This window comes from Tachypleus tridentatus, chromosome 1 (assembly GCF_004210375.1).
Source record: "Tachypleus tridentatus isolate NWPU-2018 chromosome 1, ASM421037v1, whole genome shotgun sequence".
Taxonomy (NCBI): Eukaryota; Metazoa; Arthropoda; class Merostomata; order Xiphosura; family Limulidae; genus Tachypleus; species Tachypleus tridentatus.
The window spans coordinates 84,645,137-84,766,242 of NC_134825.1; the positions used below are offsets into that span (position 1 = coordinate 84,645,137).

General features: G+C 32.8%; 2 protein-coding genes, 2 long non-coding RNA genes and 1 other non-coding gene across 6 annotated transcripts; 3 read left to right on the forward strand and 2 right to left on the reverse strand.

Moving 5' to 3' along the window:
• The first annotated feature begins 7,211 nt into the window (after positions 1-7,211).
• LOC143254191 (monocarboxylate transporter 10-like) lies at positions 7,212-84,020 on the forward strand. The gene is made up of 5 exons (XM_076508990.1): positions 7,212-8,181; positions 75,549-75,882; positions 78,210-78,492; positions 80,682-81,063; positions 82,756-84,020. Exons 1-5 carry the CDS (start codon positions 7,269-7,271, stop codon positions 83,397-83,399), a joined length of 2,556 nt encoding a protein of 851 aa, XP_076365105.1. The 5' UTR covers positions 7,212-7,268; the 3' UTR covers positions 83,400-84,020.
• On the reverse strand, positions 82,981-101,651 carry LOC143254207 (uncharacterized). Of its 2 annotated transcripts, none has more exons than XR_013030098.1 (4): positions 100,999-101,615; positions 100,151-100,273; positions 87,796-88,053; positions 82,981-83,119 (listed from the first exon to the last, which is right to left on the reverse strand). It is a non-coding gene; the product is annotated as an uncharacterized LOC143254207 (long non-coding RNA). The 2 variants fall into 2 exon arrangements; XR_013030105.1 differs by lacking the exon at positions 87,796-88,053 and adding an exon at positions 88,374-88,438 and having other exon boundaries at positions 82,984-83,119; positions 100,999-101,651.
• Positions 89,291-89,362, forward strand: TRNAE-CUC (transfer RNA glutamic acid (anticodon CUC)). Its single transcript has one exon. It is a non-coding gene; the product is annotated as a tRNA-Glu (tRNA).
• Positions 101,652-101,791: 140 nt separating the features above from the next.
• LOC143254199 (uncharacterized) lies at positions 101,792-108,958 on the reverse strand. The gene is made up of 2 exons (XM_076509001.1): positions 108,800-108,958; positions 101,792-103,505 (listed from the first exon to the last, which is right to left on the reverse strand). Exons 1-2 carry the CDS (start codon positions 108,827-108,829, stop codon positions 101,943-101,945), a joined length of 1,593 nt encoding a protein of 530 aa, XP_076365116.1. The 5' UTR covers positions 108,830-108,958; the 3' UTR covers positions 101,792-101,942.
• Positions 108,959-116,045: 7,087 nt separating this feature from the next.
• LOC143251919 (uncharacterized) lies at positions 116,046-117,979 on the forward strand. Its single transcript, XR_013028745.1, has 2 exons — positions 116,046-116,777; positions 117,572-117,979. It is a non-coding gene; the product is annotated as an uncharacterized LOC143251919 (long non-coding RNA).
• Positions 117,980-121,106: the final 3,127 nt, after the last annotated feature.

Sequence of the window (121,106 nt, forward strand, 5' to 3'; positions counted from 1 at the left end):
AAGTTTTAATTATGGGTCATCGGCAACATAAATAAATTTGTTGGAAAAACAAAAACATTTAATTGCATCGAGAAAATATCAACAACACGACACAGAAAATATAATTCATTTTAATCCTTTCCAGATACTTACATTTCATGATGTTCGCACAGATTATTGTAAGTTACCTTTCAGAAATATTACAGTTGAATAACCTTCAGGAAAACATTTTTAGGAATAATCACCTCCTCATTTGTAGGAATATAGTTTTTATAAAGAACTGACTGTCATTACTACAGCAAAACAAAAAGGTATAGTGAACATTTAGGTCATGGTTGATTTATGTATCTGCATTCTGTATATAAAGAACTAAGATAACTTCAGTGAACACCCTATTTTAAATATATTTGTAGTTTATTATTCACTGTATTTCTGTCTCTTTCGGGTTTGAAAAAGTGCGAGTAATACAGGAACTGCTGATATTTAAAATTTGATATTGTAATATCAGGAATTCCTCATTTAGACTCGATCTGAATATTTACCAACTTCTTCATAAAACTCTGCCGTATTATAAGAACATTAAACTACAGCATTATATTGAAAAGGAAAGATTAGTGTATTTCAGATGTGTCTTTGTTCAATCGATGAATATGTTTTGATCACAGTCTATACTTATCTTGAAAATCACTATATTGCAATGGTGTATTTATATATAGCGTTATATATTAAAGACAAGAGATATTCTTAGGCGCTAGGCTTAGGTTCTTAGTATCAACAATTCTTTAAATAGTGACGTTTCACTGTTTATACTAAAAATGAGTGCTTCCCCTGGATATCACTTCCGATATTACTCGTTCTGCTACAGTTATAAACGTTAATGCACTCATATAATTTATTAGAGTGATTATTTAAGGCTTGCTACACAAATCAAATGGAAATTAAAATATAAATAAGATTTTTGGCAGAGCTAGAGAATTATTCACTTTTCTTGCTTACTATGTACATTTTAAACACGTAAAAATACATTTCGAAATTTGGCTGCATATTATATAAGTTAATTCTTAGAAATCGGTTTTATAAATGTATAAGGCGTAACAGAGAGTTAGTCACTTTTTTGTTCACTGTGTACACTTAAACACGTAAAAATAAATTTCACTAACAGATACAAGGAATTCAGTAAAAACGTATATGTTAATACTAGCTATAATACAGTAAATGAAATGTTAAAAAATCATGTTAGAAAAATGTAAAATTGTGTATGTTGCACAATTAACTCTTAAAAACTAATATCTGAAAAATACAATTTCCTCTTCAACTGTTTTGAAAGCTATCTTTACAGAGATGAAAACTCAACACTGTGTGATGTTAAATAGACTGTCATTTTTGGTATTTTTCTAACAGAGAGAGTCTTGGAGAAATTTTTTAAGAATGTTTTTGTCACGTTAAGACATGACTTGAAAAAGTACTCAGGAATGACAAACTTGTTTTTTAACTTGTTTCCTGGTAGCAATGTCAACTTCACTATATATATACTCTGAAACAAAACATCATTAAATAATAAATAACATAATCTTACAAACATGTGAAACTTACTTTAAGATCAGTGTATTTATAAATCAGCATCTATAAAATGTAAATTGTCTGTAAGTGTGAAAGGGTCTTAAAAATTGCACATGTAATAATCATATTTGTTATATGTATTTATCTTGTCTAAAGTTTTACTTATGAAACAATGTGCCAAGATGATTAGTATTTTATTTCTAAAATAATTACCACGTGGTAGTGAGTGTTTATATATTTATATTTGTAAGTTTACAGATTGTCTCACTTTGAGTTTGTCACGTCTTTATAGTAATTATTTTATATATAATTATGGGTGATTTCCATAAGTTAAACCAGTACCTTCCATATTTGGTATTGCGATCCACTAATGTCCACGTTTTCTCGTAATATTTCAGATCTGCTGGTTTCTTCATATTGTACTTTATATACGTTAACAAATAAATGAAATGTACTTCTTGAAGAACCTTTAAATATGCATACACTTGTATTCCACAAATACTTCAGTCAGTTTCACTATTTCATGGAATAGCGTTAGTAAAGAGTTGGTGTTGGTTGGTGTTGAATATCATTTCAAAATTAGGAGTGGCTAACATAAGTAACATTCAAGTAAATTTAAGTGAAATTACATGCAAAGACGCATTGTTATTATTTGCGTACACCTCATCAAAATATTGATAAATATAATAAAATCTAGGGTATTATAGAATTTGTAATGAGTTCGAAGTGCCATGTCATTCGAAGGATTTAGAGAGCTGAGACTTATAGTGACAGGAGTATTTGTGATGTTTTATATTCCAATAGTTGTGTTGTGTAAGGTTTGGTCGAAAGTAGAAACACTAGTTAATTTGTACATTTTATTCATTGATACAGAATTGGTCCTTTATGAGTAGACAATACGTGAAATTGGTCAAACAAGGTGTGGTACATCGGACAACGATATTTTTAGCCATTCGTCGATCAAAACTCCTTCTAATTATTGAAAGTGATGATGACGGTGGAAATCCACTTAGAAACTTGGTACCAAGAACTGACCATAGAGGTTCAGTGACATGGTGGCCAAGTGAAGTACCCAAACCTTCGTTATTTTTTTTTTGATACCGTCTTTTACAATTTAACAGTATTAACTGATGCATTGTCCTCTAAAACAGGCACTCTCCACTAGGGAATAAAGTGTTAATCTTAGGGGTAGCCATAGTCTGCTGTGGAGTTTGAGTAATCATTTGCTAACACTAGTTTTTGGTGAGATCACAACACAAAAATCTGTGAAACCAATACAGAGCCTCCACCATGCTCATTAGGCTATGTCAGGCTTAGTAGTTTAATGCAATGTAGTACTGTGATAATCAAAGTCTGAATTTTTATTTTAGCTACAGAAAGAAAACATGGTAGCGTCTAAAGTAAAGATAGAAGTATGATGAAAGTCACGGTTGTATATGATAAGCATAACACAAGAACTTAATAGTTCTGCAGTAAAATAGGGCATATTATAGAATTGTTGATTTTGTGCCGTACGTATTAGTACGTCTTATTAGTGTCGATACTGAAGAGTGATATGCAATGAAAAATTTTAAATTTTCGTGCAAAGCTACATGAATGCTATCTGCGCTAGTCGTCTTTAATTTAGCAGTATAAGACTAGAGCGAAGGCACTAGCTAGTCATCACCACCCCTCGCCAACTCTTGGGCTACTCTTTTACCAATGAATAGTGAGATTGAGCGTCACATTATAACGCCCCTACGGCTGAAAGAGCTAGCGTGTTTGGTACGTCCTGGATTCGAATCCGCGACCCTCAAATTACGAGTCGAACGCATTAACCCACCTGGCCATGCTGGGCCCTTTTCCCTCAGAAGCACGTGCTTACCATCGATATTCAACTTATCGTATTACCCTAAATTGTAGGTTTTTCTAAGTGTGTTTAATAATAATACAGACTCCATACTCACACGAATAAAATAATAAACATCGATTGAAAATATTTTCAACATAAAAGTTATAACTTAAGTAAAGTACATGGAGTTTACTTTTGTGTAATATTCGTCGTAGTGAGTATGCAACGTTAATGATTAATGAACAGGTGAATGATCTTTGCTGGTTATTTATAAAATTAACTTGACTTTTTTTATCCTACTCAGAAGCGCCCGGCATGACCAGGTGGGTTAAGGCGTTCGACTCGTAATATGAGGATCGCGGGTTCGAACCCCGTCGCACCAAACATTCTCGCCCTTTTAGCCACGGGGACGTTATAAAGTGATGGTCAATCCCACTATTCGTTGGTAGAAGAGTATCCCAAGAGGTGGCGGTGGGCGATGATGACTAGCTGCCTTCCCTCTAGTCTTACACTGCTAAATTACGGTCGGCTAGTGCAGATAGACCTCGTGTAGCTTTGGGCAAAATTAAAAAAACAAACGAACAATTCTGAGAGGCTCTTTTAGGCGTTAGCGCATGAGGCCTGATGGTATCTGACAGTTCTCCAAATTCCCAGTTGGTGCCTTGCAAAATCGAATTGGAAAACCTTAATACTTTTTTTTGGGGAGGGAAGCTATCAGCCCCGATCCTCGGATCTTTTCAGCACCAATTGACGCCTCTGATAATTCTGACTTCATATGTCACGTGACTGTAAACACGAGCCACACTTTCCTTCTATAGTGTTTCTGATGAGTCTGTAATGACGGCAGAATTTAATCTTGTACCGCTGATATGAATATAGGTTTATTTTCTTTTTGAATTTCGCGCAAAGCTACTCGAGGGCTATCTGCGCTAGCCGTCCCTAATTTAGCAGTGTAAGACTAGAGGGAAGGCAGCTACTCATCACTACTCACCGCCAACTCTTGGGCTACTCTTTTACCAACGAATAGTGAGATTGACCGTCATATAATAACGCCCCCACGGCTGGGAGGGCAAGCATGTTTCGTGCGACCGGGATTTAAACTCGTGACCCTCGGATTACGAGTCGAACGCCTTAACATGCTTGGCCATGCCAGGCCATGAATATAGGTATATTTTTATTATCAGTTATGACATGTTTTTAATATTCGTAATAAAAAGACTTTTTTGCTAGAGGATTTATTTGGTTGTTGTTGCTGTTTTAGAATTAAGCACAAAGCTAGACAATGGTCTATTTGTGCCCTACCTACAACAGGTATCAAAACCCGATCTTTAGCGTTGTAAGTCTGCGGACATACGGCTGTGCCATTGGGCGTCGTTGACAGAGAATTGTTTGTTTGTTTGTTTTTGAATTTCGCGCAAAGCTACTCGAGGGCTATCTGTGCTAGCCGTCCCTAATTTAGCAGTGTAAGACTAGGGGGAAGGCAGCTAGTCATCACCACCTACCGCCAACTCTTGGGCTACTCTTTTACCAACAAATAGTGGGATTGACCATCACATTATAACGCCCCAATGGCTGAAAGGGCGAGCATGTTTGGTGCGATGGGGATGCGAACCCGCGACCCTCAGGTTACGAGTCGCACGCCTTAACACGCTTGACCATGCCGGGCCATTGACAGAGAAAGGAAGAAAACACATTATTTGCGGTATTTTTTGTGAGCTTTGGAATATCCTCAGAAGAAAAATGATTCCATGTTTATATCGTAAACTTCGAAAAAGCGAAGATAATTCAGTTAATATTTGTTACTGCTTTTTAATCTTCAAATGTAAGATAGTTTTACATTCGTAAAGGAAGAAAAGAAAGTGATTAATTTTAAAGAAAATAGTGCATAGTATTAAAAACATTTCAGCTGAAAATATTGAAAAGGCAAACTGTGAATGAATATAATAAATACTTAGAAATACACGATAAGGTGTTTTAACCTTCTTTTAGTTCCAGCGTTTATGTTTTGAATTTTATATGTATTACGATGAACAAGAATGCGCTTCTTTTTATTTTACATTTTCATTGCACATTCATGTTTCTTTATTTTAACTAAAAGGTATCAGTTTTGCTGTTGATTATTTTATTATTGTGGTAATATAGTTTTGAGGGATAGAACTAGCTGTTTATATATATATTAAACCCATTTTTTAATTTTATGTTTTTGTTCAACAAACGTTATCGTCTTAAAGTTGTTACATGTTCTAATAACTTAATAAAACTTTGAGCATTGTATTTGGAGAAAAGTATTATTTGTCACCATTTTTGGATATTTTCTTTTTGATCAATTTCCGTTTGAAATATAACGTTATTTTTTTTTTTTTAGTCTTCAAATGTCTTTCTCTGTCTTACTGGCCCGGCATGGCCAAGCGTGTTAAGGCGTGCGACTCGTAATCTGAGGGTCGCGGGTTCGCATCCTCGTCGCACCAAACATGCTCTCTCTTTGAGCCGTGGGGGCGTTATAATGTGACAGTCAATCCCACTATTTGTTGGTAAAAGAGTAGCCCAAGAGTTGGCGGTGGGTGGTGATGACTAGCTGCCTTCCCTCTAGTCTTATACTGCTAAATTAGGGACGGCTAGCACAGATAGCCCTCGAATAGCTTTGTGCGAAATTAAAACAAACAAAACTCTGTCTTAAGGTATTTATTTTATAAATATAAGATGTCTTCTAATATTATATGATAAAGTTTATTCTTTAACAGTAATACTTTAAGAAATTTCGATTTTACGCTTATATAATCTTGTTACATTATATTGTACTTTTAGCATCTATTCTTGACAGAAGTTTATTTTTAACTCTTATCGTCTTTTGGAGTACAATCTTCGAGCTGTTCTTCACGCCATCATATGAATGATAGATCACGTGACGGTTACACTATTTTTATATGAGTTGCCGATTGAGGGCGGTAGCGTAGCTAACTTCATTCGAAGAGTCGTCTAAAAATCGTTCTATAAACTACGACACACCGTAAAGTTTGTTGCTTGAGCTAGATTACAATCTTAAAGCCAGTTTGATATCATTATTTCTCTCTCAGTATGTATTCGTTTCGGCCGCTAAAACTTCCAATGTTTGTCAGATATTTCTAATTAAATATAATATGGTGAAACTGTTCAAGCATTAATACACAGCATTCTGAGAAAGTGGAACTGGGAAGTGCCTAAAGATTTATTTTCTCGATACTTGGTTCAAAATTTGCGCAATTGTAATTGGGAAGATAAGTGTGATGTGGATTTTGAAGAAAATATCAGGTGGTATTTTCCTTTCAAAATGTCATTAGATGAACTATATTATCCCGTAAGAATTGAAATGAATAAAATTACGGGTGACAAGATCCTAGCGGAAGGAAGAATAACTAATGAAAACAGGATAAAAGAGCATAACCTGTATTGTCAAGTAAGTACTCGGTTCTTATGCAAGTCCGATACAGATATTTTTACTGTAACCAAGGTGCAACCACTTAGAAGTGACAATAGCTGCACGCGCTACCACTCTTGGCGTTCTCAATTAACAGGTTTGCATGATTTCCAGTGCGATGACTTTGGTAATAAGAAACACGTTGTCAAAGAAAGAAGCAAAACTAAAATGTATAGCTCATTTGATGGGTTAGCTTCTTCTAACTCTATGTCGACGTTCTCTAAATTAAGAACATTTTCATCGCCAGATTGTTTATGTTTTTTCTCTAAACTAAAAACTGCTGAATATTTAAACAGGCAATCTTACAGGTTTCGTCTTGCACGAAATGAAGAAAAATGGATTAGTAGCGTAAACGAATTTATTTCCGCGAATCAACATTTTGACCAAGATAAGCAACTTTTATCGAAGTCACGAAGAAGAGATACTAATTGCAGTTTTAATCTAATGGAATGCATGAACGACAATAATTGTATTAAACATAATGTTAATACATGTACAACTAATTCGCTGCAAGCAGAATTCGCTGGTGAGAATGATTATAATTTAGTAACGACTCATACATCTGGTACTGGAAAGAGCGAACTTTTAACATTTGGAGGCCAGAAAATTAATTCTCACTTAGAAGAACATGATTCTCTAGCATCTGGATGCCAATTAAATACATTGTGTGATAGGAAAATTTCAGCACGAGAAACTATAGCCGATGTAGGAAACTGTAATTTTCCAGGAATATCAACATTAGTAGAAAATAAATTTAATTTGGTAATTTCAGAGGAGAAATACGCAGATACTGAAATTTATAAGAAGCCCTTAAAGAGTAATATTGTGTTGAAGACTTCTAGTAGTAATATGTCGGATATGTCTTCGAGTAGTAATATTCTAGGTGAGACTTCAAGAAGAAATATTATAGGAGAATACTCAAACAGTAACATTCGAGCTAAGCAATCAGTAAAATGTATTCATACATTTGCCACATTTCCCGAAAAGAATAAAAGAGTTACCCAGGAAAACTGTCAGCTGTTCTTTGACAGTCAAGATGGATACGAACAGCAACAAGTAGAGCCCCACAATATTATCTGGAAGTCTTCATCCTTGGACGAGAGTAAACCCTACTTAACTCCTAACGCCGAATTAGCTCATCATGTTGTAGTGTATGATGGAATAACGTTACCTTTAGACGAACATAAAGCGAAAACATTGTTTCAACATTACTACACAGAAGGCGGCTGGGGGTGGATTGTTTGTATTTGTGTAGTATTGGCTCACTTTTTTGTTACTGGATTACAATGCTCATTCGGATTACTGCTCCTTGATATTCTGGAAAGGTTTAATCCTACACTTGATGTTGTAGGAACAGGTAAGGAAATACGTGCGTTTTTATATTTATTTTACAATTTTCTTTTTTAGATGTTTTCATGTTAATCTTCAGCTGAATATAAATAGTAAGGATTTATCTATTGATGCAAAGTAAAAGTTTTAGTTTTAATACACAGAAGGTTGAGTATGTTATGTTAAACTAGTTGGCTTATGCAAATTAACAAAATTACTCAATATAATCAAGAAGAGTCACAGTCTGGGCAAGTGATTGAAGTCACAAGTGCAGCACTAATAGCTTTCATGACATATTCGTTGAAACTTTGTGCACCTAAAGCAGAGAGCGGTGGTGTACTTTGACACGACAGTCTTACGACGAAGTCTTTTGTGATGAGACCAAAGCCAGCAGACAGAGCATGACCAAATGTGGCGGCATGAACTGTATCGATGTGGCAAGGTCCTAAAAAAACATTTTAAATAACTTAGTCAATTTCTGTATGGTCTAAAGAATCGTCGACTTAAAAAAATTCAGAAAACAAGACAACCATTGGTATCATACTGATAGAATCAAACACGTTTTACAAATCAAAAGTGTGCTTAAGAATTAGGAAAATTTCATCAAATGCATCAAAAGGCCAGGTGGTTACGGCACTCGACTCGTAATTTGAGGGTCACGGGTTCGATTCCCCGTTCCACCAAACATACTCAAACAAGCTCAAACGTTTGTGTGCTAAAAGCTTTAAGTTAAAGAAATCTCTGCGAAATGACAACTCTTATAAATACATATAGTAAGCTTTGTGTATGTACCATGCAATTTAAGTGATAGAACATAGATGTAGAACACACAGTTGTAAATACAGAAAGAAAGGTATGCATATACAAAACACAACTATAAACATTAATATACATCTACAGAGAGTGTGTTGTACATAGAAGAATGGATCTGTTTAGTGCAAAGTTGCACGAGAACTATCTTCGCTATCCGTTTTTAATTTTGAAGTGTTGGACCTAGACGGTTGGCGGTCAGTCAATACCAACATCCACCAACTCGTAATGTATTCTTGTAAGACCAAGTAGTGACTTCTGACTGTCAATCCATGACCCCAAATTACAATGCACTTTTTTTTCGTGGTAACGGGTCGCCAACCATTAAACCTTCATTCAACAGTCCAGTATGTTAGCCAGAAGAATAAATAACTTGATAGTAATATAAATTTAGATATAATATACAAACAAATAACAATGTATAATAACATGAATTTGAATCTAGTAACAGAACGAGGTTAACAGGTAAACCAAGAGATAGAAGCAAATTGATATATACACGTTCAGATAGAAATTTAATAGATAAATGTAAGTATACATAACTCGTTAATAGTTCAGATTAATAAATCAAAGTTAATTTAAAGTGTTTATCAATTCTGTACGTATAAACTTCTTATTCTACTTTACAGGTGCTTCACTGCATTTTAGTTTGAATATTTTTTGTATTTTCCCACTTTATCAAAGTAGTCAAGGATATATAAAAGTTTGAATGATTACGGCTTAATACCTCTATCATTGACCTATTTAATGCGTAACTGAATGCTTAACAGAATTTACCCAACTTGTTAATCAGAGAGAACATCAATAGCTATACAGAAAAACTAGAAGAAAAGATTACATGCAAAAAAGTAAAGATAAATAACTTTGTGAGGAAGTCACTTGTAAATTGTAATTAAAAAATAAAATAGTTTATCTTAAGAATGATACAAAATGATAGGAGGAAACGAAAACTGAATACGTAATTATTCTACCACAGTTTAAAAATATCAGATTATTCAGAACAGACAGAGTGAATTTTAGATAAGTGTATAGAGACACAAAAAATAAATGCTAGATACATTTTATAATTAAAAAGATAAAAATCTAAAAAATATATATACGTATCATATTGTAACGGATTTACTATTACGTATTTATTTTAAAATCTGTTTGTTTCAGTTTAATATATATTTAGAAATGCACGTAACTTATATTGTTAGTGTACTACGAGAGTTCCGTTTATTTTCTAAATTTGTAGAAAATTCTCAAGCATAAAAATCAATATTGTACTACGTATGTAGTTAAAATACTAATAATTACCATTATTATTAACCTAGCCTTAAAGTTTATAAATCGTCGTGTGAAGAGACAATTTAATATTGTTGGTTTGTTAATTTTAGTATAATATAAACCACGGAAGATTTAACTGTGATAAACGCTTATTATTCAGAAAACTACACATATTTAACCAGGAACGTTTATAGATTTCGAACATGGCAAACTGCCTTACTGTAGTGAATTAACTTCGGATGTTAATATTTCTACGAGGGCGTTAGGTACTTTTGTCGATGAAAATTTAGTTAGCTTACCCAATAAGCAAAGTGTAATAATATCAACTCAGATTTAATTCGCTCATCGTAAACCTTCGATAACATTTTCAGTTTCAGAAGAGATAGAATACTATCTATTGTTTGCAAGTTTGTAAATCGTTTGTATGTAAATCATCATTTGTAATAACAATTATTATAAATTGTATTCTTTTTTGTATATTTGTGTTAAGAAAGAAAACTGTGTATATTAATTTTATGGCAAAATATCATATATGTGGTACATATTGTCATTTTAACTTCTGTATACAAATTGTAATACGTAATATAATAAATGAAAACTAGTCTGAGATAGATTATAACTCGCAATATATATTTACCATTGATTTTATATCAAACCACTTTTTGAAACGATAGGTCCCCTTAAGGACTGTTTTTGGCCCTGCCGCGTCAATGACTCATGCCGAGTTTTCAGCATACGTAACGATATACTTATTGTCTTTACGCTATGTACCTACCACATTCATTTTCATATATACGATATTTATTTTCTTCCATTAAATATAGTGTGATAATATTATGGCGATGCGTGCATGTGCTCCATGTTAAAGTCAAGTCCCTTTTCATAAACTGCTGATTTTTGACGGAAAACAATACAATACCCATATTTTATGCATCTGTATTGACAAACACATAACAAAATTCTTTATATTGAGTTCCCAGAAGATTATGGAATGTCGAAAGCACAACTTATTTTTTTCTTTTCTCATCATTTTGTTGCTCACTAAATTTTATGGCTGCAAATGGCTCTTGTTAGGATCCATCTTTTTTCTATTCATTTTAACACCCAGTTTTTGTTATTTTTATTGTATCAGTGTTAAGATTTCAAACAGTGTAGTAGACCTTAAACTTTCAGCTGTAATTCTACACAGAGTTGGGTACTATTAAAAAGTAACGACTCATGAGTAAGTGCCTAGAAATAACAGCAGATGTTGCCAACCAGCAACAGAAGTAAAAACTTTTATTTAGAAAATATCACTTTTTGTGGCATACATGATAGTTTTTGGAACTATATTAATTTGATATGAAATGGTATTAAAATATATATCATATTTTAAAGCCTTTTAATTTGACTGTTTTATGGACTGTGGTTGGGTGTGCTTTACCGAACCAGTAGCACTCCAATCGAATATCGTAAATTAAATTTTTCATAACTTATAAACAGATTGAACCCTCCACCTTGAAGATATCTGTAAATAATATAGATTGTATTTTAAATTGTATTTGCATCTTGGAGAAGAACTGGCATAATTGGTTTGAACGTATGTTTGAATGCTTTGTCTCTGTGAAGCTGTACCTTATTGGCATCCAGTTTGAGCAAATATGTCATTTCCTTGCTTTATGGTAGCGTCACTTCATTAGCCATGATAGTATACACAGCTCAGCTTAGCATTTTTCTTGCCTCTTCATGTGCTTACGTTATTATTATCTGGATAAAATGCACGAGAAGAGACCCATTGGCAAAAAAACAATTACAACGTGTTCCGAGTCATGTTCGAAATGTCATATCACCTGACTTTAAGCAGGCGAGTGATTTGTTCAGTGTAACGACATATTCCCATTTGGAACATGCCATGTACCGCTCATTCGGATTTTCACTGTTTGTCTTTGGTTCGTCTAGGTACTTAAGAGAAAGTTTGTGAGCATCGCTTTTGTGTCACTTTTGTTGACCTACATCTGTGCGTATAATCTTGTTTATAGTTCTAAGAGAGGTTCCTATTTTAACTGTCATGGTTCACTGTGTCTTGGGTTATTTTCAGTGACAAGCTGTATAACTTTCTTCACCACCTCTTGCGTGCGACTGTAATGTGTAATGGATGAATAAAGCTTTCTTCTTTACCCCTGAAATGGTTCTGTACTATATATACATATATAAGACCCTAACTGTGATAATAGTGTTTTTAAAGATATCTTTCACAATCATATGGTTACAAGAAATTGAGAAGTTCTCAAAGTCAGTCAAAGATAAATAATAACAATCAATATTGAAGAAAGGTACTAAATATAGAATTTTAAAATACACAAAAAATATGAAATCTTAAAAGTCACAGAAAAATATTGCTGATTATATTCTTAAAATAAGTAAACAATCCTATTGTCCGCCATGTTTCCTTTTTTCAATAGAAATTATATTTTATTAATTCCATAAAGAATCGATTAAGAACTTTGATCTTATCACGATATAAATTGTGTATTTCTTACAATGTCTTTAAAAACAAAATAAAGTCAAAAACAAATAAAGAATTACGCCGACTGTTGATAAAGGTGGTTATATTCTGTTTCTTTTGTATAAAAATTTATGCGCACAAATTTTACTTAATGAAATTAATAGCACAAGTATTTTTACTAAACGTATTCTAAAGATAAATAATGTTATCAGTAATTTAAAGAAAGCTATTAAAATAGAATATCCATTCAGATTATTCAGATTTAGCATTTTTATATCCAGTTCCAAAATTATATAAAGGTCCTGTAAAGTTCAAATTTATTACTAATTCTTTAAATATAGTCACTAAATCTGTTTCCACAGTACATAACAATATTCAAAATGTCTTGTTTGAAAAAAATAAAAACACAGCCTTCAAAAACCAGAATAATTATTTTTGGATTATGAAAATGTAATTTCAATTTTGGAATATTTAAATAACTTTAATTATTCAAACACTCCCAGTTCCATGCTCAACTAAACCTAAAAAAATTAATCAGAGTTTGAATGATTAGTTTGATATCTTTATAAATAAATAAAATAACCATTCCCAAATTTAAATTTACTAGAATTCAAGATAAAAATATACTCTGTTTCTGTAATTATAGAAGTTATGTTGTTTTTAACGAAGAAATATATAAACAAACAGTGGGTATTCCAATGGGAACAAATTTCTCTTAAAATATGGCCAACTTGTATCCGTTTTTTTACGGAAGTTCATTTATGAAGCTCACTTGAAATCCCAATTTATGCACTTACACATTCTTTTATATAGATGATTTAATAATCATAAATAATATGAATTTTTATATCAAACTTAATATATTCAACAGATTTGTTTTGTTTTTCCTTATAGTAAAGCCACGTCGGGCTATCAGCTGAGCCCACCGAAGGGTTTATTTATTTGTTTTGAATTTCGCGCAAAGCTACTCGATGGCTATTTGCGCTAGCCGTCTCTAATTTAGCAGTGTAAGACTAGAGGGAAGGCAGTTAGTCATCACCACCCACCGCCAACTCTTGGGCTACTCTTTTACCAACGAATAGTGGGATTGATATTATAACGCCCCCACGGCTGAAAGGGCGTGCATGTTTGGTGCGACCGTGATTCGAACCCTCGACCCTCGGATTACGAGTCGAACGCCTTAACACGATTGGCATGCCGCCCCCTTCACCGAATGGAATCAAACACTTGATTTTAGCGTTGTAAATCCGTAGACTTTCCGCTGTATTAAGGGAAGCATATCCAACAGAACTTAGAACAGGAACAAGTAATAATAATTTGAATTTGGATAGAAATTTTATTAAAGGCACAGTGCGGTTGACTATTTTTGATAAAAAAAAAGATAATTTAATTTTTTCATAACACTGTTATTCCTGTTATTATTCGTATCATGCTGAAAGATATGATTATTTCTCAACTAAAACAGCTTTTAATAGTTTGCAATAACTATAATTTTTATGGATAGTGTCGTATTATTAAATCATAAACCGAAAGATAATGGCTATAAAGAGATGTCAATTAAAGAAATACCTTACTTCATTTTTAACAAATACAAAAATATTGTAGAAACTAAACTATCGATTAAGGACAATATCTTATAAAAAGGAGTTAGTTACTTTGATTTATAAGTATCTAATAGCAATTGGTTGAAGTAATTGTATTCAGTATAACATAGATTAACTCCAAGCAGCTGGTTTACTCGTCTCAACTTCTCGTGATATACTTCAGGAGAAAAGTGAGAAATTTGGAGTTAAAACTGTATAAGAACTTTTAAAGTAGGGTGTAGTTCTATTTACTACTTTATAGTTTTTTCTACGAAATTAAACAAAAACACCAACCAAAAGTGACCAACTTAAATCATCTTATTTCAACTACATCAAGGGAGTCAGAGTTTATAACTTATATAGTCGCAGACTAAGGAATGGAGCTAGAGACAAACTGATTGGATAAACGGATTATTACTATAGATGGCGCACATAGTCTAGTTGCTTTATGCCATAAAACACCAAACCAACCAATTACTTTAGGTTACTAATATCCTTCTGTAGACGTCACTTTGTATGTGAACCTTATGACCGAAGTAGTTGATGGTTCACGGAAGTTGAACAGGACATTGTAAGAATAACGTGTAGTTTCCTCTTAGCATACATATGAAAAAAAATTAATATAAAAGATTAATATCTGATGAAGTATTAATGTATCGCGTTGCTTACAATTGTACGAGTAATTCAAGTTTAATCAGAACATCTTAAAGTATATTACTTTTGTGTTGTATAATTACAACATGCATTTATTAGTTACATTAAGACTATTAATTTTGTGCGTTTACGTACAGGTATAAAAAGAAGATATTCACACATAATATCTACAATAGGCACACAAAATACGTACGAAAACGTATTTTACATTTACGTATGGACATAAACAGAAAAAACGACAACAGACATAACCTCTGGAACAGGTGAAGGAATGTGTAAACGTAGGTGGTATTTACACGTGTGCTTAATACTGGTAATGTTTTAAGGGAAATAATTTTCGTAGGCGTTTTGATCTAGACAATGAAAACACTATTGAATTTATGTATATTCTCAGCTCTTTCATATTTCTACAATGTATATAACTGGACTACTAAACACTATTACTTCTAAAAAGAAAATATATGAATAAACGCAATTTCTTAATAACAAAAACTTACTTGTCCTTCAACAATAAATATCAAGAGATAGTTTTAGTGGATTTGAATAATTGTATTGGTCGGATTTTGTTCACCTGCTTTGAACATACAAATAAATAAATTAGGCTAAGGAAACTATTCAAAATTCATTATTTATTACATGAAGAAGTATTACGTGAAATTCATGATTCAAGAATGGGGAGTGGGGTAGATAAAGGTAAGATATTTCCAACTCTTTTGCTTCATTTGTACAAAACGATATTCATGTTCGATTTTCGGTGAAGAAATCCGTAAAAAAATTGTAAGCAACCTATTTCTCCAATTATAATAATAATATCATAAATTCGAAACGAAAATGTAGCAAACTGGTACACTTTAACCTAAGCATCCATTTATCATTTAATTTATTTAAGAACTAACATTTACAGAATTGTACAATAGAACACACATTTAGGGAAATTATATTGTTTCAGAGCGATGTCCCTAACTTTGAGAGAATGCTTAAACTAATTTCTTCATTGAAATGTATAAAAAAATTTGTGTTCGAAAGGATTTTGCTTGTAATGAAATTTCTGTTACGATTATAAAATAATTTCTGATTTTGACTTAAATTGCGACACTTTTTATTTTGTTACAATAACCTTTAGAATTTAAAAAAATACGGATGCATTTATTTAATAGTAGATTTTGTTATGCTATGCAATAACCTATAGATATAATACTTGCGTTTAGTCCAGAAGTGCTATAACCATAAAATAGCTTGCTATTTTCTTGGTGTTCAACCTGATTTCGCCCTCTTCTTTTCCACACTAATGATTTTATGTAACTTACGTCTGTGGATGCTTATTGAGGAAATGTGTGCTGAAAGTTTAGCTTTTCTTTCATTACTTTCTGTAGTATGTAATCGTTCAGCTATAAAAATTGACCAAAGAAAGGGAAGGAGATATGTTTACTATTTTCATGCGATAAAAATAAAAAGACATTTATTCACGAGTTAAGTTACACAACACTACAAATAACCCAATAAAAACTTATGTTTTAAAACTCCTTTTGAATAAACCATTCAATATTACTTGGGTAACTAGTGACAAATATATATGTATCTTTTTCATTTTCGTGTTGAAACATTTATCAAAGAAACAATTAAGCAGTACTAATTAAATTGTTCAACCATACAATTTGGTTAATTAAATATCCTTAATTTTTGTCATGTCATTATTAACCCCTATAGAAAATGTAACAAATTATTATAAAACGTAATTAATTTACTTTTGTAATGAGATAATCAAACGTTTTTAATTATATTTCGTGTATTATAATAAAAATATGAATAAAATATTTTCCGTGTTTTAGCCTTTAAAATTGTAAAATTTATTTTTATATGAGTATATCATAAATTAAAAAGATTTTTTATGTTTGTGTTATGCACAAAGCTACACATCTGTCTTTTTGTGTTGTGTCTATCATTAGTATTAAAACCCGATTTTCAGCATCATACGCCTGGAGAAAGTTAGAAATAAAAATGAGAAAATACTGCACATGAAAAGCTAAACACAAATAAAATCAAGTTGAATGTATCATGTATAATAAAAACAATCAAAATGTACCTTTAGCCCTATTCTGACCCGGATGTAGCCGAAAGATTACAATGCCCGACTACAAGTAGAAAAGTCCAAGATTTAAGTCTTTGCTGTGCACTTTCGTTTATGAGTGTGTTATAAAAGCGACAGTCAATACCGCTATTTTACAATGAGTAATCGTGTAGGTTACAGACGTTGATGACTGATTGGTTTGTTTTTGATGGACTGTTTTAAGTTAGCGATAGTTATGTTTGAACTCGGGGTCTCTGGTCTGGCCGTTCAGCCCGTGAACATACCCAATAAAACATTTTTGACACTGAACTATAAACAGCATTGTGGGTTTCTCAAGTAATGAAGCAAAACCCATAGAAAAACCGTCAGACAGAAGAGCCTACACTTGAGGAATAGATGTAATAACCATTGGATGAAGATAACAGTCAGTGTCATTGTTTACCCTATATTAGTAATTCGACTGCAAAACATAAACATGAATTTAATTTATTTTGAGTCCCATGTGAACAGGCATAGCCAGATAGTTATGGCGCTCAACTCGCCACCTGAAGTTCATAGGTTTGAATCCCTTTCCACCAAATTTGCTTGCTCTTTGAGTCATGGATCGTTAAAAAGTTTCAGTGAATCCCATTATTTATCAGTAAAAGAGTATTCCAAGGGTTAGTGGTGGGTTGTGATGACTAGATGCTCTGCCTTCCTTCTAGTCTTTTACTGCCAAATTAGAAACGGCTAGCATGTAGGGAATAATGAAGACTTTGGAAGTTACATACTCATTGTATTTTGCTGACGATTAACAGCACTAGCAAGTATATTACTCTGTACTTCTTCATTTAGTAGGTTGTTAAAATACGTGTTCATAAGGTCAAAGCCTTTATGAGTGAAAGGACTTCCTGAATGACACAATATGTATTCCTTTTTTTGTGCAAATTGATGAACATTTTTTTCTCTGCAGTGGTACACTCTGACCAAAATTTTAAGGCCAATGAACATAAAGAAAACATATGCATTTTGCGTTGTTAGACTCAACCACTTATTTGAGTAGAGCTTCGAAAGATGAAAATAAAAAGAGGGAAAAAACAAACAAAAACTTTTTTAGCATTTAATAGAGAAAATGTGAACACAGTTAAATTAGCCTAAATACTAGCTGGTCAAAAGGTTAAGACTACACTGAAACGAAGCGTTAATCGGTAAACACGTAACGAAATTTAGTCATTTGTATTCAAGCATTAGCGTTGTCAACATCTCTCACTGATATTTCCTGTGTTACATTGGGTAAAAACATGGTAAAGGCTAAAAAGTTGACAGAGTTTGAACGTGGCAGAACTGTCGCACTGCAAAAGCAAGGTCTCTCTCAACGTGCCATCGCTGGTGAGATTGGGCGTAGCAAAATTGCTTTTGCAAATTTCTTAAAAGACTCTGAGGTATACGGAACAAGAATTTTAGGAGGTCGGCCCAAGAAGATTTCATCGGCGTTAAGCAGGAGGATTCGACGGGTTGTCCGGCAAGACATCAGCCGATCGTCGAACCAGATCATGGCCCTTACGGACGCAGAATGCAGCTCAAGAACAATAAGACGGCATCTACGTCTTCAAAAGCCACGCCTACTTCCACAGCTCGGTTAAACTTTGCTGAGAAGCACCAAACATGGGACATAAAAAAGTGGACGAAGGTTTTGTTCTCTGATGAGAAAAAATTTAAACTGGATGGTCCAGATGGCTTCCAACGTTACTGGCACGATAAGGATATCCCACCGGAGACATTTTCTACACGACACAGTGGAGGAGGTTCCATCATGATATGGGGCGCCTTCTCCTTTCATGGAACAATGGAGCTTTAGGTTATATAGGAGCGCCAAACAGCAGCTAGCTACATTGGCATGTTGGACAGAGCATCCTTATTGATTGAAGGCCCTCGCTTGTGTGGAAATGACTGGATCTTTCAACAGGACAACGCTGCAATCCACGATGCCCGCAGGACAAAAGACCTTTTCATGGCAGGTAACGTGATTCTTTTGGACCATCCAGCGTTTTCGCCCGAACTGAACCCAACTGAAGGTGTTTGGAGGCGGATTGCAAAGGAAGTCTATAGAAATGAACGTCAATTTTAAACAGTCCATGATCTTCGTAAAGCCATTTTCACCACTTAGAATAACATTCCAGCCATTCTTCTGCAAACACTTATATCGACCATGCCAAAGCAAATGTTTGCAGTTATTTGCAATTATGGCCGTGCAACCCACTACTGAGACCTCTTGTTTGGCATTTTCTACCCTGTTTAGGACTTCTTTTTGGTATGCTCTTAAACTTTTGACCAGCTAGTATTTAGGCTAATTTAATAGTGTTCACATTTTCCCTATTAAATGCTAAAAAAGGTTTTTTATTTTTAGTTTCCATTTTCTTATTTTCATCTTTCGAAGCTCTACTCAAATTTGTAGTTGAACCTTACAATGCAAAATTCATATTTTTCTTTATGTTCATTGGCCTTAAGATTTTGGCCAGCAGTGTGTATAGATAATATTATTTCACTCAACTTGTTTAAGTAGCCTCTGATTAATTCTGGGTGATCCTTATAACTCCACTGATAAATTTTAGGCTGCTTTATTCAAATGCATGATCAACCCAATCTCCTCCAAATGGTATACCTAATTTGATAACAGACGTGCCTCCTTTTTCTAAGGCTTGCTATATTGTAGAATCTGAATTTATTACGTCAGTCATTTCAGTCAGGTAGTAAGTTATGAGTCTTGCATGCTTAACAGATTATGTGTGAAGAAATATTTGAGAATATTGTGAAAAATATTAAGATGTAACTTGTTGTTGGAATTTCAGAAAGCCCAAATAAACCTTAATATGCACTTGATCTCTTACAAGGAATTGCAGAGGAATTCCTTGAGCTTTGTGGACATTTAATTCATGCCTGATGAATGATTATAACATATTTGTGTTTTTAATATTAGCTATAACCTCACTTCTTGCAACTTCTGCTTGTATATGGTCTAAAAGATTGCTCCAAAGAGAATTCAAGTAAATTTTAAACGACCCCCTCAGCGGCACAACGGTATGTCTTCGGACTTACAACGCTAGAAACCTAGTTTCGATGCCAATGGTGGGCAGAGCACCGATAGCTAATTATGTAACTTTGTGCTTAATTCAAAACAACAACAACCTTAATGGAGAATATAGAAATTGATGTTTACTATTTATTATATGTTCCTGTTGGCTGAGTAGTAGGTTTAAAGGTTTATAATGTTAAAAATAAGGTTTTACTACCAACGATGGGCAGAGCACAATTATACCATTGTGTTTCTTTGTGCTAAACATAAATATAATAGTTTTATAATATCTTGATGTAGTATATTGACTTATCGACATATGCAGATTAAATTAACTACAGAAACGTTGCCCTACGGGTCGCTTTTGGTGCTGTAATTACTAATCGTAATATTTATATTTCATTAAAAAAATGAAACATCTTCTTTAAAAAAAAATTTTCTTTAAAGTACTGCATGGAAAACGTGTTGGGATTGTGCTGATATAAACTGTAATGTTTAAAGTATTAAAATAGTACCCTGAATTGAAAATATGGCTCGATTCTTATATTTACAAATTGCATCAGTGAAGCTATAATCAAACCCTCACGTACAGTTCTAGAGAACGTTTTGTTTTTTGTAAGAGGAATACCTTTATTTAAAAATTTTTTCTATGATAAATAATAATTGTTCGACATATCGTATTTTTTTCTAATTGTTTGAATCTTGAATACCCAAAGTTTGAAATTTTTTAAGGATTTTTGTTTGTAGTATTATTCAATAGATGCCACAACATTGTTTTTTATTTCGATCATATACATAGACAGTTACATATATACATGTTACGTTAACATTATATATCTCTTCATGCCAAAGGTGAACTATTTTCAAGAATTTTTAGTATTAGGGTGCTCGACTATCACCCATTGGATTGCGAGGTTGAATCCCATTACCGTTCATATTCACCCTTTCAGTCATGGCGCGTTTTTATTTCCATTTCTTTGGTTATGTTGATTAGCTGTCTTTAATATTTTGTGAGAGCTTTGAAATATATATCTCTTTTTAAAGAGCTTTGGTGCATTTCTAGTATCATAGTTCAACTTCTTGATCCAGAAAATGCCAGATTGGACATCAAAATTTCTTTCTAAGCATTTTGAAGATGTGTGGGAAAAATGTATAATATCTGGCGGCCATTTTAAAATCCATGATAGCCGCTACACAAATCTTGAAAAAAAAAGGGGAAAATTTTAAATGCTTGATGCTTTAAAAGTGTACAATAAATTATAATATTAAACTTAAGACGAAAATTAAAGCAAATCCTATTTTTGCATGGCGTCATACCACTGAAAAAAGCCAAAACATCTTCGTTACACACGCGACGTAACTTAGTGGAGTTTAACTTGTGGCTTTTTAATTAAATCAGAAGTCTGGCAAAAGGTCTAAAGGAATCCTTAATAGCTATAAGGTGAATTATTATAGTAAAGTGCTGAAAAACAAACAAAAATAAAATGAACAAGCCTTCAGTTATAAGAGGAACTGTTGTTTTAGGAGTTACAACCGATTGTCAACTTTGGAAAAAACACAACCGTCTGTGAAAAAAGCAAGCTAACACAAATAAGACGTAAAAGTTCATCTTAATATTCAATTATTTATAATTTTTTTCGCCTGCCTTATTAATTATAAACAAGTAATAAAAAGAATTAATTTAAACAATTCATTTGTAATTTAGAAACTATTTTATAGCAACATATTAAAATTATTATTGTAATTATTCCCATGTGATGGTACAAATTAAGATAGCTGTTCTTATGTTATCTTATTAATTCTTGACTATTTTTTTGTATTCTGGTAGATTATCGGCTATATTTGATTATAAAACACAAGAAAATGTAATGAAACAACTTTGTGGTCCTCAGCAAATGGAATTTTTTTAAATACTGTATGTTGAAATAATCAGAGCATATACATTTTATATTAATCATTATATTTAAAGAAACTGTCACTATTTTTATTTAGAATAGAGGAGGGACTTTAGCCTGAAGTTGTGGTTGGTGCGGAAAGTCAATATTGTTTAACTAACAGCACAGTGGTTGTTACTTCCGCTATGGTATTAGTAGATAAAATTGATTTCTCGACAGGAACCAGACAGATAAACCAGCGTGTAACAGCAGATTCAATCAAGAATTTAAGGGGAAAGTTTTGTATTATACAACTTTACTGTAAATTATGACTCGGAGTAAGGTGGTTATATTAAGGATAATTTTACTGCCCATTGAGAGAGGGTGAAATGAATTTCTATTGAGTAAAATGGATGTGTATTTTGTGACATCTGGGTTGCTATTACTATTGATATCAATGTTAAATTGAATATCTCACCACTTGATTTCTGGAGTAATATTATAACAACTCTAATTTATATTACTTCTGTAATGTAATGCTCATCACAATAATTGAAACGCAAGGGTTATCCAAGAAAAAACGAGGCCAAAAAGCATGCGCCCCATTGTACCGTCACAATTAATTATGAGCAAGAATAACTGTGTTAAACATAAAATAATTTTAAATTAGCACATCCATAAGCTATCGCTACAGTTTTGTCTATTATGTATATTACGAGTCGAGTGTCTTAACCACCCGGCTATGCCAGGCTAGTTTAATAGGAAAAGTTATTAAAATGCAAACAACTTGATAAAGATTTAAGTTATAGGTAATAGTAATTCTCAAAAAGATAACGCATAGATAATGAAACTAAACTAATTCTACATTACGTTTACATCCTTCCTCTAACGGCTCAGCCGTAAGTTTACAGAATTACAACCCTAAAACCTTTGGTTTGATTACCCGTACTAGAGAGTGCAGATAGCCCATTGTATTGCTTTGCACCAAGAAAACAGCAAATTGCTTTTATAATTCACTTTCTCTAAATGATAATTATAACCTTTCTGTTTTGTAATTATCAAAAAATAATATTCATTAAAGCCTACTTGTGTGCTTGAGTTACTTTAAGTGACATATATTAAATGTATTGTTTTCATAAATTTATTCAATTAATGTGTTTAATTTCATTACTAAATATGGCTAAACAAATTTAGAATTTACACATTATAGTTAAAATCGTTAAAAACTTTACTTCGCGAATGTTAACATTTTTTAATGTGCATAATAATTAAGCGTTAACCTCCTGGATGCAGTTTCCCTCTTCAACAATACGTTTTGTAGAATCTTAATAAACTTATTTTATAATAGATTGTAACGCTAATTAGCTTATATAACTTTTGAAATATGCAAAAACTATATAATTATGTTTATGAAATATATGGTTTAAAATGAATTTTTATAACATTTTAAGCTCTATCACCAACATCTTTAGCATTTGTGACTACTTTGTTTTTGAGTTCACTTACCAAATATTTGTTGATTTTCTTCTCCTAAAGATTACTTTAGACCGTATAATAATTTATATAAATGTACACTTAGCTATATATATCTAGCCTAGAATAGTTTACAATAGTACATAGAAAAATAAACATTTCCTGGAAAACTGGATGACCTTCGTGATGTCGCTAAATTCCCTTTATGTTTATCACTCATTCGATAACGCCACCACCTCAAGTTTGCCCTGAAGAAGAAAGGTCCACATTCAGAAAGCGATCGGGTTGTAGGGTTTCTCTTGATGACCAGAAACTCAGCTGAAACAAAAATGTATCTCAAAACGACTGTTATGGGTATTAACACTTTTATTGATAAGCAGAAAACAACGTTTCGACTTTCCTAGGTTATCTTCAGGTTAACCTGAGATACATTATAGGGTTTCTATTTCACTTCTATCATATATACTGTATTTTATATATATTGTATCATACGTGGGAACCATTTAGGCTTTATCACACTACTACGTTTTAAAATGAACTCTTTGCTGTCTATACATATATTTTTACACGTTGTGCATTATTCTATAGATTTTTGTCTTAATAAGGAAGTGAGATATAAAAACTTTACAAACAAAGTAGAAATTATTTATTTTTGTAGTAGTTGGTAATTTATTATGAGTAGTTCGTTTTATTATATGATCTATGCAACAGATCGTACAATGTGTTATATTACACCATACTTATAGTTCGGCATGGCTAAGTGGTTAGGGGCGCTTTACTCGCAATATCAGGGTCACAGGTTCGAATCCCCATCCCACCAACCGTGCTCGCACTTTAGCCCTTAGGACGTTATAATGTGACGATTAATACCCTCATTTGATAGTAAAAGAATAATTCAAGAGTTGGCGGTGGGTAGTAATGACTAGCTGCCTTTTTAATGCTAAATTATGGAGCGCAAAATTCAAAATAAACTGCACGAATACATTAGTGACCCGTGTTATATTAGTATTATATAGTGTAAGAAACACATGGCCTGGCATGGCCAAGCGTATTAAGGCGTTCGACTCGTAATCCGAGGGTCGCGGGTTCAAGTACCGGTCGCACCAAATATGCCCGCTCTTTCTATAATGTGACGATCAATCCCACTATTCCTTGGTAAAAGAGTAGCCCACTAGTTGGCGGTGGGTGTTGATGACTAGCTATCTTCCCTCTAGTCTTACACTGCTAAATTAGGGACGGCTAGCGCAGATAGCCCTCGAGTAGCTTTGCGCGAAATTCAAAACAAGCAAATGAAACATATTTTACATTTTGCCATGTTTTCTCACGCGTATCCATCGGCGATTCGTATTAGCAGTGCATGAGTTCAGTGCTACCGATTTGTTTTTCTCTTTATAAAACAATTAGACAGTATTTCAGGATTTGTAATCATATTTACCAAAATGTTGTCATATACAGTATTGGAAATAATTTTAGACACTATGAGGGAAACTACATAAAAGGCAGATATTAAGGATACATTAGTCTTTTACCGCGCGAAAATAAATTGGTTTAGAGATCGGTCTGTGTTAATTGTTTACGATGTGATTGGTTGTCCTCTAACCAATCAGAAAGTTCCACATTACTATAAAGCCTATACAGGTACAAACAATTAAACTATTCCCAGTAGCAGTAGTGAGGTTCAGTCATTGCTCACAGAAATGAAATACCGCATGATAAATTTGTGTGAAACAAACTTTAGAGCAGTTAAGAATACTTAATGCGAAAAACTGCATCAAGTCTCCGTGTTTCAGAATAAGATAGATGCAAGACTGAAGTGTATACATAAAATTGGTTCTTCCATTAAAAATAAAAGTAGTTGAGATAAAACCAAATCTATCAAAACATGAGGTTAAATGTATAGTGTCCTGTAAGAAATAGACAACAGTTAAGTACATAAGCTTGTTAGTTAACACGTTTGCTGCAGTGTGCCTCACCGATGGGACAGATCTGACTTTTAATAATGGATTGCGTGACACACAGATGAGTTACAAACAATTAAGTTTAAACGTTACATTTCTCTTGTAGCATGAATTTGTGACTGCACCTCTTGAATGACATTACTGCAGGAGTTATTCATACTACTGGTGGCAACGAATGTGTTAATGACTTTGGTGTAAATACAGTAATAAATGTTACCTCATGACCAGTAAAGTACATATTAGCGCGAAATGGTCTCTATGGATACCCAGTTGTTCGAAAATCGCTTTTGAGAAGAGGTAACCAAGCGAAATGGTTGAAAAGGACATTGAATCATAAACAGCAAAATGCAAAGAGCCAGGACGTGTGCCCTTTGCAAATAAATCCAATTTCGAATTATTACGTAACACTCAATGCCAGCTTGTTTGATGACTACAAGAAAAATGGTATTGTAATCAATGTACAACATCCACAGTGAAACATGATGAGATATCAGTAAACATATTTAAAGTTGCATTTTCGTCAACAAGGTCAGTTATGAACACAAAATGAAACCCTCAATATTAGCACATTCAGACAGATTCTGATCCACCATATCATTTCATAAAGACAAAGCCCATTGAATGAGGATTCATCTCCCAGCAGGACAATGATCCACAGTATACTGCCAATGTGGTGAGCTGAATTATTGGCAGTAAAGAGATAGGCTGAACATTCACAACCGTTGCTTGACTTATGTAAAACCTCAATGTGAATATTCTTGAGACTGTATGGGTTTGTACAAAAGTTGAAAAGGTCAAAAGGTGAAAACACAACTTGATTAACTTCTCGAGTGTAATACAGATTTAGAACAACATTCCACAGTTTTCTATTTGATAAACCATATGACATCATAAAAACAGGCTGTAATGTTTTGTGTAAAGCATAAGACTCATATGCAAAATAATAGTGCACAGAAGAAACCCATTGGCTTTCATGTTGTGTTTTCTGTTGTAATCTTGTGTGCATATATTAATCATTTAGTTAAAATACATATTGTTGGCTAATTCTATATAGATGTTGGTTTTATGTTTTCATAATTATTTACGGCGCTGAACATAACTTAAAAGTGTGACATTCTGAAAATTATAATTGTAGGTTCTTTTTCATTTTTGCAAACCTTATGAGCGTTAATGTAATAAGCAACGGTTATGTAGTCAACTGCTTTTGTGATTTCTTAAATTTATGTATCATTACTACTAATAATGTACTAAACTTGATATAAATTAAACATTACAATAAAATATTTTGCAGTCTAAGGCTAGAGGGAAAGCAGCTAATCGTCACCACCCACTGCCAACTCTTGGGCTACTCTTTTACCATCGTATAGTGGGATTGACCGTCACATTATAATACCCCACTGCTGAAAGAGCGAGCATGTTTGGTGTGACAGAGATTCGAAACCGCGACCCTCGGACTACGAGTCAACTGTCTCAACCACCTGGTCATGCCGGGCCTCTAAGAGGGCTGGCACTGAGAGCAATAACGTTATTAAATTGTACATCGATGATTGAAAGTTTCAGGGAAAATATTGTTTGAAAACTAGAAAGAATATTTAAACATAATCGTATAAACATTAAATTTTATAAAATTTGTTCTTTGTAAACAACATAGTTATTTCTTGAGTAGCTCTGATTTCTAGTTGCTTCTGGTGTAACTCTGATGAGTGGTCATTAACGCTCCCACAGCTGAAAGGGCGAACATGTTTGATATGAAGGGAAATTAAACCCATGACACTCATATCACAAGTGGAGCGCTCTAACCACCTGACCATGCCGGGCCATGGAGTACCCAATCATGTCATTTATAGAAGAGTGCACAAAGCTACACAATGGGATGTATGCAATCTGTTTACAGTACGGAATGAAATCGCGGGTTATAACTTCATAAGTCCTTAAACTAACCGTTTACCCAATAGGAGAATGGGAAATTGGAAATATTGTGTAAAATAACCTAAATATGAATGCTGGACCTAAAAGTTTTGTATTTCCATTATGTTTCTCTGGTATTCTTAAATAGTTTAATTTACTTAAGACCTCCGGACTTGCATCGGTAATATGTAATGTTCGATTCTCCGTGATGGACACAGCAGATAGCACAGTATGGCTTTGCTATAAAACACACACACACACACATGCACACGTAAACCTCATTAAACAGATATATACAACATAAAACAATGGTAATTTAAAAACTTGCATTCACGAATCGTAAAATAGTAAGGGAACAAGGGAAGAGGTATTATATATATTATTCACTAAACTGCAAACCCTTGTTTTAACTCCATGCTCTTACCTAGAATTACACGTGGTGGAGTCAAAATCGGGGTTGGTTGTTTGTTTTTTGGTTTTACGCAAAGCTACACGAGGGCTGTCTCCGCTATTCTTCCCTAGTTTAGCAGTGTAAGACTAGAGGGAAGGCATCTAGTCATCACCACCCTCGCCAACTCTTGGGCTACTATATATCAACGGATAGTGGGATTGATCGTCACATATAACGCTCTCACAGCTGAAAGGGCAAGCATGTTTGCTGTAACGGAAACTTGAACCCGCGACCCTCCAGATACAAGTTGAGCATCCTAACCATCTGACCATTCTGGGCTCTCCAAAACGGAAAACATTTTGCAACAATTCAAGGCATGGAATAAGATTACTTTCACCAGTAAACAGATATTAAAGTTAGTACCAGAAATTAAAGAGTGACTGGTGTATACTGAAAAATGATAATTTGTCTTATCGATTTGTTTCTTTAAACAGTACTCAGAAATAATTTTTTCAATAGGCAAGTCTGGAAAAATGTATCAAGACCAACGCTTTAATACAACCATTTTGAGATAAACTTCAACAGTAATAAATGCATTAATTATTATACAAAATGAACTGAATGTACTCCATAAAATGTTCTCAACCCATACCAGTCATTTTTAAATATGTATTGAACCGAATGTACGCTCCACACAAAATAAAAATGGTAGATTGGCATCAGAAATTGCATATGCTCCAAACTAAATTTATCTAAAACAATTATTGATTTCTATTTTTCACTATTTTAATGATGTTTGGTGCCCCTAGTGGTTTCTGAGAAAATTCTAATGGAATTATTTACTTAGAAGATGAAATGACAAATAGACAAAGAGTTAGGCATGGCTCAGTGGGGAATATTCTAGTATATCTTGACATACATTTGGGACATGAACATTTTTGAAATTGTGGCAAAACTGTTAGAATTCTCAATTTAAATATCCAAATGAAAAAAACATGTAGTTGTTTTTTTAATATTGTATATTTAGAGTTGTTTTATTTAACATAAAATAATTGAACAGCTATGTACATAATGCTTGAGGAACTAAAATGATTTCCTTGGTGGCCTGTCATATTTGATAAACATATAAAAAGCACGTAATTGCTCGCTGAAGAATTAAATTTCTTATTTATTCCTTTCGTTAGTTATTTGTAATTTGGGGGGGGGGAGACTCTTCCTGCTTTTTCTTATAAAGTATTGCCAAAAAGTGTCTGTAAAAGTGCCAACTTAAATAAATTTAGACTTTTTATCCATGTAACTAAAATATTTACATGAAACCAAGTCAAAAATAGCCATTTAAGGTCAAAAGTGAGAGAAATTAAATAAAGTGAATATAAGTGACATGAAGCAGAATGTTTCATGGTCTCACGTTAGACTGCTATTAATGTATGTTACATAAAGTGTTGCATAAAAATACAATGAATATATATTTTTTCCTTTTTGAAGGGACACGTTGACGTAAATTTTTGACAACTACGTTGGTTGGACGTGTTATACTTACTATAACACGGATTAACCACATCTAAGTAAATTTGAAAAAAAATGACTCCGTAATTTTCCTTGTAAAACAAAAATTATCAAATTCTAACTTCTTAAAGAAGCATAATGTTCTTAAATTTTCAAACGATTTGGCAATATTGAAGCTTATCTAAATATTATTCACATGAAGTGTACACCTTATTTGGTTATGCAAGTAATAAGGTGCACTTATAAGTTGAAAATTTCCAAATTATTAAATGGAGCATAACATTAATAAATACCTAATACTGGAGATCTTGCTAATATTAAAAAGTCTTTACGTTTCTTGGATTAGTTTGAGCGAGAGACGATTTTCATGTCAAAACATTGCTTGTTATTGTTCTCAACTACTTTGGCCACAAGCGGTCTAACAGTTATTATAGTTATCACCAAATTTCAAAAACGTTTCAATAATCCGTAATAAACGTTCCTACCCTTTCTTCCGAATGAATTTACATAATGTTCCTGTTGTTATTTTTCCCGAAAAAACAAAATATTAATAATACCTTCGTTCGCACAAAAGTCAATCCTACCGAGCCACAGAATGAATGTTCCTCTTCTAATAACGTTTGATGTCACACTTTTATATTTATAAAGTCTACTAGTACTTTCTCAGATTAACATATAAAATACCACTACAGTATAATAGAAACAATCTCTTGTAAAACTGAAAAAAATGTATCTTATACAGTACACTCCCCCCAAAACAAATCAATATGTTGGACAAATTCAGACTACAAAATGTATCAGAATGGCTGGTATAAGTATTAACGCTTTTATTGATAAGAAGAGAACAACGATTCGACCTTCCGAGGTCAACTTCAGGTTACGAAAGAGAGACTTTGGATGTGACCTTTCCCGGGCACATGTTTTAGAGACGAGAGTATAAACAGGTACAGGATTGTATGGTGCGCTGCAGGTGGATGTTAGGTTATTAATTAGTATAAGTATAAAGGTGTTCCTTTACACCTGAGATTTTATTTCAAATGAGTTTCTCGTCAATAAGGAAATCAGACTACTCTTCCTTACCTTAAAAAACGGTTTCAAAACCACAAAGTCTCTGGTAAGAAAAAAAAGATTCTTCTTTTGTACTACATTTTATCCATCCTGACCATCCCACCAGTAGCATTGTTCTCATTGGTAATGAAACAAGGTTTAACTCAAAACTCAGTATTACAAGTATAACATAAGGAACCTTAAACTTGAGTGGAAGATTGTATCGAAAGACTTATTTAAATCTAAAAGAAACAACAGTACAAAACTTTTTTCTTAAAACTACCTATTACAGTTTCAGTCAATCTAACTGAATGATCTGTGATTTGCCGAAACATTCTGAATCACTTTTGCACTTCCGATAATTTAGAATTGTATTCCAGTTAATAATTTAATCTTTCACTTATTATACTAATAATTATTTCTATTTTTTTCTACGCAGCTAGTCAGGGTGATTGGTCTGTAGCTTATGTGCTGGTTTTCCTTTCTTTAAAAAAATGACAATATTCGCTTGTTTCCAAGATACGGCGATGTACCCTGTTATGAAAAGAAGTTGAAGAGACCTATGAGATGTTCAAGTGATAAGTGAGTTCCATTGTTGAGTAATATTGCTTGTATATGGTCCACACCTGGTGCTTTGTTTTTAGTGTGTTTTATAGCTGTATAGATTTGTCATTGTTATTTCATTTGGTTATGTTGTTTATTTGGTTTCGGTAATAACTTTTCATATCTAGATCGGTTTGTGTTTGAAAAATACTTTGTAGATGTTCTTTATATAGTTCCGCTTTTTATATGTTACTATATGTTGTTTTGTTACCATGTATTAGTGTTGGGTATACTTTTGATGGTTTTTTTGTGTGGAAATTTTTTTATGTGATTACAGAATTTTTGTGAATTGTGTTCTTCATTTAAGGTATAACAATAAGTATACCGGTTTTCTTGTTTCAGTGATTTCATTTATCTGCAATTTCAAAGTTATATCTCTTGTGTTTATGTATTGTCTTTATAATCCGAGTCTTTCTTTAATAATATCTATTATGCTTTTGTGTGGTTTCCATGTGTAATTTGTTCTGTGATTCTGTTGTTTTGGAATAGCTATTTCTGTTGCTTTAATGGTGCATTCATTTATTACTTGACAATAATGATCAATGTATTGTGGGCACGCGGTACTTGTTATCTTTGAATCTGGTAATAATTCATTTATTACTTGACAATAATGATCAATGTATTGTGGGCACGCGGTACTTGTTATCTTTGAATCTGGTAAATAATTCAGTTATTACTTGACAATAATGATCCATGTATTATGGGCAGCGGTACTTGTTATCTTTGAATCTGGTAAATAATTCAGTTATTACTTGACAATAATGATAAATGTATTGTGGGCACGCGGTACTTGTTATCTTTGAATCTGGTAAATAATTCAGTTATTACTTGACAATAATGATCCATGTATTGTGGGCAGCGGTACTTGTTATCTTTGAATCTGGTAAATAATTCAGTTATTACTTGACAATAATGATCCATGTATTGTGGGCAGCGGTACTTGTTATCTTTGAATCTGGTAAATAATTCAGTTATTACTTGACAATAATGATCAATGTATTGTGGGCACGCGGTACTTGTTATCTTTGAATCTGGTAATAATTCAGTTATTACTTGACAATAATGATCCATGTATTATGGGCAGCGGTACTTGTTATCTTTGAATCTGGTAAATAATTCAGTTATTACTTGACAATAATGATCCATGTATTGTGGGCAGCGGTACTTGTTATCTTTGAATCTGGTAAATAATTCAGTTATTACTTGACAATAATGATCCATGTATTGTGGGCAGCGGTACTTGTTATCTTTGAATCTGGTAAATAATTCAGTTATTACTTGACAATAATGATCAATGTATTGTGGGCACGCGGTACTTGTTATCTTTGAATCTGGTAATAATTCATTTATTACTTGACAATAATGATCCATGTATTATGGGCAGCGGTACTTGTTATCTTTGAATCTGGTAAATAATTCAGTTATTACTTGACAATAATGATCCATGTATTGTGGGCAGCGGTACTTGTTATCTTTGAATCTGGTAAATAATTCAGTTATTACTTGACAATAATGATCAATGTATTGTGGGCACGCGGTACTTGTTATCTTTGAATCTGGTAAATAATTCAGTTATTACTTGACAATAATGATCCATGTATTGTGGGCAGCGGTACTTGTTATCTTTGAATCTGGTAAATAATTCAGTTATTACTTGACAATAATGATCCATGTATTGTGGGCAGCGGTACTTGTTATCTTTGAATCTGGTAATAATTCAGTTATTACTTGACAAAAATCACCTGTGTTTTGTGGACACGCGGTACTTGTTATCTTTGAATCTGGTAAATAATTCAGTTATTACTTGACAATAATGATCAATGTATTGTGGCCACGCGGTACTTGTTATCTTTGAATCTGGTAAATAATTCAGTTATTACTTGACAATAATGATCAATGTATTGTGGGCAGCGGTACTTGTTATCTTTGAATCTGGTAAATAATTCAGTTATTACTTGACAATAATGATCAATGTATTGTGGGCAGCGGTACTTGTTATCTTTGAATCTGGTAATAAATTCAGTTATTACTTGACAATAATCACCTGTGTTTTGTGGACACAAGGCACTTGTTATCTTTGAATCTAGTTTTGTTTTGTATTGCTGCCAATCTGCTTTATTCTAGACAAATTTAGTTTGAAATATTGATTTGTTTTCGAAATTACATGGTATAGGAACATGATCACTGTCTATATCTTATCCAACATCAAATTCTAAATATTTTAAACTTAAATCAGAAAAGGATATACATAGAACTAATATTTATCCGAAATTTATACGTTTGCACCAGTGAGTTTGCGTTAAGTCATTTAAAAGCACTGAGTTTGTGTTATTTAGGAATTTTAGTAATCGAGATCCATTTGGTTTTGTCCTTCGACATTCAACATTTTTGTCTTTAGAGTTGAAATACCCTATCACAGTATAGTTTTATTATAGTTAACTAAATTGTTTAACAAATTTATATTTAACATTCTACCGGATGGGCAGTAGATTGTGATTGCCAATATTGATTTATAGGTTAGACCTATACCTTGATAGGGTCTCTGTTATATTTTTTATTTGCCCTAACGGTTGTGTGGCAGATAAGTTTTAAAGATGATGCATTTGTGATAAGGGTCTAAATTATTTTTTGATTTCGTGTCTCTTGGAAGCAAGACCATCTTGAATATTCACATGAGAAACAGTGAATTTATGTTTTAGTGTTAGTCATTAATGTGTGTATTATTTGCGGAAGAACTGGTTTTAAGCGTTTTGTTGCTAGTGTTATAAGTATGGTTACGTAGTTTGTGTCATTATTAGGTTTTTATGTTTCGGTCATAAAATATATTACCATGCTTGTCACAGCTGTGATAATAAATATTGATTCTTGTTCATTTGCAGTGTCTGTGGATTGTTGCTTATTGTTTGTTTTTATGTGTTCTTTATTTGTATTCGCTTTATCATTAGTAGTGGTAGTTTAATTTTCTTCGCGCCCTATGTCTTAGGGTAGCAGGTTCGAATCTCCGTCACACGAAACATGCTCACCCTTTCAGCCGTGGGGGCGTTTAATGTGACGGTTAATCCCACTATTCTTTGGTGAAAGAGTAGCCCATGGACTTGGTTTGTTTTGAATTTCGCGTATAGCTACACGAGGGCTATTTGCGCTAACAGTCCTTAATTTAGCAATGTATAACCAGAGGGAAAGCAGCTAGTCATCACTACCCACCACCAACTCTTGAGCTACTCTTTTACCAACGAATAATGGGATTGACCAACACATTGGAATGTCCCAATGGCTGAAAGAGCGAACGTGATTGGTGTAACGGGGATTCAAACTCTTGACCTCCAGATTATGTGTCGAGTGCCTTAAACACCTGGTCATGCCAGGTCACTAATACCAAACAGTGACGATATTTTTAATGAGGTCAGTAATATGTTCATTTTCGTATTGTGTGATCTTAATGAGATTGATGGGCTTTTGAGTTCTAGCTGATATGATTCTTTCGATTTAGGACACCGTCTTTGGCTAATGTTTGACTATTGTTATCTGGGCATGTGGTTTGTAGGTTGGGTTTCCGCCACAATATGGGGTGTCATGTAAGAACCTAGTACTTAAATTATGATTATAGACAGTTTCGGTTTTTTGTTTTGTTGTGTTTGAATGTTGTTGGTGTTCTTATTTTCGTTACTTTTGGTGTGTTTGTCTTATTGCATTATTTTTTTTTGTTTCGGACTGTGGTGAATCCTTCATTGTCCTCCTGCGGAATATCCAAAGTGGTGGCATTATCCTTAGTATTGCTGGTTTATCTTCGAGATGAGTCTTCCTTATCGATTTCGTTCTCTATTAACATGTGATTAGTTGAGTAGGAACTAACTGTTATAATTTCCATTACGCCTGTTCGTTCATTGGTTTTAATATTTGAAGTTATACTGTCGTTGAATAAGTTTGTTTCATTACAATTTTTTTTACTTGGACATGTAGGTATATTGTACTTGTACGCATTATGAGTTAAAATTAGCAGGACCATTTTTAACCAGTAAACTAGTTACTGGCTAACTTATGTACTGACTTGCAGTAGACTAAACTTGACAGTTTTAACCGTAGACGTTACTGTCATCATTTTGGCCTTTCTTCGCGTTGAAGAAGACTTGAGAAGTCTCTCGAAGACACGCATAGCTTGACTTGTTGAACAACCTGCTGCTTCCTTCTCTGCAGAGTCTGCTGTCAATGACTTGCTGGTTTAATCCGAGGGGATTTGATGGTTCAAAGCTTATGGGAACAGTGTAAGTAAATCTTCCGGTTGAGACATTTTAGGACTATTTCCTACGTTTACTCTCTTCTCTTAAACAAACTTTTCTCGCCCGCAGTTTAAAATGCAGAGTGCAATCAGTTGTATATTCCAGGCCTGAATTTCGTGGTTTGGTGTGCTTTAAATTTTGCTCAAAGTTACTCGAGGGCTATCTTCGCTAGCCGTCCTTAATTTAGCAGTATGCGACTAGAGAAAAAGCAGCTAGTCATCACCACCCACTGCCAACTCTTGGTCTACTCTTTTACCAACAAATAGCGGGATTGACCGTTACTTTTTAACACCCCTACGGCTGGAAGTGCGAGCATGTTTGGTGTGACGGAGATTCGAACCCGCAACCCTCGGATTACCATCTTAACCACCTGACCATGCCGGACCTAAATCTTGAGTCTTTGATTTACAGCCAGACACGCTAGTCATACGACAATGCTAGGCCTAGCATGGTGTAAAATATGTTGTATATACGTAATTTTAAGGATGTTATTTTTTGAAGGACTATCTTTTTGTTTTCATCTTAAGTAAGTAAAATTATTATATTTATTATTATTACTTATTATGCCTCTCGATTCCATGAAGGAACATAGGGCCACAATCGCTTGCGGATTCATTAACAGGCTGTTTTTTTTAAGTGAGTAGATTGTAAGCCTATCGCACAACCCCCAACCAGGAGGAGAAACCTTAGCCGTCCCTAATTTTGCGGTGTAAGACTAGAGGGAAGGCAGCTAGTCATCACCACCCACCGCCAACTCTTGGGCTACTCTTTTACCAACGAATAGTGGGATTGACCGTCACATTATAACGCCCCCACGGCTGAAAGAGCGAGCATGTTTAGCGCGACTGAGATGCGAACCCGCAACCCTCGGATTACGAGTCGCACGCCTAACGCGCTCTGCTATGCCGGGCACTAAAATTATTATATGCTGAAAATATTTTAGTTTGCCAGAATAGAAACATTTCATTAAAGAAGAGTAATACATCCTTCGTGCCAAGTTTTAAAGTATCGATTAAAATAGTCATCTGCATCATCCATAAAAACTACAGTGAGTTTGTTATTTTTCAAACATAGTTTTTTCTTGTTGATGATAAAATATTTCAAGAAATACAAATCAACTATGTTACTTTAAAATGATGAACCAAACAGCACAACACTGCGCTATAATGTTGACTGCAATTTAAGTTATGATAACTGGTGCAGGTAGTAATCAAGTGTTAAAAAAAGATACTTGACTACATTGTAGGTTGTGATAAAGTACCCAGAAGATTTTGTTTGTTTTTGAATTTCGCGCAAAGCTACTCGAGGGCTATCTGCGCTAGACGTGCCTAACTTAGTAGTGTAATACTAGAAGGAAGGCAGCTAGTCATCACCACCCACCGCCAACTCTTGGGCTACTCTTTTACCCAACGAATAGTGGGATTGACTGTTACATTATAACGCCCCCACGGCTGAAAGGGCGAGCATGTTTGGTGCGAACGGGTTTCGAACCCGCGATCCTCGGATTACGAGTCGAACGCCTTAACACGCTTGGCCATGCCGGGCCCACCCAGAAGATACAACTATAGTACGTAATTACCAAGTGTCCAAAATATATGGCTGGTGTAGGTGAAAATCAACAGACCAAAGTACTTGATTACAGTGTAGGTGATGATTAAAACTAACTGATGATTAAATGATCAAAAACTTCAATTACAAAGTAAGCGCTGGCCAACGAATCAGTAGTAGTCTACAATAAAATAAATGTTTCAAGGTATTTTTAATGCTTATACATTACTATCAAGAGACTGGAGAATTAAAATAACAGCCCCTCATGACTAGGTGGTTATCTGAGGATCGCAGGCTCGAATCTCCGTCACACCAAACATGTTCGCCCTTTCATAGGTTTTTATAATGTTACTATTCATTATAACATTTTTAGTGAACAACAATTGTTTTTTACAAAAAGGTAACATTATATAGAATTTGTTTTGAGAAAACGGCTATTAGACTTTTAAAAATTTAGGTGTAAATATTGTAAGAGATTTACCGTTATACGTTTATTTTGATACCTACGTATGTTTCAGTTTGATGCGTTTGGCGTGTATTGTTGAATATGTATTCGCAAGCCCCTCCTGTTCTTTAAACTTGTAGAAGATTCTTGAGAGTAAAAATCGACAATATTTGTTTTACGAAACACTAGCGCGCTCAAAGATTGTTGAACATTCTAGAAACTCGTCTTAAATTATGCAAGCCAAGGCCCAGCATGGCCAAATGGTTAGGATGCTCGACTTGTAATCTGAGATTCGCAGGTTTGAATCTCCATCACACCAAACATGCTTACCCTTTCAGCCGTGGGGGCGTTATAATGTGACGATCAATCCCACTGTTTGGCGGTTAAAGAATAGTCCAAGAGTTGACAATGAGTGGTGATGACTAGCTGCCTTCTTTCTTGTTTTACACTGCTAAGATTAGAGACGGCTAGCGCAGATAGCCCTCGTGTACCTTTGCGCAAAATTCAAAACAAACAAACTATATAAACCAACGGTCCAAGAGGTAATATTATTATCATTGATCAACTACTGTCAGTGTGCTATAGGTTTCGGAAACTATAATTGTGATTAACGTCTATTAATTTAACGACTAGAGAATTGGACCAGAAACGTTTATTGATTTCAAAGATTACAAACCATTCAATTTGAGTGAATTAACTTCGGACATTAGTATTTATACAAGGACATTAAATATATTCGTCGGTAAAAGTCATCTTATAAACGGCATTAGGCCAACCGAACCAGCTAGCTTAAGCGAGGTGTAATAGTATCAACTCAGAATTAGTTTGGTGTGGGCTATTTGTATTTTGCCCATAGTTAGTATTAAAATTCAGTGTGCTAGTATTAAAATTTAGTGCTATAAGCCCTTAGATTTACAGCTAAACCACCATTGGGGGACCATGTAAAAATGACAGTTGTTGTTTTTCCTACATCAGACATAATAAGTTATTTCTAGAAAATGAAATCATTTAAGTGGCCTAGTACTCTTAATTATATAAATAATTATCATGTTTTGCATGAGTTCTTTTACAAAAAGTGTCTTCAGCCCACATAACTTATTCTAATAGCTATCCAAACCTTCTTTAAAGAAATGATGCTAATATGCTATTTCTAAACATTGTAATGTATATCTCCCGCAAAACAACAGCAAAAATCAAAACGTTTGCTTCATTACACGGTAAACATCATTTTGTCTTTAATTTTACAGAAGCAATGTAATATTTTTCTGAACAGATGGAGTAAATCCTCAACTGTTTAATTCTTAAGTTCTTTCCTTTTCTGGAAGAAAGATTAATTAAGAAAGAAACGGATCAATCGAATCTTACTCGCAGACACGACGTAATCCACACATTTACAACAACTTTAAAAGTAACAACAAACAATGAGAAAATTGCAGGAATAAAATGTTCGAAGGAGAAAATTGTTGCATGGTCTATTAAGTGCTGTTTTTGCACCATGATCATTTCAGTTAGAGCGTAAGTCTTGGCATATTGTATAGATATATTTATATAGAGTTACTAAAACTAATTATATTCACACACATAGTTTCCTCGACATTTTGGTTGGTTTTGGGATCAGGTTATGCTAGAAGATTAAATACTTCCTGAACAACAACAACAACAAACATTACACTAGTAACATGTTAAAGTGTTTAATTAAAATGTTCCTAATCGACTTTATAAAAAGTAGTGTTTGTGTATATAAGGATATCCACAAACCTTGCCAAAAACTAACGTATTTTTAACAAACAAGATCATTATGGTTAAGACAAAATAAAGATAGAGTTAGCGCTGAGAAATTGAGAAATTCATGTTGTATTAAATGATTCCATGCGTAAGCTGTATAATGTAACGAATCCTATGGACGCAAACGAATCATTAAAATAAGAAACACTTTTATCAGACATTGTAATAAGATCTGTAGTTCAGAGTTTCAACTATCACAACGAAACCTTACTAGCATATATACGGTATTCACCTAACTTATAACGATGGGTTTTCAGATGACACTAGAGCAGTTATTGCAGACTAGTGTTTTGAAATGAAAAGCCTTCAGTTATCTGTCTCGGCTTGTTCAGTCATTATATTTTCTTGCTCTTCACGAATTGTTAGCCATTCTTCAAAATTACATATGCCATTGGTTTTATGCTCTGGTATCTCCAAAAAGATTAGAGGCAGTTCTTAGAGAGAAGTGGAGCCAGACACATGTCGAATCCATCGAATTTATGTCTGCTTTGTCGCAATACAGAATTATCAGGTCATCCCTTAAGTAATGTCTGATTTTAGTTTCAGAAAAAGAGAAATGATTTCAAACGTTTTTCATCAATAGTGTATGTTCCAACGATTCACAAGCTTCTCAATGTCACTTTTATAACATTATTGGGGTTTGGAGAAAAAGAATGTAGAAAGGGCAGTTTGGACATCTTTATGTTTTCCAAGCTCTTATCCATCGAGATAGTTCTATAAACTTTGGAGTAGATGATAATCAGATGAGAAAAGGTCTGAAGAATAAGGAGGATGTGAAATTTTTTCTCAGTCTAGCTCTGCAATTTTTACAGATGTAATCCTTATTGTATGGGGCCGTGCATTATCTTGGTGTAACACAACACCTTTACGATCGATCAAAGCAGGCCTCTTTTCTTTCAGTACAACATTGAAACCCTCTAACTGTTGACAATAGAAGTCTGATGCAATCGTTACATTGAGTAGCAGCAACTCAAAGTGGATCACACCAACAATATCTCACCAAATGCTTAACAAGGCTTTTTTAGGGTGGAGGTCCATTTTGGGCTGTGCTTTAGCCAGTGTACCTGCACTGAGCCTTTGCCTGCGGCGCTTAATATTTTTGTAAGATCTCAGTTTTTTATTTCCAGTCACTAACCTGTCCATAAAGGGTGAGTTACGTTCACAAGAGTGCAGAGAGATGCAAATGTCTACTCTTGCTCTAAGGTTGTGTTCTGTCAACTCATAGGGGACCCATTTTCCAAGTTGTGACACTCTTTCCCAGCTGTTACAGATGACGGTGAACTGTTGAATGGGTTGAATTAAGCTTCTGTGCTAATTCTTCAACTGTTATAGCACAATCTTCATCAAGTGCAGCCAGCAGCAAGTCATCATTAAACTGAACAGGACGACCTGAACGTAGCGCATCACTTAAGTTGTAGTCACCTGACCAGAACTTCTGAAACCACCGTTGGCATTTTCTTTCACTGAGAGACTCGGCACCATAAACACCTTGAATATTTTGTGTAGTTTCTGCTACTCTATTGTCTTTTTTAAACTCATAAAGCATTATATGTCTAATGTGCTCCTCAGACACATCCATCTTCATAAGGATTGATTTGATTAATGGTCTGAAAAAGTGGAGTTGGGTTAGTTTCTTTCATTTGTCTGAACATTTTTATACACGTCCTACTACCTATTTTTGTCATTAAAGCTTTCTACAAAAATAGAAATGATGATGCACTTTCTGTATTAAATTTTCGAACATTACTTATAGGATAACATGATAGAATTGTCCTTGAAGTCGATGGTAACCCTCTGCTACACTACAACTATTTGACTAAATACTTCCAGTTATGTCCAGTCACTATTTATTTATACATTTAATTAACCTGAATTTTCGTAAGAGATAGGAACTAATTTACACATGCTAATTTGTTTTTTATATGAATGTTTGTGTGCACGGTAGTTTGGCACAGTAATGAAAATATTCTAATAGAACTTCTACTATGAATTGTTTACCTTGTTATTTAACTGAGTGAATTTCATGCAATGAATCGCTATGAAATTTTAACCTACTGTTATTTAGATACAAGTTATTAAGTGTGTGAGTATGTGTGTGTATTTTCTTACATCAAAGCCACATCGGGCTATCTGCTGAGTCCACCGAGGGGAGGCGTTTCTAAGTGTGTTATGTGTTATTATTAATTTTGGATGAGTCTTCGATTTATTATGTTACGTAGGTTACATATTACGATTTCAAACAACGGAAAGTGGAATTTAAATTTAAAAGTCAATTGAATGTCATTAGGTATCAAATTTATGATATATGCCAATAGGAGTGGTACACACAATTTTATTTCGTAACACAAATGTATTTTAATATGCAAACAATAATAAAAGTTACAATAATTGTTATTACAAATAATCATTTATATTCAAAAGTTTTACAAACTTACTGAAAATATTAAGTCTTCTATCTGGTCTGAAAATGAATATTTTATCAATGGTTCACGAAGAGCGATTTAATTCTAATTTATATGCATAGGTTTTACAAAATTACAAAATATATTAAAGGTGAATTTTCAACAAATTTAATAATTGCCTTAGAAACTGTACTTTGGTTAAGTATAATTCCTGTGTGTTTGCCATATTTTTAAACACTTTAGTTTCTGAGTAAAAAATGAAACAAAATATGTGGGTCCTCGAACTCAAGTTCCTCTCGGTCGTTTGGCTGTTTCCGTGACGTTTTACAACTATGACGTAATAGTTGCCAAACACGCTTCGTTGCGTGCCGACCATTTTGTTCCTTTTAGTGTTGGTGTTTTATGTAAATCTATCGGTGCTTTTTTCGGATTACAAACATTGTGAGACTATTTTTTGTCTTGATATTGCTACTTTATGTTTGTTTTATGATAACATGGTTTACTACGTTGCTTATGTTTGTAAAAAACGGTTCGGCATCGGGCAAAAGCTTCTTTTCGTTTCCGTGCAAGGAGAAGGAACCGGAAAAGTGGCGACAGTGGGTGCGTATGGTCAATAGGAAGAACTGGACTCCTTCACACCATGCAAAGCTTTGTCAAGATCACTTTGAACGCTCATGTTTTGTGTCGGATCCCACTGTTTTGGATTCCGTGGGTTTCAAGCAAGGCAGGTTGAGACTGAAAAAAACATTGGCGGTAGACAGGATCGTCCCCACCATCTTTCCTCGTGTAGAGCTGAGGACTGATCTCAGTCTGCTGCGTACATGTTCCACCCCTCTGAAGCCATCTCTTGCCATCACGAAAAGAATAAACTTAAAGGTATGTGTGCAGTATAAAGAGATAAACAATAATTAGTAAAATATAATAATTTAAAAAAGTACAAGTTTTTGAAGAATGTAACTAGACATACACATTTCACATTCATTAGTGTGTTTTGCATTTGTGTCACATGAAAGTCAGTAAAACCTTGATTTCCTAGTCTAGACAGTGGACATATTTATCCCAAATAGAGTATATTTTAAGTTTAAAAGCTGGTAGATCATTCTGTAGATGTTTTTGTATCATTTTTAAATATGGAAACGTTTGAAGAATATATTTTTAAAATTTAACATTTCAAGATAAATTGAGATAAGACTATGTCTTGAACATGTTGAAGTAATCAAGTACATGTTATCTATTTAAAAAAAAACATTGTAGACTTGTAAACAATCAAATATAAAATCCATAACATATTTCCATAACTCATCATAATAAAATTAATCTTAACACAGAACTTTGACATTGTCATATTAAATGTAAATCTCATAAACCTCATAAAGCATGTTGTTTTAATATATAATCTTATTTCTTTAGTATCACTCACAGTTCCGCTATTCTCGCTCGTGGAACTGTCCTCATCACTAGAACTTGTCAGATCTGTGTCAAAAGTAACTGTTCTAGGTTCGTTCAGAGTAGATTCGCATTGATATGGCGCTACTCGATACTGCTCAGAACACAAAGTCAAAACAGACTCCGCCTCTGTTTCTCCGTATGAACTGACCATGTTTATTTACATTCAACGCGCTGGCGTTGGCGGTTTGTTTGGCAACTATTACGTCGCATTACTTTTTTTAGCGGCAAACGTAAAAACTAAAACGTTCGGATTGCCGCTCGGAAAGGGCTCTTTCTGCACCAAATTCTATGTTTCATTTATTAGCACATATATTTTATAAACAATGTGAACCTGCAAAATTAATCAATATGAGTAGTTCTTTTGACTGCAAAGTTTTCTTTTTTTTGTAAAATTCATCTTTAAGTCCTCTATCTAGTCTGGAACTGAATGCTTTGTCGGCGGTTCACGAGGTGCAACTTACTTTTATGTTGATATACAGATGTACTTCGCTTAATGGGAGTGCTTGCTAGCTCTATTCTTCACGCATGAGTTTTCCTGACAACAATATGTAATGTCCTCGTAAATGTATTAACCTCCAAAGTTAATTCAATGATACTGAATGGTTTGTAATGTTCGGAATGTATAAACGTTCCTTGTCAATTATCTGTAGCTTTCCGATTAATAAGAATTTGTCAGAATTATAATTTTTGAGATTGTAGCGACTCAACAATATTATGCTGTTTCTTGGCGCGTTGAGTTATGAACGTTAAGGAGGCTTTCACATAGTGGCAATCACAAGTATTACATATACAAATAAAAAAATATTGATTTTTACGCTGGAGAATCTTTTACAAGTTTAGAGGACAGACAGAACTTGTGCATACACATTTGACAATATAAGTTATATCCATTTCTTAATATATATTTAACTAAAACAAACGTTATAATAAATACATAATAGTAAATCCGCTACAAGTATTAAAACAAAGTAATATCCCAATTTCAGTACAATTTTTTTCTTTCTCACGCACACACATACGTAGTAAATTGGTTGTTGAGCTAACCATCAGGACGTTTGGCTATAAGTTAGCCAAAAAAACACCAAAAACTTGCATAACAGAGAAGTTATTACATATTTAGGGATGGTTATTTTAACCCCTATGGTTGGGTCAAATCGTATGCATAAAATATGTAAACAAAGTAAGAATAAATGAACCTGAAACCTAAACTGCTGGGGAAGTGGAATTCAGAACTTCTGATCATTATTTCTTTATCTTAATTTTAATTTTGCCAATGTTGACGAAAATTTATGATACGCCCTCTTCAGTACGTTTTCAAGATTTGCTTTTGAAGTATTCTTAGCCTCCAACGTTTATTGTATTTGTGTGTTATGCTGTACTTTATTGTTACTTCTATTTTGTCACTTTTATCAAATTTAGTGGACTATAGGCAGAGTGTTAGAAGTAGTATCAAACTTTTAGGATTTAGGTTTACAAAGTAACACGTAAGATTTGTAAATAGCCGTTTTTATTCTCGAAAAACAAAATTGAAACCTATATTTTATTTCGTATCATTGCAAATCTAGCAACTTAATAATGAATGAAATTAATAATAAATCCCTTTATTTCATTGCAATACTCGGCATGTAACAAATCAAGTTAGTGAAGTTTTCTATAACGAAGCCTTAACAGCACTCATTTATCCAGTTGTTATCACTTCGTTCCATTTAGATGTGGTCATACACCAAGCTTGTCATCAATGGACATTTATAAAAGCAGCGTTGGCTAACGAGTTGTACTGACATTTAACTATAACGTTCTCATCTTCCATAATGAGGAAACACCAGCGATAGTATTTTCTTTAAGTATTTCATATTAATGGACCGTCGGTTTTGTGAGGGCGTTGTCATAGCAACTCAATTGTTTGGAAATATGCCTATGCATCTTTGATGCTGGCTTTTGTTATGATGTCCAATATTTCCCTCTAGATATCTTTTAACTCGTCTCGACACACCCATACTGGTATGTATGATGACAGCTTTGTATAAGATATTGTAGGATAGCCTTAACATATAGGCGTCATCAGAATTTGTGGGAAATTTTCGTGGTTGCCAAAAGTAATAAGTCATGTTTGAAGATCTAATCATATACTTAATGCTTAGTTTTAGAAAAAAAGTTTAATCCATATTCCTTTACAATATTCAAAAATTTATTAGTGCATATGAAAGTAAAGGTAATAATTAACGTTATTATGATATCGTTATTTCACTGTCAGGCGTTATTAACTTCTTCATGTATTAATATCTGATCTGAAGAGTTTGTTAGCTCAGTTTGATCAATCTCATTTGACTCGATAGTTATTGACTTATCACGTGTAGTGTATGGGTTTGTGGCTTATTATTGTTATTTTTAAATGTGCATAACCATTGACTTATAGCATAGACGAAGAAAGTAATAAAATACTAATAGGTTTATATTCACAAGTGTTTGTGCTTGTGTGTGTATATGTGTGTGGTGCTTTGATGAGTTTTTTTTGTTTTTTGAGCAAAACTACACGAGGGCTATCTGCACTAACCGTCCCTAATTTAGCAGTGAAAGACTAGAGGGAAGGCAGCTTACTCAGCATCACCTACCGCCAACTTTTAAGCTACTCTTTTACCAATGAATAATGGGATTGACTGTCACGTTATAATGCCCCAACGGTTGAAAGAGCGAGCATGTTTGGTGAGACGATGATTCAAAATCGCGACCCACAGATTGCGATTCGAGAAAGGCCTTAACCATTCGGCCATCCCGAGCCTGAAAGGTTTCTGAATATCGGTCTGTTACCTTAGAATCAGTTATTGTTATACATTTAAAATCAGTTAGCTTAGCAAACTTCATTGAAAATATTATAATTTTGTTGTATATGTCCTATAAAAGTTTATTCTGTCAACTGAGTTTTAAAATGACAATGTGTATTATACGGAAAGGATATTTCTTTCTTGTAGTAGTGATTTAAATATAAAAGGTTTATATTCTCTCAACCAAAAGCATTCATTTATTTTTAATAAATTGAAATACAGACGTGCATAAAAGTCCAAATTAAGTCAGATTAAATTAATTAATTATTATATCTGCGGGTTATTATGATTTTATGTTATTTTGCATGTTCAGTAATCCAGTAACGCATATGATGTTCAGTACTTTCATCATTTTCTACTCGTTAGCGACTTCTTCACTTTTTGACGCACGAATTCTTTAATTCAACCAGACATGTGTGGATCGATTTCACCACATGTGCTCTGCTTCTTTTCTCGTAATTTTGTTTATAATATTTGCTTACGTTTTAAGTTGTAACTCCAAATTATTTGATACCCAGTTTCAGTTTCATCAATTTGTGCTTTCTCCGTATCATGTTAACTTCATTACGTTTTAGTAGTTACACATCTTCCTTCAATTTTATGAACTATCTCTTCACAAACATAGATGTGTTATTTGGTGTGTTAAAATAAAACAAGATATTATAATAAAACAAATAAAACAATATAAAGTAAAATTAAAACTGGAAGTGAATGTAACAGAAAAAATTAGAAATATTATGCTAATTATGATGAAATAATGTGAAATTATAAAAATGAAAGGACATAAAACTTACCAGTGTCGCATGGGGAAGGGAAAAAATACATTAAAGTGAGGAAGCAAACGTTATGAAAGAGAAATGCATTCAGTAATTCAACGAGACTGACAACACTCAGATCAAGTGTGATTATTTTTAGAATTTTTCATTTAGATTTAATCCGAACTGTCTACAAAACTTAGCCGTCTTATTTTAGTCAAAGCGTCATTGAGAAATAATTAAATAGAACCAATATATATATATATATATATATATAATATCGAACGTTTTATCGACGTCATGATTGACAGTTGTACTTAACGGTGATTCAATAATAACTTTTATGTCGAAGATGACATTTGACTGAATACCTTATTTTACGCCTTGTAAGACGTTACATCGTAAAATACGCACCCTAATTTTGGAATGATAGTTCTAAGAAAAAAATATATTTTGACTCAGCAACTAACACCTTGAAGCAGCCTGGACTTTTTTTCAATATTCTGAGTAAATAGAGTCAAATACCTCATATTCTTCACAGTATTAGTTAAATTGAATGTTTTATGCTATTGGAAATAGTTGTAATTGGTAAGTAATGAGATTACGATCTGTAAGGAGGGGCCGTGTTTAGTGGACCGTAAGATAACCTCTTACCTTAACCTATCACTTTTGTCTTGGAAGACGCAAGAGGATTTTTCAAGGTATTCTTAAGATACGGTAATCTGTTTTGTTTCAATATTTATTGGTTTATTAGATAAATTGCATGTTTGACGATTTAACTGAAAGCTGTTTATTAGTATTAAGGTGTTTTAAAATGTCAAAGGCTTTGAAAAAAGTAAAACTATTAAACCAAACTTAATTTTATCTGTGCTGTAGTTTGTTCCAACCTTCTCTTTCCTTTGCTTAAGGAGGAAGAAAAGAGTTTACGCTAAATAGGATTTGATAGCATATTTATGTGTAAATAAAGTCAAATATATTATTTTCTGATTTCTGTGCTTTGAGATGTATTATTTAAATACTTATATACCAGTTTTGTAAAATACATTTGAATATTGGCTCAATAATTTGCATAGAAGTCATACAAATAGCATATTTATAAATTACTATGCCTTATAATCTTTGTACAATAAAAACAACCACTCATAACGAGTTGAAGTTAAAAGAAATTTTAAATAAAAACATTATATAATTAAATTATTTACAAAGAAATGCTTGAAACTACAATAAAATAATCTTTTAAAGGATTAAATTAAACCTTAAGAAATTTTCCCAGTTGAGAAATTCACTAGCTTGTAAAATCACCTTTTCTCTTTCTGAGAAAGAAGACGTGTTGGAGTGAACACAAAAACCCCTCTCATAAAACCTTTAAGTAACATTAGAGTAATTATTCGGGTAGAACCACAGATATTGTTAACTGCAAGCTATTTTAACTACTTAGAATGTGGAAAACAATACCCATCAACGTTAAGCTAGGATACAGTATTGAATTTTACAGTGAATATCATATCTAACTTAACCAGGCTAATAGGTGCGTATTCTTTGAAACAAAAGTTTAATGTGCATTAGTTGTTTTCGTCTTCGTCTAAATTTAATCCAAACTATACTTGGATTTTTCAACCTGAAAGGCAGCTTGGGTACATGTAGGCTAAACGGTAAGGTCATAGAGCACCATGGTTTATGTATAACCGTTTCTAACTTTTAACCACTGACAAGAGATGGAGTAACTAGTCAGCAGCATCTTCCGCGACATGGTTTTTTCTGAGTGTTTGATTTTGGTTAACTGTTTTGGCTGAAATTTTTATATGTTTCAAACAGGTGTGTGTGGCACAGCGGTATGTCTGCGTAGTTACAACGCCAGAAACCAGGTTTCGGTACCCGTGGTGGGTAAAGCAACGATACCACTAATATTATGGAACGTTTTCAATGGTATAGAGTTTAAAACTTTAGAGTCTCATCTACAGCACGGTACATTAATACTGGGCCACACCTGGGCTATTATTTTATTGTAATATACACAACATCTTAAAAGTGAAAGACGTATCTAAGTTATCGATACTTGTATAAATATGCGTGATCAACAAAGAAGTTTAAGTGACACTAGTATAAAAAGGAGTTTTGAACGAGTTGAGAGATAACAAACTCTTTCAATATAGGAAGATATGTGTAGCTTAAATATGCCTCCAGTTTTCTATAACGTATTTTATCATGATTAATTTGATTTAAAAATACAAAAGAAATACTTCTTTAACTATGCAACTCTATAAAACCTCTACGTTTCTAGGTTTCTTTGAGAGAAAGTATTTGCGAGATAAGTAACGTATAAAATATACAAAAGACATCGGATTGATTTAGTTCATGTCTGAGATATCTTTATATTTAAATAATTAGTGTAATATATTCAGAGACCGAAGATCGAATAATTCAATAAAACGAAGCCAAAGGTTTGCCAGCAGGAATTTAAATGGTTTTACAAGTATATACACTACAGATCATAAGAAAATAAATGGTATAACTTTCCAACTAGAAACTATATATATAGATATAGATACTATATCTGTATATACTACAGACAGTGTATATATCTGTAGTATATACACTACAGATCATAAGAAAATAAATGGTATAACTTTCCAACTAGAAACTGCAAAATATTATCTTCTACTTTCTTGTCAAATAACTTTTTTTTGTATATAAAGAAAAATTCGTACAAATCAAAGCAGAAAATAAGTTGGTTTTTGTAAGTAAACTACTTTTTTGTTCTGTTGCGTTTACCGAACTGTTATATATTAATAGAATGAAGGTTTGGATTTAAACAACATGTAAAAAAATTACTAAAAATATCAACATGTACAATAATTTGAATGTGGGATTTGGTTTTTCTTGAACAATTTTTTATAATAAATATGGACATGGTCTAGTGTATATCTTCAGTTTCTAGAACAGATAATAAGTTTTGTTCCAGTGTATTTATTGCCCACTGTAAGCAATATTTTGTTGTCTTTTAGTACATTAATGTCAGTGTTTGATATCTCCTAACTCAATTATTGAAAATATTTTTGGACATTCCCCTATTTGTTGATGTTTGTAAATACTCAACGTTGATAATCAACAAATGTTTCAGAGTGTTTAAAGACATCAAGTGTCAGTAACGGTAATATACTAAATTGCATTTCAGTGTATTATCCTTATTGTAGATAATATGATAGGATGTGTTACATTGTAATTAACGTTTTTCAACACACGTAATGATAATGTGTTAGTTTGTGTTATAGAATACTCATTGAACTTAAGTTTCTCTGTAGATAATATTTTATAGGTTGTACATCGGTGTATTTAATGCCTAGTCAGGTTCCAACGTTTTAATATATTATGTCTGAATAGGTTTTAGAGTTTTTAGTGTTAACTAAACAAAACGTGATAGGTTGTAGCACACTTTGGGAAGTGTCCTCGTTGTATTTAATATTCTTAGTGTCAAATATACATGATAAGTTAGCTTAATGTTGAAATTGTAGACAGGAAATTTGCTTAGGCTGATTTCTTTGGTACTTCCACGTCCAGACTTTCTGAAAAATGTTAAATATTTCTTACAAAAACGAAACGGATGAAAATAGTTTCGTAACTCATACAACGATATACCTCTTAAGTAACCTGAGATCATGATTATATCACTAAGATTCTTAATATATTAGAAGACTTGGTTAAAAAACATTATTCAGGCTAATTTGATAACACTATAGTATTCTTCATTCTGTAGAAGGAACATTGTGAAGTTATTAAGGAAACCAATGTACCAGCTGGTGATATATTAACATACATTTAGCTTTCTCATTTGCAGTTGCGAACTAAAATGATTTATACATCAACGGAAGCTGCCTGGCGAACGTAATTCTAAATTCTAATTTATTGTCATTCCAAAATAATTATCAGATATGACATTCTTGCGATTATGCTAAAACTTCTTCATGTCAAATTAAAATTTCTATTGAATATCAAATTAACAAAAGTTTAATATCTGTCTTGTTAATAAGAGTAAAGATAAAACAAGCCTGGAGCTAAAATAGGAATTATACATCTTTCCAAACTACCTCATAATGCATGACAGTACAAATAATCAATTAATTTTCAGTCCAACTTTTCTAATATACAGTAAAGTGTCATGTTCTTCATCGAATTTCACAATCCTTCTTAGCTATGTTATTCTTAAAAACTTATTGTAGGAAATGAAATATTTCTCTACGGAAACTTTCTTAAGGAATAAGTAAATTTTCTCGATTGGAAATGTATTTTTGCCCAAACTGTTATATTCTAGTGACATGTAGAAAATTCTAATGATAAACATGTAACTGTTTTATAAAAACGTAACAAATATGTTAGATATTTATAGGCTGCTTCAATGTCTGCTTTCATTACAATAGGCAATAAGTAAAATAATTTGAGAATTAATCCAAATAAAAAAGTGGAAAATTAAGAGCTTGAACGAGTGAAACACTAATGATATATATACATGTATAACAAACCAAAAAGATAAGTTTGAACGAGTGAAACACTTATGATATATGTACATGTATAACAAACCAAAAAAATAAGTTTGAACGAGTGAAACACTAATGATATATGTACATGTATAACAAACCAAAAGATAAGTTTCCAGGTTTCACTACACAATCTAACATTTACTTTGTTTAATAGTCGTTTACAATTCAGTTTTAAGTAATAATTTTTAATAGTGATTCAATTTTTATGGAATTAAAATAGTAAGAGATAAATTTGTGCAAATTAACAAAAAGCAGTTTCTTACGGTTCTGTTGAGATAATTGTAAGATGTCTTTTGAATTCCTTCCTGGACCAAGAAAACAGAGAATGAATGTGGCTAGTGTCTAAACTGAAAACGTTATGTACTGAATCATCAGTGTTGCACAGTTTTTTTTCCAAGTTGGTTTATTTTGTAGTAACGATCATAGTTTCATTCCACTATACTCTTAAGACTTCTTTGCAAAATATAACTGTCATAAATATTTGTAACTCTACAAAACGTTATCCTATTAAACACATCAATTACAATACTTAACATTTTCATGCTTTCACTCCTGTATGATAAGAGATTATGCAAAACATTTTAAAACAATAAACAATTCCCAGTGGCTTACAACTCTAAAAATGAGTTTCGATACTTAGCCACAGCCTAGATGTATCATTGTGTGGCTTTCTGATAAAAAATAAACAGGAACCTCTCATAAGTCTTCCATTAAGATATATTTTGTAAAAATACAATATTTTTATTATAGAATTTTGCGCCTTCGTATACGTAATCATACAAGCAAAAATGATACAAAATCGTGAAATATACACATACACACAAACGCATAATGATAATTAGTAAATAAGCAATTAATTATCCAATTTCATAAAATTAATATTTTCTCTCTTTACAAATCCAATACAGACTCCCTCCGCAAGAGTCTTCCGCTAGTACAGCTAAAAATCAGCGGTTCAATTCCTCTCGTTGGATTCAGCAGATAGCCCGATGTGGCTTTACTGTAAGAAAACACACACACAAGAAGTTTCCCGTTTTCACTATTCGTACTCTTCACAGTAAACTAAATTGTTTATAACTGATGGTGAGCTTTCATTTATTAATCTAATATGGTATTTACGTTAATTAATGCGTTAGTGTATATTTATTATTTCTTCTTCAAATAGTTTTCTTAAAAAAATAAGGAAGTATACATCAATTTAGTGGTACTAAAATGACTTCTTCAGTTTGGACTTAATGTATTTTAACATTTATGTGTACCAAACAGGCTGGAACAACACTTAACATGTAATTAGAGATGGCTAATGATGGTTAACCTGAAGAAGCACGAAATTCGAAATCATCGAACAAATATAATCTAACGTATTAGCAATAATTAAACTTTAGGACATGAAACATAACCTATAGTATTCTTTATACTGTAGCTTAAAGTAATTAAGCACACTAATACTCAAATTGAGAAATTATTTATAACTGAGATGAAGAATGTTAAACATTATACATTATTAAAGTTGCACCAATTGGAAGATAGGCTAACATAACAATGGTGCTGCAGTCTGAAGACATTAAACACACCATCAGAAAAACATTAATTGCTATCGGTAATTGAGGATGTTAAACCCACTGGAGCTCAAACTATCATATTATTATTACAATTGTACTTGTAAATGAGGATATTAAACATACTGAAACATAACGTAGCATGTTATCAGGACCGGAGCTTAAGGCTATGAAACACACTATGACATATCGTTGGGTCTTCTTGCTTCATAACTGAGTTTGGTTTACGTTACTGAACTTTGAGGAGATTCAAAAAATATTCATAACTATTACATTTCTTGCCTTAAACTAATTTTTTTAACTTGCGTGTTTTCATAATATTATGAAAATATTTTTATGTATTTATCCCCATTTGTTGGAACGGTATTAGCCGTGAACTCTAATACAAGAACAGTTGGCTTTTAATTTAAAAAACACTATATTTGATCTTGTATTAGTATGTCGGGTAAATTAGTTGCATTGTCTAAACAAATTTGAAAAAGTATTCTTTAAAGATCTCCCGCTAGTACAGCGGTAAGTCTACGGATTTATAACGCTAAAATGAGGGGGTTCGTTCTATTCCCCGTGGTGGACTCAGCTGATATCTCGATGTGGCACAGTTTTAAGAAAACACACACACATTATTCAAAGCGTGTACACGTTTTGACTGCCATCTATTAGCTAAACTATGAAATAGTAAAATGACTACAATAATTGTAACTAAATTACAGAAAGCATACCTTATCTATTATATTAAAAATAATATTACGTACAACTTCTGTTAGCTTTTTTAAGTGTTGATATTTTTATAACAAGCAAAATTTATAAAAAAACGGTTATGTATACATCAACGTTACAGTTTAAACCAGTAACGTCATTTTTCAAACAATTTTCATCTTCAAAACTACATTTATCAGTGTAGTTTATCATTTCCACATTGACACTGAAAATCAATGGGTAAATTATCATAGTATTTATGATATTCATTTCACAATCAACACTACACGAAACGACTAAAACATAACCGGAATTTGTTATAATTTAGTTATGACAGTGTAAACTTATTGTTACAACTCATTCTCAGTTACACCCTCTTCCACTTCATTTCTATGAAAATAAACCATTTGATGATCGTAATGTAAATGAGAAGTTATTCTGTCTATATTATATTTAGTGACCTCACACAGTCCTGTATAACGTCTCGCTTCTAAGTAACATAGTTTAAATATTGCTGCATATTGATTACGAAAGTAAGCCGATCTATAAGGATAACGTGAGTTTCTTAATCATGTGGTTAGCTATCTCGCCGCAGTCGTAAGATGAGTGGTTAAGAGAATGAATTAGTTATTTTAAGGCACAATTGGACTAGATACCATATAATGGGCATTTCACTAACAGCAAACGACAAACTTGAATGGTACAAAGATTTGTGATAATTATTTTTATTTGTTTGTATGTTTTACAATTAAGACTTGCTCCACCCTGAAGCCGCATTACAGGTGTATGTTCCTATTTTCGCAGAAGAACATAGCGATACGATGGTGGTGGAGATATGGTGTAGACAGGAGTAACTGTTGGTGGACGTAACAACTTGTTCGTCCTGCTACATATTTCTTCAACCATTCGTGCTATTAAATTCTGCTAAAATGGAACCCGATTTCAGACAAATGGAAAACAATGTTCACCCCCATTGTACTAAACTAAGCAACATATTCCTTGAAGAAAGGGGCTTTGACCCAATAAAGTGATCTATGTAAACTGGGGTTCAGTTCCATCAAGCATGATTGGGATACTCTTGGGAACAGCGTTGTATTCTGTCAAGAAGCTCGTGGCACTAAAAATGACTTGGAAACATTATATCAGAGGAACAATCGAGAATATCCCAGCAGCATATTAACATTTTGATCGGAGGGGGTTCTTGCTAGATTTCTTTACCAAACGATAAGTGACCTTTAAAAACCTTTATCATACGTTTATTTACAAGAGTAAACTGACTGACCAATCATTTTACATTTAATGACCAATGATTGGTTACCTAATTTGCATAAACTTATGGGGTAACTGACTTTAGTTAATAATAATTGATTTAATTTGTCATGACTTTACAGATTTCTCATAATATTTTATTTGTAAAGTTCATACCAACTGAATAATTCTGAGGGTAGGTGTCATGATTATAAATACCATCTCAGAAAAAAATACAAAAAAATCATTCACTTACAATGTAGCATCATATATATATTTGCTCTCTGCTACCAGTCCAATAGTTGTATAAATGGCTATTATCTTCATCAATACAACACAGAACAGTATAGGTAGTTTGTAATAATCTTTAAACGATCTTAATACGATCTTTGATCTAAAAGTATTTATTTTAATGCAACTATAAAAACTGCTGCGCTTGGATTTTATCCTTCGTTACACTTTTAATCACAGATGTTTCGTTAAGGGCAAATATTTCGTTAGCAATTAGTTGAAACCTTGTCAATCATACCATTTAGAAAGAATTAATGCAGTTTTTGATTAATAATATGTTATAATGCAGGATAATTACTATGATTTGTTACACTTATCTTTCGAGGTAGTTAGAATCGATTCTCTATGAGACACATGTTAGTATTATAATAACACAGGCATGAAATGATTTTATGTCTCGAAATTGTTACATGTTCTATAGTAACTTCTGTACACTAAATCTGAAAATTATATCCCAATATTCTTCATCACTTACATATTATTCACAAAACGTCATATGTGAATCATTTTAATTGAAATCAAGTTTCATTTTGTTATGCTTTTATCGAATTGTTAACAACCGTTGAACGTACATCTTTAAACCAATCGCGATGTGAGAGTGTATTTTATTATTTTAGAACCCAAATATAATGAACATAATAATATAGAATGTTCATTGTGATAAACTAAATGATAATGTGATCTACGTAAGAGTGTTTTTTTTCTTCTTTTCGATTTAAAGGAAAGACTTTCGTAGTGAAAAAAAAATATCACTTTCGAAATCTGCGAAGCTGAATTATGGAAAATCTGCTAGCAAAACCTAAACAGTTTTTAAGAAGTTTAAATTAACAGGCCTGTGTCATCATTTCATGGTAAGATAATTAAAATTGTATTATTCAATAAATACATAGATGGCAAAAGCATTGCTTCTTGGAATGTAACGATTATAATGACCATTACATTTTTTAAACTTGAATCTAAATGTTTGATGTTTTCTTTTACAGATGAAATATATTTGAACTTCTTAAGATAGGTACACAGCTGTTACTGTTAGTCAATCCAATCTTATATAAACTTAAGTTTCTGGCATCGTTATTCGTAAAGTCTAAGTGTGATATTTATGTTTTATACATTTCTTGCTGGCCCCTCAGTGGCACAGCGGTATGTTAGAAAAATTAAAGAAGCTATTGCAATAGCAGCTTTATTGTGATAGATGCTTCTCTGTTGGTCTAGCCTGATTTCGCAAAATTTATTTTTCAGTTGACCATGAAATGTGAGATTAGGGTATTTTGTGGGGTTGGTACTACTTGTCCTGACATCTTTTCAATTGTAACACGATAATTACAGAAACCTAATGTGAATCCATTCTACCATAAGTAGTCCTATCTTAACTGAAGTTTAAAGATATTTAATATTCAAGATTTCATTACTTCAAGGTAAAACACGTAACAGAGTGTGTGTTTTCGTATAGCAAAGCTACATGGGACTAGCTGCCGAGCGCACAAAGGGGAATCAAACCCCTGATTTTAGCGTTGTAACTCCACACACTTGCCACTGTACTAGCGGGGGGCGGTAATAGTAGAAACAAACAACCATAAGTGGGTTAAGAGAGCGTTGACTTGAAAGCAACCTTAGCCTGAATAACGTAGCTTAATTAAAAACAGAACATAAAACTGTTGAACGCATATGCAAGCATCAGTATTATTAAAATGACTTGGAATGACTTATGAAGCACTGTCAAAATTATTTACCTTATTCATCTTCTGTGAAATTTCAAGATAAACTATAATATATAATACAAATTTCGATTCCTTTCAGAAACAATTTCATGGATACAATTATAGCAGCAAGACGTCTTTAGTTTGAGAACATGAAGTTTGTGTATTATCATAATAGTTTTTAGGATATATATAGTAATTCTTTGAACGGAAATCATGGTTGAACCATATAAAAACTGAACTCGAAACTTATAACTGTATTTTTCTATCTTGAGGATAATTTTTGGGTTATAGCATGTTTGTTATTTTTCCTATTTTTATTTTTATTCATAATTAATATTCTTATTGAATAGGTGCTGATCTTGAGAAACCCATGTGCTTGTGAACGAGATTAATCTGTGCTTAGTTTTACTGTCTGAGTGTTATCAATGAAGAGCTAATTCGTTAGTTAATTTGTAAATAGCAAATAAAATGACTTAGAACCCATAAATACTCTTAACTGTTATATTGTGTCTGGTTTTGCCTGATTAAACGTCAACCTTGTCAAGTAATGACGAAATAAATAAAAGCTCTAAGATCTCAGTTGTTTTCATTTTACCCTAAAAATTTAAACTACCACTAGGTATTTTAAACTTCGTCGTTTAACATGACGTAATCTTGTCTGTTTGTCAGACTTTAGTCTTCAATCTACATTGAACAAATAAACATTTCCGAAAGCTGATTTCCAAGTACTATGCAGTCTACAAAATAAGCTTTCTTAAAGTAAAAGCTCTTTAAATTTGACGTCACATTTGACAGATTTATAACTTTGAATTCACTCGAAACAAACATGTTGCATATTTTATGAAGTTTTCTGTATCTTGTGTACAAAACTATTATCAGGGCTGTATATCTTCAGTACGCTTTAGTGAAATCCGATTGGCAATAGTCTTAGTTTTAAGTCCAACAACAACAACACAGTCTTCTCTTAGACATTATATTTTTCTGTTCTTTTTTCACTGTTTTTAATTCTCACATTACATATTACCCCTTCTAAATAAGTCCTATTCATATCAGTAATAAATAGATTTTGAGTAAGCGCATGTGACGTGGCAGTCACCACGAGCTTTATTTTCCATATCCTTAGAGATTTCTGTTTAACAGATTAGGTTTGAGTTAACATAGCTTCCTTTAGTTACTGTTTGATAAATTATATTTCATTTTTTAACAGACTTAATTTAATAAAAACGACAATTATTTTCTTCATTGTATTTTGTTAAATTTCTATATCCACAGTTGGAAAATAAATGGTAATAAATTAAACTAAATAATTTGTGTAAAAGGAACAACGACAACAAACAAAATAAATTGGATTTCTGTAAATATCGAGTTTGTTGTAAGTTTTCGATGAAGTAACTGGTAACATTTAGTATAAATGTGTTCACAGAAAAGCTGATTTACAAGCTCTCGAGATGTCGGTTTTGTGTGACTTCACGTGCTTTATAACACATTTAAATATTTGTATGTCATGCTGTGTGCCACTCAATGATATTAAGCTAAACTGGAGTACTTAGGAAATTCGGCATGTGTACATCGGCTCTCCATTCTGACCAACATGCTCACCGTTAATGTCGAGCATTACAGTATCCAGAACGAAGGTGTCAACGCTACGAGGAATGAAACAGAATGTGCTTTGCAATATTTGGTTACGAATATATTTCAGGACACTGATTGTCACCACGGCAGCAAAGGCAGACTTGCAAAAAGACAAAAATACCAATTAAAATATCTGTTTCCAGCTAATCATCACAGCTGTTGTTTGACTAACCACGGAGATGGGACCTATAGCAGCAGCCAAAATGACCGACTACTTCGCGTCTCGCGCGCAGAGGTAATTTTTTCAATTTTGCTGCAGAGAGGGACAAATGCAAAGATGCTAGACTTGATGGTGACCAACATGAACTCACTGGTCAATTCCTTGGGTTTAACTTCCCTTTGTCTCCAGGTGATTTCAAAGCAACAATCATATATCAACGCTACTATCCTGAGGGTGGTTGGGGTTGAATAGCGTGTGGATGCGTTGTGACAGTACATTTACTGACCTTTGGACTTATTTCTGCACACAGATTTTTTATCTTCCAAGTAAAACAACATTTAGAGTCCAGTGTTGACATATTACTAAGCGACATACAGATTTTATTTTGAGATATGAAGATAACTCAGGTCAACTTATTAACAAATACGTGCTTAAAGTTACAATAACTACGCTATCGTTAATAACAGAACATCTTAGTATTTTGATTCTTTTTGTATGTGCTTACACGATTGCCCACTATTTGTATATATTCTCTCTCTGAATGTTTGATGTGCCAATGAACAAAACTTCCCTGGAGCGCTTCACGTAATATAAGCAATAATACATTAGATGTAACAAAATATTAAGTACGATATACTGTTAACAATGCCAAAATGTACAGAAACAAGGCAGGAATGAACACACAAGTATGAACGTACAAAAATTCCTATATAAGTAGTCAATAAGTAGTGAGTCAGTGTTACAAGTTTATAGTTATTAGCCAATGTAGGACTGTATAGCACTATTCAGTTTAAATGTTTTTACTCAAATCTTAATTCGTGCAAGTGAGAGGAATTCAACATTTCATTTAATTGTAGATAACAGTTATTATTGGTAAGATGTGGTTATTTATTTAGTGATTTTATTATGGTTTCATGTACTCATCACTATCTTGATTTTACATTATTTGGAATTACTATCCCTACATTATGGCCTGGCATGGCCTAGCGCGTAAGGCGTGCGACTCGTAATCCGAGGGTCGCGGGTTCGGGCCCGCGTCGCGCCAAACATGCTCGCCCTCCCAGCCATGGGGGCATTATAATGTGACGGCCAATCCCACTATTCATTGGTAAAAGAGTAGCCCAAGAGGTGGCGGTGGGTAGTGATGACTAGCTGCCTTCCCACTGCTAAATTAGGGACGGCTAGCACAGATAGCCCTCGAGTAGCTTTGTCCGAAATTCCAAAACAAACAAACTCTACATTATACTTAATTTGTACAAATATATTTTATTAATTATTTCCTTTTTAAAAGAATTTCATTGAAGTACGTTGATAGGTGAACATTTGTTTTATTTTTATAATTCAATCATAATTTATATATTGCTGATAGCACATCAGTTTTGCCAGTTTCTTCATCACACTTGTGGAATGGCCTCAGATGTCAATATTATACCATACAATTAGCGACAAAAAATTATGCCCTCCGCTAGTACAGCGGTATGTCTCCGGATTTACAACGCTAAAATCAGGGGTTCGATTCCCCTCGTGGGCTGAACAGATAGACCGATGTGGCTTTGCTATAAGAAACACACAAACTTTCTTACAGCAAAGTCATATCGGGCTATCTGTTATGTCCACCGAGGGGAATCGAACCCCTGATATTAGCGTTGTAAATTCGAAGGCATACCGCTGTCCCAGCGAGGGACTAAACAGACAGACCCCCAGATTTTGTTTTATGTTTTATATATATATATAAATTGACGTTTACCAAACTTTTCCCATGCTAGGTATTTCTAATCTGACAAAAAATAATAATCGCGAAACAGCATATATTCATAAATATGCGTTTTAACCTTTAAATTTATGGAACAATTACACACTAGCTTTTATTAGTGACTGTTTTTGTTACCTAAAGTTTACACAGCATCGAATGAAAATAATATGAAAATACAATATTTTTACTTGGGCCTCTTTCAACTGAATAAAACTATTAGTATGTTCTTTGCTTGCTTTTTGAATTTCGCGCAAAGCTACACAAGGGTTATCTGCGCTAGCCGTCCCTAATTTAGCAGTATAAGACTAGAGGGAAGACAGTTAGTCATCACCACCCATCGCCAACTCTTGTGCTACTCTTTTATCAACGAAGAGTGGGATTGACCGTCATATTATAACATCTCCATGGCTGAAAGGGCGAGTATGTTTGATGTGACGTGGATTCGAACCTACGACTCTCAGATTACGAGTCGAGTGTCTTAACCTGGCCATGCCAGCCCGCTAACTTTATGTCTACTCTCACTGTCACTTGTTAGAGCAAAGATTCTAGACCTGAAGAAAGCACTTGGAAACGTTATATAGTTTACTTAACATTGTAAGCCCATAAAATGTCTAATAACTATCGAACTATACATGAACTACGAGTTTGGAGTATTAATTGCTTTTTAATCACTATAATAACATATATTTACATCTATCTGAACAAAAGGTAACATTAGAGCTGCCTATTTTATACTCTTCAATGAACAAATAAAGTATTTTTCTTCTTTATGTTATCTTAATTATAAATTTCTCGCAAGAAAATATTTCAGCCGGAAATGTTTTTATTTCTCAACAATAATAAACACGTTAAGATATCCTGCATTTTGCGTTCATAAGCTGTAAGTATAAAAATCTAATATTAGTTTCATATAATACACCCTGTAACATCTTTAAAACTAGCGTCAACCTATACTATAATAAAAGTGCGTAGCGCTCGCATGGATGAAAGTCGTTTTGTTAGCGTTAAGCTACACAAAGATATTTGCGCTCTGTCTACAGCAGCGAATAGCCTAAAACCTCACCACTGATCGTCTTAAAAACTAAATTACTGGTCTATTATTAAATCCTGTTCTACATAAAATTACGACAGGTTAGTTTTAATTTTGATTTAAATAACTTACGACAAACGACTGACTAAATTTAGGAATGAATGTAATTCAGCAAACATTTTTTAGAAAAGAAAAAATCAAGAATTTTGACGCCTGAAGTTATATATACTTTTATTCAGAAGCATAAACACGTGTAAAGCATCGTGCGAAATATTTTTAGCGGTTAATAATTTTCGCTACGAAACTATTATAATTTTTGATGCAAAATAACTTACGAAAAAGACACTACATTTATTCACGTACCATAAGTTAGTAATCATATTTCAGCGAAGATAAATAAAAATATTTAAATATTTAAGAAATAGAATCTTCACAATGAGTTATAGTAATTGTATTGTCCATAGCACTAAAACTATTCTCCGCTTTTATAAATCTCTCCAAATATATCTTAACTCATGACGTGAGTAATATTGTTCGATATTGTATTTTTATAGTAAACGAAAGAAAAACTCAGTAAATTACCCAACTGTTAGACCAAATCATTTATGTCATACTCGATAATAACATGAAAATTATTACAAAAAACTTGAGGGCTGCAACGAACAAATTAAACTAACAGTATGTTATACCGATTAGTTTAGTGAAGTAAACTGTAACTTATTCTCATGTAAACAGTATGTTATACCGATTAGTTTAATGAAGTAAACTGTAACTTATTCTCATGTAAACAGTATGTTATACCGATTAGTTTAATGAAGTAAACTGTAACTTATTCTCATGTAAACAGTATGTTATACCGATTAGTTTAATGAAGTAAACTGTAACTTATTCTCATGTAAACAGTATGTTATACCGATTAGTTTAATGAAGTAAACTGTAACTTATTCTCATGTAAACAGTATGTTATACCGATTAGTTTAATGAAGTAAACTGTAACTTATTCTCATGTAAACAGTATGTGAAACCGATTAGTTTAATGAAGTAAACTGTAACTTATTCTCATGTAAACAGTATGTTATACCGATTAGTTTAATGAAGTAAACTGTAACTTATTCTCATGTAAACAGTATGTTATACCGATTAGTTTAATGAAGTAAACTGTAACTTATTCTCATGTAAACAGTATGTTATACCGATTAGTTTAATGAAGTTAACTGTAACTTATTCTCATGTAAACAGTATGTTATACCGATTAGTTTAATGAAGTAAACTGTAACTTATTCTCATGTAAACAGTATGTTATACCGATTAGTTTAATGAAGTAAACTGTAACTTATTCTCATGTAAACAGTATGTTATACCGATTAGTTTAATGAAGTAAACTGTAACTTATTCTCATGTAAACAGTATGTTATACCGATTAGTTTAATGAAGTAAACTGTAACTTATTCTCATGTAAACAGTATGTTATACCGATTAGTTTAATGAAGTAAACTGTAACTTATTCTCATGTAATCACTGTTGATTGATCCTCTTACTCTTACTGTTTTGTCTATTAAGTTACATCTCATGAAAATTCTAATAAAGAAAATTCCAGTTTAACGTCCGTCTGAAATTCTCTTGTGTTTTTTTTTTTAACTATAATAATTATACATCAAGAAAACCAGTTTATGGCATTTTTTCAATACCTTATTTTTCGATAAAGCTGAAAAGCATTAAGTTAGTTAAATGTCATCGTTCTAATTACTTTAAAAACTCCTGTCATGGTGGAGTTTTTGTTTTTTTTCTTGTGCTCGTGAGATCGTATGGTGACTAGTAAAATGTCGGACTTTACCGGTAACAAAACACATGTTAGTTTATAGAAGATTCAACATAATCTGGTAATTAGTGAATTTGTTTATTTGAAGTTAAGCACAAAGCCACACGGTGGGTTATCTGTGTTCTCTTCACTACTGGTATCGAAACCCGCTTTCAAGCGTTGTAAGTCCGCAGACATACTGTTGTGCAGTTCGCAAGTACCGTCAATGTGGGCTTACATAGATAGACCAAGTTTCATTTAATAAAATATTGAACTACACTAATCTTTCCGTTAGTTTAATACTTTTGATCATAAAGAAGTTTTTTGAACCATAATTTTATATTTTTTCAAACGTTATCCACCAGGTGTTTTTAATACATCATCAGGTTAATCAATCACTATTGAATCTTACTTTCCTAACCCAAGAAAGTTTTATTTTTTTAATTCTAAAACAGCCGGTTTTTTTACACATAATTTTCTCTTTATTTTTTCTCCTAAATAAAATATAAAATAAAAGTACTGTCTTCAGTTTGGTTTTGAATGAAAAGTGTAAAAGTGTGTACTTTTAGCCTTTCTGGACGTTTCTAATATTAATATTGTAGCTTAATTTCTTTCATTTAAAAATGTACTTTAAGTATCCTATTTATCACTTTTACAAGCCATCATAATGGTTCGTGAGTAATAAACGAGGTTTTCACCCTGCAAAAATGTATTAATCAGTTGAATCATAAAATATTTATACAGTGGAGCATATAAGAACCAAAATCACTAGAAGTTGTCTCTCAATGTGACACCCTTCAAAAATGTCTGTTTTGAGTTAAGCTCAAAGCTATGCTCTGCTCACCACTGGTATTAAAACTCTTTTCTACTGGTACAAGTCCGCAGACATACCACTGTGCTACTAGGGGGCACACTTCAAGAAAATAATGATCTACGTTGTGTTTTGTGAAACTTTTGTTATCTGTGTGTTATTTGAAAACTTTAAACATGGGGAAAATAATTTTCAATGTATAAGAAGAGGTATTGTTGTAGGTGATATTTACTTAATACAATCTAGAACTGTACTTCTTCCCAACCAGCCTTTTACGAGAAAATATCTTTTATACATAGCATTATTTTTCTAAACTGGTACACTAAGTGTTTCTTGTAGAAAATAACTTACTTTTCTTAACTATTATTAAGCCACCACGTGAGAAAGCTACTGCACCCAAACTACACTTATACATCAGCTGACGACATCTTGGAAGACACAGCTACCTTATCACGAAATAGTTGAAAAAAATATGTCACTGTTACTGTCCCCAACTTTATATAGAAGCTACTATGAAATCCAATTTCAGACTAAAATTTTTTTATCCGTTAGAAAGATCATTTGCCGACTGCCCATTGTTAACATCTCATCTATTTTTACACACGCGCGGAGACTGTAAAACCTCATGCGTAGGTACAACCGAACGTCACCTTAAGGTACGAGCATGTGGACACATTTACAAAAAATGGAAAAAGTTACAATCCTTTCAGCTCTGCTATCTATCGGCACAATACAGAAACAGGGCATTGGATTTATACTCCAAATTAAATATTCTTTCAACATCCATACATGATACTTCTGTCTCTAAGAATACACGTTATTAATTTGATTTAAGTATATTTAATTTATTTCATTTGTGCTACACACTTTCATTTTATATTAGTCGTTTTTATTCGAACTGTTTACTTATTATATACTACGAATTATATTTTGTTGTAATTACTATTATGTTTTTGTACCCCTAGATCACTGAAGATGGAATTCTGAAAATTATGAAACGGTTAATAAACGTTTCATATTATTACGTTCGTGCTAGGCTTACGTTAAACTAAATAAAGCGAGACATTTAGCTGTTAAAAAAAACAAAACTATCCAAGATGATGGAGTAGATCTATCTGAGAAAGAAACAACACTATATAACATTAATTAAATATGATGATTGGTGAAAAATATCTTCAATTTGACCCATATATATATACCATAAATCACTCAAAGTCTCATATTATCTACTCTGATCTTATTGCTAATCCATTTGACGAATTTCCACAGTATCAAATCTGCCAGAAACATTTAGTGATGGTATCGTGTCTGGTTTTATTTATGTAAAAATATTTTAAGTCGGCCTGTGTTCTTTTCTCTCTTTACCTTCACTTTTAAAATGTATAGTTCCACCACGTGTACAAAACAATATGTTCAGGCTTTTTGTCTCCTGATGAATAAATAGTGAACTTGAGAGCTCATAACGCTGAAATTCAAGGCTCAATTATTTCAGTGAACACAATACACTTAGTCCAACGCCCAGCTTTGCTCTAACAACAAAACAAAGAAAAAGGATATCTAGATATGAAGCACGTCGAACGAAAATTTTACGATCACTAAAGTTTTAGAATGTGAACGTTATGAGGAAAAATAGAAATTGAAAATATGGTAGTTGATATAAAGCAATGAAAAATATAATAGTTCATGCATACAAACAAAACCTTGTATACAACTTCGTACCATGTACAGATAATAAGGGTCATTAGGGAATATTATTTACATTCAGCTGTATTTGACTCTTAAGAACAAGTTCAGGGTATTTTATTTTCTCTCCTAACAATATTCTGTTTATAATATACTTAAGTGTTTGAAAGACGAATGCCTCTTTCTGTTTCGTGTTTTTTCAAAATGTCTCAAGAACAATAATGATTTAATCTTGACTGTGTTGTTTATGTTTATACTGATAAAGTTAAAGTTGAAATTATAAACAGTATGCTTTAGTGGTGCTGTTTAGAAAGAAAATAAAACGAAAGACAGTTACGTAGAGTAAAACTAACAGCACACGCATAATGCATAAGGAACGTGAGCCCACCATTAATTCACCTCGTTTTTAAACATTGAAGCACGTGCAAATAGTCATATGCAAACACATGAATGATAAACACGGTCTTATTTTGCAAGAAGATGAAGACAGAACTGAATAGTTTATTGAGGGTATATTTTTCATCAAAATAGAAGAAAACCAGGCATGGTTCCATTGCTTAATTTTCCTAGGAGACTCAGTATTATGGAAACTCGTCAGTTGTTATACATGAAGTTAAATTTAAAGATGTAAATAAGAAACAGCAGAAATAAACAAACTATAACCTTCACGACACAGAAGTAACACGATACTGTTTATTATGAATCTAAAATGTTAACGTCCAGATGCTGGAGTAAGACAAAAATATGCTTTGAACTTTTCATGTCCAGAACGTCAAAAGTAGGTTTTGTGATATTTCTTGAAGATGTTAGACGTGAAAAATATTGATACAATAGGAGTAACTTCTGTGATGTCAAAAATTATCATGTTACTGTGTACTTAGTGCAAAGTTACACAATGAGCTGTCAGCATCTTCTCCACCGCGGGGAATCGAGCTACGGAGTTTTGCAAAGTTAGTCAGGAAACTTCCAGCCGACACACCGGGAAGCCTGTCAAAAGTGAACATTCTTCTTATAAAAGTATACTTTTTGGTAAAATAATATTAGTACGTTCGGTTTTGTTTTTTTCTTAGTAAATCCTTAGAGTTGGAAAGGACTGTTGAAATATTGAGGACATGTTCATTTCACGCCAATGAAAATTTATAATTTCTTGTTAATTTGGTTTTCATCTCATTTTAGCCAGTATTATACGTTAACCTTAAGATAAGCCACGAAAGTCAAGCCTTTAAATTATGTTTTCTTTGATATCTAACTGATATATTTCTTTCTCAAGCAGTATTCCATAGTTAAATCAGTTAGAAAAGGCTATATTTTCTTTGGAAAGAAACAAAATATAACTAGACAGTCTGAAATTTACAAATGAATGCAATATGTCTCTCCGATTCTTCTTTATCCAATAAGACGCTCAGAATACAGTTGGTTTCAAGAGAGAACGGTATTCAAATAGGGGTAAATGAGTATAAACTATTACATATGTACAATAGAGAATAACCAGTAAACACAGTTTCTCCATAAACAGATTTATCACTGACACTTTTTCGACAAATAAGATATATTCTTCGACACGGTATTTGCAGCTTCATCCATTACATGAATCAGATTACTATATTAGTAAAAAGCTCTTGTTAGAGTTACGTCTGCAGAACTACTTATTACATGTCTTCTTCATGTGGCTTAGTGAGAAGTCTCAGGACTTATAACGCCAATTTGTTTTGATACCCACAGTGGGTACAGAAAAAATATATTTCTTTGTGCAGCTTTGTGCTTAACAACAAAAATAAAATAAATTTTATTATATACTTTGCGAATTTTGTTTAACTTTTATCCTGTAGAATGAAAAGGAAAGCACGGAATCAGTGATTTTTAGCTATAGACGTTTTTCTAAAGTATTTTTGAGCAAAGTGTCATTTGTAAATATCGAAATATAAAGAAATAGCAGATCTAAACTATTTAATGTGCAATTTTGTAATATTTCATCTGTTTAACGTCAAAAGAAAGTCATAATTTATATATCTGTTTGGTTATATACTACCTCTCTTTAGTTATCGATATCTCTTGAACTATAAAAGTTACTAAAATCTTTTGTTACCTAACGCTTACTGAGCACTGATTGAAAATAATATGAAAATATATATTATTTTTAACTGGGCTTCTTTCGTTGAATAAGACTATTAGTGTGTTCTTTACTCTCAATTATCAGAATTAGTTCAGAAATTACCTTAAAATAATATATTTTATAGAAATATTCGTTTTTTTTGTTTTAGAATCTTTGTGCAAACTACACATAGAGCTATCTACGCACAGCCCTTCCTAATTTTGAGCTGACAAACTAGAGTGAAGGCAGATATAAAACAGCACCTATTACTAACTATTGAACTCTTTTTTTTGTCCGAACAATTGAATTTGATTGTCACGCTTATAGCTGTCTCACGGTTCCAATGTGCGGGACGCGTCTTTGCGGAAACAGTCAACGAACCATAAACTCTCGCATTCACAGTTTTAGTATGCTAAAAACTTGGCCACTCGACCACTCGTACAAATAACAAAGGATAATTACAGAACTGCTTAAAAAAGGATAAAAATCACAACAATAATTATCATAATCACAAATAAAACATCACAATAAATAACACAGGTGGCGACACCAGGAACAAATTAGATCAATAATTAAATACAATTAATGAACATTAGAGCTAGTTTTAAGTTTTTATTTATAGAATGCAAATATCTTCAGTTCTTTGTTTAAAAATTGTAATAATATTACTACAAACGTTCATTTCTTGGATAAAAAATGGGAGTTCAAAGAAAAACATGGAACAAATATTTAGTCAAACTGATTCAAGGTATAAACTCTTCAAGGTTCAAGGCGATCAGCTTATAAGAATGGAATGACACACAATTGTAATTGCTGGAAATAAGAAGAAATATTTATAAGAAATCTATTTCTCCCTTTGCTTGCGGTCAGGCTATTTTATCTATAACTTAAGGTTAGTTCACAAAAATATTATTTATTCGACTGGGCGAATTCCTTTTTAAATATAAGTGTCGCGTTCGAATTAAGTTCAACCTGTAACGAATTGTTAATAAATTAACATAATATAATGTTTAGGGACAACAAGGAATCTGTTAGTCCATCTTGGCTATCCCCTCCTCTAAACCAAGCCAAAACTATTAATTAACAACAACAACAAATTTTAAGCCAACTTTTATCATTCATATACCTATCATATACTCACTCAAAATTATTGTCCTTACAACATTCAAAGACAATCTATCCCATAGGCCAAACACCCTGTTTGGAAAATAGAATAATATCATTAAACGTAATATAACAATGATCAGTTATACCTGAGTGTTTCCCCATTCCCCAATTTCCAATTAGAAGTTAACAATAAATCTAAAACAACGTTATTTTTAGTACGTTCCTTGACAGATTGGTAGATAAAGTCATCATGAACAGTTTCCAAAAACATTTCTACCTCGTGGTTTGATTCTAGCTCTTCTCAGTCAGTATGTTTGAACTTAAAATCACCCATATTTATGACTTTATTAATTGCTAAAGTCTTAAACTCATTTTCAAGTTTTTACTAATTTCATCAGTTTCATCTGGTAGTCTATAACAAATTCTACCCAAAAAAACACAAATGGATTTAATCTTCTTGATGTTGGCCTTAACGTTTTCAACTTCAACAGGATGTAATTCATACTTTACATATATAGCCACTTCTCCCTCTATCTTTACTATTCTTTCCCTATTAAATATCCTATAACCATGTATCTAAAGAAGTTTCTGTCGTCAAAATAATTTAACCTTGTTCCAATTATTCTCATTATATTCAAATATTTTATTTCTACCAGTGCCCTAAACTCAACTGTTTCATATCTTGCATGTCAGTTTTGTTTTATTTAGTTTACCTTTGTTCTCACCACTATTTAGTCCTAGTTTAAAACTTCTCTTACAGCTGAGTTAATTGCCCTTGCAAACATGTCAGACCCTTTCCTATTTTAAGTGTAAAGCATCCATTTCAAACAGTTTCCTCCTCCCTGACCTTAACCTGCTCGTCCTTACACACTAATTTCTGTCTAGAATTTAACTCTAGTGACCTGCTCAAAATTTCATCTCCACAACTAGTTCTTGGTAGTATCCCTAACACAATTAATATATTACTTTTATTTTTAAATACCTTTATCAACTCATTGTATTTATTAGCTTCTCTGATTTACCCTTTTTTATATATCATTAGCCCTTAGACGCACAAACCAGACTAACTTTGCTCATTCCCTTCATCATATCTCTTAATCAGTCGTGTCTTCCACCTGTGTCTCATGTGTCGTTTCCCCCTATTTACCCCACAAATGATTCTATGCACACGTTGTGTCAAGGTATCACCAATAAGAATAACCTCACTAGGTTCATAATCCACATCGTTCTGTATTCCTTTTGCTTTCCCTTCCTCCAATAGTTCACTGTCTTCACAAACTAAGGGCTGAAACATGTTGCTCAACAGAATAGGGTCTTTACAATTACGTTCACTAATTTTTACTCTGTGCTATCCTTTTTAACTTCCTGAATGTCATTCTTAATATTAGTTGATTCCTCCCTTGAATCTAAAAGCTTAAGCACATCTTTAAGCTTTGATGTCATTTCCCATAATTTATACTTCTCTTTACCTATTTCCTCAACTTTAGTTAGGAAAAACCTTTCCTTCAACCTGTAAACTCTAGATGTAAACTGAACCATCGTCACTACTAACCGCCTTAAAAGTGTATAATACTCCAGAGTTTCCAAATAAAACTCATTTGTTGTACCTATCTCACCTAACAGACTGGAAAAGCTTAATCTGGATTAATCTTAAACATTGTATTATTTGTAAAGTTAAAAGAAACACTCGATACCATGACTGAATACCAGTAGTCTGTTGTTAGCACTGTTAAGCCTAAGTTTAACAGTTAACTAGTAATTAGACTTCATTTGTTCAGTCAAACAACATATTTAATTTGTCTAACAGTCTCACTGTAAATTGACTTATAACTAAGACTAAAGATGTATTACGCTTATTAAGACTGTTTGACGTTATAGTAGACGTTTCACCACTAAAATCTAAATTAACTGTAACGTCTAAAAACCAAATAACATTAAAAAATCTACGATATTTTGAGTACTTAGTTTCTAAAATCTTCTCTTTTCAAGTAACGCCCTCTTTGACATAATAATTATGTTGCATTAGTAGAAAATTCAAATCTTCGATAACCGGTTCGGTTACATTGGTATGTATTTTAGAACTTTAAATACAGCATGTTACATCATCAAGGTTATACAAAAATATTCGTACTATTCATTAACATTTTAATTTAGGGTTCATGCTAGAAATTTCATTTGAAATACAATTTTAATTTCTTGTGTGACCTTGGCTGTTACTGAATCTAGATTTGTCGTGTTCCCAACCCTCACACTTTGAGCTACTGGGTATAATATTTGTGAAAATTTAATTGATATAATAAAATACAATCTAATTTTGTTTTGTTACTATTTTTTAAATTTGAATTTCAGTCTTGTATGCTTGTTACATATTTAATACAATCATATGTAAATCTTGCAACACTCCTACGGTGGCTAAGAGGTAAGTTTGAGGTCTAACAGAGCTAAAGTCCAATGTTATATTCTTACAAATGACGCAGCGCAGATAACCATTGTGCACGTTTGAGCTGAAATAAACAAGTCTCACAAAGTGAAGCTAATTTAATTCCTTTTTTTTTTACGGCAAACAAAAAATCGTCTTCCTTCTCTGTCATTTCAATATTAATATTTACTTTCGTTCCAAGAAAGCTACGGCAATAAGTAACTAAACATGTCATTCTTACTGTTTTCTTTATAAAAATTAGAATGCATTGTTTCATCATTTAGGTAGTATCGTTGCTAGCGATACTTTCGGTCGTAAACCAAATAATACACTACATGGACAAAAGTACGTAGACACCCGACCATCACTCCAATATTTGCTTGTTGAACAGCTCATTCCAAAACCTAGTGCATTAATATGGAGTTCGTTCCTCATTTTCTCCCATAACAGTCTCCACTCTTCGGGGAAAAATTTTCACTAGATTTTGGAACATGGCTGCGGGGATTCTCTCCTATTTAGCCGTAAGAGCATTAGTGAGGTCGGGAACTGATGTCGGGAGAGAAGCCCTGGTTCGTAGTCGGCGTTCCAATTCATTCCAAAGGTGTTTGATAAGGTTGCAGTCAGGGCTTTGTGCAGACCAGCCAAGTTTTTTTTTACACTAACCTTGGCAAACCATGTCTTTATGGACCTCGCTTTGTGCACGTGGGCATTGTCATGCTGAAACAAAAAAGGGTGTTTCCCGAACTGTTGCCACAAAGTTTGTAGCACACAATTCTCTAGAATGTCATTGTATGCTGTAGCATTAAGATTTCCTTTCATCGGAACTAAAGAGCGTATCACAGATAATGAAAAACAGCCCCAGACCATTATTCCTCCTCCATAAAACTTTACAGTTGGCACTAGGCATTCAGGCAGGTAGCGTTCTCCAGGCATCTGCCAAACCCAGATTCGTCCGTCAGACTATCAGATAGTGAAGCGTGATTCATCACTCCAGAGAACGTATTTCCACTGCTCCAGAATCCAATGGTGATGTGCTTTACACCACTCTAGCCAACGCTTGTCATTGCACATGGTGATCTTAGGCTAGTGTGCGGCTGCTTGGCCATGGAAATCCATTTCATGAAGCTCCCGACAAACAGTTCTTGTGCTGACGTTAATTCCAGAGGCAGGTTGAAATTCAGAAGTGAGTTTTGCAACTGTGGAGAGACGATGTTTACGCGCTACGCGTTTCAGCACTCGACAGTTCCGTTCTGTGAGCTTGTGTGGCTGAGCTGTTGTTGCTTTTTAAACGTTTTTACTTCACAAAAAACAGCATTTACAGTTGACCAGGACAGCTCTAGCAGGGCAGAAATTTAACGAACGTACTTGCTGGAAAGGTGGCATCTTATGACAGTACCACGTTGAAAGTCGCTGAGCTCTTCAGTACGATCCATTCTATTACTATAGTGTGTCTATAGAGATTACATGGCCATATGCTTGATATTATGCACCTGTTAACAATGGGAGTGGCTGAAATAGCCAAACCCACTAGAAGGTGTGTCCACATACGTTTGGCCATGCAGTGTATCTCGCGGATTCAGTCAACTGAGGAGATTAAGGTTATTCCAACGTCCATACGAATTTCATTATTCATAGATTTCCCTTCGCTTTGTATTTCTTTTACATATACTATCCTAAACTCTCTCTTTTTATTTCTTTTGGATTTGGACTTAAGCTTTTTTCCTCTCCACATTGCTTGATTCGTTGAATTTTATGAAGATGAAAATTAGATTTAAGGCAACGTATGAGCGTTTAACCTTATCAAAAAATGTTTTAACCAATTGTTTAAAATGTTTCATTTAAACATGGTAAATTAAGGATCTGTATCTTTTTTCTTTCTTGTGTTACTATTTTAAAACTTAAATTTTCGATGATACGAGTTTTCATACATAACTTAGGGTATACCTATCATATCGAATATTGATGTCTCTTTTGTTGTAGTTTAAAAAACAATAAAAATAAGAGACTCTAGCATGGTAATATACTCACCAACGTTCAAGATTCTAATGAAATACAAATATATTTTTTAGAACTAAGCCACAGTGAGCTACAACATGTGCCATCCCATGAAATCGAATCACAGATTTTAGCGTTGTAAGTCTACAAACTTACCGCCGTCCCACCAGAGAACAATTTACATTTTGTTTGCCTATTTCTTGGTTTAGTCAAACATTTCTATTGTTGAAATGATGTTGAGTAGGTAATCATATAAAGTTATATAATTATGTTTTTAATATAAAAAATGACTGGTTGTTATAATGACGTTATCTGTTTGTTTATTTAACAGAACGACACGTTTTACAAACAGTGGGGTAAACAAATTTTATGAGAATTCATATTTTCTTCTCATGGACTGTATTTTCACAATTTGTTAAGATAATCTGGTAATGTATTTGTACTATTTGCAAACATACCTGGAAGACTGAATCCATAAACAGATCTTTGTTTATTTTTGTTATTTTATTATTACTGAATTTTAAATTTGTGATGTCTCTTGCAGGCAACCATTAACTGAAAGTCTTCGTAATATATAGAATGGATTGTTGCTGCTTATATTCGTTAAACGAGATACTAATAATCAAAATCCAAATGTACTGTACAATGTAAGTAAAAGATATTTGCGTTTATAATGGTCTAGTTCGAGCAAGACAAAATCGTTGTTATAACGTTTATTACATATCTGCCCCCTAGTAGCTCAGTCATAAGTCTGGAGACCCAAACCACTAAAAATCATTTCCTTTAAAATCTTAAAATATCTAAATATAGTTCTTCCATGCACTAAGCCCCTCTTGAAATCCTCTTACCGACTGTTCACTGTAAGTCTTAGTTTTGATTTTACAACCTAAAACATGGTGTTATGTCATCATCATTAGTCCAGTGAACTTTCCCTATGTTCACTGTTGGTCTTAGTTTGTATTTTACAACCTGAAACATGGTGTCCTGTCATCGACATCAGTGAACTTATAATACACTAATAACGTGTTGTTTTCTACTTGTACGCACCAAGTTTTAAAAATCAACAGAAAAACATTGGTTCAACTTAATAAATATACCGTTTGCTAATAAAAATTACATCCAATTACTTTTCGTGATTTATTAACAGGATGTTAAAACTAGTTAGGAAATTCAAACAAATTCCTTAAAAAATTCTTTCTTGTCATTCAAATGCTAGTTTTGAAATTATTAATCTTACTTCGAAACGACGTGGAAGCAACTAATATTTAACATTTTTTCTCAAATGCATAGGATACGCTAATTGTGCTTTGTAAGAATGATTTAAATGTGCTAATATAGCGACATGTTGCCATAGGAACGAGTCTTTGCATCAAGAGTGACATCGTTAGAATCTTTGCACTCGCTTCGCGTCATACTGTCAACAATTTGACAATGTAATATCACTGTGGGAGATACGGTATACAGCCGAAGAATTATGACGTTTCGAATAAAGACATTTGTATAGCAAGATTGTAAACTCTGTAGGGCAAAAGGCTATGATTTTTTGAATAAGGGAATTTTTAATTTTTAAACAGATCCAAAATAGCTAGCAACGCAAAGCGCTTAAAACAGAAGCACGCTTTAAAACTATAACCCAAGTCAAATTAACATGATTCCATATTCCACAAAATGAAGAATATGATAAGGAAAGAAAATCCTTTTATCCACAAATCCATTCCAATGAAGCTAAGAATATCTCTTGGTATCGTCAACAAGATAATCAATAATGATTTTATAATGACGAAGGCTCATAAGTCAAGATTTGGCAAGCTTCCAGCCACACTTTGAAATCAACAGCATTTTCATTAATAAAATAGTTAAAAAAAACTGAAACATTAGTAAGCTGATTCACATAGCTAGCAAGTTTGCGTTTGATTCGTTTAAATATAGACTTGGAAGTTACTATCTACGCAGTTTAGAGGGTCTGTTGAAAAATATAGTCAAGCTGAATGTTTTGACACTGACTTCATTGAACTGATTACAACGTAAACTGCGATGGAGTAAGAAGTAGTTTCAAAAACACAATGAACTGGTGCACCTTTCATGTAAAATTATGGTTAATCCTTAATGTATTGAGATTTTTTAAGTGTTTCGTAGCAACTACCGCTTAATAATAATTTAACTTCAGAGCATGTTTTCTAGTATTTGTTTCCATAACTAGCCTTCAAAATATTTATGTCTTAGCATTTAACAATTGTATTGTGCATTTATATTCGAATTTTTCTTATGAAATACATAGGAAAGTTTTGATACTTTCACGTAAGCTCAGTGATTAAACATTTTACAGAGAGTTGAATTTGTTATGTTAAAACAATTTCAAATAGACAAATCAGCAAGTCACATGAAATCAACAACCAATATAAAGTCGAGATGGAATGTATCAGAAGTACATTTTGAAAGAGTGTGCGATTCGACCTAATAATCTTAAGGCAGATGTTTGTGTTTTGCAAGAAAACTATACTGCAAGAATATTGTCAAGATGCACAGCCGTCAGATGGAACACGAATGGACGTGGTACATGGAGAGTTATAACTACTGAAGCTCCAAATTTGTTTTAATATAACGTGCTCAGCCTTTTAGCTAAGAATTTGGGGAAATGTAAAATAATTAAACATTTTAATTCACATTTTGTGATTATTTTTATGGTAAAGTTTGTTTATTGCTACTTTCTTCTGTTTCACAGTTTGTTTGGGAACATTCTCAACATGCATAGCCCTCTTCCTCTCACCTGTAATAATGGCCATTTGCAGGCGGAGGAGTGCAAGATTAATAGCCGTCCTGGGTGGACTTATCACAGCTCTTGGATGTCTTTTTACTTCTTTCGCCTCTCAGTTCCACCAGCTGTTTGTTAGCTACGGATTATTTGTGGGTTGTGGTGTCTGCATGATCCGTGATGCAGCAACACTTATAATTGGTCAGTACTTCAAACGGAAACGAGAATTGGTAGAAATTGCCATCTTCTGTGGCGCTGGCTTCGGGATGACTATTATTCCAGTCTTTCTAAGTGAATGTATCAGGTATGTAAGTTTTATATTTTTAAGACACTGTAAAATAACATATATTCATTTGCTTTAAGTCAACTTTTTGTTTTCTTCAAATGTTTAACTTTATATGGTGTAAGGAAAGAAACCTATCCGTCACTGATGTTACACAGTCCTCGAACATCAAAACAGCCAAGTAGTAATCTTCATCCTGGTCATTGTCTATTTATTCTTGCTTTTTTTGGACTCCATGCGTATTTTATGTTTGAAACAAATCTTATTTAGTAAAATAAAATTAAAACATAACTTATAGCTGAACTATATTCAAAATGTCTTTATTATTTTCCGTGATTCTATTTAGATAATAGCTACTATATGTGGCAAAACGTTTTATTTGTATGTAAGTACTAATTTACGCATTCATGCAAGCTATAAGATTTGTAATAAAAATATCAAGATGAGTGATTTCAGATTGATCAAACTGTCTGTTAAAACATCAAGACGAATAATTCAGATGGATCAAACTGTTTGTTAAAACATCAAGATGAATGATTTCAGATTGATCAAACTGTCTGTTAAAGAACTTGTTACAATGAAAATTTCAATGGAAGTTGAACAATAGAAGAAGTAATCCCTTCTGAATATGTCCATTATTATATAGTGAAAGTCTGACGTAGTTTCTTTCTGTGTATGACCATAATTATCTTGTAAGGTGTGACATAATGTCCATTTTGAATATGTCAATAATTATCATGTATAAAGTGTGATATTGTGTCCCATTTAAATATGTACATAACATTATCGTGTAAAACCTGACATACTGTGTCTTTTGAATATGCTCTTTATTATTTCTGTAAAGACTGACTGTCTCTTTTGTACACATATATGTGTGTGTGTAATATTTTCTACATATGTAACGCTTTTCGATTTATGAGATACTTCCTTCTTGGTTTTAAATTTATGTGTTTAAAGATATATGTGTTCTGTGCTATATTCACAAACTTAAAAACTACAATTAACTACAATTAGTTACTTGTTACAGCTCTAATAAAAATGTAAGTGCTTTTCTTTTGTCTTTTGATGAATCTGAATATATCTGAAGTGACGCTGTTAGGCTAGTTTACATTATCTGCTGGTTATAATGAAATTATAATATATATTAAGAACTATTAATCAAACGTAAACTAACTGTATACATTTCGATTGAAACTAAAATATTTAAAAGTAATATATAAAGTTAGCCATGGAAAGAACTAGTTTTATTAATTACTATAATACAAAACTAATCCTTACTATGAATAAACAGAACTGGTTCAGTTGATGAATACGTTCGCTGGTAGAGATAATTGCAACCCCAATACCAGTAATAAAATTTTGACCAGTTTAGTACATTAATATTAACTATAAATCCGTACAATAAAATAAGAGTGCAGATTAATCTACACTTTAGTTTATCTGATACTTTATTTAAACCCAAGAAAGTAAATAAGAATAAAGCATAGCCGTTGTTATGAAAACAATGCTAAAGAAACTGAAGTGCCGTAACTGTAAATTTATTTTAATGTGTAGTTCTTCTGTTAACAAAAACTGCCTTTTATATGATCAAAATATTCTTGTAGATAATCTGACGTAGTGTCTTTTGTATATGCTCATTATTATCTTGTGTAAAGTCTGTCATCGTCCTTTTTGTATACGTTCATAATTATCTTGTGTAAAATCTGTCATAAAGTCCTTTTTGTACATGTTTAGAATGATTTGTGTAGAGCACGGTATATTCTCTATTTTCTTTCAAAATAAGTTTTAGCGTGATTATAAAACATAACATTTTGAACTTTGCTTCTGTGAAGTAATAGCTGCAGTGCAATTATATTTACAGCTTTCATAACAATAACTGTAAAACACTTATTATCGAAATATGTTAGACATATGGCATCTTTAAGTTTAATTTGTGACTTATTAATGTTTACTTGTAAATATGTAACTTGTTTACGTTTAATTATAAATATGTGACTTGTTGATGTTTACTTATAAATACGTGGCAAGTTTATGTTTAATTCTCAAGAAAAATATTTATTTGTTTTTATGTGTTGTTTTAGTACGATCAGTATCAAATTATTTACAATCGACAAAACTGTGTTAATACTTAGAAGTATATAAAAGGGCAAAACGTTTCACTTCTTCTTTGTTTTATTTCTGTTTGAGATATGCATTACCTTTTTGTTCTTTCTTCTATTAAAGAAAATCATAATGTCTGAAGTCTATGTTATCTAGCAGAATATAAAATATAAATTAAATCTAACCATAACATATCAAAAGTTCTAGTAAATTATTAAAAATATTGTTTGTTTCTGCTCATTCTATAGAGCTGTTGGATGGAGACTTGGTCTGCAGACAGTCACAGGAATCGTCTCCATTACGTTTATTTTAGGATTCTTTTACCGCCCAGCTTCCTTATACCACCCGCAAAGGAGGGCGATCCTCCACTTGAGAGATCTACTGAAGCGTTTGAACGCCAGAGATAAACAAGGAGTTATAGATAAAACTCATTTCTTTCACTTCGAAGTTCTCAAGTCACGAACTGTTCAAATCCTTTTTATGGGAACTGTTCTAACTACCTTTGGAGCTCATACACCAATAATTTTACTCGTGGGTTCAGAAAATCATATACAAAAATCAATAATATTTTATTTTAAAGTTGTAAAGAGTAGCCGATGAGATATATACGCAGAAAACACACATACACCTGATGAAATCATTTCATTAGGAGAAATGTGACCAAGAATACGTCACTGCGCTTTCTTGTTTAATAAAGTAAATTTATTTTGCTATAAATTATAAAGCACTAAAAATATTCACATTTACAAAATGCATACCTATAACTTTGTCATGTAACTTATCACCAAGAAAATACAACAAGTCATTTATAAGTCGCAAATCGTTTCCTATTTAATCCTTTTATTTCTGTGAAACACGTTGTTGATCGTAAAAATCATTAACTGACTTGAAAAAGGAGATAGAAACAAATTTTATTTCATCATAATTTTCACATAAGAACAAGTACTGAAAAACATCCTTAATTTATGGCAATCTTGGAAATACTAGATCCAAAACCATTTGTTTTAATTAATTTCGGATAAAGGTAAAAACTATATAGCCGACCGGAGCTAAGTATCTAAAGGTCCAAGATAAAAGTCTCGATTGATTTTAACACACTCCGTGCTTTAAGCTGTAAGTGAATTATGGTAGTAAGTCAATCTTGTTATTCAGTTAGTCTAATAAATTCTTAGTTGCGGCGAATGTTCGCATTCCATTTGACCTGAAATTTCAACTTAAGAACTGCTATACCTGAAACGTACAGATTCAAAACACCAATGTTTAAAACATAGACGAGCGTTAATGACGAGAAACATATTCCTGAAAATTACAAAGATTGAAGAAGTTACGCTCCACAGCGAGGAGTCATACTCTAAAACCCTAGTTTCAATACATGTAGCGTATACAGCAAAGATTGCCGTCTAGTAGCTTCTTGCAGAAAAACATAGAAACAAATAAACATTGAAGTTACTTTTAAATATGTAAGACAACTGAAAACAAAAACAAAAATGGAACAGTACTCTACCGAATGAATTTCTTAAGTTATATCTATCTGAGAAACCTTTGATAAAGATGCATAGAAACTGTTAAATTATGCAACTAATAAACTTTTCGCTAAGCCACCAGGGAGAAACTATGAAGTAGCATCAGTGTCGAATTTAACTTTAATTATGAGATGAAAAATGACAATTGATTTTCGTTTTATTCAGTATACTAGAGGAAATGTTAACCAACATCCTTTGTTGAGTAGAACAAGTAAACCAAGGAACTAAAACAAACATTAAATAATAGGAACACCTTACTGATCAAATGAAAACAATATTCAAAGTTTGTTGAAATGAATACAAACGTGATACGGTAGATTTCCGTTATAAATATTTCGATAGTTTGTGGCCACCTACTACGAAACATATTCGCGTTTTGCATTGCTACAAATAAGACTGCATGTTTTAATATTAAACATACCATTATAACTTATGTTTTGTTTAAGTTATTCAGCGACATGACGCTATATTCCTCGTAATATAAAAATAGTTTTTATTTACTAGATTATGTAACTGTACAGTATATTGTTCGTTTCACAGTTGTACATGGAACAGAGTTATTTGATTATCAAAATGTATCATTACTCATAAACTTAATGAGTATTTTAATTTCATGTTTTTAAACAAACGTATATATATATATATATTTAGATTCATATATATTTCTCAAAGTATATTATACTATGCATGTAGATTTTTTCCTTGTTGTATTAAACTCAACTTTTTGAGTTATTTTGAAAACTATTTTTTTATATTTTCCTTGAATTACTTAAGTTGAAATTCTACTATTTATAGCTTTTCATAAATGACATTTAATTATGTTAAAGTATAATTATTCAAAATTACATGATAAATAGATATTTCTTTATGTTTTTATAATAATGTGTAACTTCACTGCCAACTTATTAAATAAAACATTAAACTTTTGTTTTTTAAGCACGTTCTTAATAAAGAATGTTTAAGTTCGTCACAATTATCTGTTTAATGAGTGAAAATGTATAAAAAATAACATTAAGTTTAAGAAACTTATAGATGTGGTAACAGGACTTTAATTACTATAATGTTTCTCATTAGTTTTTTCTCAAACGAAATGACCAGCAAATAAAAATTCTCTAACGACCCAGTAGATTATTTGATGAGATATGAAATGTAATACCACAGTTTGTTTCTCAGTATTACTAATTTTAATACTTACAGATTCACCAGTGTGAAAAAGAAGGTTTGGACTACCAATCCTTGTTGCTGCTTCAAGCTTTTCTAGGCATAGCTTTTGTTTTGGGAAGTGGCATTTTTGGCTTTATCGTTGTAAGAAACAGACCACACTGCATAGTTTCCCGTCAGTATCTCTGTCAAATTGCCTCTTTCATGATAAGTGCCTCACTTTTGGTTTTCACTACTGTAGAAGAATATAAGGGATACTTGCTATTTGTATGGATTTATGGACTGTTCTATGGAGGCTACACTTATTCATTAAAAATGTATACACTTGAAAAAGTTCGAGCACGAAATTTTAGCAGAGCCTGGGGTTTCATCCAGTGGGCACAAGCCATTCCGTTTCTAATAGGAATTCCTGTTGTAGGTAAACATAAAGAAATAAATGAGTTATTAGAATATAATGACTCAAAAGTCACTGAAACCTTTGACCATAAATACTTCATTTTCTCTTAACCGTTAACAAGTAGTGTGGTTATAGAAATTGTTTTTTTTCTATTGCTAAAAACATGATACTTTAACTGTAAGTTTTAGTTATTTATTCTCAATAATGATAAGAATTTACAAAATGAAAAATTAAAATTCAGATTTATGTTACTTATTTTATTTTTGGAGATTTATTACGACATATAGAGTTTCCAACAATCAGAGTTCTTTAGTGGTAAAAATACCGAAAGGAAGGTTAGGTGTTAACCTGATCAAAACACGATTATCTCGGTGAATAATTTTTGCGTCTACCAGCTGACTTTCCTGTAACAATGCTCTTTGTAGCCCAATGACGTTTCAGGTATTCTGGATACAGTACACTTGGGATACCCTACTGTTCTGGCAACGTTCGATCGCTTTATACCATATCTAAACAGTCAAACAATTTGGCATCCAATAACTTATGGCACCTAACGAGACATGACTCTATTGTGCCAAGTACAGAATGAAATAATTAATGTATTATGTTGGCCTGTGTCTATGTATTCATAAACACACAAAACAGGCGTATGTGTGTGTTTTGGTAAATAAATGCTCAAAACAACTTATACAGACCAGAATAACAGCTCATATATGATTGATCCTACTTTACCTTCTCTGTCACTATTCAGATATTTACTCAATAACTACACCATGCATGTAGACAATAACATCAATATAGATCAGTGTGCAAGTATTTTAACACAAGGCTGTAATTATATTAAACCAGTTAGTGATTCTATTTTCTAGTGAAGAACTACTGGTATGTGATATGACGTTTTTATATCACAACTAAATAGTTTTGCCAAACAGTTAAAGAATAAAACTCCCATTAGACCTAGTGAAATGTTTTTGAACAACAAAATGTGTTTCTAAAACTATGTTAGTCTCATACTTTATATAAGTTTTCAGTTTTAATAATTTTATTATACTTCCTTATAAACAACAAATCTAATGATTCGTTTAATTTTAAATTTGAATGCAATAAAGACGGAGTGATTTCACGTTTAAAACATCTAATTTAAACTGATATGTGTTGTAATACTTTTTGTTTATTCATTTCATTCGAATAAAGACTGAACTTTTGTATAGGTGTAAGTGACCTAAATGTTTTTTTTCTTCTTTAAAGAAAATATACTCTATTTCAGTATACTAATTAGCCGCTGTGATGAGCGACAATATTTACTATAGTAAATTTGCGTCTTTAATAAGGATACGTAATCTGTTGTTAAAGTTCTAATTTATTGACAGAAAGAGCCTTATATTGGAATATAAAGTGAATATTTTCAATAGATTCTCATTCGCTGGTTTGATTTCGTTTGAATTTTGCGCAAAGCTACACGAGGGCTATTTGCGCTAGCGGTCTCTTATTTTGCAGTTTAAGACTTGAGGGAAGGCAATTAGTCATCACCACTCACAGCCCACTCTTGGGGTTCTCTTTTACCAACGAATAGTGGGATTGACCGTCACATTATAGCACTCACACGGCTGAAAGGGCGAGAATGTTTGATGTGATGAGGTTTATTCGTTCTGGTTCTTTGAATTCAATAAATACCAAACGTATTTTTAATTAATTTAATTCATTTATTTTCAGGATACATTAACGAGCATCATGGTGGAAGAACAGGACTTTACTTGTCTTCCGTATCTGTGTTTCTTGGAAGCATGACGTTATTTCTCATAGACATTCATAAGCGAAGTGTTGAGAAACGAAAGATGAGTGTGTTTAGCGGGGATAGACGATGTTCGAGCGCCTGTCTCGACCGTGACACGTTCAGCTGTGGATCTTCCTTTCAGGACTCGGCGTTGGTACACAACATGCTGTTACCCCAGTTTCAGCAGCACAGTTTGACCTTTAGTAACTTCGTGGACTTGCAACAGCAGGAACTCACATGCATCTCGGAAGAAGTTGCAATGGAGAACTTCTTTGAGGACTTGATGAACGATTGCATCACTTCCTGTAACAGAGAAGAGAAGTATTTGATGCTAAGTGAATATGAACAAAATTTAATGAAAACCCGAGAGGGTTTTAAAAATGAAAAACTAACTAAAACAGACAGAAACAATTCAGTATCCAATCCTTCTAATCTAGAAATATGTCCTAACTGTCTGAAGTACATCTCTTCCTCAACAAATGACGGCACAGATCATATGCCATTTATCGCAACCTCTGTTAGACAAAACGAGCAACAGATGTGTAGTACGGGCATCATTGAAGAGATTACAACGACAGTATGACTCTATTACATAATAAATTTATAGTTCTATTATGTTAGAGTTTCTATTATCAAATAATAATAATCCAATTTACATCGTTCTGTTGATGTTTGATCTAAGACTATTGTAACGTCACGTTATAAAAGTATGTACGAAGTAATAGATATTCCAAAGTAACCATTACCGAGAAAAAAGCTAAATGTCTTTTTGCTTTGGGTTCAAATACTATTGTTATTTTAATATATATGTATGTACGATTATCAAAAATAATATTATTATTAACCCTCGAAGTATAATGAAATTTCAATTTACAGTTACTCAAATTTGATCTAAAACTTTAGTAATATAACTCATTGTCATCAGACTCTTGTTTTCGATCACATTGATTAATTATTGTGAATAGATAACGTACCAGTATGAGATTAAGCTTCCGAAGAAATAGATAGAGACACAATAAATGTAAAGCAAAAAAGTCACAGTGTCTGATGCTGATTATTTTGGTCATGCACATGACTGTTTAATTATTATAATTATTCATTAATATTTATAATTATTATTATCTTATCAGCTAGAAGCTGTTTTTATTATTAATCTGTTCTGACTCATACACAACTTATAGCGTCTTTTGTTTTAAAACATATCACATTCAACCGCATATCAATGGTTGGCATTGTGGTATTTTCAGGTGAGACTGACAGATACCTCAGAGACTCACAGGGAAGTCCATTAAACAGGAAATTCAACGAAATATAGTAGTCACAGAACAATAATGAATACATACCGCCTGAGTTTATTTGTAAGAATTTAAAACAGTCTGGACACAAAGTATAATGCATAAACAATACGAGTCATTATTAAAATGAAAACCTAGCGCGTGTATTATGCTGCTTACCTGAGACAGCAGTTTTTCTTTTCAATATCTCTCAGAGTAAGGATAAGAATACCATCAGAATCTAAAGAATAATTCTTGAAACTGACTAAATATGAACTTTTATACTGAGTACCAAACCTCTCTTCTATTGAGAGCAATTTGCTGTCACGTGACTGCTATAATCTTCTCCTTCAGTCAGAATTCAAACTCTAAGCTTTGCTTATTCCTCCAGGAAATAACTTATATGAGGTTAGCAATGTCTTGAAACCACTTAAATGGTCCACAGATTTTACTTTAACTATATCACTTCAAGTTAATAAACTATGTGAGCACCTGTTTGATAAACACTTTATATCACCATTCTACTAATCCATTACGATAAGTGCAGTTCGAGCCTTCATCACACTTAACACTTTATACAACTCTGTGAAAGAATGATTATTTTGATCTAAGCTGATCGCCTTGAATACTCCAAAGTATGTTATTTAGAGTTCCGCTAGTAAATCAGCAATAGACTGTATGGAAGTATTTACCTCGACTTACTTGATGAAGTAATAAGTGATCATAAGTGCATAAAGGTGATCATTATCCATCTCAATATGTGGACTGGTGAAGTGATGTCCATGGCTATTTTCTGTATAAGATACCCAACTATTCAAGGAGTTTATCTTTTTTAAGCCTGTAACACCTGTTGTTATAGTAAAATTGGTCTTAACTTCCACTTACTGTACAGGACATGGGCTTTCAATGAATGGACAAGGACTCACCAATCAATGAGATGGTCTGTATGCACTTCCATATTGTGGACATGAAGCGATAATGTGCGACGTAAGCATACTCCAGAGAGCCTATTATCCAGTATGCTATAGTTTTTAGAATGTTTGACATTAGTGAATCATTTGAATAACAAATTGTTCACTTAAACAGGAAATTTCTACCATATAAGTAGTCTCAAATACTTCACAAAGATAACAATTGTAAGAAGCCCTTACTTTATTTTGCAGTATCTGTATTCTGGAGTCAAGTGTAAGACTAAAATATGCGATCACTCTATCTTGCTTTTCCAACAATACTTATCTGTTTCTAATACCATTGGTGACTAGCAGAAATTTAAAATAATCATGGTAATGTTAATACTGGGACTTGGGTAAAGTACATTCCATAGGTTGTAATAATCGCTCATCTTTTCACTGTATTTGAAGTAGGCCACAAAAAGTAATATGATATAAAGCTAAGAAAACTGCAAAATTAACCTTCGGTGATAGTTGACGTCACATTTGCACAGTTACAATTTGGCAGGATTCACGGAGATTACTTCTCTACGTATAATATCACTAAAAAATTCTACTTTCATGCAATTTTCCGATTTGATTTTCAAGTCTGGTATTTGGTGATGACAAGAAACCCATTTGAAGCAAAAATGTATTTTCAAGACTTTAATTAAAATATACTGCAGAACAATGTTTCGCCTTCTTAGGTTAATCTGAAGATGGCCTAAGAAGGTCGAAACGTTGTTCTGTACTTTACTTTAATTAAAGTCGTCTTGAGTATACAAGTCTGGCTTTTTTTCATTCACTGGATTACTATTTTCAGTATCTCAGTAACAGACTCGAGTGCTCAACGAACTGGCAATTCTCCCACTGTGAGCCTATAAATTTACACTACATTAACTTCTCAAAGGTGATGAGTACACTAAACAAGCCAAATGACACAAAATTCAAACAAGTCATCACGAGTGCCAAAAGCAGCCTTTGATCTGTTTTTGTCAGCTATTTTAATTTGCCACTATCCAGAAGCTAGATATAAAGTATTGAAAACAACACTAAAACGTTAGTCCCTTTTGAACAGAATTAATGCTGCTTGCATTTCAATAAGAAACAGCTTATTTCATACGTAGGTTCAATAAAATTTACTATGCAAATAGCAGACATTTACAAAGATGGTTAGACGTTCTGCGTGTCTTCTTTTCTGAGCCTTGAACTCTGCCAGAAAGATAGATTACTCTGTTTTCTATTGGGTCAAACTTTCATTGCTTCACAGTTCTAAGTTTCTCTTTATTCATGTACTCGAATGAATTTATAACCCAACCGTTCAGGCTCAACTCATGCTATTGAATCTCCTGCCTGAGAGTCCTATTATTCCAAGCAGATGCTTTCCCAAAATATTTTAAGAACCTGTTCAAATCCTCTTTTGATGATCCTTTGAATATTAGAGGAGTAATTACATTAGCCTCCTTCATGAGGATATATGGATGCAACTAAACTGTTTATCTGCCAATTTGATGATCATTAGACGATTGTGAGGTTCTTGACGTAACTAGTTCAGGTTCCTGCACAATCTTACGATCAGAAGACTTTCTCTCAGGTTTCTGAGATTAATATGCTTTCAAAGACCAAATCACAATAAGGAAAAATAGAAATGAATAAGTGAAAACAAACGTAATGCACAGAATCCACTGCTGAAATACCTGCTAATGTTAAAACAATTATATTCATGTACAAGATAAAATTTAAAATATTGCCAGGTTATTCATGCACGCTCTTCAGTGACATAATTTAGAAACATGGTGGATAATTTCCAATAGGGTAGCTTATAAAGCAGGATAAAACTCTTCCCAGAAATATTAAAATGTTGTTCTTATGTTTTATCTGTAAGCACATTGTTCAATCAGTAAGAATCCAAACTGTTACTTAACATAATTAATATTCGAAGAGATGTCAGTTTTTTTTGTTATGTGGTATCTTAGGAGGATTGTAAGTCGATGGCTTCAGCTAACATTGATAATAGTAAAATGTTAAACAAACAGTATAAATCTAAACTCAAATGTTTAACTGTGAGCATGTATTTTTAGTTTTTTAGTTTTCACTAATAAAGTATGAGCTGACACTTCATCAGCCATTTTAGAAGAATAGTATTTGAATACACATACGTAGTTATTATTATTGAAACTCGCTCAAACCTATTCGAGAACTGCCTTAAGTGATAGATTATAGGGAAATCAGGTAGTCGATGTCACCCATATCCATTTCGTGGGATACTCTAATCAAATTGTAGAATTTTATTGCAACAAATAATTTACTTTATAAAAGAATAACAGAATTTTGTTGCAACAAATAATTTACTTTATAAAAGATGGAAAACAAGACCTGTATAATCAAGGTAGAGCTAAATTAAAACTCCAATTAAATGAGGATTATTGGTTAGTAAAACGTTCTAAATAACAACAACTAGATAACGTATCAGTTCAACAGACGGGAACGAAACAGAGGCTCCCTCTGGTGGAGGGGTGTCATTGGAGGTTAGACGCGCTTCGTGACACTCTTTATTACTCCGAGAGAGACTCTAAGAATGCATGCTAAGTTTAATGATAATCGGTTCAGCGGTTCTCCAGTTATATATTGTGAAATAATGGTTCATATATAACGAAGCAGTTTTCCGTTAGATGATATTAGTTTCTACTGTATGTACGTATTCAACAATGTATTCCACTTCAAAGTACTGAATTAATTACAGTTTAGATATAATATTAGGCATGTCATAACTTACATTTTCCATCTTTTTCTGGTTAGTTTGATATTCGTTGATTTATCACCTCAAACAAGTCTGAATGATACTGATAATTAAAAATTGTCACTTCTCTCCACTGTAAGACAATAGTAGCTCAAAAAGCAGGTAAGGTATGATCAGAAAGGAAGTGAAACATCTTGCAATATTCAAACTTGAAGAACCGTTTTTTAGTTCATGTTGGGCTTCAGGCCAAACGATGGCAGCACCTCTCCATCCCGTCTCGTTAAATACCCGTTTCTGTTAAAAATTAGACAGCATGATTAATGATACGCGCACTGTACGAAATATCAGTATAATCTCGTTTCAGGCGTTATATATACTTATCCAGTTGCTATTGCACTTTCCAGACGTATTACAGCCGTGTTGTAAGTAACAAGATCTTATTATGGCATCTATTATAATACTAGTATACAAGAAGTTCGTGTTCGTTTGTTTCTTTAGGCATGAAGCTGCACAATAAAACTTCGATATAATCTGCTCTATCTACGCACACAAGAAAAAACAACAACTGATAATTTTATTTGTTATTCATTTAATTTCAATAATTCTATACTTACCCCTCCTGCAGACGAACTAGCTTCGAACGATATAGTTGTAAAAACACCATACTGTGAAATGAATCCTGAATAAAAAGTTAAATATCCCTTAAAGCTATTTTATTTGAATAAAGTCTTGTATCTATCCTAACTGAAACAAATATCTCTTGCGACAGTTCATTCTGAACTTGTTTCAAATATGACATTTTACAATGTTTGTCGACTTCGGATTGGGTACAAAGGGCACCATTAAGTTGTCTGTAGCCAGATTATTTGTATCGCAAAGGCATTTATTACGCAAAGGTTTTTACTGTTTTAAATTAGATAAATGTAACTTTTCAAGCAAATAAATGAGCCAAAAATTGCACGGACCAGTCTTACATCTTAGTTATTGGTTTGTTTTGTTTCGAATTTCACGCAAAGCTACACGAGGGATATCTGCGCTGGCACATAAACTTGATTAATTAGAACATTTAGAAAGGGAAGAAAGACAAAATACACTAATCTATGCTAGTGACTGACTTGTCTGGAAAGCAAATTCTTATTCAACCAACTGAACGTTTTTGTAAAACTATTGATATGTTTGATTAATTAATGCAATTTTTTTACAGTTTTAACAAGTCAGTAATATTTGATTTGAGATAGTTTATTCGATTTTTTACATTTGTTTACGCAAGAGAAAAGTTTTAAAAACGTTTTTCGTTATTGGTTTTCGCGGAAGCTACTCGCTTACAATCTGACCCTGAAATAGAAGTGATAAACAGCACCTCCTGTGAACTTTATGTCTACACTGAACGATTAATAGGATTACACTTTGGCTTAAATAGGTAGAATGTAAACAAGTAAGTCCTGCATGAAATTTATTTTAAAAAACAAAAATACTAAGAATTACATTAGAATTATGGAAGAAATTATAATAATGAAAACAACTCGTAACGTCCCATGTGGTCTAGTGGTTAGGATACCTGGCTCTCACCCAGGAGGCCCGGGTTCGATTCCCGGCATGGGAAGTAAATTTTTCTACCAACGGGGGTTGTAGGCTTTTTTCATTACGTTTACCGTTTTGATTATTTTATTTGTTGTCCAATTTTTTTTAATTTAGTTGCTCTTTCTTAATCAAATATTTATGTATAAGTGCTCATAAAATTTAATTTTGAGAGATCTATGTGTCTAATGAATTTTAAACTTTTTCGAAATATTTCGTTAGATCTTGTTAAAATTTAAACTTAAGGGTATCATACTATTACATAATTGTAGCATGGCAAAGAAGCCAAGAGTAATTCATTCATGATGTAATCATATCTAGGTCATAGATACCAAGGCTATATCCTGAGTCCCTTATTTTGAGCTAATACCAAAGTAAAAGCAGCCATTCTGCAGCATCTTCCTACCCACTACCAATGCTAAGAAACTGACTCTCAATTTTATTATTTCACACACAGTTTAAAGTGAGAGAAATATATTTTCAGCCGTGATACAGCCAATCATTCAATGGCTCCGAGTTTTTTCAAATACAAACTTTTGGGTCGCAGCTCCATATCTTGACAGATTTGAGATGTAATTATCGACATGGCTGAAGAAGATTCCTGCGTTGTTTGGTGCACAACAGAAATGAGTCCCGTGCTCCATCTCAACCACAGACTCAGCCGACCAGTTAAATGGTAACAAGCACTTCTTTGTTATTTTTTATTTTTTCCACGTGTAGCTATATTTCTGATTTTCAAACTTTGCAACAAAAACTTCGAAGTTAAATTAAATTAATCTTTTTTAGTCTTAACAGGTTAATGATGGACTAGAAATTAAATACAATAACTTATGTCATAAGGAAAATATTTGGAAAAAATTAATTTCCTAAACGTTTATAACTGGTCAATATAAAATGCAGATAGTTCACTATAATCTTGCATTTTCCTTCCATTTTTATTTTACTCATTTCAAAGAGAACAATATTTTACTCTATAAAAACATATTAACTTGAGTTTTTACATTTCACTTCTTTTTACATTTCCCCGGCATGACCAAGTGTGTTAAGGCGTGCGACTCGTAATCTGAGGGTTGCGGGTTCGCATCCCGGTCGCGCCAAACATGCTCGCCCTTTTAGCCGTGAGGGCGTTATAATATTACGGTCAGTCCCACTATTCGATGGTAAAAGAGTAGCCCAAGAGTTGGCGGTGGGTGGTGATGACTAGCTGCCTTCTCTCTAGCCTTACACTGCTAAATTAGGGACGGCTAGCACAGATAGCCCTCGAGTAGGTTTTTGCGAAATTCCAAAAACAAACAAATAAACAAAATTTTTGCATTCTGAAAAATGTGGAAAAATCTTACTCTTTGAGTTTTCTATTTGAAAAATTATCAACAGTATATGTTTAGCTATTGAAAGAAAAAATAAATATAAAATACAATTGCAGAACGTTACGGATAGAATTTTCATTTTCGATTGATATATAACGAAATAAGCGATAAATCATTCTCAATTATTAAGTTATGTTATATTCTCCAATACTTAAAGCAGAACATGAAAGGAGGTAACATGAATTTCAAATATTGTTATTTTTGCTCAGCATATGATAAAGCAATACATCTCTATCGGGTGATATTTAAAAGCAACAATGAAATTCTAAACAAATAACAGCAAAAGTTAATATAAACTTAAAGTATGATAAGTGAAACTTCATAACGATTTATTTCATTAGAATATATTAACTAGAGCCTCGTGTAAAACAATATAATGGCAGGTGTTTGTGTACAGATGCCTACCTGCCTTAGAGTTATACAATATTAAGTACGTAATGTGAACAATTAACAATTGATTCAAAACACATAAAATACGCATTTTTGAGTCACTTAGGAAAATGAGAAACCAATATCTCTTATAGGTCACACAATATGAATAGTAAGTATTTTCTGCAGTTTTATATTATTGTGTAAAAATAAAGTTACCTACATTTACGCTTCCTTCACACGTGTATAGAGGTTTTTTTAATATCAGTTAAAGTTATAAAAATTTTAGAAATAAAAAAAGATATATATAATAAAATATGAGATCATTTCATGAAGAAATTACATGATTAACTTACATACAATTTACTGCTTTAGAATTATCAATAAAGTGTTTAAATTTAACGAATAAGCACACGTAATCTATTTATAAATTACATATCCTTAAATAGTGATGTTCAGGAGTTACGTATTACACGGCATGATAGAACTTATTATAGTCTAAACATTACGTAATACACAGCAGTAGATATAACATATGATACCTACCACACCATGAATTGATAGGAGAATGATGGTACTCTAAAATTAGGTATCAAAAATAACTTTCACGATGTCTTGGTATATACCACAATATCAACCGTCTTAGATATATTTTAAGTTTCTTACTTTTATTTTACAGGTTAATTATTATTCTAATTATGAAAACACCCGTTCAATTTTCTTTAATTACATGAATCAAAAATAATAAAATGTCCTCATAGTTTGGTTAAGATGTATATAGTTTAACATTTTGATTGTGATTTAATATTTTCATTGTAATTATATACGATTCAATGAAATAATTAGATATATATTGCATATTATTTTCTTTGGCAGTTTCGCTTCCAATCGTTTAGTTATTTTTTAAGGTTGGGAACATTCAGAACTAATTTGATACAAAATTGATCAATAGTGTATTCCTATATTTTTTATCATATATTTTTGCAATATTGCGTTGATGTTTATTTTATTTTGTTAAATACTCAGACCATAAACAAAATATTCATATTTTTATCGGTGTTTTTTTCATATCCAATGTCAGCACTGTTATTCTTAGTCAAGAAAAATATAGTTGTTTTTACACATTAGGAAACAGATATGAGTTTAAAAACGTTAAGCTAACATTATAACATTTTAAATATTGCTTTTTAAAATACAACTAACAGATTTGTTTGTTTTGTGATTGAGAACAAAATACACTCTGATCTGTCTATGCTCTGCCCACCTCGGGCATCGGCCCGGCATGGCCAAGTGGTTAAGGCACTCGACTCGTAATCCGAGGGTCATGGGTTAGATTTCCTGTCACACCAAACATTCTCGCCCTTTCAGCCGTGTGGGTGCTATAATGTGACGATCAATCTCACTATTCGTTGGTAAAAGAGTAGCCCAAAAGTTGCGGGAGGTGGTGATGACTAGCTGCCTTCCCTCTAGTCTTACACTGCTAAATCAGGGACGGCTAGCGCAGATAGCCCTCGTGTAGCTTTGCACGAAATTCAAAACAAACCAAAACATCGGGCATCAAAACCTGGTTTTTAACGTTGGAAGTCTGCACACATACCGCTGTGCCGCTGGAAGGATAAGAAATAATAGGAAAAAACTATATGTTTCTCTGTGGAGACGTAATACGCCCAAATTGCTTGTTTTATTTTCAAGAAAATTCTTCTCTTATGCCTTATTTGAGCCAATATATTTGAATAATAACAATTTTATTCGAATAAGATTTAATATATGTAATAAGTAATACACACAACTAAGGCAACAGAACAGAACATGAAAAATTTAACTCTATCTGCTAATGATTTATTTCCATGATCTAGAATATATAATATATACAAAAAAAGCATATACGACTGTTCATTTTAATTTAATATAAGAGTATTATTTGTTACGTATTATAATTTATTTTGGATAAAGCTTCAATTTATTATTTTAAACATGTTAATGTATTACTATTTCAAATAACTGGAAATCTGAATTTATAAGTAAATTAAATGTTAATATGTATCAAACTTATGATATTTTCCAACAAGAAAATGATGGTTATTACAAATGATGGTTTATATACAAGAGTAAAACAACCATACAAACTATATTGAGTCTGTTACCCGTTCTAGATCTGAATATGTTATCGACGATCCAAGTCTACGACGAGCAAATCAATTCGAGATGGTTACGTCACATCTCGCTTAAGCAAACTAGCTGTCGTTTCTTGATTGGCTTCAGACCGCTTACTAGTTTACTTCTTACCTAGAGAGATATTTAATGTCCTCGTACAGCGGTCAATCTTGGAATTTACAACGCTAAAATCAGGGGCTCGATTTTGTGGACTCAGCAGATAGCCCGATGTGGCTTTGCAATATGTAAACACACACACACGTAGAAATAACAACGCCCGAAGTAATTCACTAAAGTTGAACGGTTTGTAACGTTAGAACTCTTTAAACGTTCCTGGTCAAATTATGTAGTTTTTCGATTAATAGGCGTTAATCACAATTATAGCTTCCGAGTCACTGATTGTAGCGTCGGTTTTGATGTATAGTATCACGCGAGACTCTAGAAAACTCATCAAAGTTCGCTTAGCAACAATACTGTTAATCATTAGTGTTACATACACACCTAGTACATTATTGATTATTACGCTCAAGAACCTTCTACACATTTTGAGAATTGTATAATACACAGTCAAGAATATACATCACATGCAGAAAAGAAGACTATACAAAAAGACGTGTAGGTACTAAAGTAAATGTACAACAGCAAACCTGTTAGATATATAATTCATGCCGTGCGAACATTAAAGTAAGTTATTTTCAGAAGCGATAGTTACGGCTTGCGAAATTCATTTAATGTGAATGGTCCAATAGCGTGTAGAAATTTCTAGATTTCAGTTAGGCTGTTATAAATACTTGTACAAAATACAACAATAAGTAAATAATGAAAACGAAAAAGAGATAGCTATAGAATGAGTTCGTGAGTTTAATCATTAAGTATTTATAATGGCGACTTTTAAAGTGTAATAATCACAGGTTATACTGCAATAACAGAGCAGAGGGTTTCTGTTTGTTTGAAATTAAGCATAAAGTTACACAACGGGCTATCTGTGTCCTGCCCACCACGGGTATCGAAACCCCGTTTTTAGGAGTCTGAGTCCAGAGGGATACTGCTGCGTCACTGGCGGGCTAGAGCAGACAGAACAATTTTTCTTTTTCGGTTTGGTTCTATGATAACTGAACCGTCCTGTATGGGCTTTTGATAGTGAAAGGAACGGTTATTTAAAACATTGGATGCAACTGTGGTGATTGGCTGTGTTAGCAAACATTTTATATACATCTTACTTGTTTTGATATATTATACGAAAATAAGTGAACTTTGTGGTGTTTGTCTATTGTAGAAATTTATTGCCAGCAAATAACAACACTTTCTATAAAGAATATCAGCCCTATAAAACTTGACAATGGTGATCCAGCTAGAATACTACTGATTGTAGGTGGTGGTATAAATACACGTAAACAGTGGGGAAATAGGCCTATATAAGCACAGCTGTTGTGATGGCAAACACTGATATTAAACATATTTTTAAAACCCCGCCTATAAATAGATACAAACATGCATGGTAAATACAAAAGAAATTTAAGACTGTTTTCCGTAAATAGTTCCAAAACCGAGATGAGGAGGCAAACTATAATGGCTTCCATAGAAACTTGGACGATACGATATCTTCCTAATATCGTTGAATGACACTGTCGAAAGAAACAGAAGGGAAACAACTCGTTATAGTCACCAGAAAAGGAAGTGTTATCACCATGGTTAAAAAATGCATGATTAAGTGCCAGCGCAAGTTAGAAAATGGATGATCAGTGCCAGTAGTGATTTGAGCTTGTGAGAAACATCCGAATGATCACAACATGCCAGTATGTGACTACTATGTAGGGGATAAGAAAGTGAAAGTCTTACGAGACACAGGGTACAGTAGTAAAGCAGTGAAAATCAGTCTTGTATCTGATTACGAGATAACAGGAGTGATATACATATTTGTGCTGATTGATGGAGCATAGATTTCTGGAAGATGAACCTCATGATGACGTTTGACTCTGAACATGTGGAAAACCAAGAGGTTATTGTGGCAAAAATTATGTAAGGTCAAGCTACTTAAAAAGATTGACTTCAATAAAGGTTATTAGCAGTTCCCAATATTTTTGCATTGGAACCATCAATAGGACAGAATATGTTAGTACAGACTTTATGAATAGACTATGACATGAAAGGAAAACAGTTTTGTATTCAATATGGAAAAGATTATAAATATTATATCTCATACAAAAGTTAATAATCAGATATATATGATTGTTATTTATTTTGACATGACTCTCATGATTTAGATGGCTTAAACATAGCGTGAGTGTTAAATTTAGTTATTTCTGAAGTGGTAGTTCAGCTGTTGTGAATTGACACTTGTATTATTGCGTTATTTTACTAGAAACTTCTAAGTTTTTATCATTGTTTCATTTGAGTATTATTGCCTCATTATGTTGCATAATGTGTGGATAACCAACAGCCAGCTAACATTTTATGCATTATTTTAGAACAAGTGGACTGTGTGCTATTTGTTTAATATTAAAATTTATCGCTAATAAGTCACAGACACCTACTGGAAAAAAAAATCCTGCTCATACATACATAAAACCCTGACAGATCATACATTTTTCTCAAAACTTTTAAACTTTGAAATATTATTTGGGAAACGACTTTACAGTAAATTGCCCATTTAGTATTAAACCCGATACTCTGTATGGCCTACCCAAAATACACAACACTGGACATCATCTCCGCCATATTATCTCAGCTGTAGCTTCCTGCAGTTAAAACCTCTTCATATTTATCACTCCTATTCTTAAAACCCTCACTTTAAACCACCTTTTGCTGTTACCAGTTCTTTCATCTTTGCTTCTGAAATCTCAAAAATTCCTCTGTTGATACATATGTTACGACCAAGTTTGATATCGAATATATCTGTACTAATATTCCTCTTGATGAAACTTTAAATTTAATCATGAACCTTCTCTTTTCTTCTGACATTGAACAGTACCTTCATTTCACTCATGAGCATGTTACATTCTTTTAATATTAATTTTCTCTAGTTTTGATTTATCGAGCGATTAAAGTGTATGAAAATATACAAGGGCTGTTTAAAAAATACGCGGACTGACGTCATAAAACAAAATTTACTTTATTTAGAAGTTACAGGTCTGGGACCCCTTCAAAGTACTCTCCTCCCCAACGCACACACTTATCCCAACGGTGTTTCCACTTGTTGAAACAGTCCTGGTACGCTTCTTTTGTAATGTCCTCCAGCTCCTTCGTCGCATTTGCCTTAATCTCGGGAATCGTCTCAAATCTTCTTCCTTTCAAGAGTCTTTTGAGTTTGGGGAACAAGAAAAAATCGTAAGGAGCAAGGTCAGGTGAGTAGGGGGGGGGAAGAACAGTGATCGAGTGTTTGGCCAAAAACTCACGAGTTCTGAGAGCTGAATTTCGCAGCAACGCGGTGCATCTTCAAAAATCTCGTAACAAGATCCAACTGATATCCCACACTCTTCAGCAAGCTCCCTGACAGTCAGACGTCGATTTGCCCGCACCAGGGTGTTGATTTTGTCGACGTGTGGGTCGTCAGTTGACGTGGAAGAACGTCCAGAACGCTCATCATCTTCAATGGACTGTCGACCATCCTTAAAACGTTCATGCCACTTGAAACATGCCGTACGATTCATAGCAACATCACCGTAAGCCGTGTTAAGCATAGCAAAAGTTTCAGTCGCAGATTTTCCAAGTTTAACACAAAATTTCACAGCAAGTCGTTGCCCTTTCAGGTCATTCATTCTGAAATCCGCCAAACGAAAAAATCGCACTTCATTTAAAACCGCGTAGCTAATACACAAATGAAGATATCTGCAATCGGGAAATGGCGTCGTAATGAGCTGATCTGTGCGAACCTAGCGACACCAAGCGGATTCCCCTGGAACCAACTGGAGCCGCGCAATTCAAACAGTCCGCGTATTTTTTGAACAGCCCTCGTAAATGATGTCTTTATACTACATGATGTTCACTTTTACCAGCATCCATGCATTAATTAGACTATCTAACCGACCTTAGGATATTTATCATAGACGTAATATCACTGAAGTACTAACGTATTTTTCCTTTGTTGTTTAGCCCATAAAGCTTCATCTTCTTATTAGAACCGTTTTTCTGTAGGGCTAATTAGCATCATATGTGTATTATATACCCATGACATTAGCAAAGGTGCAGAGCTCCTATGAAGTTTAAAGAACGTCGTATGATGTTGGTATGTTAAAGTTACCGAATGTTCGAGGTTTTTAAAATTTATCAAAAGGCTGTAGCGATGTAAGTACACTAGCTAATCACAAAACGTTTATATCATTAAAATATTACAATTACCCACAATATTACAATAGAATTATAAAATAAAATTGTATTTTTGAAGAATTTCATAAATACTGGATATTTCCAACAAAATAAATGAAGTTTCTGAAAACACATATTTCTGAAATTGGTAAACAAACTGACTAGAAACCACATAAGCGCTTATTTTTTCTTACTTTTTCCTCTATTTGCAAGGACAAAAATCTCAGTTTTCTGAAGAAGTGACTTGTTTTATCTATGTGAGTGTGTTTTCCTAAAACAAAACCACATCGGGTTATCTGCTGAGCCCACCGAGTGGAATCAAACCTTTGATTTTAGCGTTGTAAATCCATAGGCTAGCGGGGGACTTGTTTTATCTTTAAAATTGGATCTTTTGAACTTGTTGAAATTGTAAAAGCCATAGGTGTGAGTGAGACAGTCTACATTTGTTTTTTGAGATCAATCTTCATATCGAAATCAAAAAACATTTAATAAACGAGTTAAGACATGAAGAATTTTTTCTTTCAGCAAAACGTTCAGAACAAAAACTTTATAATAAGAGCTCTTTCTTCAGAACAAGCTGGGTAAAGCTGAAAGTTTGTTTTAAATCCTTATACATATTTATTTCCCTAAAGGGATATCGCGAATAAAAGAAGAGTCTATAAAATAAGATAATTTTATCTCACAACACTTTTTATATACAGAAGAAAAGACTTGAGACCGTTTTTAGAATTCTGGATATCCTACAATTTATAAGGTGTATTGAAGTTTCCGTTCGTATTTTAAGTGAAATTTAAACGAAGGATAATTTTATAATGTCATTCTAAATCTAATAATAACAATAAATAAATAAATAGTAAGTGGTCACTGTGTTGGATTCTTTATCTTACCTTTTATTACGTCGAAATTCTCTCCTTGTCATATGGACGTCACCTCCATGTATGCACCTGAATCTTACGTAATGATAATTAAAACTACTCCAAGTATATAATCACCTACTATTTGTGCAGAACTATCATATATATAAGAAATACATAAATTTGAAGCGTAAGACTAAAAGTGGACGAGAAGGCTAACACTGACTATAGTGTTACGTTTCACAGAAAAACTAAAACTACTGTTACTTTCCTTCCACATTACTCTTTTTTGTTAAGAAACGGGTTTTTTAGAAGAAAAGTAGAAGAAAGAAAGAAACTGAGAGCTGAATGAGAAATTAAATCTTGAAGTTTATTTCGAAAAATCAAAACTAAATGTAAATATTTATTCATATAAAACTTTATTTATGTACTACACCTCTTTAGGTGTAGATGTGACGCTGACAGATTTTGTTCGTTTGTAATAATAAACAAAACTACACAATAGGCTACCTGTGCTCTGCCCACCATGGGTATCAAAACCCGGATTCTAGCGTGGTAAGTCCATAGACATACCTCTGTGCCATTAGAAGGCAACGTTGATAGAAGACGGCTGTTTCTTGCCGGTTATAATCTGGGTATTGAGTCATTCCATGCCAACTCACCGAGAAAAAATAAATTTTCCCAGTTCATGTCGTAGGTTTCCTTGAAAAAAGTTAAGCAAAATCATCATTTTTATATATTCAGCCATGCAAAATCCTAAAGCAGTACTGCATGGCTGAATATATAAATATTAAGTGTTTGCTTAACATTTTTCCTAAGGAAACCTATGAATGAACTGAGGAGTCCTAGATGAGTTGGCATGGAATGATCCTATCATTAACTAAAATAAATTAGAATGTTTATATATTACAATACTTCTTATCAAGTAGTCCTTAGCTGGTCAGCGGTAACTTTACTGACTTATAATACCAAAATTCTGTGTTTGAGTCCACATTGTATACAGAACGTAAATAGCCTATTGTGTAGCTTTATGCTAAAACAACAACAATACTTTTTAAATTCCAGATTTTATCATAAGTATTAGTGATCTAAAATGCTGTTATTAAGCACACATCTATTTTACCTAAGCCTTTTCAAAAAACTATATTTCGCTGAGCTGTTTCTTACAAATCAGTTGTTTGAAACATCCAAATATTACACTTGATTCTAATTCGAAAGCAACTGTGTCTTACTAAAATTCTTGACGTAAACAGTTTCTTCCTGCTGACGTCATCTAACATAGCTTATTTCTTACGTCACTGCTTGGCTATTGAACCAATCAATTCATAGAATCAACTACATTTGATCGCCGTATAATTTGCCAAGCTTGCCTATATATCTAATCCAATATTTTGAAGCGTTTTCCACGTTATTATGTTGAAATAAATTAAAATATCGTGTTATATTGTTTATCTTCATTGTCATTCGTGTTTCCGTTATGAATTATGCTTATCAACTAAATTATAATTTACGTACTATCATCCGTTGTCAATGTTCACTACTGTGTACACATGATTTAAAGAAAAATGAAACACGACATTTCTCATACATTTTAAAAAAACACATAACAACCACAATGTGAATACATGCGTGGAACCTGAACAACCACCGTTTATAGAATCAGTAAACCAGTCAACAACGGTCGTCTCTCAAAACGTTAATATCTTATAAAACTTCTTTGTAAATCCCAAGCTACATACTAACAGAAAATATCAGAATACTCACAAAAACCACATTATCAAGTAATTCTTCGTTTCTCTTACAACAAAACAGAGGTTGAGACGTTGAGATATCACCAATTTGAACTTGTCTGTACATCAATGTTTTCAAGGACAAAGTAAATGCCATCTGCTGGTTAAAAACAAATAAACAAAAAAATATAATTAATCAGCAAAATATTTTAAATAATTTCTATATTAATAAAAAAGACTGTATAAAACGTGTAGCATGCATGCATATTACATACATTGCCTCATGTCCAGCTCCGTGTGAACTAATGTTTTCCTTAATTCCATTTATTCGTAAAATTCTGCGAGAGCGTAACGAACGGGAATTATTTGATATTATATCTTCAATCACGACCTACTACTTTTACGTAAAGAAACAGTAACTATATTTTCTTTCAACTGATTTAGAATGTAGCTAAGACCTTATGCAAGCACACGACTAGGTCACATGATATCTTTTGTGGCAACACGATTGCCCTAGTAACCTCCTATTAACAAGTGCGAATACCAATAAAAATACAATAAATTTTCCATTTTCAAATGAAATTAGTGAGTTGAATAAGAAAAATTGACCTGTATTTGCTCAAGTAATGTTCAAGTAGTTAAATCTGGGTGTAACATACCAGATTTACGACATCCGGACATCTAGAACCGTTTAAGAAATTTGACATCAGCGTACGCTTGAAAGACGTTAAGTACTTATACATATTTTATATGTAGTTTTCTCATGGAACCCAGTACGTGTGAATTTGATATTCGGGTGAAAAGTGCTTCATTTATTACAACAAGATTAATACAGTCAAACCAAAGCTCGTTATGTCTAGCTCACCTTTCCATCAGACTTACCGTTAGACCATAGATTCTGTTATTAACACCACAGCTACTACGTGTTCTTCTACCATAGTTAGTTTCTAAACGCTATATAATTACTAAAATAGTGTTTTAGCCCGATTTGCCAGACAACCCTCTCGCACGTAGCAACTCCATTATCTTTCCAAAGATGAAAAAAAAACAAAAACGGTTCGTCATATTTCATAACATTAGTTACATGTGCACCTCTCAGATGTTTTGACGACTAAATAAAATGTTGACTCAGCACAAACAGCTCGTGACTCCCTTGAAAACCTGTTTGCAACCACCAAGGAAGTCGCGATCCTCCGTCTAAGAAACACTGTCCTAACCACTGTATTAATTTAAAATTTAGCATAATATACTATTACCGGAAACAGGATTCATAACAATAAAACCGTTACAATGTGGAAATGTGTACCACTGAGCACAATGTTGCCCGATGAATTATGAAGGCCGAAAACTCGCAAATAAAAGTATTTTAATGTAAAGAAAAGTCCGTGAATAATTCTACATTATTTCTCAATGTTTCCATATCTGAAAGCAGCTTGCAAAACAAGTTTAATTGTGATTAGTAATGAGAAATGTTTCATTATTCAGCAGTTCATGCTGTTCACAAAAACAAACAAACAAAACAAGAACGTGTCCATCAGTACGGGTTCTTGTTAGTGACACTATGATAACCCTAAACGAAATAACATCGCTTAGATTTTCTTAAAATCATCAGAAGAACGGATTTGGACTAATAAATGTAAGTCACTTTTATTTTCTTTTGCATTTACAATAATAACTGATATTGTGAAAATAACACATTTTCCTTCTCATTTCTTTATGTAATACATGAATTAAAATATATCATATACTAAACACTGATATTAAACATATTTTTAAAACCCCGCCTATAAATAGCTACAAATACACATGGTAAATACAAAAGAAATTTAAGACCGTTTTCCGTAAATATTTCCAAAACCGAGCTGAGGAGGCAAACTGTAATGGCTTCCATAGAAACTTGGACGATACGATATCTTCCTACTATCGTTGGAAAGCGATGGAGCCTCTGGAAAGTAATAATCGAAGTTGAATGGCCTGAAATTTGTCTGTAATGGTTTTCTAAGTTGTGCAGTGTTCTGTTTATTTGTCGTGTATAGAAAATCATTGTGAAATAACGGTTGGTCAGACAAAAAGGTTTGCCTTATTTCAGGCTGCAGGACGATAGGTGTCAATGGTAAAGGGAAAATATTTGGTCTTTGATGTGATTTTCGACTTTGTTGAATAGGTAGAAAAGCATGAAAAGGTTCGGACAGTTCGGGTTTGCGTTGAGGATTGGAAAGTATATAATTTTTGTACAGGGGTACAATTTTGCCAGAATCGAGTTTTACTCCAACTACTTTTCCTTTGGGAACATCTGGTATGTTTAGATTCGTTGCTGTTGGTCTCAATTGTGGTTGACCCCTTTGCGTATTAAATGGGTGCTTCAGTATATAAGAACGAAATCTGTTGTAATTTCCGTCATATCTGGGGTTATAATTTATATTGAAGTCATATTGGTTATCGTTTTTAGAGTCTTTGAAATAGTTATTTTCGTTGTTACCAAAAGGATGGTATCTCTGAAAGCCATTAACAGGAGCAATTCTGTCGTGAGTAGTATCTGATGGATAGTAAATACTTGCAAAGTCGAGAAATCGTTGTTGGGGATCTTGTAATGGTAACTGTGCAGGAAATGATTGCTGATAACCATCGTTAAATATATCTCCACCCCTGTTGTAGTAGGGACTTGGAAATTGTTCGTCGTTGTTCAAATGTCGACTCAATTGTCCATGAAGTTCGTCACCAAGCTTAGACTCTTGTTGAATCGGATGATAATTATCGTACAACTTGGTGCCATCGTGAAAACGTGAAGCCTGTCTATTTATTGAAAATGGTATAGTTGGCGGGAAATTGTTATCGTAGAAATCGTTGCGAAAATTTGCGACTTCAGGTGTCTTTCGCGGGAGATTTCTATCGTTAAAATCATTTTGAAAATGTGTAGAATCTGGTTTGTGGTTTGCGTTGTGGTGATCGTTTCGTTGATCTGTCGACTTCGGTGGACTATTTGAGTCACTTCCGTGAAAGATGCTACTATAATTTGTTGAATCCGGATTATTTGGTTCGTATAATTGGTCTTTACTTTCAAGATTATCGTTAAATTCAGTTTCTTTTCTACTCGATAAAGGACGACGCTCTTCTTTAACTATACGATAGCCATTTTCATCTGCAATATAGTGACGTACAACAAGATTTCCATTTTCATCATAATATCCGTAGGAACCCTTCACTCCACCGTTAGGGATGCGTTCTTCGTGGCGAAATGCACGGTCGTTACCCTCTCCTGTGTCGTATGACAGTTGTATAGCAGCTGGTATCGGTTCTTTCAGCTCCGAATGGGAAGATTCGTTATTAGTATCAACTGGTTCTGGCTCACATGTTACAACAGTCAGCCCTGCTGACAGAAGTAGGATCATCTACAAAGACAAAATCATGCATGTATTTATTTACTTGTTAACTTCTCATGCACTTAATAGTACAGCCTGCAAGTTATAAAAACGTTTCCTTAAGCTCTTATTTAGTGTGTACAACGTGAAATTAATCACATTCATGGTAGATAAAGTGGTTTTCAAGAGTTTCGATTTCAACAACAACAAAACATCTAAGCTCTCTTTCCATATCTCACTGTTGTCACTTAACTATACATATTTATTAATTGTCAATATCAATATATATTTAAACAAAGCAAGTATACATGAGTGTACGTAGGTATATGAATGTAATACTTTATGAGTTTGCAAGTGTTTGTTTGTAATAAAAAATATCTTGAATAGATTTTAAGGTTCCATTCGCCTATGTATGTTGTATGTATACCAAAGCAGATTTTGAAATACTGGCAAGAGGGAAGGAAACTTAGTCGGCAGTACCCTATTACCACGAATACACGATAAGGGATTGACTGCCACTCTTGTTACGCACTGAGAGCATAAAGTGCAGAGAATATTTTGTGGTATCGCACAGATTCAAACTAGATCGAGGACTTTGAAATCGATAGGTCTAACACATTACTAATCAACACCTCTGTTGAAAGAAAAAATATCTGAGCTTTCGACACACGTTGATGTTGGTTCACAGAAAAATGTTCACGTATAAAATCTGATAAAATCATAAAAGATATAATTATGTTGTATTACTTTTTTTATTAAGTGCCTAAAGAGATTATCTAACATATTGCACCCATAATTAAAATTTGAATGGTTTACGTAACTGCATGACTCCACCTTACGGAAGTTTCAAGATATGAATGATATATATTCATAAATTAAACCTGTCTATTAACTTATCAATGTTTACTGTGTACTGTTCAATATTGTCTTTATTTATTTATATATTTGTGTACCGGTTTAATACTATTGTAAAATAAATCCAGATACATTAGTGGAAATTAAATATAAGTCTTATCCTTTTATTATCAATTATTTCCTTAGAGTTATATAATAATTGTTTCGTTTTTGTCTGTTCTTATCATATTCTTTTAGTGAATGGAGTTTTATCGCTTCTCGTCTATGAGTGTTGAGCTTCATCCTTTTATTAAATCTGTTTTGAAAGACGGCTCATTAACAAATGTTGCCAGAGTTCTCATTACAAGAAACGAGATAGACTTTTAGATTACAAAATTGTCGCAATAGATAGCCTTAAAACTAATTACTAATACTAAAAGACACAAACATACTTTACTGCACAATTTCTATGAACAGTTTGAGGTTCCCTATAACAACAGTGTAACATTGAACTATTTAATTGTTATGGTATAACAGTATAATTGTGAGTCATATAAAGCTTTCTACCTGATATGAGGCTTTTAAATAAGAATTAGCATTAAAACATGCATGTTAGCTTTAGCTGGGCCAGTTCATTTTAATCACTGTAAACAGTATTAATGTCTTATATCTTGATATAAAAAATATTATTAGTTGATTTTTCTTGGAGAGTTTTAAATCATCTGTTATAAGCAGCAACCACTGAAATGTTTACTGAAACGTATACTTCTAGAAACGGATAAAAGACATTTCCTATAATAGGAAATATTATGTAAAATGGTACTAATAGAATTTCAAGAATTATATATTAACAGAACCAGTTACTTATAAGGAATGGAAAACATTATTTCCTTTCATTAACCTGATTACTTTATACAACTAATTCTTTGCCATACGCATGACCTCATATAGCGCTAAAAAAACTTGAAAGTAAGACGCGCCACACCCACCATTTCAAAGCAAATTACTTTTTTAATTAAGACATAATATTAAAATAATAGTTTCATTTGTATTTTAAGGTGATGTTAGCATTAATTAAAGAGCTTTTAAAAGTAATATTTAGTTTCGAAACGTTTCAAATAAGTATCTTATGTTTCTTATATATTAGGAAGTCTAAAGGAGTTTATTCTTAATGAATGGCATGACTCATACCAAGAGTAACACTCAGTGAAACAGTTGTAAAAATTCCCACGTGCACACAAGCAAACAGAATAACAAAACATGAACGGAAAGCTTCAAGGTACAAGTAATCCATCCGGGACCAAACTATCTCTGCCATCATCCAGTACTCTCAAAACAGGAAAGGAAACACAAAATAAAGAAAATTACTTCCGGTTCCAGCCTTCAATGATTTAACAAACTTACAACTTTCAAACAAGTAGACTCTAGAACATTGTTTTAATGGATAATTTTATATATTTTTTTATAAAATAAATATATGATTATTTCTATAATTATTTATTTGTCTTTATCACTTTTCTAGAAATGATTTATTTTAAGAAAAAAGTAGTCATATTGATATAAGTATAGGAGTGTTTAATATTTCTAAAAATTAATATTCTTTAGAGCCAAAACCATAATAAATAACTATTTCTTTTAAAATAAACAATCACTATTATTTCTTGATACTTGACATTATATTTATTCTAAATAATATAGTCAAAATAACAAATATAGATTTTAGTTTTGTCATAAATTACTTATACTTGAGTGTGGAACGTCTTAAACAGCTACCCTTGTAAAATATGGTACTTTTAAGTACACGTGTTTTTCTTATTGAAAAGCCATACCGGGTTATTTGCTGCGTCCATTGAACCCTTGGAGATTAGCACTGTAAACTCGTAGACTCACCGCTATACCAGCAGGGAACTAAGTACGTTTAGTATAATAAGTGCGATATAACATCAAATAACCCTGTTGAGAATTTTAAAACACATTTTCCTAGTCTTATTGTGATGTATCATCATGTATATATTGCCCTAATAATAATAATACTTTATTTCAAAGAAACAATTAATATATACTTTTACATACAAAAAAAAAACTTTATGGAACCACTATTAATACTGATGTAAAATAAACATTATCTGTTAAAAAAGACTAAATACTATTTTGTTAAAGAATCATACGTTATTTATTTGAAGATAATGAAGAAATAATTATTATAATGTATTAAGAAAACAGAAATGTTACGTAAATAATACAGAATAGTTAGTAGCTATGGTTAGGCAAAATTGATATTTGCTAAACATAAAAGTAATCATATCGAAAATCCACATTTGCTTTGAACTAAACAATTATATTTATTTTACACCCACACCCACAGATATATAGTAAACAGTTATTATTGTTCGATGAATTGTTTGTTAAATTTCTTGTTTTTTCTATAACAGTCTTCCTGTTTCTCAGCCAAGTCATCCTCAAACATAGTTGCTTATGAAGGCAGTATTTCAGTCTAATTTGATCTTTGAGTCTTTAGAATTATCCATTTTTGCCATAGTTTTATTTTAAAACATTTTAAAGTCATAACAACTATTTCTCTTTCTTTATGATATTTTGTGTGTCGATTAAGTAGTTATGCTTATGTCGTACAATTAATTAATATCATACACATTACTGATTTTAGTAAATTTCTGTTCCTTTTAGAATATAGTTTCACGCTATTTTGTTAAACACGGATTTTGGGTTATTTTTATTTAATCTGATGATATTTTAAGTTAATAACAAATAACCAAAACTCCACTAAAATTTGGCATATTTTAACATTTCATATTATTTATATCAATAATCTTTAAGTTAATAACAAGTAACTAATAACTCCATTAAAATTTGGCATATTTTAACATTTTATACTATTTATATCAATAATTTTTAAGTTAATAACAAGTAACTAATAACTCCATTAAAATTTGGCATATTTTAACATTTTATACTATTTATATCAATAATCTTTACTTATTATTTGAAATGGGAATTACGCTATTTTGAAAAGTTCTGCTATGAAAGTTTGGAACCTTTAATGAGTGTCTTTAAGCAGAAGCTTATAAAATGATATTAAATTTTGTGCCTTTATTTTTGAAATATAGTGACTGGTATGAACTATCGTGATAATAACACAGTTCTTAAGTAAATAGATTTATTTGTCTAGATAAAAGATATAAGATAATTTTAAGTGAGTAAGTTGAAAGCATTAACTACGCTAAACCAGTTAGAGCGTGAAAGTAAAAAATAAAACATCAAGCCAAAAGACAGTGTAAATATAGCAGTTTTACACAGTTATGTGTTAAGTCTCAGCCTTCTTGACAAAGTAAATATATATATATTTCTTCAGGGATATATTTGTTCCCCAATGCCTAATTATATTCTTTCATTAAAATAAATATTTAAATTAAGAGAACTATTATTCTAGTCCTTTAATTCGTACAGTTTATTTTGTTAGAGTATTAAAAGTATGCTTCTTGATTAAATGGGTCATTATAATTATGTACAGTTTTTCAGTTTTTGAAATACTGTAACATTAATAAATTAATATGTTTCTCAATTATACAATAATTCTCCGTTTTTTGTTTTAATAGTAACAAAGCGCTATATTGTGTAAATCAATATTTTATTTTACTTTAAATAACATAATATACGTGTTTATGTATGCCATTATCTTGGTGATCGTCTTCTACACAGTTTTTTTTTTAATTAAGGGTCTAAATATGAAGGTTTGACATCATTAATGAAAGGTTAACATTACAGATTCAATGTTCTAAATACGAATGTTTGACATCATTAAAGAAAAGTTAACATTACAGATTCAATGCTCTAAATACGAATGTTTGACATCATTAAAGAAAAGTTAACATTACAGATTCAATGCTCTAAATACGAATGTTTGACATCATTAAAGAAAGGTTAACATTACAGATTCAATGTTCTAAATACGAATGTTTGACATCATTAAAGAGAGGTTAACATTACAGATTCAATGTTCTAAATACGAATGTTTGACATCATTAAAGAAAGGTTAACATTACAGATTCAATGTTCTAAATACGAATGTTTGACATCATTAAAGAAAGGTTAACATTACAGATTTGTTTCGTAAAATGATATCATTTCATATGTAGCAATATAGACCTCACTCCTTAACTTTCAGATGATTCATAGACAATCTAATAAAAATACAATTAGTTAAATAGGTTGATTTCCTATGTATCAAGATAATACTTTTCATCGTTTGTATATAACGCACAATAGTGTTTGTACTTTACAGTATACTACATCGGTATTTAAAGCTACCCTTATATTTCTAAATGATGAAGGAGAAAGATAATAATTTGTAGAATTATATAGGAAGTATCGAAAATCTGGCCCTAAAATAACATAAGATTCGATGGAATTGTGTGAAAGATCTCATTTTCCTATAGAATCAAGCGTTTAGGATACCATACGTATCTACTTACCATCCTTATCACTGGTAAATGAAATTCCATCACTTCAAAGTTGGGCAGTTTCGTCGCTAAAAACCTCACTTCAAATGTAAAGTGTTACTGCTTTGTTGTTTTAACTCTACAAAGATAACGTGAAATTATAGGCGTGTCCCTGGTTCTTTCATTCATATACACATAGCTGAACATGTGTCATTGAGGCACAAACATTAAAAGTCATACTTCACCGAGCTAGGATAAGGATCATGGCATGTTTGTCATTTGAACAAATAGAAATAGTTAACCTTGAGAACTAGGTCGCTCATTATCTCATATCTTCGATAATATCAAGGTTAATACTTACATTGTTAGCAGATTATGAACCTAAACTTAGGATGAAACTAGTTAGTATCTAGTTAATAATTAACACTTAACCTTAGATAGGCTACAAACCATGACAATGATTGACATTCGATTGCCCAACTTTACAGTAAGCGTGCAATCACATTTTTTTCCATTCCTCACAGACAATGTATTGTTAGCGATAATAACACATAAGGATATATCCCAATTTAAGATTTTATTTTCAAGCGGATCAAACAAATTTGAGAATAATTCAAATCTTCTTCATGTGTAATAGTTAAATATACTTCTCATATTAATCTTACACTTATATGTATGGACAAACATTATGAAGTATAGGAAATATTTTTTATACATGTAAAAACCTATAATGTGCTTGAATAAAAATCAACAGTTTTTGACACTTCTCGTTTTTTCATCACAAGTGCCCAAGCATGCAGTCAGTGCTTATTTAAAGTGTACTTCCAATTAAAAACATAAAGTTAGCATGGGGTCTAAGGTTGTAAGCACAAGAATCATCACAGATTTCAACAAAATTCAATAACAAATTTCTATTAAAGCCTCGAATATCTGAACAGCTGAATTGTTTATCTATAAATATATGAATTACTTAGATGGAAAGGCATATGATTTATTATAAGAACTAATTCAGCAGTCAGATGAAAATGTGTCTCGAGTGTCTTCATTGATAAATTGAAACACCTTCCGTGACGTACAGCTATTTCCATTTTTCATGATTCTCTGTGGATGTCAAAGAAACAAATGCCATTCTAAATCATTTTATATTAAAGAGAAAGAAAAAACGTAATATTTAAATAATTTTATGGAGATCATAGCGACTTATGAAATACACAATGTTAACAAACGTTATCCAGTTAAACTGGGTAGATAAAAAATTGATGGCCCGGCATAGCCATGTTGGTTACGGCGATCGACTCATAATCTGAAGATGGCGGGTTCGAATCCCCGTTCCACCAAACATGCTCGCCCTTTCAGCCGTGTGCACGCTATAATGTGACGCTCAATCCAACTATTCGTTGTTAAAAGGGTAGCCCAAGAGTTGGCGGTGGGCGGTGATAACTAGTTGCCTTCCCTCTAGTCTTGCACTGCTAAATTAGGGACGGTTAGCGAAGATAGCCCTCGTGTAGCTTTGTGCGAAATTCAAAACTAATCAAACCAAAGTACTGATTTATTTCAAACTGTTTAGCTATATATGATACCTCGGTAAAGCAATTATGGTGCCTTGAGTCTTGCATATGAGCTTTAAGAATGAAATTTTAATTAATTTAAGACTTGTTAGTGTAGTTTTTACATAGCATAGACTTTAGTTTTGTACCTGGTTTTTGAATACATTTGGTGTACTAGAATGTTGTGATTTTTATAAGTTTTTTTCCTTTTTTCCAAATGTTGGTCATTTTCCTGCTGATGTCGGGATTATATGGCATGCATCAGTGTAAGGGTTTTGTAGTTTGTTGTATCTTGAGATTTATTATTGTTTGTTTGTAGTCGGTCTAGGTGTGTGCGTATAATGTTTTTCACGGTTTGGGGGGGGAAATTTGTTGATGTTGAAGAAGTGTTGTTTTATTTTGTTGATTTCAGAGTTACTTTTATCGAGTGAGCATAGTTTTGTGGCTGTGTTTATTTGGTCTCTTATTTTGTTGAAATTTTGTTCTGTTTCATGAGCTGAGTCCCAGAGAATGTATAATCCAGTACGGATGATTCTTCCTCCGCGGATTTCTATTTTGAGTTGTGTATTGGTTCTTGTGATCTTGAGGTTGAGAAATGCTCTTTGGTCAGCTTTTCCTGTTCACAGGTGAACTTAATGTTGGGGTGTATAGAATTAACGTGGTTAAAAAATATGTGTGTTCTGTAGATGTGAATCTAGCAATTGTATCGTCAACATATTTGTACCAGTATAGTGGTGGGTGTAAGGCTGAATTGATCGCTTGTGATTCAGTCTGTGTCATAAAAATCTTGGCTAGAACTGGTGACACGAGATTGCTCATACTTAGGCCATTTGTTTGTAGGTGGTTTTGGTTATTGAACATGAAGTTAGTTTTGGTGGTAGTGAATTCTATAAGAGAGAAGTGCTAACTGGTTGCTGAGGATATGTGTCAGTGGATTGGGATATTGAGTATGAAGTTCTAAAGCTATCTTGCAGGCTTCAGTTGTTGGGACTTCTGTGAAGAGGGAGATTACATCAAAACTGGCCATTAAGGCTTTATGATTTAGTTGATTAAGAATATATTTAAAGTTGAAATAGTCTTTGAAAAAGTATCCGATTGATGTTGCATATTTAGAAAATGTCCAGGCTATATATTTACGGAGGTTTTAATTAAATGATTTATAGCTCGGCATTATGAGTCGTGGTGGACAATCGGATTTGTGAGGTTTGGGAGTTCCGTTGAATTGTGGTGAGCGTGAATCGGTCCTGCTTAGATAAGAATAGAGGTTTCCTGAGATCGTATTGCTTTTTGTTGTGTTTTTCATTTGTAGTAGTATTTTGTTTAATTGGTTTTCATGAGTTTTTGTTGGATTTCTGTGTATTAGTTTAAATTTGTTTGTATCTGATAAGATGTTGTTTTTTTTCAATGTATTCATTTGAGTTCATTATAGCTATAGTATTGCCTTTATCTGCTTTTAAAATTTTGATGTTATTGTCTTGTAACTGATCGTTTATATAATTAATATCTTTTGTGTGAGGCTCTTTTTTTTTCTGTGAAATTATGTTGATGATTTTGCGTAAAAAGTATTTGAAAAAGTTGTTTAAAAAAACGTTTTAAATAAAAAGTTAAAGTTTAAGCTCTCTATAAGGAACAGGTAAAGCTATGATGTTGCTTATAGAGCAGTGGTTCTTAACCTTGTTAGAGGTACTGAACCCCGGAAGTTTCGTACTTGCATTCACTGAACCCTTCGTAATTGGAAAAATAAAATATGATTTTTTTAAAATTCAAAACATAAGTAGATATTTTATTAGTGCACAAAATAAACCATGCATCAGTTGCACACAATATCACTGTGTTCAAAGAACAAAACCAACAAAACATGAATTCCACACAAAAACATAACTCAATGAATATTTACTGCAAATCAATGTGACTTTTGCTGTTTTCTTTCAGAGACAAGTTCAGAAATGCGTGGCTTTACCTTGGCAAGTGCCACTCTCATATCATTTTCACAACAAAGTCTGTTACTTTTCTTCGTTTTTATGTCTACCATCCTCGAAAAGAACTGCTCGCAAAGATACGTTGTAACAAATGGTATGAGTATCTCAAGGGCTTTTTTAGCAATAGAAGGGTGCGCTTCGATTTGGTGACACCAAAACGTTGAGAGAGTTGTTGTTCTGAAAAGTTGCTGTTGAACTTGGCTCTGCTGAAGTTCAATAATTTCATCGAGGTATTCATCATTGACATCTGCTGTCGCAACACTAAACGTGTCTCACTCATGTTGGATATGACTCTCTGGTGGGGAAGTATCCGTTGATAAACATTGCGAGTGCATAGCAATTGCTTGCTTCAGTTCCCCGGGTACAGAAATGTCTCCAATTTTAGACACATCTTTGATCTTACTCAAACAGTCGTCCAGCAGGGGAAAGTTTGCGAAGTTATCATTCTCTGTTCGTCGTTTCCATAACGGTAGCTTTTTTTGAAAAGCCTTCAAGTTTTCTTCCGCTTCGATGATGTTGACTCCACCGCCCTGCATCTGTTGTGTGAGAGCATTGAAGATATCGGCCATGTACGCCAAAATGAGAATGAACTCAGATTTTTCGAAGCAATCTGCATGACAATGTTGGTGCTCTCGCAAAAACAGGGCTAATTTCACACGAATGGCAAAAACACGATTCAGCACCTTTCCACGGGATAACCACCGAACGTTAGAATCGTACAGAAGTACCTTGAATTCAAAGCTCATTTCATTATACAGCTCTTTGAAGATGCGGTGCTTCAGGGCACTATTTCGCACAAAATTCACACATTCCGCTACAATTTTTAATACTTCTGCCAGTTTTGAAGGCAAGGATTTTGTTGCCAACGCATGCCTGTGCAGAACACAATGCGTTACAATGATCTGTGGTGCATCGGCTTTCACCAGCGCACCAAAACCAGAGTTTTTCCCAACATGACTGGAGCTACGTCCAAACAAACTGCAGAAACCATTTTCCACGAAAGATTGTTGTCTCTGAAGAAGTCATCCACAAGTTTCTTCACGTCGGCTGCCTTAGTTGTTGTTATAAGAGGCTTACAAAATAAAAAATAAATCTTTTACCTCGTCGTTCTTCACATAGCGCACGAATACAACAAGCTGGCTTAGATTGGAAACGTCGGTGGTCTAGTCGAGTTGAAGGCTGAATTTTGCTGGGCTTGAAATCAGATCTGCAACTACTTGAACCAAGATGTCATCGCTCATGTCAGCTATTCTGCTGCTGATGCTGTCAGTTGAAAGAGGAATTTGGGATAACGTATTTTCAGCAGCTGTTCCCAGCATGATATTCGCCATCTTCAACGCAGCTGGTTTTACGAGTGCTTCACCAATGGTGTGTAGTTTGCCCTGCTTTGCGATCAAGTACACAACTTCATACGATGCTGTAAGGATCGGTTTGTCGATGGGTAGCCTTTTCATCGAACCTGGCTCTCTTTACCTTGAATTAAGCAAGCGTTGTGTTCTTGTATTTCCCACCTTCATGCAGCTTTAGGGAGTGTTCTCTTAGTTTTGCCGGTGCTAGACTAGAATTGCTCAACTTGGTATTGCAAATCATACATTGAGAACGCTGACTCCCATCATGTTCCGTTATACACGTGAATCCATATTGTACGTATTCGTCCGACTACTTTCTGTTTTTGCTCGACATAGTTTGTATTAATGGATTGAAAGATTAGAAAAAAAGCCACAAATGACGCACGATTACTACAGTCACAAGTCGACTGCTAAGCGCACGAAGTTCCCTGCAGCACAGATATTAAGGCCAGGTGATGTGATGTGACCAGCCGCAGCCAATGATGGCCAAGTGGAGCATGACGTCATGAATCATACGAGTGGGATGAACGCCAAACCCCTGAGACTGACTCACCGAACTCCTGGGGTTCGATTGAACCCAGGTTAAGAACCACTGCTGTAGAGGCTGATTTAGCTATATTGTTAGGAAGCTCGTTCCCTTTGGTACCGACATTGTAAATTGTTTGTTTGTTTTAATTTCGCACAAAGCTACTCGAGGACTATCTGCGCTAGCCGTCCCTAATTTAGCAGTGTAAGACCAGAAGAAAGGCAGCTAGTCATCACCACCCACCGCCTACTCCTGGGCTACTCTTTTACCAACGAATAGTGGAATTGACCTTCACATTATAACGCCCCAACGGCTGGGAGGGCGAGCATGTTCGGCGCAACGGGGATGCGAACCCGCGACCCTCAGATTACGAGTCGCACGCCTTAACACGCTTGGCCATGCCGGGCCGACATTATAAATAATTCAGAAAAATTGGATTACGAAAGACGGTAGAAAGAAAGGGGACAGTTATATTTAAATATTAATACAGGCATTAAGTAATTCCATGACATGAAACAGCTAGGCACATCGTATTTATTGCTTAGCTTGTATATATATACATAACTGTGTATAGAGGATCCTGAGAACAACAATGTTACAGCAAGCAATGACAAATTCTACAGAGCCATCTGTTGGTGAGACAACTGTGAAAACGTCTACAGAAGGATAGTTCAAGGTGGGTTCATAAAAAAAAGGTACTTCCATCCAGTAGTTTTGACTTCTTCAGGTAACTCAATAAAGGATTAGAGTGGTAGATTATATATAATCTATTGCGTAGTTTTGTATTTACAAACAAGCAAACATTTAGTTTATTTCTGTTTATAAGTGTTAAAATTTTAACAAAATGTTTTGTACACGGTTTTTTATATAAGAACGAAAAAACAATACGGTTCACACATTTAACTATTTCGTTTTAACTACGAAAGTTTGAACAAAATATTTTGTGCAATACAAATAATGTTATTTGCTTTATTTAAGACATCATCTGTATTTTCATACAATTTATACAAATATTGCACCATCAACCTTCAACTTTATAACATAAAGGTTTCTGTTCACTTACATAATTAATGAAATACTCCACTTTATTGTTCAGGCCTATTTTAGTGACTCTCCTACAACTTTTGTTTACACTTCTATGTTATGCAAACATGGCTGACAGCCACATCCATTTGTTTATTTACACCCATACATAATATCTTTACAAATCCATTGATAAAACATAATTTAAAAACCGTCCATTATTGGCTTTATATTAGAGCCATATATATTATAGTAAATTGGTAACTACAGTTATTTCTTGAAAACATTATTTTATTAGATATTCATTGGCATTGTGCATGAAACCCATAGTTTATGCTTGATATTCATGGCAAAAGATTTTGTTTGAAAATCTAAGATCACACAATTTTAACTTAGTTTACAAACGATAAATACCGATTAAAAATATTTGTTTTTTTTATAGCAAAGCCACATCGAAAACCCTGATTTTAGCGTTGTAAATCCGAAGACTTATCGCTGTTTTATTAAGAGTAAAAACCTTGTATTTCTATAGTGCATTTAATGTAGAGAACACATATTATTTAATATAATTTCTTACAACATTGTATATTCACTAGACGTTAAGAAGTAAGTTTAATTAGTGATGAACGGACATGTGTCATTGAACTTTGTTTTTGAAGCTCAGAAAAATTAGTTTATTGGCTCCTTTACTTTGCAAAATATTTCAACTTCAAGTTTTAAAAAAATATATTCTATTATTATTTTTATTTAAGTCTAATACTAATATATATATATATATATATACTTGTACAATACGTTAATAATATATCATGATCTTTGTAGAAACATAAATATGATGCATAACATGATGCATTATATTTAACTATTATTACACGTTATCATTCACAGCCACAAATATTGCTAACTGAAGCTAATAATCAAGTGTTTGAAAGAGTTAAGTTTATTATCTCGTAAAAGAATGAATTAATTAATCCAGTTTCCTATTTAGGATAACAGACTTCATATTTTAGATAGAGAATTATGTCTTTAGATCAACTGTTCAAAATTATAGTTAACAGTTTATAGTAAAGTTGAAATTTAATAAAGGAATAATATTTACATAAGCCAATTTACCAAACAAATATAGAGAAACAGTTACATATTTAACTATAGGTACGTCACACCATTCACAGGCATATAGATCAACGATGATAGTGTTCGAGTAAAGATTATTGTGCTAACAACGTTTTTAGAAGAATAAGATAATATTGCAACCACAAGAAAGAATACCGAGATTTTCATTCCTGCAAGGTGCTAGTAAGATGTTTAGTTTGATTGATTTATTTTAGAGTGTAGAGCATTTCTGTTTGATAATAACTGTTTAATAATTACTTTAATTGTTTCTTTATGTAAGATGTCAGTGAATTAGGACTGAATACTAGAGCTAGCAATAACGAATTGGTCTCCATAGGGAAATTTAGATATATCTTGAGCAAAGGAGAAAGAATTTTTCACAGTAAGTTTGTTTTCATGTAGTGAGATTATGTACAGAGAATTTAGCGAGCTTCTAGTCGGAAGAACCAGGAGTAGGTAGAATAAGTCTGAGAGGTAAGCATTTTTTTGTATTTTCAGTAAGCTAAACATATGGTCGGGGCGAGAACCTAAGGAATAAAGTTTTGCAAAAGTGGTATCACAGATGAGTTAATAATTTTTAAAATATCTTAAAATCCGTTAAAATGTTTCCTCGTGCTTGAGAGCAAGTTTAAATCAATCATTATCATGCTTTAAACTTTGTTCTGTCGTTTAAAAATTCTTCCATTTTGAAGACATAATCACATCTGTTTAAAATGACAACACGGGATAACAACGACATATCAGCTACTGGCAAGTTCTTTTAAAGTAAAAAAACTCAAGTTGAAGTTACAGAAGAAGAAGAATATAGAGCCATCCTGAAACATCATTAATCTAAAATGTTTTTGGTATCATTATCCTTTCAGTACTTGCTATAACAGGCTAGTTTTATTATAATGAGTATTAAACTAATTAATTTAGTTTTGTGATTTAAAATATTATTATGAGAGAAACATTTTTCTTTTAGTTCTAGAGTTTATTGATATCAAAACAATCATAATCTGAAATGTGTTTTTAGAAAAACAATAATTTTATGATAGCTGTTATTGTTAGTGTGTCGTAAAGTTACAAGTATGGTACTTACAGCTTATATACAGGCGAGTATCATTAGTATTTCAGAATGTATTTATATAGATTAACTACTGCAGTATTTTTCACAACTTTTAAAAATTCCTTAACCATACATTAATTAATTTCAATGCTAGAGCTGATATAAAAATGTTTATATTCAACAGACGATGAGCACAATTTTTGGATCTTCTTATATACAGGTTTCGAGAGTGGAATGTTGATGGCGAACTAAACTGTGAATTCAATTTAAAACTGTGAGTACGTTATTAAAATAACGGTAGAATCTCACTATTCCATTAAAGTAGCCCACGAGTTGGCGGTGAATGGTATTAACGAGCAGTCTTCTTTTTCGTCCAGTGGTTTTTAGCCTTTTAGTGAGTGAGGACCCATTTGTTAACATTGATGACATTATGCGACCTGGTAGATACCTTTAGTACAATGCGTCAGCTCTTTTTATAAATTAATTGATTTGCTGTTATGAATACATATATTTCCCTTTCCAAAGAACTGCTATTGAAGTTTGGAATTTTGTATTAATATATTTAAAGGAGCTTCTTTTTAAAACTTTTCAATATTTACTGATCTCAAATAAATAATGAACAGTATAATGTGTATTTTTTATTGTGTATCTGAAAATAAATTTAAGGTTGGTAACCATGTTTATATATAAATGTGGCAAGAAAAGTGTTAAGAAAAAGAACATATTTTAAGAAACTCGACATTTCATTTACCTGATAAAAATAATGAAATTTTACATCGAATTTAGTTATATCACTTCTAAGCAAATGTCTATAATTAAGTGTGGTAAGTAATATTTGATACGTTGTTTGTTTGTTTGTTATTAAGCGCAAATCTATGCAAAGGGCTATCTGTGCTTTGCCCACCAAGGGTAGCGAAACTCAGTTTCTAGCGTTGTAAGTCTGTTGACATACGGGCCCGGCATAGCCAGGTTGTTAAGGTAATCTCAGAGTCGCAAGTTCGAATCCCCATCACATCAAACATGTTCACCCTTTCAGCCGTAGGGACGTTATAATGTGACTATTAATCCCACTATTCGTTGGTAAACGAGCAGCCCAAGAGTTGGCGGTGGGCGGTGATGACTAGTTGCCTTCACTCTAGTCTTACACTGCTAAATTAGGGACGGCTAGCGCAGATATCTCTTATGTAGCTTTGCGCGAAATTCGAAACAAACAAACCAAAATCGTCGACATACCGTTGTGCCACTGGGAAGCTTGATACAATCATTACATTAGTTAAAATGCGTGTTTATAGTAGTTGTGTTCTAATTAAAATTCATAACGTTGTTTCTCGACTAACGTTTTACATTTACTGTATTTTACAAGTATGTCACTAAAGTTGAAACCGCACTGCTTCAACACCTCATGTTTTACCTCATTTAACTGTCATTTATTAGAACATTAGATCATTATTCGTGACTTAATATTACGTTCACAATAATTTTCATTATTAACTACTTCGCATACCAACGGTGTACATGGGAAGATAATGGTTAATAAATTTGTCATCAACCTTAGCTAATGATATGCAGTCTTAAAACTTAAAGCATGCATGAACATAATATAATGATTCAACATATAAATAGTAGACAGGAGTAGGAATTATTGGTTCATATTTTAATATGATTCAAAAGAAGTATTTAAACATTGCTTCAAACACAAATTACTGAGATCTTAGATAAATAAAATGTGTAATATCTTTATTTTTCCATTGTTTTAACCTACACTTTGTAGCTCTTTCGGCTGGCAGTTTAAAGTGTTATTTTTTTATTTATCTTAACGGAAAAGATAAAACGTGTATTACATCACACAGTTTTAACTTCATAGTGTTGTAAAGGAAATAATTCAGTGGCATCGATAACTTAAACGCACTTAACTTAATAGATTACTGAAATTTACGATAGTGAATACATAATGTTCTATTACCTCCTACTACCGCCTTTTTAAAGGGAGGAATAGAAATATATGGCTACTAACAATAAGTTACTTATACACATTTTTTTACCGTCAGTATATCATAAGGTTATCTAAGTAAATTTACGTAATTAATCTGTTGAAAGAATATTTCTCCATATACCTTTGGTACACTTGTTCTTACGATTGTCTTTCTAATATAGCAGTTACATCATCTACATATAATGTCAAGCCAAAGACACTATACAAAGAAATTACGGGTTATTTCAGCTTATGAGATTTTAGCTATAACAAAACAAAATTAATATTTTAATATCAGTTGTCTGGTGTTATAATTTGGAACCAAATCAGGCATCTGATGATCTATCATATGATCTAAAATGTAAATAGTTAATTGGTGTACAGAAGTACATAAACGTATGGCACGAGTGGCTTTAGACTTTCGTAGTTAATAATTTTCCACTACAGTATGACCATCTTAAACACAAGGTCAGACTGACACAAATGATACATGCTTAAAACCAGAGAATAGAAAAATTCTCCATGTTCGTTTGGATTAAAATCTAATAGGTGGATAGGTCACTAATTCGGCCAAAAAGTGTGTACATTATTTTACCATGATGAGAGGTAGCCATTATCATACAGAGTCAATTTCACCAGCATATAATAACACAGAAGGTTTTGGAAATGGATCATTACAATGTGTAGCACTCATGGTACCTTTTTCCAGATTGACGCAGTTGGTCTACCAGAGATTGAACCTGATCGCAATACACTTTTATCACTATGATATATCTCACGTTCTTGTAAGAAAGATGTTAAATCTGATCTCAGCATATCCATGTCTTCATTTGTCTGGCTGCATGAGAAGTGGGCCTTACCTGCAAAAAGAATATTGTTTCACGTTAGTTAAAACAAAGGTGTGCTATTGGTACGTTTTAGACGATCTGTTTTGTAGTAAGTATAAAACATTTTAATTGAATCCTGATATACAGACCACTCTCATGATATCTCTTAATAACCATTAATTGGCCATACACTGATACGGTAACCAGTTACAATTGCGAACATGTGATTTAGTCTCGAAACAGGTAATTCACAATTATAATTAGTCAGAATCGACAAAGGATGGTCTTTTGATCATTTCTTAAGTTCGTAATGATGGTCCATCTTGTCCAACTCAAATAACGGGATTTAATTTTAGTTCAAATATATCGCTTACAAATAGTGTATCAGGGTCTAAATATATCACGAACAGAAAATTACAGATATAGTACAGGGTTAATGTAACTTATAAAGTATAATAGAGTTTTAAATTAGCCCATATATTATATAAAATATTGAGCTTAAAATTAACTTACGTATTTCCTACAAACAGACTACCAAATGTGAAAATTAACGCTATTATTACCTGTATTTAAAGCGCAGAAATCTCTAGTAGACGCAGATATTAAAAAGAAACAAAGTTCGCTATTTATAACAAACTTACATATAGCATAAAATGAAATAGTACAGAGGTCTATATACATATAGCACAGCAATTACATAAATATAAACTACAGTAATTAGCTGAGACATTACGTATAATAATTCAAATTATTCTACTGCTGCTTATAAACATTATAACAGTGTTTACAATTAGGACAAATAATTAATATATATTCATTTTCTAGCAGAATTTAAAGTAATACAGATGCTGACGAAACAGAGCATTAATATCAAATGAGTGCGATAACAATAGCCTTGAGTTACATATCTACTTTAAAGTTAGTTAATGTAATTACTAAAAGGTGCACACTACATT

What these genes read in the sequence shown, in the direction of transcription:
- LOC143254191 (XM_076508990.1), top strand. Translation starts at nt 7,269, where the DNA reads ATGGAATGCATGAACGACAATAATTGTATTAAACATAATGTTAATACA. An exon ending in ACTTGATGTTGTAGGAACAG is followed by an intron (nt 8,182 to 75,548) that starts GTAAGGAAATAC and finishes TCTGTTTCACAG; the next exon opens with TTTGTTTGGGAACATTCTCA. An exon ending in ATACACCAATAATTTTACTC is followed by an intron (nt 78,493 to 80,681) that starts GTGGGTTCAGAA and finishes TAATACTTACAG; the next exon opens with ATTCACCAGTGTGAAAAAGA.
- LOC143254199 (XM_076509001.1), bottom strand. Translation starts at nt 108,829, where the DNA reads ATGGAATTTCATTTACCAGTGATAAGGATG. An exon ending in ATTTACCAGTGATAAGGATG is followed by an intron (nt 103,506 to 108,799) that starts GTAAGTAGATAC and finishes TTGTCTTTGTAG; the next exon opens with ATGATCCTACTTCTGTCAGC.